General features: G+C 39.1%; 2 protein-coding genes across 11 annotated transcripts; one reads left to right on the top strand and one right to left on the bottom strand.

The window, feature by feature from the left end:
* The first annotated feature begins 15,487 nt into the window (after nt 1-15,487).
* On the top strand, nt 15,488-81,537 carry ATP8A1 (ATPase phospholipid transporting 8A1). Of its 10 annotated transcripts, none has more exons than XM_087874967.1 (38): nt 15,507-15,831; nt 26,805-26,919; nt 27,339-27,438; nt 29,297-29,395; nt 31,500-31,545; nt 32,778-32,818; nt 34,672-34,745; nt 36,079-36,152; nt 38,031-38,100; nt 39,542-39,669; nt 42,869-42,980; nt 44,048-44,213; nt 44,817-44,944; nt 45,664-45,741; nt 46,648-46,736; nt 48,098-48,142; nt 48,834-48,906; nt 50,482-50,587; nt 52,985-53,067; nt 53,195-53,244; nt 53,323-53,392; nt 56,186-56,270; nt 56,794-56,933; nt 57,493-57,631; nt 58,933-58,997; nt 60,823-60,995; nt 62,032-62,215; nt 62,305-62,415; nt 65,131-65,205; nt 65,305-65,427; nt 67,471-67,549; nt 69,292-69,353; nt 70,088-70,144; nt 70,320-70,427; nt 74,780-74,868; nt 75,486-75,578; nt 77,336-77,427; nt 79,511-81,537. In XM_087874967.1, the coding sequence occupies exons 9-38, from the start codon at nt 38,044-38,046 to the stop codon at nt 79,606-79,608; spliced, it is 2,958 nt and encodes a 985-aa protein (XP_087731093.1). In that variant the 5' UTR covers nt 15,507-15,831; nt 26,805-26,919; nt 27,339-27,438; nt 29,297-29,395; nt 31,500-31,545; nt 32,778-32,818; nt 34,672-34,745; nt 36,079-36,152; nt 38,031-38,043; the 3' UTR covers nt 79,609-81,537. The 10 variants fall into 10 exon arrangements, with proteins under 10 accessions (XP_060544750.1, XP_060544747.1, XP_087731092.1 ...); XM_087874968.1 differs by having other exon boundaries at nt 15,679-15,831; nt 26,787-26,919; XM_060688767.2 differs by lacking the exon at nt 36,079-36,152 and having other exon boundaries at nt 15,488-15,831.
* Nucleotides 81,538-90,217: 8,680 nt separating this feature from the next.
* Nucleotides 90,218-95,770, bottom strand: SHISA3 (shisa family member 3). Its single transcript, XM_087874578.1, has 2 exons — nt 95,485-95,770; nt 90,218-90,913 (listed from the first exon to the last, which is right to left on the bottom strand). Exons 1-2 carry the CDS (start codon nt 95,768-95,770, stop codon nt 90,525-90,527), a joined length of 675 nt encoding a protein of 224 aa, XP_087730704.1. The 3' UTR covers nt 90,218-90,524.
* Between the last annotated feature and the right edge of the window lie 21,241 nt (nt 95,771-117,011).

Raw genomic sequence — 117,011 nt, 5'->3', positions numbered from 1 at the left:
TGTGCATGCACACGGCGAACCGGTAGTAACATAAATTCAAATCCGCCGCTGCCAATATGGAATCTAGCATGGAATCTTACGATGTGTGTCAGTTGATATGATCTTCCAGCTTGTGGTGAAGGCTGTTTTGTTGGGTATACAATTGTTCAACCGCGCACTGCACTCCTGACATCCATTATCGAAATCAGCTTGGTTTGGCATGACTGATTTTTAATAGACTCACACAGACTTCGAGCCAGCAAGTCAGGCGATATTGCTAAATCCTTACCAACCGCGTCTGCTGATCCGTCTGTTCCAACGTTTTGCTTAGCACCATCGTGCCGGGTTAAACAAGGCCTCTTTTCCAACTTTTGGAAGAGAGGAACAAATATTTCTCCTCCTTCTCTACCTTTATTCCCGTCATCCATAGAGTCATTTCTCCAAAGATCCAAGAAAAGGACTCGCTACTTCCCTTAAGATTCCTTTAAGACCTTTTTACATGTAACTAGTCTCGGAGACCTCATTTTATTTTTGAGTCAGCTGTTCCCCAACACTTATTTATTTTTTTAGTTGAATTCAGCTTTTATTGTTTTTACAAATAACTCAAGGAGGGGAACATACCTAATATACTCCTTCCTCCTCCTATTTTGCCCATAACAATCCTGTGAGGAGGCTTGGGTTGAAAGAGAGGGACTGGCCCAAACTCACCTAGCCAGCTTTCATGGCTAAGGCAGGACTAGAACTCACGTCCTCCTGGTGATTGGCCCCAAATCACCCAGCTGGCTTTCATGCCTAAGGCAGGACTAGAACTCACCATCTCCTGGTGATTGGCCTCAAATTACCCAGCCAGCTTTCATATCTAAGGCGGGACTAGAACTCACCGTCTCCTGGTGATTGGCCCCAAATCACCCAGCCAGCTTTCATATCTAAGGCGGAACTAGAACTCACCATCTCCTGGTGATTTCCCTTAAATCACCCAGCCAGCTTTCATATCTAAGGCGGGACTAGAACTCACTGTCTCCTGATGATTGGCCCCAAATCACCCAGCCAGCTTTCATATCTAAGGCGGGACTAGAACTCACCATCTCCTGGTGATTGGCCCCAAATCACCCAGCCAGCTTTCATATCTAAGGCGGGACTAGAACTCACTGTCTCCTGATGATTGGCCCCAAATCACCCAGCCAGCTTTCATATCTAAGGCGGGACTAGAACTCACTGTCTCCTGGTGATTGGCCTCAAACCACCCAGCCGGCTTTCATATCTAAGGTGGGACTAGAACTCACCGTCTCCTGGTGATTTGTCTCAAATCACCCAGCCAGCTTTCATATCTAAGGCAGGACTAGAACTCACCGTCTCCTGGTGATTGGCCCCAAATCACCCAGCCAGCTTTCATATCTAAGGCGGGACTAGAACTCACCATCTCCTGGTGATTTCCCTTAAATCACCCAGCCAGCTTTCATATCTAAGGTGGGACTAGAACTCACCGTCTCCTGGTGATTTCCCTTAAATCACCCAGCCAGCTTTCATATCTAAGGCAGGACTAGAACTCACTGTCTCCTGGTGATTGGCCCCAAATCACCAGCTGGCTTTCATGTCTAAGGCAGGACTAGAATTCCCCATCTCCCGTTTTGTAGCCCATTACCTTAAGCAGTAGACCAAGATGGCTCTCCTAAACTTCCTGAATTATTCTTCATACTTCCAGTATCTTATCGTACTTTGTGGAGTATAAGATGCACTTTTTCTCCCAAAAGTGGGAGAAAATTGTGGTGTGTCTTATACACCGAATGTTGCTGAAGCCCCACCGGCCCCCAACTTTTGGCTGTTTTTGGCCTCTGGGTGTTGCATTTTTGGCCTCCGCGCGTTGCATTTTCGGCCAGTTCCAGGTGGCGGGGGATCGGCTACGGCAAATGGGCAGCACCGAACAGGTTGTGGCAGCAAATGGGCCACACTGGCGGTGAACGGGCTGTAGTGAACAAGCCACGGAGGCAGCAAACAGGCCACGGCAAACGGGCGGTGCCAAATAGCCCATGGCGGTGGCGAAAAGTCCGCGGTGAATGGGCCGCGGCAGCAGCAAATGGGCCACGACAAACGGACCGCAGTGGTGGTGAATGGGCCACGGCAAATGGGCCGCACCGAATGGGTTGCATGGCAGCAGCGAACGAGCCACAGCGAATGGGCCGTGACAGCAGCAAATCGGCGGCGGCAAACAGCTAGCGGCGAATGGGCAAAGGCAGGGTTTTTTCCTTGTTTTCCTCCCCCCAAAAAGATAGGTGCGTCTTATACGCCGGCGCCTCTTATAGTCTGAAAAATACAACAATTTGGAGAAATCACAAGCCGTGCAGTTTTACCGTTCTACACCTTTTGCCCGAGGATTTCGGTCCACGGGGATCCTGTCTTTAATTCTCGGGTTTTTAGTGCAAGCTGTTTCGCCGTTTGCTGAAAGGAGAAAAAAATTGGCTGGGATCTGATTTTTACGCTGTGCAGGCCAGGTGCCGGCCATATGTCTGGGGAACGTTACCGCTGACATGCAGTCTGCCGGTGCAGCTTTTTGGGGGGGTGCAGACCATTTATTCATTTCATCACAGAAGATCCGAGGGTGGATGAATTTGCAAGACTGAGCTCCACGGAGAAGACAGGTAGTGGCGCACAGAACAGGCGATGGCATCTCTTCAGAGAGGAGAGAGAGAGAGAGAGGAAAAGAAAAACAAGCCATCATTTGTTTTAGCCTCCAGCTCCCAAATCCTCTTTGTCGCTCTTCTCTGCACTCTTTCTAGAGTCCCAACATCTTTTTCACATCGTGGCGACCAAAACTGGATGCCATATTCCAAGTGTGGCCTTACCAAGGCCTTATAAAGCGGTATTAACACTTCACGCGATCTTGATTCTATCTCTCTGTTGATGCAGCCTAGAACTGTGTTGGCTTTTTTGGCAGCTGCAGCACACGGCTGGCTCAGATTTATTTATTTATTTTATTGAATTTCTATACCGCCCTACTCCCGAAGGACTCAGGGCGGTGAACAGCCTTGAAATAAAACACATACATAGATTTAAATGGTTGTTCACTAGGACTCGAAGATCCCCCTCCCAGTTACTGCTATTGAGCCAGGTACCACATATACCATACCTCTGCATTTGGCTTTTCTTGCCTAAATGCACAACCTTACTTTTTTTTCACCATTCAAATTCAACGAAATGTTGAGCCCATGCAAAACAGAGATTACCGACTTTAGAAATTTTAAAGACCAAATAAATAATAGCACTCAGAGGGGCAGAGTGGTGGGGTGGCCTAGAGGTGGAGCTCTCGCCTCACCATCGGGAGGCTGTGAGTTGGATCCTAGGTATTTCTCTCTCTGGGCACAATGAGAATGTATCTGCTGAACAAAATTCCGAATTGGCGACAGGAAAGGCATCCAGCCAGTAAACACTCTGCTCTGTTGCCCAGACTCCACCCCGCAAGGGATTATGGGATCGTTAAAATGATGATGATGATAGCATTCAGAGGGGCCTCTAATAATCCTTATTAAATGACTAGGATTTCCACGCTAATAATAATAATAATAATAATAATAATAATAATAATAATAATAATAATAATAACAACTCAAGATCTTGTGGGACTTTAGGATTCAGACTGACAGGCACTTGGCCCACAACACACCTGAAAATAGTTGAAAAGAAAAAAGGATGGTTCATTGACATCGCAATACCTGGTGATGCACGGATTGAAGATAAGCAGCAAGAAAAAATCACAAAGTACCGGGACTTACAAATTGAAGTTGAGCGACTGTGGAAAAAGAAATCGTGTGTTGTCCCGATTGTAATTGGAGCCCTTGGAGCAATACCCAAAGGGCTACCCCGCTATTTAGAAATTCTAAATTTGCCGGACTTGAACATTTTGACTCTACAAAAAACCACCTTACTCGGAACAGCTTACATCCTCCGACGATACCTTAACAGTTCCTAGGTCCTTGGTTAGGACTCGAGCTGCAGAGCTATTAACCAGCCTCAAAGGCTGTGAATCTCACTAAAGATTAACCAATCATCATCATCATCATCATCATCATCATCATCATCATCTAGGCACCCCAGTGGAAATAAACCAGGAATACTCCTTATTTGCCACAATGATGACTTGATGGAAACTAACACGGAAATTCTCAGCAATTCATCTATACCAATTACATGCAACTTTAGCTAGATCTCTTACTACTAATGGAACAGTGGGCAAATCTGTGGGCCCACTTGTGAATCTTAAACATTTTGTGTTGGCGTAAGTAATCATCTCCTTTTAATGACCCCGTAATCCAGGGGTGGGTTCTACTTACCTTTATTACTGGTTCGCAACGGGAGTGCACGCAGATCGTCAATTATGATGTCCGGGCAGGGGGTCAGAGCTTCCTGCCGCTTTTACTACTGGTTCTACTGGTTTTACTACCAGATAGAACCAGGAGCAACCCACCACTGCCATAATCTCTTGCGGGGTGGATTCTGGGCAACTGAATGGAGCTAGCAGAGTGTTTTACTGGCCAACTGCCCTTCCTGTCACCAATGAGGAGTTTTGTTCAGCAGATATATTCTCATTGTGCCCAGAAAGAAAAATATCTGTTTATAAGTAATAGTGGATATAAATTCTGGCAAAAATAGGAACACAAGGACAAAATCCCGTCCTCTCAGTTTTAATTGATCCCGTCCTCTCAGTTGATCCCGTCCTCTCAGTTTTAATTGATTCGGTTTAAATTTGGGTTGTTTTAAATTATTTGGGCCAAAATTATTTAATTGTTTTTAAATTGTTTTTTAAATTTTGTATACGATGTTTTATTTTGGCTGTGCACCGCCCTGAGTCCTGCGGGAGAAGGGCGGTATAGAAATAAAAATAAATAAAAATAAAATAAAATAAAAGGGTATGGCATCGGCAATTAGTTAATTTATTAACTAAATCAATTAATTTATTTTTTAATTATCTTAACTTTTATATTGTATGTTATTTTAATTTTCGGCTGTTCACCGCCCTGAGTCCCTTCAGGGAGAAGGGCGGGATATAAATTCAATAAATAAATAAATAAATAAATAAATAAATAAATAAATAAATAAATAAATAAATAAATAAATAAATAAATAAATAAGGAAGAGTTCTGATATTTACAAAAGTAATGTTTTTTAAATGCACATTTTAAAACCTTCTGGGGCTGAAATGATTGGAGCAGTAGCAGGAATACAGTACCCTTAACTAAGAGGCCAAGATAGGTTTTGTTGGGGATCCTTTTGGGGTGGGTAGGCTGGGACCACTATTAACTTTTATTTCTTTTATTGCCCAGGTGTCTTTCCTATTTCCGGTTAGGTTTCTCGAGGAATGATCGAGTGTGACATTAAAGTTAGTAGACTGGAGAGACTGCAGGAGATGGAGTGCTGCAGTGCAGGCTAACGATGCAGAGAAATTATTTGTTTTATTTCTTTTTTGGCAACAGGCTGGTACCAGGTTTCCTGGCTCAAAACCTTGGAGGGATTTCTAAACCACAATCCTACAGGTTACACACCGATGACACACATTCTTGTTTAATGATAACAGAGGATTGGTGGTGGTGCTGTTGATTTTTAAATCATTTAAAAAAAAGAAAAAGAAAACCTTGAGTTTCTTCCGTATAATGCTTCTTCTCGCGCCAGATTTTTTTTTTTTTCCCCTATTATATATCAGGACGGGAAAAAAGTGACTTGTATAAAAAAATATTCCACTAGATTAGATTCAGATTAACAGAGTTGGAAGGGACCTTGTAGGACATCTAGTCTAACCCTCCGCCCAAGAAGACCCTACACCATTTCTTAAACAGATGGCAGTCCAGTCTCTTCTTGAAAGGTTCCAGGGATGAAGCTCCCACAACTTCTGAAGGAAACTTCTATTCCATGGGTTGATTGTTCTCACTGTCAGGAAATTTCTCCTTATTTCTAGGTTGAATCTCTCCTTGGTCAGTTTCCATCCATTATTCCTTATCTGGCCTTCAGATGGTTTGGGAAATAGCTTGACCCCCTTCCTCCTCTCTGGGGCAGCCCCTCAAATATTGGAAGACTGGTCTCCTGTCTCCCCTGGTCCTTCTCTTCACTAGACTAACCATGCCCAGTTCCTGCAACCGTTCATCGTATGTTTTAGCCTCCAGTCCCCTCATCATCTTGGTTGCTCTTCTCTGCACTCTTTCTAGAGTCTCAGCATCTTTTTTATAGTGTGGGGACCAAAACTGGATGCAGTACTCTAGGTGTGGTCTTACTAGGGCTTTATAGAGTGGTATTAGTACCTCCCTTGATCTTGATTGCATCCCTCTGTTCATGCAATTTAGGATTGCATTGGCTTTTTTTGGCTGCCGGCTCATATTTAACTGGTTGTCCACTAAGACTCCAAGATCCCTCTCACAGTTACTGCTATTAGGTCTGGTTTCACCCAGTCTATATGTGTCGGTTTTGGGTTTTCTTGGCCAGTTTTAAAGAAATTATCAGGATATACGTTAGCTGGAATTCTGCCATTAACTTTTTTTTTTTTAATTTGATTTATATGCCGCCCTTCGGAGACTCAGGGCGTCTTACAATGTGCTCAGCAATAGCCTTCATCCTTTTGTATATTTATACAAAGTCAACTTATTGCCCCCACAAACTGGGTCCTCATTTCACCTACCTTAGAAAGGACGGAAGGCTGAGTCAACCTTGAGCCTTGGCGAGATTCGAACCTGCAGTAATTGCAGGCAGCTGGTCTTAATAACAGGGTGCTTTAGACCACTGTACTACCAAGGCTCTTTTAACTTATGCCTATTCTAATGAAATATGTTGTTTATTTATACCTGTACAGACAGGATTTATTTATAAAAGCGACAATGTCAACCTGCTTGGGATATTTCCGGTTTTGAGAGCAATAAAATTATCTGGAACACACAACGTGTGCGTTATCTTTTCTTTGTTCCCAGTTGTGGTCAAACAATCAACTCAACTGTATTTCTTCGCTTAGCTGAATGGAACCAGAACAGCCTGCAGCGTTATTACTCAACTCTCTACTTGCTTCCCTGACAAACAGCATTTATTTAACTCTGAAACAGCTAATCTGTCACCTCTTAATTACTATGCAAATTGTTTGCGTTAGTGTCAAAAGTAAAAGTTGTCGACACCGATTCAGAAATTGTGAGTTTTCCAACCCTGGAGGCTTTTAAGAAGGGATCGGAAAGGTTTTTATTTTATTATTTTATTTTATTTTATTTTATTATTATTTTATTATTTATTTACTTACTTACTTACTTACTTACTTACTTACTTACTTACTTACTTACTTATTTACTTACTTATTTATTTATTTATTTTGTCAAGCACATATTAGATAACAGAAATAGATTTAAACATGGTTATTAATACATGAAATGGATACGAATAAAAGGGGGACATTAGGACACGGATGGTAGGCACATTGGTGCGCTTATGCACCACGCTGTAAGGATCGCCTCTCCTTCCAGCTTAAGAAAGTACAAACTCTTTTTTTTTTTTTTATTTGATTTATATGCCGCCGTTCTCCGGAGACTCAGGGCGGCTTACAATGCGTTAAGCAATAGCCTTCATACTTTTGTATATTTATACAAAGTCAGCTTATTGCCCCCACAAACTGGGTCCTCATTTCACCTACCTTAGAAAGGATGGAAGGCTGAGTCAACCTTGAGCCTTGGCGAGATTCGAACCAGCAGAAATTGTAGGCAGCTGTGTTAATAACAGGGTGCTTTAAACCACTGTACTACCAAACGTAGTTGTTCAACTACTTGAAACGTAGTTGTTCAAAAGGATTCTTTTATTAAGCAGGAGTGAAAGCCATCCAGCTAAAGCACAATCTGAACACCCTCAGGCAAAGCAGTAGGATTAAAGTGGTAGAGACCCCTCCCTTTAAGTCAGAATGCAGATTTCAGCCAAGTATGAAGATGTTTTCTTTACTATTTCCTTTGAGAACCCGAACAAGCATGCATTCCCACCGCTACCCTTTAAAGTGAGACAACCCACATGGCTATCATAAAAATTGCTGCAGGTAAAGGGGAATCTCAGGCTTCCTTGGCGCCAGGATATAGGTTGTAAAATATCTGATGACATAGGCAATGCTAGTAAATCGAATCCGAGTCCCCCCTTCCTCCACTTGAATGGCAGTATCACTTTTAGGGATCTGACACACGCCTTACAGACCTCTTGGGAAACGGGGTGAGGTCAACAGTAGACAGTCTAAGGTTAAAGTTTTGGGGGTTTGGGGAAGAAACCACAGAGTCACGTAGTGCGTTCCAGGCGTTGACCACTCTTGCTGAAGTCGTATTTCCTGCAATCGAGTTTGGAGCGGTTCGCTTTAAATTTATATCTATTATGTGCTCGTGTATTGTTGTGGTTGAAGTCATTGACAGATAGTTGTAGCAGATAATTTTATGTACTACGCTTACGTCGGACCAAAGGCGACTTAATTATAAGTTGTCTAAACCCAAAATTTCAAATCTGGTGTCATAACTCAGGAAGCTCAAACTGCCCAAGGAGCTGCTGATAACAGGTCTACAGAGGAATCATTGAGTCTGCCATCTGCACCTCTATAATGTCTTGTTTGGTTCTGCAACCCAACAAGACAGACACCAACTTCGGAGGATAATTAGAACTGCAGAAAAAACAATGGCTACCAACCTGCCTTGCATGGAGGACCTGTCTACTGCACGAGTCAAAAAGTGGGCTGGGAAAATATTGACAGACCTCTCACATCCTGGACATAAACTGTTTCAACTCCTATCCTCAAAACGACGCTATGGAGCACTGCACACCAGAACAACTAGACACAAGGACAGTTTTTTCCCCAAATGCCATCACTCTGCTAAACAAATAATTCCCTCCACATCGTCAAACTAGTTACTAAGTCTACACTACTATTAATCTTCTCATCATTCCCACCTCCCATCTCCTTCCACTTATGACTGTATGACTGTAACTTTGTTGCTTGTATCCTTACGATTTATATTGACTGTTTCCCTATGACTATCATTAAGTGTTGTACCTTATGATTCTTGATGCACGTATCTTTTCTTTTATGTACACCGAGAGCGTATGCGCCAAGATAAATCCCAGCCAGTGGAACAAATTTGTCACACACTCTTACACAACAAACCCTCTCAGATAATATTTCTGTGCATGAAAATATGTCAGGTGTTAATGACTTTGTTAGATTCTACTTCCAAACCAATCTCCCTAACATAAACACAACCTACGTGTTATATTAAACAATCATCTCGATAAATGCAATATTTTTACGCTCCCCGTACGGAATTGCGAGTTTCCAACTCCCGTCTTCAAAATCTGGAGCCTCGAGAAGCATCCGTTTCATACCGTTTTTGGGGAAAGATATTAGAGCAATATTACCCTCGCGTTGCTTGGCAACCAATTAAAAAATGAGACGGTATTGCTAAGAACCGGTGAAGATATTGGGTATTTGTTTTATAAACAGGCTACGTGAGAGTCATAAGCCCATCTCGGATAACATTAATCATGTAATAGCCAATAGGATGCATTTGGGAAGCAAACCCGAAATAATAAAACAGTAAATCCGTTTTACAACGGCTTCCTAGCAGTCAGTATAGAAGGTATATTTTGCTATTTTTTCTGGAGATTGTAAACAGCGAGCAATATAAACAGCCTTTGATAGACTCATCCTCTCTAAACCTGACCGAAACTACTTTTAAAACTACCCAGCTTGAAGCCATGATCACAACTGCTGCCAATAATGTCAGTGTGCTATGAAAAAAAAAATACTTTACAGAAGGCAGATTAGAAGAGTTAGAAGGGGCCTTGGAGGTCTTCTAGTCCTCAGGGAGGAAAGCGTATACCATTGATGGCTAACCTTTTTGCCATCGCGCGCCAAAAGCAGGGGGAGTGAGGGGGGGTCACGCATGTGCGTGCCCACACCATAATTCAATGCCTCCTGCCCTCGTGCGTGTATGACCCCCCACAGTCCTCTCACTTTTGGCACGCGATGGCACGGTGGACCTGTAGGCCCATTTTTCACCCTCCCCAGGCTCCATGTTGTGGCTCCGTTACCTGAGCCTGTGTCATCGGCGGGAGAGGACTCCGAGAGTGAAGGAGAGGAGTTGGCAAGGCCTCCCTCTCCAGGACCCTCCTCTCTGGCAAGGCCTTCGGTGTCCGCCGAAGGGCAAGAGATAGGGCCAAGGCCAAGCATGTCCATGCAGCCACAGATGGACAGTGATGAGGGTAATGAGTCTTGGCTGGATCCTCGACAGCGTCACAGAGATAAGAACGCGCAACAGAGGAAAAGGTGTGCCCGAGATTAGGCTGAGTCACTGGACCACACCCCACAGGATATAAAAGGGAGCGTGGTGGCCAGTCAAACCTTGTGACGAACAAAGCTGAAAGCTTCCACGCCATTCTGCATTGCCGGACTTTTGCTATAGACTTTGCTGGATTATCTCTGGACTTGATTAACTCCGTAATTATTGAGCTGTTTCTTTTGATGTACCAGAAGTGGGGAGAAGTTATCTCTCCTCTTCGTAAGTAATAAACTCTTGGCAGGCAGCCACTAGGTTGTTGCCAAGTTCCGTTATCATAAGGAAAAGGATTTTGCCGGCTGGTTTGGTCTTTAACTCTTGAACGTCTGTTGGTGTGTGTGCGTGTGGGACAGGGACAGAACACTCCAGAGGCTTTCTAGGAGCTTGGGGAGGGCAAAAATGGCTTTCTCCATCTCCCTTGGAGGCCCTCCGGAGGGCGGAAATCGCCCATTTCCCGACTTCCAGTGGGCCCAGAAGGCCTGAAAATCAGCTGGCCGGCATGCGCATGCGCACTGGAGCTGAGCTAGGGCAATGCTCACATGCCACAGATATGGCTCTGCGTGCCACAGGTTCACCATCATGGGCCTATACCATTTCTCAGACAAATGGTTGTCCAATCTCTTCTTGAAAACCTCCAGTGTTGGAGCATTCACACCTTCTGGAGGCAAGTTGTTCCACTGGTTAATTGTTCTCACTGTCAGGAAATTCCTCCTTAGTTCTAGATTGGTTCTCTCCGTGATGAGTTTCCACCCGTTGCTTCTTGTCCTGCCTTCTGATGCTTTACAGATTAGGTTGACCCCCTCTTCTTGGTGGCAGCCCCTGAAATATTGGAAGACTCTGCTATCAGGTGACCCCTAGCCAGCGGTGAAATCCAGCTGGATCTATCCGGCTCGCGCGAACTGGTAGCACTGGTGGCTGGAGACTCCGCCCACCCGCCAGAACATCATTACGTCCTGTTTTTGGCCCTCTGCGCATGCACAGAAGAGGTGCACGCACGCTCTCATTCCCAAACTGGTAGCGAAGATAAGTGGATTTCACCGCTACCCCTAGTCCTTCTTTTCATTAAACTAGACATATCCAATTCTTGCAACCGTTCTTCATATGCTTTAGCCTCCAGTCCCCTAATCCTCTTCGTTGCTCTTCTCTGCACTCTTTCTAGAGTCTCCACATCTTTTCTGTATCATGCTGACCGCTACTTTTAAGTTTTCTGCATTTAATTTCAAAGGATGCCCTCATGTTTTAACATTGTAAAGGATGGCAAGAAAACGACAATAACCTCTTGGCATTATTATCTTGGCATTTCTAACAATTCCAAGTAAGACGTTTCTATTTTTTTCCCCCCAATTTTATAAAAAAAACAACTAAATGGCTGTTCACTGCTCATCAAACTCTTATTATGTAAGAGTTTTCTTTGAGGGAGATGGAGGATTCAGAAATGTGAATAAATAAATATTAGAGTTTTTTAAAAAAAAAAAAACCCTTATCAATACATTGCAAATCTTTTCATTTAAATGTCCGTATTCTTCCAGAATTGGAAGTATTAACAAGTCGAAACGCTGCATTCCAGATGACAGAAGCTAAGGAAAGGTGTTGTATTCCTGGACCATAATTTAAAGAACAATACTTTAAAAAGTTTTCCCTTTTTAAAGAATCTGTGTGTCAGACTTCGATGCTATCTCAAAATAAATGAATTTTCAAACTGCCAATCTTTAAGGAAATCTTTTCTTTAATTGAGCACAGCCACCGGATCATGACTCGATGCGGACAAGACTGACCTTTTGCCCCCCAATCCCTCCCTTTCCGATCCCCAAATCTCTGTTTCTCATTGGCTATCTTCCAAGTCATTCTTCAGACTTCTTGTCTCGTCATTTCCCAGGAAAGTCTCCCCCCTTCATTTCCACGACAACCCGACTTCAAAGGGATTTAGCAGGCAAAAGTTCAGAGCTTATCTCTCTCTCTCCTCTGCTCTCTATGCCAGCGTCGAAACGCTGACACTGTGGTCTTGTTTGTTGAGGAATTCGCAGAGCAACCCTAGAGTAGCAAGGGTGTGCACATGAAAGCGACTGAGAGCAGTTGCAAATAATCACAGCCAACACAGAGATACACCGAGTTGTGTTTACTTTTAGGAAATAGTAATAAGGCACCGTCCAATAAACAGTCCAGGTCGTACACAGATAAAGCAGTAGATAGTAAAGCAATAGTCCAGGGATATTCCAATAACAAAGTCTTCTTACCAGTTGTTGTAGTCATACACAATAAACAGTATGGAAACAGTAGCAAACACAGCAAAGAGCAGTAACGATCAGGACAGAGCAATAATGATCAGCAAAGATCAGCAGAGAGAAATAATGGAAAATAGAGTGCATTGTTTTTCTAAGAATTGTCTTGTTCCTTTTTTTTTTTAATAAATCATTCTCTTTGCTTTGAGAATTTATCGGACATCCATCTGTGTTCCTAACAAAACTTGCGGGTAAAAAAAAAAAACCTGTAACCTTTAAAACCAATATTTATTTTGTCCGGAGAACACTTTTAGATTTGTTTATGCTGATAAACATGTAGTCGGATGCAAGGCGAGCTTTTACTCCCTTACCAAGGATTTCATCCTGCTGAGCAAGACAAGACGGCAACTGCCAAAGCCATTTACTTATTAAGATTGTCCGTTGTGATGATTCGGCACAGAACCACACTTTTGATAGTGGGTAGGTAGGGACATTTCCACAAGAGTGATTTATGGCTTCTCGTGGATGGCTGGGCCTGCCTGCCCTCATTAGTGACATGTCACCACAGTAATGACAGGGTGATGCAGCTGTATTATCCAGCACTTCTGTGAAAATGATTGTAAGCCAGTATGCTGAGTAATTGCTGCTTGACAGTTTATGTATCCATCCATCCTATCATTTCCCTTTACCTCTAACATCAGTCTATTATCTGTTTAACTAAGCTGGTTATCAAGACCAGCTGCCTGCAATTACTGCAGGTTCGAATCTCGCCAAGGCTCATGGTTGACTCAGCCTTCCATCCTTTCCAAGGTAGGTAAATTGAGGACCCAGTTTGTGGGGGCAATAAGCTGACTTTGTATAAATATACAAAAGGATGAAGGCTATTGCTTAACGCACTGTAAGCCGCCCTGAGTCTCCGGAGAAGGGCGGCATATAAATCAATTTAAAAAAAAAAAAAAAAACTATATCGTTATCTATCTTTATCTACCAGTATCTATCTATCTACCTATCTACCAGTATCTATCTACCAGTATCTATTTATCTACCAGTATCTATCTACCAGTATCTATTTATCTATCAGTATCTACCAATCTACTTACCTATCTACCAACCACCATCTTATCTATCTACCAATCTCGACCAGTATCTATCTATCTATCTATCTATCTATCTATCTATCTATCTATCTATCTATCTATCTATCTATCTATCTATCTACCTACCTACCATGTCTATCTACCTATCGTGTTTCCCCAAAAATAAGACCCTGTCTTATATTCTTTTGAACCCTGAAATAAGCACTTGGCCTTATTGCCATGCACTCAAAAGCCCGATTGGGCTCATTATCAGGGGAGGTCTTATTTTGGGGGAAACAGGGTATCTGTCTATGTCTGTCTATCTATCTATCTCTATCTATCTCTATCTATCTATCTATCTATCTATCTATCTATCTCTATCTATCTATCTATCTATCTATCTATCTATCTATCTATCTATCTATCTATCTGTGTCTGTCTATATTATAGACAGACACCGATAGATAATGATAGATGATAAAAGATAGATGATGATAAGAGAGAAATGATAGGATGGATGGATGGATGAGTGGACGAATGGATAGGCAGTCAAGCAGACAAGCGGGGAGGCAGGCAAACAGATATAGACTCTATATCATTATATATCTATCTATCTCTATCTCTATCTACCATTATCTATCTCTAGCTACCTCTATCTCTAAATCTCTATTTCAATTTCTCTCTATCTCTACCTACCAATCTCTCATCTATTGATCTATATCAATTTTATATAACCTGTCTGTGTCTCTATTTCCTGTCTTTATTTTTACAAATAATATTTATAAATAAATAACCATTAATATAACCGTGTGTGACAGGACTTGTGCGATCACGTCCTGCAGAAGAGAGTAACCAAGTTCAGGCTACTGCTCAGTACTCATAGGACAATTACCGTACATGTATGTTTTTTAAAAAAATATATATTTCAACAGCCCAGAATCGGTGACCTTTGCTGCCATCATTGTAACTTCATTGTTACAATAAAGAGCCTTGGTAGTACAGTGGTTTAAGGCACCCTGTTATTAAGCTGGTTATTAAGACCAGCTGCCTGCAATTACTGCAGGTTCGAATCTCGCCAAGGCTCAGGGTTGACTCAGCCTTCCATCCTTTCTAAGGTAGGTAAATTGAGGACCCAGTTTGTGGGGGCAATAAGCTGACTTTGTATAAATATACAAAAAGGATGAAGGCTATTGCTGAGCACATTGTAAGCCGCCCTGAGTCTCTGGAGAAGGGCAGCATATAAATCAATTTTTTTAAAAAATAAAAATTGTTGCAGGCAGTTATTACATTATGTTGGAAAGATGTAGAAGGCTGCAAAGATTCCTTTGCATTTTCAAATAATCTAAACGTCTGTAGCACTTTGCAAGAAGAGACAAAACTCCTTGGTTGAGCCTTGGGATTTCCTGGTGGTCTCCCATCCAGGCTCTACCAGATCCTTACAGGGTGCAAAAAGGCTCAAAGGTTTTCATAACTTTAAAAAAAAAGGGGGGGTTGCATTCAGGACAAAGTAAAACAACTATCTCTCAAGTTTGATTCCGCCTCCCACCCCAAGACTCCCACCCGCCTTCCATTCAGCAAATGCCGGTAAACTCCGCACCGCCCGGCTTTTTATACTCTCCGCCCCGCCCCTTTTCTTGCCAGGCTCCGCCCCGCTTCAAATCCGGCCTCTTCCATTATCGATCCTTGAAAGCGCAGGGGAGTCGGTCGGCTTTGTCAAGTCGGGGGTGGTGGAGGAAAGAAGGATTCCACGCACGCACACATATACATACATACCACGCGGCGTGAAGGGCAGAAGCACGTCTCTTTGTCCTACCGTGCGCCGCCTCAAAGGCCGGTCGAAAAGGGCTTTTTTTTTTCCTTCCCCCCCCTCTGAAGGAAGTTGGTACATTCCAGTCGAGGGAGGGAGGGAAAGGAAAGAGAAAAAAAAAAAAAAAGGAGGGACGGGCGCGCGAAGCCAGAAAGCGCTCGCTCGCTCGCGCGCGCTCGCCCCGGCGCGCAGGCGCAGGTGTCCCGAGAGGTGGTCTCGCGACCGCAAAGCCGCGGGGGGTCTCCCTCAGGGGAAGAGAGAGAGAAAAGGGAGCGCGCACGCGCGGAGAAAGAGCGCGCGCGCGCGAGAGAAGAGTCGCCTCAGCCCTTGTGAGGGGAGCGCGCCTGCCGGCCGCCTGAGGCGATAAAGAGAGAGAGAGAAAGGAGAGATGCCCGCCGTTCAGAAGACCGTGTCGGAGCTGCGGTCCAGGGCGGAGGGTGAGTGTGTGTGAGGCCGGCCACGGAGCGGGTTTGGAAGGAGCCCCGAGAATCCCTGATGTTGTGAGGTGATGTGAGGGAGAAAAGGCGCCTCAGCTGCCCCCTCAGCGCCGCTTCTCCTCCCCCAGTCAGTCAGTCAGGCGCTGAGGAGGCTCGCTTGGCCCTGAGGGGGAGGGGAGGGGGCTCCCCGGGGTGGGGGGGGTGGGGGGGTTGAACGCAGCCCCTTCTCTTTACCCGCAGCAGCCCCTGCGCTTTTGGCCCGGCCCTTTTTCTCCCCTTTCCGAGCATCCTCCAGCCTTCCTTCTGGCCGCAGGCAGCAGGGCTGGAGGGGACCCTGGAGGTCTTCTAGTCGAGCCCCATTCTCCCCCCGCCTCTCCTGCCCAAGGCAGGAGATCCAACACCATTCTAAACAAATGGCTGTCCAATCTCTTCGTTTTTTAAAAAAAAAAAACAACCCTGTAAAATATAGAATAAAGCTGGCAGGATCCCAGGGGCTGGAGGGGACCCTGGAGGTCGTCTAGTCTAGCCCCCCGCTCCTGCCCAAGTCCTCATAGCATCTCAGACAAATGGCTGTCCAATCTCTTCATTTAAAAAAAAAAAAACCCTATATCATATAGAATAGAGCTGGCAGGATCCCAGGGGTTGGAGGGGACCCTGGTGGTCGTCTAGTCTAGCCCCCTGCCCAAGGCAGGAGTCCTTATGCCACCCAGGACAAATGGCTGTCCAATCTCTTCATAAAAGCCTCCGTTGATGCAATTTAGTACTTGTTCACTCTGTGGTTCAGATGACTCCTCATTATAAGGCGGGAAGGGACCTTGGAGGTCTTCTAGTCTACCCCCCCCGCCCAAGTCCTCATAGCATCCCAGACAAATGGCTGTCCAATCTCTTCATTAAAAAAAACCCTATATAATATAATATAATAGAGCTGGCAGGATCCCAGGGCTGCAAGGGACCCTGGAGGTCGTCTAGTCTAACCCCCCTATCCAAGGCAGGAGACCTTGTATCATTCTGGGCAAATGGCTGTCCAGTCTCTTCATAAAACCCTCCATTGATGCAAGTTAGTACTTGTTCAGATGTCTCTTGATCCTAGGGTTGGAAGGGACCCTGGAGGTCTTCTAGTCAAGCCCCCTGCCCAAGGCAGGAGTCCTTATGCCATCCAGGACAAATGGCTGTCCAATCTCTTCATAAACGACTCCGTTGATGCAATTTAGTATCTGTTCACTCTGTGGTTCAGATGACTCCTGATTATAAGGCTGGAAGGGACCTTGGAGGTCTTCTAGTCCAACCCCTGCCCAAGGCAGGAGTCCTCATACCTTCCCAGACAAATAGTTGTCCAATCTCTTCTTGAAAACCTCCATAGATGGAGCAGCCACAACTCCAGGATGCAAAGCTGTTCCACTGATTGTTTTCACTGTCAGGAAATTCCTCCTTAGTCCTAGGTTGGATCTCCCTTTAATGAGCTTCTACCCATTGCTCAGGTCCTGTGGAGAATAAATTGATGCTCTCTTCCCTATGACAGCCCTTCAAGTATTGGAAGATGCTATTATTCTCTCCCTAAGCGTTCTCTTCAATAGCCTAGACATACCTTAGTTCCTTGACCCATTCATCATATGATTGAGCCTCCAGACCTTGAGCTATCTGCAAAGGTGGGCCAAAACACACCAAGGTGGCCGCTGTGCCCCCAGCAAAGAAGGGAGGTCTTATTCTGGCAAGGCTGTCATTTTGACCGTTTTGACCACCTCGGATGCCCATCTTCAGTTGTCTGGCTCCTATAAAACACTGTGAGTCACTAATGGGAAAATAACCCTCGTGTCTTGGTGTCTGCTTTTGACTATTCCATCTTTTGGTCCTTCTGTTACCTGAATTGGGTTTCTTTTCCCAAACAACCAACAGCTCTTTCCCGATAATTGAATAGTCATCTGTTTCATGTAAATGCCAGTAATCACTAATGTTTGATGGTGGTCTTAAGGGATGGCAGCCCCCTGCTGGGGTGAGGAAACTAAGCAGGTCAGGATTGGATAGTCCTGAATGGATCTGAAGGCTGTAGAAATGGAGCTTGATTGAAAAACCTTTACCTTTTTACTTTAATTTTGTGTGATATCTCTATGTTTGTGGCTTTTGCTGTTTGCTAGATGTTTTCTGGACTATTTTATGTTACAAGGAAACAGAATAAGATTATGATAGAGTGACATTGAGGTGAGATTTGGTCATCCTAGGCCTGTGAAATGCTGATAAATACCTCCAGATTCCTCAATATCTGGGAATGTTGAGGTATTAGGAAAGATCTTTACTTAAATAAAAGGAATGACAGAATAGCCTAAAACAGATTGAAGGGAATTATTGCTCTTAGAGAATGATACGTCGTTAATATTTGAAGCTGAGAGATTTTGGCTGCTGAAACCTTTGATAATTTATGAGATATACAGCATCTCAGTTTATAAGGTGTATCTCTCCTTGTTTTAGCCTTGTTCTTACCCCAGGTTGTATCTGAAGTTAAAGGAATCCATATGAGGAGTGTATTATAGGGAGGACCATCCTGTAGCAGAAGATGAATGGAGAACCCTGGCTGTACACAGTGAGATTACATCTCATGGTCTCATGTCGTATTGCTCAGTTTTCTCTGCAGCATGAGAGGGAATAAGGGAAAACAACCCATTCTGGACTGAATCCCTTAGATTTGTGATCAAATGAGCAGCTCCTATTAGCCTACCTCCAAACCTCGTCAACGATATAATGCAATTTCATTCCAATATGAGGACTACCGGGATTCAGATTTAGATGAGCAGAAAGCTGTTCCTCTAAGAACAATATTACACTGAATAATGGAACTCTCTTGCCATATGGGGGAAATTTCGTAAATATTTACAGTACCTATTGTGATCAAAAGTATTAGAGAATTTATTTTCTTTTAATAATCAAACATCATAATTTCAGTTAATATTGTATATTTAAAATGAAATTAGATGCCACCATGCATTTTAGATATAGATTGTACTTCACTTAATTAAAATGTTATTCTACTTTTGGAGGGTTTTTTTAATTAGATTTTGTTTTCAATTTTTGGAGCTGAGTAAGCAAAACTTAAAAATCCAAACCAATCTTTCTTAATGTAAATAAGAAATCAATGAACAGTTCAGTCCTGTTCAATTCCAGCATTCCACTTTGACAGTAGAAGTTCAATTTGTCAAAAATAGCACTATACTAATTTGTATGTCTGAAATACACAATCAAGAGTTCCTAACGTGAAGTTTATTTTTATAGCCAGAACATCTGCAAGTGAAGGTTGCTTTCTTTTTGTTCTGCTGATGCAAGAAAGAGAAAGTTCTGTATGTATCTGCTGTAATACAGCACTAAGCAAAACATCGTGATAAAAGCTTTTGTTAATGCTTTATTCCACTATAACAGTGATGGTTAATCTTTTTGCCGTCGCATCCAAAAGCAGGAGGACCATGGGAGGGTCGCGTGCACGCGTGCTCCACCCCCCATGCATGTGCGCATGACCTCCCCACACGATGGCATGGTGGAGCCTGGGGAGGCCCGTTTTTCGCCCTCTCCAGGCTCCAGAGGCTTTCTAGGAGCCTGGGGAGGGCAAAAACGGCCTCCCCCACCCCGGAGGCCAGAAACGGCCCATTTGCCAACTTCTGGTAGGACCGGAAAACCCGAAAATCAGCTGGCACTGGAGCTGAGCTTGGGCAACGCTCACCTGCCCACCAATATGGCTCCGTGTGCCATCTGTGGCACACGTGCCATAGGTTCGCCATCATGGCACTATAAATATTTCTGCTGTATCCCTTTTTCTGCATAGAAGAAATATTTCTTAGCATTAATCAGATAAACACCTACAATCATCATTACAGTATTAAAAGATGTGAATATGCTTACATAATTGTGTAAAAGTATATTAATATATGGCTGAAACATTAGATATATATCTATTTCTGATAATAAATCTAATTAGAACTAATATAAGTAGAGTGCGTTTATTAGACTTTGTAAACTAATATATAATTTAAATTTTTCAGCAGACAGAAAAATATTCTGTTTATTAGTTTTACTAATGGCCCTCCTACTAGTTATTAGCATTAGTACCTAATGTTTATTATATAAGTAGAGTTGAGTGTATTACTATAGAAAGAATGCATCTGAATAAATGGTTGTAAGTTTTTGGTTTCATTTTTGTGAACGCGATTGAATATAGCATTTTAAATAACATGCTTTCCTTTGTTTTACCAAATTAAAAAACTCTAAAATAAAGCTGTGAAATATAAAATGCACATACTCATCATTTATTTTTAGTTTTACAAAAATGCCATTTGGGCATGTTCTATTAATTTTCTTCTTGAGCAATGAGGCTAATAAACCTTGCTTCCATCTGTTCTTATCAATCATGTGAGCCCCGCCATTGAAAGGAATAGGATACAAAGATTACTCAGAAGGCAAATGGGATCAGAAGTTACTTGTAACTCAGGCAGATTTTCCTTTTCAGAAGGACAAGGCTGTATAGTCATGATGGCGAACCTAAGGCACACGTGCCACAGGTGGCACGCGCAGCCATATCGGTAGGCACGTGAGCTCAGCTCTGGCACGCATATGCACGCCGGCCAGCTGATTTTCAGGCCTTCTGGACACACCAGAAGTAGGGAAACAGGCTGTTTCCTGCCTCTGGAGGGCCTTGGGGGGGGCGTTTTTCTCTCTCCCCAGGCTCCAGAGCCTTTCTAGGAGTCTGGGGAGGGTGAAAATGGCCTTCTTCCCCCCCCCCCCCCCCCGGGAGGCCGAAATGGCCTGTTTACCAACTTCCGGTCCCACCAGGACGCGGCATAAACACAAACCAGTTGCCAAGCATCTGAATTTTGATCTTGTGGCCAGGCCAAGAGCCTTGATAGTACAGTGGTCTAAGCACCCTGTTATTAACACAGCTGCCTGCAATTTACTGCTGGTTCGAATCTCTCCAAGGCTCAAGGTTGACTCAGCCTTCCATCCTTTCTAAGGTAGGTGAAATGAGGACCCAGTTTGTGGGGGCAATAAGCTGACTTTGTATAAATATACAAAAGGATGAAGGCTATTGCTTAACGCATTGTAAGCCACCCTAAGTCTCCGGAGAAGGGCAGCATATAAATCAAATTAAAAAAAAAAACGGTCATAAGTTATTTTTTTCAGTGCCATTGTAACATGGAACAGTGACTAAATGAACTGTCGTAAATGGTGGACTACCTGTATCTAGGTTTCTTTTTCTTCAAATGCTATGAGATAGTGGGCCTTGGGAAATTCTAATTATTATCTGAAAGCCACATAAAGTTTCTTACAGTTCAGCTAAGTTTCAGCCACATGTTTTAGGAAGTAAAGTGATGGAAGCACAAATCAGATCATGTGAAAGTAATTTTGAAACATCCTTTTGCATGTTAGTGCAGGGATGAACAATTTTTATGAAAGAAGACGACACATGAGCAAAGCTTATAAGCAAAGGAACACGGACCTCTCCCTACATTCCCACGCATTTTCTCCACAGAAATGATTGTTCCCTTTCCATTTTGCATTTGTGTACAATCATTGTGGATGTGTTTAATGGTATCTGCAGTTTCCCTAATAAAAAGCAGTGATGCATGCTGAAGGAAATTTGAAGCTGGGAATGAGGTTAAAGCCTCTTCATTGTTCTTGATCAAGATTGCTGGTGAGAGGAACAGTCTGGTTCCTCTTTCCTCAGCAGTTCTAATTAGGATGCAGGGGGTGGAGATCTTTAACCTTGGTCTCTTCTGATAATCCCCATTAAAAAGCTGTTTTTTTAATGCCTTTTGTCCTTCAGGCCCTTCTGCTGCATAAGATACTTGAGTTTGTTTTCCAAATTGACACTTTAGGGAAGAAAAGGTAGCTTTTAATAAATAAATCCAGTGACTTGAATAATTACTTTTCAGTTTGAGTGCCTATCAGAAACTTTAGTTTTAAAATGACTAATCGTATAATATCTGCAAAGTGTTGTAGTTGAAAAAATCCTTATTGATTATCTTAGGTCAGTGGTCAGCAACCTTAAACACTCAAACAGCCACAAAGGTCCTAATCGGAAGCCCTCACCCCACCCCCACCCTGTTCAATTCTGGAGCCGACCGGAAGTCCGGTTCCCCCACCATAGAGTCTCCTCCTAGCGTGGCATCCTTTTTCCTCTACTAGTCCTAACCCTATCAATTGTGGGCTGACCTGAAAACATGCCCCTTGCCATAGAGTCTCCTCCTGGTATGCCCTGCTTCCCCCCCCCCCCCGAAGCTCTTCTCAAAATTGTGGTGCTGACTGACGATAGGGAGCCGCAGCAGAGGGATGAAAGAGCCACATGTGGTTCCAGAGTCGCAGGTTGCTGACCCCTGGCTTAGGTAATGGCATAGTACCAGCATGTACTATCTGTAGTATGATCTACTACTGGTTTGGAGGGAGGTAATGTTGAAATCAGCTATAAGGAGTCTTCAACTTACGACCACAATTGAACCCAAAATTTCTATTGCTAGGGGAGTCGTTTGCTAAGTGAGTTTTGCCACATTTTATGACCTTTCTTGCCACGGTTGTTAGCTGAATCATTGCAGTTGTTAAGTCAGTAACACAGTTGTTAAATGAATCTGACTTCCCCATTGACTTTGCTTGTCAGAAGGTCTCAAAAGGGGGTCACATGATCCCAGGGCCCTGCATCCATCATAAATACAGGCAAGTTGCCAAGTGTCAAGTGCCAGTTTTGATCATGTGACTACAGGGATGCTGCAATGGTCATAAGTGTGAAAAACAGTCTTAAGTCACTTTTGTCAGTAACTTGGAGCAGTCACTAAATGAATGGTTGTAAGTCAAGAACTACCTGTATTGTATGCAAATGTAAGGAACAATACTCTAAAAGCTAACTACTATAAATTTCAGCCCTGCTCTTGTTTATTCTACGACACATGCAAACTTATGTCTGTGGATAAATATGAGAACTTAAGATACTTTAATATTATTTTACATTCTTACAAATATTGTTCTTCTGCACATTAGCCCATAACATTATTTTTGATAACCAAATTGCAGTTGTACATACACTGTTGCAATATATTTAAATACATATTTTTATGGTAGAAGAGAATCATATGTTTTCATATTTTCCACATATTCTTTGAGAAGATTTCTACCAGTAGTTCATAGATTTATCAAATTGATAAGCATATTCAGATCTATACGTGAGTCTAATTTTGTCTGTTTCCTAATTAGCAAGAATTTAATCATTGATTTGTCTACAATGCATCATTCCATAATTTTTCCTCGTGATAGAATTTGCAATATCCAAGTTCTTTCAAAATCTAACGAATGCTAAGCTGTTACCATAAGACACTCTACTGTATCAACAATTACCGTATATGTTTTAATGATGCACTTGTAGGACAAAAGTATTTAATAATGCTAGCTGAGGAATCATTTCAATTTCCCAATGAAATTTCCCACTTTTTCTGAAAATCAGTTTCTTGACTGTAGGTTCACAATAGGTAAAATATATCTTGCCTTAGTTCTTCAACTCATCCTGTGAATGATTCATCATGATTGTTTCATTAATATATAGTCATCTTGCCTAGAACATTATATTGCGCTTGAATGATTTACTGTGACATTTCTTGTATTTGTGACAAAATAGATTTATAAGGTAATTTTTTTGTACTCTAAATTTCTCAATTTATCTCTCGTGTTTTATTAATGTACCACAAATCATCATCAAAATGTTTTTTTTTATAAATTACTGATCTCAAATCCATTCTGGTTCTTTTCTGCCTGCTTTAAGTTATATTTTTGAATTCAGTTAGAATCTTAGTACTGTTATTTTACTTTTCAAAACTATATCATTCCAACTAAGAAACAAGAATTCCTTTCGCAGTCAACAGGAAAAAAAGCCTCTTTTCTAATAGGATTCTCATCCCCGTAGAAGTTCTACAAGTTGAATGAGTCTAGTTTTTTCCAAGTTTGTGGCTCTTTAAATTTTTTTGCTTAAATCAGGATGCAGAATGTTGGTGATAGCAAAGAGCCTAAAAGGCTTACGTTGTATTTTAGGACATAGATTTTATTTCACATGTGTCATTTCAATTGCACTTTTAGTATCTATTATCAACTTCTTTAAAAAGGACTGTATTCTTTTACAGGTAGTTCTTGACTTATGATCACAATTGAGCCCAAAATTTCTGTTGCTAAGTGAGACAGTTAAGTGAGTTTTGCCCCCATTTTTCTTGCCACTGTTGTTAAGTGAATCACTGCAATTGTTAACTTAGTAACATTGTCGTTAAGAGAATTTGGCTTCCTCACTGACTTTGTGTATCATAAGGTTGTAAAAAGGAGATCATATGACCACGGGACACTGCAACCATAATAAATCCATGTCTGTTGCTTAGCATCTGAGTTTTGATCACGTGACCATGGGGATACTGCAATGATCATAAGTGTGAAAAATGGTCATAAGTTACTTTTTTCAGTGAGTTGTAAGTTGTACTTGTACTTAAAATATAGTGTTGTACTGATCTGTTATTTATCTCTACAACCTCAATTTGAACTTACGGCTTTTTAGGATCCCTTATTGAAGACTAAAAGGTTGGTATTGATAGTCCTTATAAGAGAGTTTTATGTAAATTACATTTCATCTCTCTCCCAGTTCTACATGCTGCTGAAAGTTGCTTTTATGTTTGGATCCTTTTACAAAACTGTAATTTTGAAAATTTCCCACTAATTCAGCTGCTTATCAATTATCTGACAGTAGCACAAACCCCCTTCTGCCACAAAGCTTCAGAGGAAGCATCATTTTCACAGCTATTATTCTACTACTTTAATTCAGATTTATTCTTTTTTTTTTTAACCATTTGGCAAGTATCTGTCCACAATGGAGTATAGTTAGCATGTAAGCATTTATTCAGGTCACTTGTAATCTCAGTATGCAGATATCTAATCTGCTTATTATACAAAATAATACATTTTTCCTGCTTCCTCTAACAAAATATTAAAACATACAAATTAACATGTAGGCCTAAACCAGCTTCAAAATTTTTCAGTTCCTCTTTTAATGTTTCAGATGTTTTAATCCTTCAGGTGACGCCTGAGTGAAACATTGCTAGCATATCAGATTAATATTTCTTCACTTTTCTGTTGACTGCTTAATTGGACTCAAACTCCTCCTTCTTTAAATGTTGAGCTAAGGGTTGCATAACTACAGGTAGTCCTCAACTTACAACCTCCACTGAGCCCAAAATTTATGTTGCTAAGTGAGACATTTGTTAAATGAACCTTTCTTGCTATAGTTAAGTGGGTCACTGCAGTTAAGTTAGTAACACGGTTGTTAGGTGAATCTGCCTTCCCAATTGACTTTGCTTATCAGATGGTCACAAAAGCAGATCACATGACTCCAGGACACTGCAACCGTCGTAAACAGGAGTCAATTGCCAAGCTTCTGAATTTTGATCACGTGACCACGGAGCTGCTGCAACAATCATAAGTCACCTTTTTCAGTGCCACTGTAACTTTCAACAGTCGCTAAATGAACTGTTGTATGTTGAGGACTTACCTGTACAATGGAGATATAGTAGGCCGAAGTCCTGGCCTGGTATTTGGAAGCTGGACAAAGCTCTATGAGACAAAACAAAGTTCAAGTTTAATCCTAACAAAACAGAATTCCGTTTTCCCAACAAAAAGCTGGTTTTTCTCTCTGCTCCATTTATAAGGACGCAGGGCTGTGATTCAAAGTGTTCTAGACTCAGGGCTACTATTATTTGGTAAAGAGGTAGTAGTGGGCATAACCTGGGAGGCCTTTACCCAACTTTGTACTCCAGCTGTAACTCTTTTCCAAAGCAGGAAAACCTGGTGATAGGACCTCAGAGTCTTATCACCATGACAATAGACTATTGCAAGGTGCTTTATATGGGTTTGCTTTTGGAGGTTTCTTGGAAACCACAGTTGTGTAATGTGCAACTGTCTGCAAGCTGACAGGCAAGAGCAGTTACAGTATACCCATATTCATAATCATATTACAGGTGCTATGCTTCCTTCCAGCAGGTTTCTTATTGCACGCAAAGTGACAGTTTTAACTTTTAAAGTGCTTAAGTGCTTTGCTTAAGTGCTTTCAGTTTAAAACGAGTATCGTTGATTCACAACAGATTAAATTAATGGCTCAGAGGCAGTGGTCTCTTTGGTGGTTTCCACCCTGTACAACAGTCTTCCTAGTATAGTAGCAGACATTACAACCTTAATAGGCAGAGTTGTCTAGAAAAGCTTGGCTGTGAAACAGTTGAGGATGTGGGGGAGAGAGAAGGTGTGTTTTGTGTTTGAACTAAATCAGCTAGAAGAGAGAAGTATTTTTTTCCACGAGAAGGAAGGGTTTAGGAGGAAGTAGAGAGGCAAGGATTGGACGTAGCGTAAAAAGAACCCATGATCGGTCAAGATTGAGATATTCTACAAGACTTTGGAAGAATGATGTTACCTAAAATTGGTTGCTGTCCGTAACTAAAATTATTGACACTTTATATTTAAATGTTTTTAGTTATCGACATTTATTTTTTATTTTAACTGTACATTATTGTAATTTTTTTTGCTTATACAACTGAAAATTTTTGGGAGTTGCAAGCTTCAACCATATAAAACTTTTAAGTAAGTCCCTGACCAGAGTATACTAAACTTGGAACAGGCTGCAACTATTGTAACATTAATAAGTAACATTTAAAGTACATGAAATTTAATTTCTCTGTCAAATCAAAATATTTAGTTTAAATGTTTTGAGCAGCTAGAAAAGGTACTTTAGCATGTCACTAACAGACCAGGGAAAGATAAAAAAATTAATCCTTAAATAGGAATTAAAAAAATTAATTTTATCAATACAAATGATAGAATAGTACCTACTATTGTTTTTGTGTTTCTCACTGCTTAAATTTAAAATGCTTTTTGTTTTCATTTAAATCATTGCAGAATTTAAATGTACATATTAGATTTTTAATATTTTGTAGGTTATGAGAAGACAGATGATGTTTCAGAGAAAACCTCATTAGCTGATCAAGAGGAAGTGAGAACTATATTCATCAATCAACCACAATTCTCTAAGTTCTGTAGCAATCATGTCAGGTATTTGTAACCAAAGTTTTGTACAATTATCTTACATACTCTCATTGAAAGCCAAAGCACCGTTCTGCCACTGCATCATTAGCTCTGACCTGTTGTGCATATGTGATATCACTAAGTGCACATTGAAAGAGTGGTGCTTGTGCTTCCTTTCACCCACAGGATGTCTCTGATTTGTTACAAGCTATGGTAGGGTCTTTGATGCTCTCTGAATTTGGCTGTTTTCTTGCAGACAAATAAGATCATCAGGCTAGAAGGGAAGGGGGTTTTCAGGGAGAAGGAGGAGGAAGATGTTATGTGTATTTAGACATACAATACTGCATTAACTGTTAAAATCTCTCTTAGTGTACTCTGACTACATATTTTATCTGTTTTTTATGTCTTTCCCTTAATTCCATGTATTTTTAATTCCTCTCTCTTAGCACTGCAAAATACAACATTATCACATTCCTGCCTAGGTTCCTCTATTCTCAGTTCAGGAGAGCTGCTAATGCCTTTTTTCTTTTCATTGCATTGCTTCAGGTAAGAATGTGTGTAAGTGCTCTGCTCCCTCCCTCCCACCCTTTATCCTCCAGTAACATTTAATTGTTAGAAGTCATAAAATTGTTTGTAATGTCCTCAGTGGCTGCAGGCTGTCATTATGCAATGTCTTAAATTCAGATAAAATCTTAGAAATTCTTAGGGAGTGAAATTTTAAACCAGGGCGAGGTTATTTTTTTCTTCTCAATATAGCTATACAGTTTTATTGTTTTAAAACTCTTTTTAATACTTTTAACTATAATGTATATTTTGAATTGTAAGCCACTCAGGGAGATTGACTGACATGGGCGGCCATGGAAATTGAACAAACAAAAAAATACATTGTCTAACTTTTCTTATGAAAAGATTCCTAAGAAGTGTTTTGGGCCCTGCAGAAGCAGAGGTACTTATTAGGGACTTAGCCTGATATTTACCAGGTTATGTGAAAAAATGCTTTAAGAGTTGCATTCAATTTATAATGAGTTGATTCCTTCACAGCATCATCTTTACTCAGACTCGCCCAAAAATCTGGGGGGGGGGAAGTCACCCCACTTTAATGATTAACAAAGAGGTATTGTACCCAAGTGAGGTCCAAAGCACTTTTGCCAAATCATTTTTGAAGAATGTAAGCAATATATCCCGAAACACGTATATTGTTGTACTAAACTTTAAACTGAAAGTTGCTTTACCAGTTCTTCCTGTCCCTGTGTAATGATCAGTATAATAAAGAGTGTTTATGATGTAAGCATTAGTTGTATAGGAAAGACCAACTCCTGTATTTTCTTATCTGTCATGTGATAATGAGTTTAACCCTCCTGACTGAACTTTATAATTGGGCATATATTTTGGCCTCCGTGTTTCTATAGAACATAATATAACAAGTAAAAAGACTAATAAATTCTCAGCTAGAAAGTTATTATGTGACTTTGATATTATGTCAGGCTTTGTTTGGTTCTAGTTCTACACTGTAATATTTATTGTATTAAAGGCTGTAAGGATAATGAGATTAAATAACACATTTTCACGTTACATATTTTTATTCTGGGATAAATAAAAATTCTGGGTAATTTTTTTAAAAAAACATGGGCCATTATTGGTATCAATATTTTATAGGGATTTATTGGCAGGCAAGTTTTTAAATCATTTAAGTTAAAATTCATTAAACTTCTCCTGAGTTCACAGTTTAGTCCAGATGGATCAGTAATGCCTAAAACTCTCAAATTACTATCAGTATTGGAATGTATTTCAAATTTCAAATCTTTATTGTCAGTGCACAACATATGTACAATGAGATTGGTTGAGCTCACTCAGTGCACCTCCCACAACACAGTGAAGACAGAAAATCCCTAACCCAACAAATCATATTAACAAAACACCCAGTCCTATTGCACCAGTGTGAACATGTTACTCATTGTGCTGGCCTTGCAGTCCATCATACTACATAGTTATGATGTTATTTCTCATTCAGGAGTCTGACAGCCCACGGATAAAAACTGTTCTTCAGCCTGTTTGTGCAGCTGGCTATGCTTCCATATCTCCTTCCCGTTGGTAGGAAGGTAAAGAAGTGGGGACCAGGGTGAGAATCATCCCTGAGAATTTTCCTCACTCTTCTAAGGCAACGAGCCTTAGAAGAGTTCATTTTTGGTGATTATAAATATAAAATATTTATTAAGAAATAGTTAATTGCAACTAGGGTAGATAATAGCTCATGGAAATAACCATTGTAATTATTAGTTACCTATTTGAGAAATTTTCCTCATTAGCGTTTAAGTGGATTCTGCTGTTATAACATTTTATTGAACATATTTTCATACAATTAATGTGACTAATATTAACATGCACTTTTCTTTTTATGCTTTAGCAAATTCCAGATGTGTCTCCAACAGGACGGTATACAACTTTGGTTCCTCTCTTATTTATTTTAGTTGTAGCAGCAGTCAAAGAAATAATAGAAGATATTGTAAGTAGCATAATGTTTCCTTCATAACTTTAAACTAATACTCATCTTCAAATAAGATACATGTTTAAATTTAAAGGGATGTAAACCAAGTATACTCATTTTGATTTTTTAATTAATTTTTATGATTTTTTAATTAATTTTTTAGCAGCTAAGCAAAAAAAATCCCTCACATTTTGTTATGGAGCATGCATTTCTGATTTTACACATGCTACGCATGTGATGATGATGTGCCCTTAGGTCAAAGAAATCTACAAACGACTGCTATAGATTTTCTCCATCTCCCAGGGGCCTAGCACTTCCTGTGCTTTTTATTAACTGAAGCATTTTCAATATTTTATGTATGATTGTTCAGTAGAGGGAGTCCTCAACTTACAGCGGACACCCCAAAAGCTACTAATGACCCAGTTTCAAAGATATTGCCGCTGCAGAACTTCTTTGGGCATTAAGAGGGACTGCAGAAATACTGCACGCAGCCCCTCTGTCCATTTCCCCCACCCCACCAGGTTCCTGCAGGCCTTGGGGTTTTGTTTCCCATTCAGCAGGACTTGGCCTCCTCCACAGTCCTCTCCAGGACCCAGCGACACCCCAACTCTCCTTTCTGTATTTTGCAGCTCCTGAGAGAGGTGCTGAGTCGATGTGAGGCTCAGTTTTTTTGCACAGAGTAACACAGCCTTGTGTTATTTTGCTATTCTCTCAATCCTTGGAAGCCTCTGTTTTTACGGCTGAGAGGCAGGCTGAGTCCAACAGGTCCTTGGGTGGACTGTGGAGCCTGATTTGCTTCCCTTGTTAAAACCAAACCTTTGCATATAGAATAGAACAGAACTGAACTGAACTGAACTGAACTGAACTGAACTGAACTGAACTCTTTATTAGCCAAGTGTGATTGGACACACAAGGAATTTGTCTTGGTGCATATGCTCTCAGTGTACATAAAAAAGAAAGATAAGTTCATCAAGAATCATAAGGTACAACAGTTAATTATAGTTATAGGGTACAAATAAGCAATCAGGAAACAATATCAATATAAATCGTAAGGATACAAGCAACAAAATTACAGTCATACAGTCATAAGTAGGAGGAGGTGGGTGATGGGAACGATGAGAAGATGAGAAGATTAATAGTAGTGCAAACTTAGTAACTAGTTTAACAGTGTTGAGGGAATTATTTGTTTAACAGAGGGATGGCGTTCGGGGAAAAACTGTTATGTCTAGTTGTTCTGGTGTGCAGTGCTCTTTAGTGTCATTTTGAGGGTAGTAGTTAAAACAGTTTATGTCCAGGATGCGAGGGGTCTGTAAATATTTTCACTATATTTTCACATTGTAAGATGCCAGACTGAGAATATTTTCCAAATGCATTGATTACAAGAAGTATATTGAATGTTATTAGTTCTGTACAAGCATTTCAGTGATCAGAACAAGACACTGCCTGTTCCAGAATTGTGTCCCAAACACAAAACACAATCTTTAGAAAATAATGGAATAAGCTGTTGCTATGTTGTTCTTTATCCAAATACCACAGTATTTGTCCATCTATATAGAGTTCCCGTTACTTGTCCCAGCTTCTGCCAACCTAGCAGTTCAAAAGCAGGTAAAAAATGCAAGTAGAAAATAGGGATCACCTTTGGTGGGAAGGGAACAGCATTCCGTGCGCCTTTGGCATTTAGTCATGCTGGCCACATGACCACGGAGACCACTTGGACAGCACTGGCTCTTCAGCTTTGAAATGGAGATGAGCACCGCCCCCTAGAGTCGGGAACAACTAGCACATATGTGCGAGGGGAACCTTTATCTTTATAGGCCATGAGGAGGATGTTTTAACAAAAATATTTTGAACAAATCCCATAGCAAATTACCAATGCTCTCTGCAGTCTGCCTGGACAATACAGTACTTTAAAAAAAAAAAAAACTTAAAAGTTATGCCTTGGTTTGCATGAAGTATAAATCACAAAAATATTACCAAATGTGGTATCTTGTGCATAGTTCTCTAACTTGATTTGTTATACATGTTGTGTCAACCTAGTCATAATACACTTGTAACATGTAACTTGCCTAATATTTAAAGTATTCCATAATAGTAATGTAAAAATCTATGTGGTTTGTTTCAGAAAAGACAGAAAGCTGATAATGCTGTGAATAAAAAGGAAGTACAAGGTAGGAAGTTTCATATATAACCATTTTTTTAACTGTTCAGTGAGTAAAAACAAAGTCATATGAAGTTTTCTGAATAAAGCTATTTTTTATAATTACTTTGTCATTTCATTTATTTATATGATTTATATGATCACCCATTACATAGCAGTGAATCTAGATGGTGTTCAAAGTATAAACAAGAAATTGTAAAATGTGAGATCGCAAGCATAGTTGTGGTTTCACTTAGTGACCATTTCTGTTGACTACTGAGTTGCCAGTCCCAATTGTGGTAGCTAAACACAAACTACCGTATTTTTCAGAGTATAAGACGCACATTAGTTTTTGGTGAGGAAAACAAGGGAAAAAAAAAATTCTGCCTCTGCCTGCCAACATCCATCGGTATTCATCTGGTTAACGTCCTAACAGCAAACAGCCTGTCAGCTTCGGATGTTATCGCAGCCTGATTCAGCACAAACAGCTGATCGGCAGTTGGATCGGCCTCCCAGAATACCGCCAATTAGCTGTTCCAGGCTGCAGGGATCGCCACAGCCCATTGCCGCCTCCATGCGTCATGTTTTTGGCCTCTGCGTGTCGCGTTTTCGGCCTACACACGCTCTGTTTTAGACCCGTTCCAGGCTGCCGGGATCACCACAGCACATTGCCGCCAATCGCCACCTCCATGCATTGAGTTTTTGGCTTCCGCATGCCGTGTTTTTTACCCCTGTGCGTCACATTTTTGGCCTGTTCCAGATGGGAATTGCTGCCGCCACCAATCCCCACCACCTGGAACCAGCCGAAAACGCGATGTATGGAAGCCAAAAATGGGGCGCGCAGAGGCTTAAAATGGCTGAAGGGTGGGGGCCGGCGGGTGGGCGGGGCTTTGGCAACATTCACTGTATAAAACGCACAGACATTTCCACCCACTTTTGGGGGGGGGTTCATCTTATACTCCGAAAAAGACTGTATGTACTTGAAAAAGAGAGCACTTTAGCCAAAAAGGTGGGGGAGAAAAGTAAACAAAAAGACTGACAAAATCTTGCACAAATGAATGGTTTTATTTTCAGAATTCTTTTGGTAACAAAATAAACTTTTTTAGAATAAATTTTTGTTCCCACATGGTTTCATTTTGTATTTTTTGGATAAAATGTTTCTGTATAATTGGATCTTGGAGCAAATGTTACATTAGTAGAAAAGCATTTTGATCATTGGTTTAATAGAACATTTGTGGTTTTATTGTTGCTTTCATGATGCAGTATTGAGAAATGGAGCCTGGGAGATTGTACACTGGGAAAAGGTATGTGGTTTCGTTATTGTAAAATTTAAATACGATTTAGATCCAAAGAATTGAACAGACAACAATGCTTGTTAAACATTGTTCTGAAGTATGTTTGTTGTCAAGTTATTTAATATGGTAGTGTTTATCTTTTTTCAGCGTTTTGCACTACCCACTATAAAAATGACAGATTATCAAAGCATCTTATATTCACTGATATAACCTACTACAGGTAGTCCTCGAATTACTGGAGTTTCATTTAGTGACTATTTGAAGTTACAACAGCACTGAGAAAAATGACTTATGACCGTTTTCACACGGTTGTTGCAGCATCCCTATGGTCACATGATCAAAATTCAGACCCTTGGCAATTGGTTCATATTTATGACCGCTGCAATGTCCTGGGGTCATGTGATCCCCATTTGCAAACTTTTGCCAAGCAAAGTCAATGGGGAAGCCAGTTTCACTTAACAACTACATTACTAACTTAACAACTGCAGTGATTCACTTAACAAGAAAGGTCATAAAATGGGGCAAAACTCACTTAACAACAGAAAGTCAAGGACCACTTGTATGTAACATAAGATATAGTATAAGCAGTTCTATCCCGAGAAGAGTAACTCTGGATCTAAATCTTTATATATGTTATAGTGAATTACATTGAATAAATGAAATATATTGAATATATTGTCATTAAAAGGATTGTTTTCTATTTTGTTGACTATATCTTTACTATACTGATTAAATTGTCATTAATTGTTTTATTGAAAGTTCTGATTTATTTTTATTGCCTACATAATAATTCAATGTGCATGTGATCTCTAAAGGGTTAATTTGTATGCTCTGATACGCATTTAGGCAAAAGAATAGTTTATTATTCCATGTCAATACTTCTCAAAGTTGCCATTTCCCTATCCTATTAATCCAGCCCTAGTTATTTTCACGCAGCATAATTAGCAAATATCCTGGATTCTCACAATACATTGAATCAAATGAGCTGAATCGAATCAAAATGCACGTGTATCTTTTCTGTTTAAACGTGTCAATATAACCATAGTGCTAACAGCATCATCATAAAGAATTAAAAAATATTACCTCTCTTGTTTAGCATAGAATAGTGCTCTAATTATTCTTATAAGTGCCTTCATTCGTTATGGATTGCTGTCTTTACTCAGTGGGAAAATGACCACTGGAGAACTGAAATATGAATTCATTTTAGATATTTTTAAGCCATGACAACTATAAATATATATTTGCCCACATAGAAGCTGGTTTCATTGAAATAAGTGGGGATTATTTCTAAGTAGAAATTATCCAAGTTACTCTAGTAATCAATTTTACATAGCTACAAGAGAGTGTCTCTTTCAGTATTTGACTTGACAGATTCTATACTGTACTTTATTAGTCAATAAAAACCTCCCAAATTGTTATATTTTTGTTATTACACAAGTGCTACAGAAGCCCATAGTAGTTTCATTAGTAAAATTTATGTATTGAAGTCAACTCATAAAGTTTTTAATTCTTGGAGGATTAGCTGTCAGACTGTGCAACATGATCTAAATAAGGCAAAGAGCTGACTGACGATAAAGACGTCTTTTGTATTCATACCAAGTCACAAAACAGATCACTCTCTTATTAGGAAATGGTGCTTTACCTTCTGTCGTAAAATGAAAATAGGAATGTGGTCATTCTGTTAAATGGGAGAAAAATAATACTTAGATGAGAATGCCTACCGTTTTTAAACCTCTTATATACTGTCACTTCCATTTTAAGTGGTGTACTACTTTTATTGCACAGTGCGTACTTAAATACAGCAAAGGAAAGGATTATTCTGCTAGTTTCAGACCATTAACCAATTCCCAGTTTTCTTTCAGGTAGATGTTGGAGATATAGTTTTAATAAAAGGCAAAGAATATATACCTGCTGACATTGTACTTCTCTCATCAAGGTAGAGATGTTCATCAATGCTTCCAGAATAGAGTCTGTTTTCTCTCTCCAACTTTGATTCCTAATTGCACCAAGGAAATAAAGAATAAACAGAAGTGTTTAGAACCGCTGAAATATTGAATACATTAATTATTGCTTAAGGAAGCCTACTTCGAACGAATAGTGCACTGGGCTTTCCAATGCATCTGATTATATTTTCTTTCATAGTTTCAAACTCAGAAGCTTTCCCTCCTGGTTTTATTTAATTTATCACCCAAGTATATCAATTGAAAATAAAATGTTAATTTGCAGCACAACATTGTCTTAACATTAAAGCATTACAAAATGTTACTGACATCTTCCTGAATATGTAGTGTTTTAAATTATTTTTTTAAAGCCTCAAGGCATGCTTTCAGATTTCAAAATACTAGATTTCATCCCAGTGAAATTTAATCTTGTTTATCTGTGTTTCCTTGGACAACTCAATATATGAAACATTTCCCCCCCAAATCTATTTGATTGGGTCATTATCTCCAAATATAAATATTTAAAGAGAGTCTTTTGCTACCCTTGCCTGAAGATTTTTACCATATGCAATTCTTGCTTTAATAGGCTTTTCCTTTCTCAATGGAAGCTCTATTTTGTTACTTTGGCTATTTGATTCCTACTCCATCTACTGTACATCATGCCTTCCTGGTAGATGTGCTGAATTTGAATTTCTAGAAATATCAGAATACCTCTCTAAGATAGTGAAACAGCCATGAATTCCAGTATTTATTAATTCTGTTAAAGGAATTCCTAGCATTTGAAAAGGAAATCAAGAGATTTCCCTCCATTCCTTTTTCAAATTGCTTTTATTATTTTGTTAAAGTTAAATAATACACTATTATGCTCTATTTCCTTTCTAATACCATGAATTTGTATTATTGTAAGAGATGACCAGGCTGAACCTGAGGGAGGGGTCAAACATGTCATCAGTCACGAGTCCCTCTGCACCCACAAGAGATCTAAGCCCAGTCCACTCATTTTTCTTGACCGCTAGTAGCTCAGATTCTTGTAGAGAGTTTAAGCTTGCAATAAATCTTTATACTTATTTGAAATGCCTGAATCTCCTGATTTCCCCGGCGCTTGACAATTACAATTGATGTCCACATCTTAGGGTTATTTTTGCTGTCTGTAAAAATATTTTACATTTTTCTGATCCAAATTAAATAGATTTTGAGGGGGGGGAAGGACTGTTCCTTAACACGCTTTATATAATAATTTCAACTTTCTGTCTTTTTTTTTTTAATCCGTTCGATTTCTCCTCTTTTATTTATTATTCTGTTATAATTATTATTTCAAAACTGGTAAAGGTTGCAGTGGGGGAAATTGTGAAGGTGACCAATGGGGAGCATCTCCCAGCTGATCTCATCAGTCTGTCCTCAAGGTTAGAATGAATCAGTTCTAGAATAAATGTGTTTCTGGGTCCTTCTATTAAACCGAGGCAGAAAAGGATTCTGCTGCGAACAGATTGCAGAATGTTTTACTATCTACAAACATTCATTCAAATGGAAGTACAAGGGAATGTTCAACTTTGTCTAAGCTAATAGCAATAGCACTTAGACTTATATACCGCTTTACAGTACTTTACAGCCCTATGTAATCTGTATGATTATTAAAGCCGAATGTGCAATTAAACACCCATGTACTTCAGCATAAATTCCGCCGAAATTAATCGGACATACTTATAAATCAAGAGGCTTAGTATTGCACTTAATACAAAAGTAGTTGATCTATCTCCAGATTTATTCTATAAAATAAACCAATGACTAAAATAAACTGCTTTGATGAAGTTATTATGTAGATGCTATCTAAAGTTTTAAACTCGACTCCCTTGAGGAAGATGGGCTGTCTAGAAACATGAAATATAAATCAATAAATCATAGATCATAAATCATACCACAGAGAACTTCATGTTCTCAATAATTTTACACAATTTCGGTGTTAACAAATGATACATTTTGAGAATTCTAGAGGACCCACAGCACAGACCTAAATGTTGCATGCTTTATATTGCATGCATTTGGATTTGTTGATGGATGAACAGCATGCTACCTCAATAAAAGTAGTTTTAAATACAAGATTCTATATTTGGATTGCATTTTGTTTGACATCATTAATTTTATTTGATTATAGAGATGAATGTCAAAGTATATTAATTTCTGTAATGAAACATATTTTCCTGATCTTTGATGTTCCACTCATTTATTTTCAATGTTCTTCAGAAAATATTCACTCAAATGTAAACCCAATTTGATAAATCGGGTTTATTTTAAATTATATGTACATAATTTGGTAGCTTTCCAGTGCAATCCTGTACATACATACATACAAACTATACTAGTTTGAATTGAGCAGACATACCCCTAGATAGATGTGTAAAGGATTGCAAACACAGTGTATATTTGTTAAATCATATGAAATATGTCCGGATTTAGATACGTTTCATATACTAAAACTGAAATAATTTGCATGCTAATTTGTAATCAGTCAATTACATTTTCAGAAAAACTGACCTTTAAAACATAAATGTAAAGTGAAGAAATTCTTGTTTAAATATAGACACGCTTTGCAACTTTATTAAATATTCAACATTTCCTAAATATATTTAGGGCATCAATGCAAGATCAACATTATATGTATTTTGAGAGATGTGGTATTTTCATACAATGCATTTAATTACAATGCAATTACAATGCAATGCAATCAATTACAATTCTGTTGACCATGATTTTTGTCATTTTTTTGCCAGTTATTTCCTGGCTAAAACAGATTTGCTTAATAACTGCCAAATTCACTTAACAACAGCCTTTACAAAAGTCACAAAATCAGGCACAGTCACTTTTTGGCCTGCTTTGTGATTGCAATGATTTATAATCGTAATTCTGCGCTCAATTACTATCATATGTCAAAGACTTTCTATATGTTGCATAATTGTTTATTTTGTGTTACTTTCTTTATAAAAAACTAGAGAAGTTACGTTATTCAAACCAATGTATTGCAAGCTTAGTTTCTTGTCAAACTATTTAGCTTGCTTTTTCTGTCTTAACAAACATCTGGAATCAGTGAATTTTTACTGATCATTAATGAAGTCAATATGAATCATTTTCTTTACATATTTTAAGGGTCATTTTCTGAAAATGTAAATTACTAGTTCATATTTTGTTTAAAGACAATAACATAAACTAAAGAACAATGTTGTATTTCAGTGAAAATAGATTCTGGACTGCTTAATTTATAAAATGGATCTTCTCTTTTCTATAAGTGAACCGCAAGCTATGTGCTACATTGAAACATCAAATTTAGATGGCGAAACTAATTTAAAAATACGACAGGTAAGAAGAACATTTTTTCCTCTCTGTTATCTTACTGTATATTGCTTCAAGATAATTCACAGTGCATAGTTCACATTACAAAGCAGAATCTTAAAGGGCAAAAAAAATGCATTAAGGGATAGGAACATTCATTTAAGTCCTCAAAAGATGTAGGCACTGATCCAAAGTGTATTGCATACCATTGATGTTAGTCTGTTATTTACATAAAGAAGAATCCGCATTTTAAGTAACCTGGTTTTACCTGTAAAATATTGATAATGTATATCCCTTCTATGTGTGCATTTTCAGAATGCAAGTATAAAAATTAATAACGCTTCAATTTTAGATTTGCAGTCTTCTCAATGCTTTCAGTTTTATTAGGTGTTTGACTTTATACTCAATTTTGTAAAAAATCTTACATGGGAAATTGGGCACTGCAGGTGAACAGGGAGGGAGGAAGAAAACCGAGAGGACAGTATCATACATAAAAAGATAAACATAATTTTTTATAATGAAAATGTATAATTAAAATATGAATACATTATCAGCTGATAAATAATTAGGGCTAGTGCAAATGTATATACCGTGTTTCCCTGAAAATAAGACCCTGTCTTATATTTTTTTGAACCCCGAAATAAGCGCTTGGCCTTATTTTTGGGGAGGTCTTATTATTTTGAGGTGCGTGGAGCAAGATGCGGCTCCTCTTGCTGTCTCATCTGATTTCCAGCTCTGCATTTAAATATTTTCGGGGAGGACTTATTTTCGGGGGGAGGCTTATTTTAGCACATGCGCTCAAAAGCCTGATTGGGCTTATTATCAGGGGATGTCTTATTTTTGGGGAAACGGTATATACATGGGTTGAAATGCGTGAATGCAGCTTAGGGCTGCAAGAAATATTTGAAATTTTGCTTTTGTCTTAAATTTGTCACGTCACCCGTGCATGGAATTGTGGCAACTATAAACAGTTATTAGCAACTAGCAAGTTTAATCCGTAATCATGCATTTTGTATTTGGTTTAGAGTGATACTTCTGAATCATTCCATTCTGCCTTTAACTTTATTATGAACCACTTAAAATCATAATTAAAAATACAGGCTTAATTATATAGATAAAATTCTGTGTCTCTGTGTTTCTAACTGACAATAATTTATATGAGGCACAGTTTATTGCTCCAAACAATATGACATCCTTTATCTATTTATCCTTAAATAAAAATGAATCAGTGTTCAATGCCTTGATAATTATATGAAATTGAGGGGAAAAAAAGAGCTTGTGAAACTGAAGTTAATTGCAGGATGAATTTGCTGATACACATCGTGGTATAATATGATTTACCGTTTCCGGTGAATGCAACTAATAAATTAATAAATAGATGTAAACACCCATATGTAGGAAATCATAAGCTTGTGTTACTTATTCTTAGTTTTTCATTATCGCATTATCAAAACTTTTGTTCGAACAGGGCTTACCACTGACAGCTGATATAAAGGACATTGACAACTTGGTGAGACTTTCAGGCAAAATTGAATGTGAGAGTCCTAATAGACATCTCTATGACTTTGTTGGAAATATTAGACTAGACAGCCACGGGTATGTAAACCTTTGAGTACAATTTCTTTCATAATATTTTTAAAATCTATAAAAAGTAGAATATTGATATTGGTGGAAAGAATATTTTCATTGCTGCATTTTAACAAAAAAAAATTATATGTGTCGGTTGTATTAATTTTAGTTGACTTTCGCTATTTAAAGTTCTGGTAATACCCGTCCCCTGCACCCATTTTATAAGTAAATATTAATTCAATGTGCTTATTCATCCTGCCATTTTTTTAAAAAAAAAAGTTTGGCCATTTTATTTCAGCATCATTGTTCAAACCTTAAAGTTTGGAGAAAGAAAGGGAATGAAACAGAACAGATTTAATCATGAAAACAACCAACCTTTGAGCTCACAAGTAATGATAATTATGCTTTGGCTTTTACTCTTCATTTTACACATTCACCTCCTAGACCTATTTCTAATCGTAACAACTTAAAATGAATGCCTCTCTTATCTGATTCCTTAACCCCACTACTCAGACCTCAACCAGTATTTTTCTGCAAGCATCCTAAAACACCCATTATGCCAGAGAATCAGAATCAAAATAGAACCAGAAGGGAAACTTCAACCGTCATAAATGTGAATCAGTTGTCAAGCATCCAAATGTAAATAACGTGACCCTGGAGATGCTGCAACAGTCAGAAGTGTGGAAAATGGTCATAAGTCACTTTTTTCAGCGCCGTTGTAACTTCAAACCATCACTAAGCGAACTGTTGTAAGTCGAGGACTGCTTGTGTCTCCTTCCCCAAAGGAGCTGATGCAAAACAAAAATAAATTTATGAAACAAATTGTGAAACAATTGGCACATTCAGTTAGAATGTTTCAAATGTCTTAAGTTCAGACCAAAGGAAACTTGAGACATTTTGAAACTTCCACTATTTATGGAAACTCAAAACAAGCCAGTTGCTTTCTTAATTTTCAAGCTTGGAAGCAAGATAGTCCTTGATAAACAAAACTAAGTAGTAACTATCATGCAACATAGGGAAAAATAGGCAGAGTGGATTATTGTAAGTATTTCGATAGCCTACTATAGAAGCAATACTTAAAAACATTTCTAAAGCCAAAACATTTCTAAAGCATAGCAGCAGAGAACTGAACCCAAAAATGAAGAAGTGGGAAATATATTCAGTTTTAACAATGCTCGTGAATCCACAGGAAAAATCCTCCATTAATTTGAGATCTCTTTCTATGCAGGGACGTCGTACTTGGCAATTATGCAACAAACAAACAAGCAAAAAAGCAGCACAATTGTGCATTTGTCAGCTCAAAAGCTCAACAAATGTAACAATGCATCTATTATTCACATGCACAACGCACACTTTTGTGTTTGGCTGTTTGCTGTCAAAGCTCAACATACAAAAGCATAATTTGCTGGAAAATCTCAGCAACTGTAACAACGGGAATATCTATAAATGGTCATGCACCATGCACATTTTTGTTAAGTGGCACTCTGTCCATAAAAGCACAACAGGAATTATCTATGGATGGCCATGGACAGTGTTTGCCCGCAATAGAAAACACAAAGCACACACCAAATACATAATCCGCAACATTTATGTTACAATCCATGAGCTTAATTTCCATCTAGAAGAATTTAATAGTAATAAACATAACCTGGAGGTACAAAACGGCCTAGACTCTGAGAAATTTAAGCTGACAATAAGCTGACTTTGTATAAATATACAAAAAGGATGAAGGCTATTGCTTAGCGCATTGTAAGCCGCCCTGAGTCTCCGGAGAAGGGCAGCATATAAATCAAATAAAATAAATAAATAAATAAATAAAAAATAAACATAACCTGGAGGTACAAAACGGCCTAGACTCTGAGAAATGTGGTTAATGCTGTATTCTCTATTCCCTTTAACTAGTTCCACTCAATACTAACTGAGGTTAAAATCTTTGTCTACAATCCAAGTCTCTGTGGCAAAAGGGTGTTTTGTTTGTTAATTGCAGGAGATTGGAGGACTATTTTGTGTTAGAAATGGTTTGCATATCTTGATTTCCCATTCGGTAGAAATGTACCTAAAACCCAGTATTAAGAAATGAGGCATGCTAAATTCAGCTGATTCTGGCATAGGTTCCAGACCATCCAGGGTCAAGTCTTAGATTGCAGAAGACTTCCTTTCAATGGATTCAGCAGCATTTTAACATCTGGATGGTTTCCGTTAACACGCAAAAGGAAGCTCATTGAAGGAAGAACTAAAGGGGAAACAACATTGTATATAAAGATTTACGATGCTTCCAGGACAAAAATGGTTAGCAAAAATGGTCTGATTTTATCAGCAGCACAAATATAAAAGAAGAGAGAAGTCAAGCCCTTTTGTAGATTAATCACTGACAGCAAATAAAGATGAAAAGCTAAACTGAAAAGCTTTTTCTACTACTGTTCCTAATGATACAAGAGGCCTTATTGATTCATATGTACTACCTCTGTCTTTTTCACTCTTACAAAAAAAAAATCCTTAATGAAGGAAAATAGTGGTGAGGCTTAATTGTGTGACCTGTATTAAATCAGGATGTTACTCAATTTTGGATGCAATGATCAGTTGTGATGATTGACAGGACTATAAAAATATTAGTAAAGGTAAAGGTTCCCCTCACACAGATGTGCTAGTCGTTCCCGATTCTAGGGGGCGGTGCTCATCTCCATTTCAAAGCCGAAGAGCCAGCGCTGTCTGAAGATGTCTCCGTGGTCATGTGGCCAGCATGACTCAATGCCAAAGGCGCACAGGACGCTGTTACCTTCCCACCAAAGGTGGTCCCTATTTTTCTACTTGCATTTTTTACGTGCTTTTGAACTGCTAGGTTGGCAGAAGCTGGGACAAGGAACGGGAGCTCACCCTGTTACACAGCGCTAGGAATTCGAACCGCTGAACTGCCAACCTTTCGATCGACAAGCTCAGCGTCTTAGCCAGTAAGCCACTGCATCCCTTAAAATATTAGTACAAAATAGCAATTTGGATGTGTACAATGCAAAGAGAAACATAACATACCCAATGACAGAATTAAAATTATGTTCTTATTAATTATTATTATTCTTGTTATTTCCATTAAAAAGTCTTAAAGTTGCATTTAATAAAAGTGCCTAAGAATTTCCCCAAAACCCCCAATCTGTTTCTATATTAATGTTTCTGAAGTAGTTATTTTGCAATCGATTCAATGTGACTTAATTTTTTCTGTCTTCTCTTTTAGGACTGTTCCACTGGGGCCTGACCAGATTCTTCTGCGTGGTGCTCAACTCAGAAATACACAGTGGGTTCATGGAATTGTTGTTTATACAGGACATGATACAAAACTTATGCAGGTTTGTCTCCTAACCAAGTATGTTGAAGGTCTTTGGACCTTCTGCTCTATGTTTATGCCATAATGGACAGGAGCAAAAGATCGCCTGATTGGATAATAAATTAGAAGCATGACTATACAGGTAGTCCTCAACTTATGGCCATTTCCCCCCACTTAACAATTGTTGCAGCAGCCCCAGCATCAAAATTCAGATGCTTGGCAACGGACTCACATTTATGCAATTGCAGTCTCCCAGATTGCAGATTCGCTTAACAACTGTGGCAGTAAAGGTCGTAAAATGGGGCAAAATTCATTTAACTGTCTCAGCAACAAAAATTTTGGACTCTAGTGTAGTCATAAGTTGAGGATTACCTGCATAAAAGAACACTTAACACCATGAACTTGCTATACAGATCAAAAAAAATAGTTGGCCATCATTATTATTGGGTAAATACGTTGGTATCATTTGACACATATCAAGGTTATATCCTTGGGTTTCTCAGTTCACTAGATAAACATATGACTCATAAATTAATAAATAAAAGTGCATTTATTTTACTGTCAAATTAAATCGGCAGTAATTTATTTATAGGACAACAGAATCCCATGATACATAAAAGACAATCAAGTTTCTTATCACATACACTTCAATCATTTGTTAATTTTTAAAATGCCACAACACTCTCATACAGCAATCTTCTGTAGATTCCTACAGAAATCTAATGCCAATCTTTTTGGCATTTATTTCAACAGTTGTTCCTATTCTTATTGGCACCTCCAATGGAATGTATCACCCAAGTTAAAACTGTGCCGTATTTTTCAAGCTGTTATAAAATAAGCTATATCATTCATTGACATGAATATTTAAGATGATTAATCCAAGCATGAAAATATCCGTAGACATTAAATAAAAACTAAAATAGCATATGAATGTCATATTTATTATTATTATTTATTATTATTATTTATTAGATTTCTATACCGCCCTACTCCCGAAGGACTCAGGGCGGTGCACAGCCAAACAATAAAAACACATACAATACAAAATTTAAAATTTATTTACTTGTGGACCCTCCTTTTCTTCCACAGAACTCAACAAGCCCACCTCTTAAACTGTCTAACGTGGAAAGGATTACAAATATACAAATTCTGTTTTTGTTCTGCATTCTTATTGCCATGTCTCTGGTTTGTTCCATTGGTGCAGCTATATGGAATCAAAAGCACGAAGGCAAAGACTGGTACATCAACCTAACCTGTAAGCCCTTAAAACAAGTGTGTTTTTCCTGCCATAATGATACCTATATCTTACTTTACGTCTACAAAGTAAAATAAGTGCATCATATATCCTTGTATTTATACCTGTTTAAAACAGAATTATGGTTAATATTGACTAAAGGTTTTAAATGATTTTTTTTATAGATGGTACCCTCAAGAATTGTGTGTATACACTTGCAAAACCATATACAAATTCACCGGAAGACATATTTGTCCGGGTTCAAATTAGAAATTGTGTGAAACCCTGTATAGTAATTGCATTTCATGCATTATTTCAAAGAGGCTAAATGACTTAAATAGCATTAGCACACAGTATTGTGGATTTATAGTTTTCTGTCTGCACTGTCTTCTTAGCAGAGATCCAGTTTAACTGCTATTTTCCAATTTGTTTTTTGACATCTCTATTCAGATTCCTTTCCAAGGCAAATGATCAGATTCAAGAGCAGGTTTCATAGGAACCAGGGTATTAGGAGAGCTTTATATATAGTTTTTAAAATAAATTTAATTAAATAAATTTCTAGAATTATTGTACTTAATGTAATAACTCATGCATGATTTCTCTTTGTTCTCCCTGTTTTAACAGATGGTGGAGCTAATAATTTTGGACTCAATTTCCTGACATTTATCATCCTCTTCAATAATCTAATTCCAATCAGCCTGTTAGTTACACTGGAAGTTGTTAAATTTATTCAAGCATATTTTATAAATTGGGTAAATATAATAATTATTGTGCTATTTGCAGACCTTTTAATAATTCATTTCAAGAATAGAATATATGCTGTTTGAAAATATTTGATAATACAGGCTATTTGTTAAAATAGTGCAGATTAAATTGCAGGGTAAAATATCACAAAATATATTCTTACATGATTGCAGGCTTTAAGTGGTATAGATTAATGAAATCCTGTACAACTAAACCTTTTAAGCTATGACCTTGCAAAAACATGTTTACTCTTAATACAAACTACAAAGACAGATAATGAATAGTCTAATGCAGCAGTGAAATCCTCCCCAGTTCTATCCGGCTCGCCGAACCGGTAGCACTGGCGGCGGGAGGCTCCGCCCACCTGCCGGGACGTCATTACATCCTGGTTATTTTACCATCTGTGCATGCGCAGAAGAGGCGCATGCATAGCGCACCCCGTTCCTGAACCGGTAGCGGAAGTAAGTGGATTTCTCCGCTGGTCTAATGCATATTCTCAATGGAGGAAGTCTATCTCCTAGCCCTATGACTGTCTTTATATCAAAAGTATCCTCCTCCTATCCTCAATATTCACACATGGAATGCAATTTTGGTAAATGTTTAGTTAATAACAAGTTCATACATACCTACAGGTTCTTGCTTAATGTTTTGCTCAAAACAGATTGCAGTGGAGTGTGTGCACAAGTTAATACCCTTTTCAGCTTTTTTATTATTATTATTTTATTAGGATATTGACATGCATTATGAACTTACAGACACTGCTGCCATGGCACGTACGTCCAATCTTAACGAAGAACTTGGCCAGGTATTTTGGGGGGTTTTTGGGAGGGGGCGGTTCTGTTGTTTTATTAATGTGTAATTTCTTAATTTAAATTCACACAACTACCTCCTCTAACTGTCATTTATCTGATAAACTTGGTAGAATGTAAATATTCTCTATCTTGTGTTTAAATGGATTATGTTTACATTTATCCCCCAAATATGCCAGTGTAGAATTCCTGGCTCAGGAATTCTGGGAGTTGAAGTCCACAAATCATAAAGGGGCCATAGTTGCCCACCCCGGCCTAAGGATTATTCTCCAGAACAAGCCAGAGTCTAATGAGACTCATTTATATCAATAACCTAATTCAACCACTATTCTGAACAGCAGAGCATTTATAAAGAGTCCTACAGATGTGGCAAGGGAAAAAAAATGAGCCTGGGGTGCTATTTTTAACAACGTCTCATTACAGGAACCGTTGACAAGATACCATAAATATTGTAACTCAGTAAGCAACACTTACAATTAGTTTTTCATCTTTGTATTTCTTAAACTTCAGTAAAATATTATGAAAGAAACAAAAAGAGAAAGAGTTCCCGGAGATACATCAGCTTTAGGGACACTTCCCAAAAAAGAGGATGCTATTTACTTAACAGCTGCTACTAGGTTTAATCCCATCCATGTAGACAGAACATAAATCTTCAAGTGATCCTTCTTGAGATCCCAGTACTCCTAATTGGTGAAGTTGAAAATGGTGCTAAATTCTAAGCTGACCGTTTACGGATTTGTTATCTAAACCATCCAATACTGGAAAGCTTTTGTATGATTTTTTTGGCTAGCGTTTTCAGTATGTTGAATAATTTAAAAAATCACATTACTATGACAAGGTTATCATATTAATATATGCTCAATGAAACATATTAATGAACATTTACCTTTTTTTTTTAAAAGGTCAAATACATCTTTTCAGACAAAACAGGTACCTTGACGTGCAACGTTATGCATTTTAAGAAGTGTACTATAGCAGGAATATCTTATGGGTGAGTTCTTTTCTTAGGTCATTGCTTGGTTTTATCTACCTTGCTAGCTTTTTTAAAAAAAATAAATAGAGTTGGACATTTCCAATGTCATTAAAATATTTTTGGAGATCTCTTCAGGATCTTTTAAGTTAAAAACAAAAATGTCTCAAAAACAATCAGAAGCCTCTGATGCATAACTATTTCAGGGCCTGCCTTTTATAAGTCAGCTTCATCTTTTTAGCCATGAAGTTCAAATGATCGAACTGGACATTTTACATGGATGTTATTTCATTTAAACTTCAGCAACCTCTATGGTGCTCTTTCCTGGGAGCCGCTGATTGTCAGATTGTTAATTATTAAAAATAAAGATACTAAAGGCTAAAATACTAAAATACTAATACAGATAGTTCTCGACTTACAATAGTTTCTTTAGTAACCGTTCGAAGTTACAACGGCGCTGAAAAAAAGTGACTTCTGACTATTTTTCACACTTATGACCGTTGTAGCATTCCCCATGGTCATGTGATTTATATTTGGATGTTTGACCACTGCTTATTTATGACGGGTTGCAAGTGCCCTGGGGTCACGTGATCACCTTTTGCAACTTTCTGGTGAGCAAAATCAACGGGGAAGCTTGATTCACTTAACAACCGTGTTACTAAGTTAACAACGGCAGCGATTCACTTTAACAAATGCGGCAAGAAAAGTCGCAAGATGGGGCATAACTCACTTAACAAACTTCTCAATTTAGCAATGTAAATTTTGGGCTCAATTGTGGTTGTAAGTCGAGGATGACCTGTACTAAAATTCTTCGGGATACGGAAGTTAAAAGACAGTGCAAAGAATTTGCTCTATTCAAAGTCCCATCTATAAGAACACGTGCACACTTGGGTTTATTGGATTTTCAAAACATATGATAGAAATTGGAACCTAAAATTTCAGTGTCTCAGACTGTGAAGCATGGGATCCTTCTCTGGGCTCCTGCTTCTTCTTCACTTACATCGGGCTGTGCCTTGTCCTCATGTTTAAAACCTCTTCCATCCCCACCTTCCCTTTCTTCGCTGGCTGGGGAATTCTGGGAGTTGAAGTCCACAAGCTTTGAAGTGGCCAAGATTGGACACTCTTGGTCTGGAATTGCCAGAATTACAGGCTTGAGTTACGTAAGGCAGGCTGTGCACTCCAGGCCCCTAATAAAGTAGGATTCCAAATAACATAGATCACTTTTAAAAACCTATAGCTTCAATTACATGAATGGGTCACTAGATCATTTGTGATTTTTTTTTTTTGGCCTTAATTTCTCTCTGATGAGCTTCAAGCCTTTCTTTCTCAGCTTTCTTAGCTATTTCTCTATGTTGTTCTGCCCTTCTTTACATTCCATGCAGCCATTCTCCTGAATCGGATGATTTTGGCTGTACCTCCGACGAGTGGTAAGCACTAATTTTTGCTGCTATTTCCTTTCTGCTCGCAATGATCTATAACTATTATTAACATACTGACACTGAGCATATATAGAGAAAGTGATTTTGAAACGGTACCTTCAAATAAACATTTCATCTGTTGAGAAATGGGATTCGACTCCTCAGTTGAAAAGATAATGCATCCGTTTATTTTTAGACTGATTAAGCTTTACTGAACATTACTTCACTCAAATATAAATAACCTGGTTTTGAAATGTTCACATTAGAATTATTAGAGTATTACAGTACAGTTTTACAGCATTATCAAAAATATCCATATACGTTCATCAAAACTCAATGTCTAAGAAACCATTATTTGTTATCAGAGGCTAACTTTTGATTTTTAATCCATGGGTGAAAGATCTGGTTTTGATGTGATTTGTATGGGTAAATTAACTAATATTCATCTCATTCTATATATTTATCATCATTTTGTTGAACCCAGTTAAATATGTTGTACTACTTAATCAAACTATAAGTATGTGGGTGGATAATTAAACTGTGAGATGCCTTCTTAAATACAAATTAAATACAAATCTTGTGTAACCATTACTTCAAAAAAGATGTAAACAGAATCTACATGATTTATACTTAATGAATCTCTTTTTTTTATCATAAATATATGTAGTAATTATTTCATTTCTTTCATTTTTATTTTTAGCCAGAGTCCACAAGCAAGGGAAGAAAAAACATTTAGCGACTCATCATTACTGGAAAATTTGCAAAACAAACATGTAAGATGCAGAAATATGCTGATACAAAATAAATAATAACTTCAAAACTAACATAAAATAGGAGGAGGACCAGGTATTACGTATATTTGCCAGTTACTTACAAAGTAATAAAGGCAGGATAAAACCCTAATAAAATAAATACAGAATAACAGAGTTGGAAACGACCTTGGAGGTCTTCTAGTCCAACCCCCTGCTTAGGCAGGAAACCCTACACCACTTCAGACAAATGGTTATCAATGTCTTTCCTTACAAACTTCCAGTGTTGGAGCATTTACAACTTCTGGAGGCAACTTGTTCCACTGGTTAATTGTCCTCACTGTTAGGAAGCTTCTCCTTAATTCCAGGTTGCTTCTCTCCTTGATTAGTTTCCATCCGTTGTTTCTTGTCCTGCCTTCAGGCACTTTGGATTCTCTCTTCTTTTTGGCAACTTTTCAGATATTGGAATACTGTTATCATGTCAACCCCTAGTCTTTCTCTTCCTTAAACTAGACATACCCTGTTCTCGCAATCATTCATCGTATAATTCTAGCTTCCAGACTCTTTTATCATCTTTGTTGCTCTTCTCTGCACTCTTTTCTAGAGTCTCAACCTTTTGTTGTTGTTGTTGTTGTTGTTGTTGTTGTATCATGGTGACCAAAACTGAAAAAATCCTGATTATCAGAAGAGTTAACAATATTTATTTCCTCTTAAGGGCTTAACCATCTGTGAGATTTTAAAATGACAAACCTCATAGAAAATAAGGCAGAGACCATGAACAAGTAAAAAGCAGATTTATTATATATAGAGAGAGAACATCTTACAGCTCCAAATACATGGTTTAAATACATTTTCAAGCAATCAGCAAAACAATTAAAACGCCCCCACTTATTGTTTTTTGGACGTTGCATAACATTTTGGCTTTCTCAGCCACATTTGTCTCGATTTAGAATTCCCCCTTGGAGGGGCATTTCCCTCCTAAAAATAACCTTTCAATATGTCCTTAACTAAAACAATTAATTGGAACGGTATCTCCCTTCCTTCTTTCTTTTAATTTAGCTTGGGTCAGCCTGACCCAACTCAGAATGTACTAACTTAAGTTTATGGCGTTATTTCTTCAGAAAAGGCATCATACTTCCCCTTTCTAAGTGCCTTACGCTGCCAAATAGCTTAGAGTTAATTTAAGTCATGAGAAGCATAAATATAGAGTCATTTAGGCTATCTTCTTTACAGGAATAATTCTATTTCTCACATCATCACAGGGTGGAGTTTTGATTTGCATAAAAATAGGTCTGCAATCAAGAAAGGGAATGGAGCATTGCTCACGGTCCTGACTCATAACCTTTTTTTCTATCACTACCCCTTTCCTTCAATAAGCAACTGGTGGTGGTGGTTTTTTTAAACAAAATGCTTATCTTTTTTCTTTGTCTCTTTCGTTTCCCCTACCATTTTGTTTCTGCTAGGTGAATGAATGTTTTTTTTTAAAAAAAACAACAATGTTTTTATTTCTATAGCTATTTTTGCACCTGTTTGTCTGTACATTCAGTTTTTAATTCTAGAAAAAAAGAACAGTTCATTCTGCTGTTTTCTGTTTTTCAGCCAACGGCACCTATAATTTGTGAGTTTTTGACAATGATGGCAATTTGTCACACAGCTGTCCCAGAAAGAGAGGATGACAGAATAGTTTATCAAGCGGCATCTCCAGGTAAGGCTTACGCGGCAGCCGTAATCGCTTTCAACTATGTAAAGTTTGAAGTGCGTTACGTTCAATTATGTACTTAAAGATCTATTCACATCGAACGGATGGATTAGCCTGGAGTTTATTGTAAAGAGAATGCATTGCTAACTGTAGGCTGAACATTACCCTGAGAATAATGTGGGCCTTTAAAAGACATTTTGGCTTACCACACACAAAGTCACGCCTATAATAAGCTTTGTAGGATTTCTTCATGCAATGTAATGTGAAGAGAATGAATTAGTACCGGTTTAGTTGAACAGTGTATGCCCATAATTTATACCACCGATCATCAGAATAACAGACTGCTCTGGACAGAAGATCCTGATCTTCAAAAGTCCATGTGAAAGTCTGTGGTTATACAGTAGTGGCCAAAATAGTGGAAAGCTTTTGGGAAAAGTGTATTTTCTAAAACTAGCTAATAACACCACTTTTTTGGGGCGGAGTAATACCATAAAATTATATATCAATGGAAAGATAATTTAATCAAGAATGTCATGCAATAACTTTTATGAAGGATTTGCTATTAGAATTGCAGTTACAGTATAAAGAAGAAAAGTGGAACATGTAGAAAAACCGAGATATACAAAAATTATCACTGTAGAAAAAACCGAGATATACAAAAATTATCCCCATGTCAGTTAATACTTAGTTGGGTAACCTTTAGCATGAATGACGGCCTTACAACGTCTTCCCATGGAGTGAACCAAGTCTTTTAGTTCTGCAGCTGTTCTCATGTGAAACCAAGATTGAATGATGGCTTCTATTAACTGGGTTTTATTGCTGGGTCGCTTTTGACTAACAAGTTTCTTTAGTCAACTCCATAGATTTTCCATTGGGTTAAGGTCTGGGCTATTCCCAGGCCATTCCAGCAGTGGAAAAGGATTATCTTGAAACTCCAAAAAAAAAAAAAAACAAGTGGTGTTATTAGCCATCAAACCTCCAAAATACACTTTTCCCAAAAGGTTTCCACAATTTTGGCCACTACTGTATCTATGTTTGCATTCCTTGGAGGTTAGAGATAGGGAAGTAGCCACCACGCTTACCTTTATATGTCTTTGCCACTCCCTTCCCAATTTCCATTCATGGTAATTTCCTCAGCAGAAATTTATTTTACATACACCAGTGGTAGAAAACTTGTGGAAATGGAAGTGGGCAAACAAGCTCCATTAGTGAATCACAGGTAGTCCTTGTTTGCCCCTAGTTTGTTCAGTGATTGTTCGAAGTTACATCAGCACCGAAAAAAGGGACTTATGTCTGTTTTTCACACTTACGACCATTGCAGCATCCCCATGGTCATGTGATCAAAATTCAGACAATTTGGCAACTGACTCACGACGGTCGCAGTATCCCGGGGTCATATGATCACGTTTTACGACCTTCTGGCCAGCAACGTCAATGGGAGAAGCCAAATTCGTTTAACCACCGTGTTACTAACTTAACAACTGCAGCAATTCACTTAACAACAGTGGCAAGAAAGGTCGCAAATGGGGCAAAACTCACTGAACAAATGTTTCACTTAGCAGCATAAATTTTGGGCTCAATTGTGGTCATAAATCGAGGACTACCTGCACATTACCGACTGATTGATTGATCAGTCACTGCTCTGGTTAGTAGTGGGTTTCTCGGCCCAATTTAGAGTGCTGGTTATTACTATAATCTCCTTTATGGGCTGTGACCAGAGACGATCTTATCGAAAATCAAATTCCTGTTGTTATATAAGCTACTTACATGTCGCCTTGTCCCGCAAGATGAGTCGCATATAAATTTAATAAATAGTCTAGCCTATAACCCTGGGATGTCTGGTGGTCTGCCATACAGTGAGATCAACTAAGGTTGGCCAGGTTCTGCCATTTGATAGGATATCATTTAAAAAAAAAAGGCTATATAGGAAAAGGTTGAATCTTTTTTTTAGCTACGCGTTTTAACAACACAAACATAAAAATATATAGGGACATAGCGATGCTTCCAAAGAGTTCTTGTACCGCTTCTCGAAACCAATTAATTGACTGATATTTTTGAAAAGAAAAAAAAAAGCTGCAATAACAATAACAGAAGAAAACGGAAGAAGCGGAATTTCACAATTCTATTTCATTTCCCCCCCCTCCCCCCCATCAAATTATATGAACCAAGAAAAGCTATTATATGATAGAAGTCTTGTTTGGAAGCATTCTTGAATTATGAAATCTTTTTACTTGGGAGTGGGGGAAATGTAGCGGAAATTATATATGAATGAAATGAAATTGCATGTGAATAAAATGAAGATGAAAAATCTGATTTCTGATGAACAAAACAGTAAACATATTGTATTTAGTTTATTGTTCTTATCGATTTGCCAGTGAAATAATAGTGGATGTTTTGTTACAGATGAAGGAGCGTTAGTCAGAGCAGCTAAGCAACTCCATTTTGTTTTTACTGGAAGAACGCCAGACTCTGTCATTATAGAATCTGTAAGTAGATTAAATTAGTAAACTGTCAAGGATATTATTTTCTCAATTTAAAAAAAAAAATGAGAAATTAGAAATGCCTTTGAAGTTTTAAAGTGTTGCTTTTTTTTTCTCCCCCCCCCCCCCCCAGCTGGGTCAAGAAGAAAGATACGAATTGCTAAACGTGTTAGAATTTACAAGGTAAATTACATAGGCCTTTTTAATGCCTTTTGTTTTCTCAGCCCCTTAAAAATTTTAACTGTTTTTCAATTCTTCCAGTTCTAGAAAAAGAATGTCTGTAATTGTGCGCACGCCATCCGGTAAATTAAGACTCTACTGCAAAGGAGCTGTAAGTTGTCACTCCGTTTTGTTTTGTTTTGTTTTTTTACAAACGTAAATTTCTGAAACTTGATTGTCAGTGATATTTTCTCAAGGAAGATTGTAAGGAATAAACAGAGGGTGATTTATTTAGTCATGCCACTTTCTTCTACTCTTTTTTTTTTTTCCCTATACCAACATTTTGTAACGGCACCACTCTGTCCATCGGGTGAAAGATGGTAGGTCTCAAACTTCATTTCCCAGAAACCATTGGGATTTACACCCGCTAGTACTTTCTCTACAACCACATATACACCAAGGGGCACCTGACTTCTATCCTATCTTCTAAACCCGGTGTGTAAATAAAAACCCAACCCCTTTTCTCCGGGCCCTTAGATGGATTCAGAATTTTTTTTTTTAATTTATTTATATGCCGCCCTTCTCCGGAGACTCAGGGCAGCTTACAATGCGTTAAGCAATAGCCTTCATACTATTGTATATATTTATACAAAGTCAGCTTATTGCCCCCACAATCTGGGTCCTCATTTCACCTACCTTAGAAAGGATGGAAGGCTGAGTCAATCTTGAGCCTGGTGAGATTTGAACTTGCAGTAATTGCAGGCAGCTGATGTTAATAACAGTGCTTTAGTCTGCTGCGCCACCAGGGCTCCCTTGATAATTGATAATGTGGCAGGCTCTTCAGTCTAATAATTGTCAGGTGGACCCCAAACTTGGAAGAGATCCCATTGCTCTTTTTCCCCCGTCACTTACTGTCTTATTTCTGGGTTTCTATAGTTGTCTTCACCAAATCTGTGCAATTCTTATCCTATGGCTGAGATTAGGTCTTCCATGCTCCTGTTGTTCTGTCTGTTTCCCAGTCCTTTTATTACGTTAATGTCCTGTTTTTCAGCCTCTATTCTTAGAACCATTTTATTATTATTATTTCTATTTTGTGTTCCGCCGTGTCTGTGCACTTCCTATTTATTTTTATCCTCTCCCTCGTGTCTGTCTCACTGCTTCCTTTCTCTTCTGCACTTACACATTCTCGGCTGAAGCCAATGGAGGGAACTCTTCTGCCTCTTGTTGGCTTCTTTTTAAGCTGAGAAAAGTGTGTAGTTGTGTCTTTCTTTTCAGTTTTCAAGTGGAGGGGGAAATGCCTCCTTTCTGATGAAGAGAGGGGAACACCTCTTCAAAGTCTGGTTTTATCCTACTGTGATTTCAGTTTTATGCCTATCTTGTTTGTTTGTTTGTTTGTTTGTTTGTTTAACACAAAGTGTCCAACCTTGGCAACTTTTAGAATTCTGGGAGTTGAAGTCCACAAGTCTTAAAATTCTTGCCAAGGTTGGACACTCCTGGTTTAACACATCCTTGGATGCCAGTTCTTGGGTACAATGCTGAGGAATCCCCCATAATTTAGGAGACGATAACCTGACCACCCTTGGACTGCAAGGCGATCCAACCGGTCAGTCCCAGAGGAGATCAACCCTGACTGCTCTTTAGAAGGCCAGATCCTGAAGAGGAAACTCAGATACTTTGGCCACCTGATGGACTCACTGGAGAAGAGCCTAATGCTGGGAACGATGGAGGGCAAAAGAAGAAGGGGAGGACAGAGAACGAGGTGGCTGGATGGAGTCACTGAAGCAGTCGGCGTGAGCTTAAATGGACTCCAGAAGATGGTAGAGGACAGGAAGGCCTGGAGGAACATTGTCCATGGGGTCGTGATGGGTCGGACGCGACTTCGCAACTAACAATAACAACAACCTGACCACCAGAAGATTCCAGTTTTTTTCTGTTTCTCTGGCCTCATTTTTCTTTTGGATAAGATGGATAAGATGCTCAGGTACCTAACTGCATCTTCTCCGCACACAGACCTCCACACTTGAAACACAATTGCCTTGTGTGTGGTGCACAAATCTACCAATGGAGAAACAGATAGGGGAAGGAGGGAGCACAAGCATTGGCCATCACCCCTGGGGGGTTTTTTCCCCCCGTTCCTTGCGTAAATAAAATCAAATTTTACTCAAAAGAAAAGAAATGGGGGGGGGAATCAAACATAAAAGTCTTAGTTACTTAAAACACAAAAATACTCAAAGTTAAAAGGGAAAGCAACAACTGGTAAATTGTTTTTTTAAAAGAAGACTACACACAACTTAAAACTAATGGAAAGTGTGGGGTGTAATATTCCACTCACACCACCAGATGGTGTTGCTGCATTACATGACATCCTTTTGAGTACCAGCATTCAACTCAACATTTTATAGAACTCTAATTTCTGAAAGAAAAAAGCTGATTTAAAGCCTAAAGCTTCAATTCATGGTCCAAAATACATCATTCAGAATTCTGCGCTGTACCATCATCATCAATACAGAACCAAAAATATGGGAGACAGTTTTATATGTTTAATTATTGGACGTAAATTTTATTTATTTGATACACACTGCCGCATTCGGGTAAACAACTCTTAAAAATAATAGTGATTTAACGCACGTTTATACATTCAGTTCATAGTTCTCAATCCAGTAAAAATTGTAAACAGTTGTTCCATACAGTATTATTTTCAATCAGTTTTTGCATTAATATAAAAATACAAAGGGTTTTTTGTTTTGTTTTTGGTACATAGTGGTGATTTTTTTAAAAAAAACCTTGCCTTACGCTGATTTTTTTATGGAAAATGGGATATGCATTTTTAATTAGATAATAATTAACTAATACTACACATTAAATAGAGTTTTTGTTACAGAGAATCATTTTCTGGCCTAGTTTTGTGTTTACATTTTTTTTAATGCTCAACAAAAAAAAATTGATCTGTTAATTATTACTATAGGACACGGTAATTTATGATCGTCTGGCTGAAAATTCAAGATACAAAGAAATTACCTTGAAACATTTAGAGCTGTTTGCTACAGAAGGTGAGTACAGTATTACTGTTTAATTATAACAGCACAGTAATAAATGAGTCTTAGTAATAATATAAATAGATAATGATTGACGATTACTTTAAAAACTTACTTCTGTTTTTTCAGCTAGTACAGTGCAGATTAGAAGTTCTTTTTCAAGCCCCAATAAACGCTGCCTTTTGTTTATTTTCTTTATATTTGATTAACTCTAATTTGTCAACAAGTGATTGAAAAGCATCACATATAACCTGTGATGTTGCCTCTTTGAAAATGTCAGTTTGAAACTCATTTAGAAAAGAGAAAGAACTTTTATGAAGAAACACCAATCCTTTGGCCAGGTTGAAGTATATGAAAACGTATTTTATTGCACCTGAAACATGGATTTTTACCCTTTTCCTAAGAAAGATGGTAACTTCCTTGGGTGAACAAATTAGTAGCAGCCAGTTGCCTGCAGATCAGCTGGTTCTCATGTCTATGAAGAGAACAGCCTATAGGTCCTAGGTGTCCAACCTTGACAATTTTTGTGGAATTGTAGGTTTGAGGACCCTCTGTTTTGCTGTGGCTGAGATTACAGAAAGTGATTATCATGAGTGGCTGAACATGTATCAAAAAGCTACAACATCTATTCAAAACAGAGCCCTAAAACTTGAAGAGAGTTATGAACTAATTGAAAAAGTAAGTGGTCCGTGTTGCTTAACTTTATGCAATGAATTTTACTGAGATTTGTGTTAATTGTATGTAGATTTTATTATAAATTAATATTGTAGCTTAGCCCTTAATTAAATATGTATTTTTAAAAGGGGGGCTTATGTCATATTTTCAGTCTTCTCGATCGAAAGATCTCTAATAGCTTAAAAGTACTTGACAAGAAGCTTCCAAACATGATTAAAAAAGGAAGTTTGAGAATTTAAATTGTCATTTAAAAGGCACCAACCATCGTTGCAAGCAAGATGGTTGTCTCTCATTGCTCAATATCCAGCAGAGAAGACCATCTTGTATCATTGTCACAAGGAGCAATTGTTTGGAGCTCATTTCAATTTTTCCTTACGAGATTTTATTTTTCTTGGAAGAAAAAAGACTTTCTTAAGAAGGAAAAGATGGAATAGCCACCTGACTATACTACTAGGAATCTTCTGTTAGCAAGTGCCTTAGTTTAAGGTGTCCTAAATCTAAATTATATTTCTTCCTTGCTTTAAAAAGAGGAAGTTAATTCTCTCATGTGTTTTTTCTGAAGAATCTCCAATTACTTGGAGCTACAGCCATAGAAGATAAGCTACAAGACGAAGTGCCTGAAACCATCGAAACACTCATGAAAGCAGATATCAAAATTTGGATTCTTACTGGAGACAAGCAAGAGACAGCTATTAACATTGGTAATACGTTAAATTGAGTTGGTAAACTTACATGTATGTATCTTCTTTTTGTGCCATATCTGTCATCGGATATTGGCGATCCTGTTTTTATCAAGAGCCGCACGAAAAATACTGCTGAGTTTTGTCCAAACCAGTCCCTTTAGATTTTGTATGCATATATTTAATTGAAAAAAATACGTATTTTCTTTGGGAATTATTCAGGATTTCCTTTGATTATGTTTTTCTGATAACTAGAGGAAAGGAAGAATTGACTATATGAATACAATTTTGGGTTAGTGAAGAAATTGGTTATGTCCCGGTATTCACAAACTCCAGCAATCACAGAATGAAAGATTGTAACAACTAATAAATAATAATTAAGAGAAATCAATTATTTATTAAATATATCCATTGGATGTATTATATTAATCATCGGTATTGGATATCATTGCTAAATATTGATTATGATTACAGTTATAAACATATATCACTGAGAATAATACCCACATACATACTGTACTTTAATCAAAAGACTTCTAATTAAGCAACTGTTGACAGCTTCTACCAAGTGATCCTTATGAAGTGCCATAACATTCCCTAGAAAAGTTTTAGCAAGTTTCTAGCTTTTGCCTGAAATATTCTGATAGCAGAATGGCATATTTCTGTTCAATAACTCAAGGTCAAATGGATGTCATATAAAGAATATTGGCATTTTCATTAGCATGAGAAATTTTTGTAAATCCTTTAGAATTTTCCCTAATCCTGCAATTCTGTGACCTACAAATGCGATCTGAACTTCATCTAACTCTAATTAATATGGAAAGAGATTATGGTTAAAGAATACACAAAAAAAGTGCATTGAAGAGGGTTCTTTATACAATCGTATTTATTTATGGTCCCAGAAACAATATATTACTCTTGACTCTTATCTCATTGACTTCAGCTTCTGACTCAACTTCCCCTCTTAAAAGAGAATATCCTGTAGTTTACCATATTTTTTTTTCAAATAAAGATAGTAAATGTTGGCTGAATATGTTCTATAAAAGCAAAACACAGTATGTTATTTTGGGTGTTCTTTGTTTACCTGAAATCAAATAGAATTCTCAACTTTCTAGTATTCTCTTTAAATATATATATTCTCTCAAGTGGCCTTGAATTTCCCACCAAACCTCCATATAGTAATTTAACGCCAGTTATTTTATCCAGGCCACAATATTCTTGCATTTAATGTCTCAGGAATCATGCTTATATCTTTATGTATCTGTAATTACAACTTTTAAAAATCCTAACACAATAGCGTACTTTTTTTTTCTCTCTAATAGGACATTCCTGTAAACTCTTGAAAAAGAACATGGGGCTGATTGTTATAAATGAAGGCTCCCTTGATGTAAGTATAGTCTAAATTTGTATCACAGTGTATGTACTGGGTATAGACTAGTTTAAAAAAATAGATATGGATTAATTATTTATGTTCTGATTAATAGGAAGCATATAACCTCTCGGCATTTTTCTTTTTTGATCTAATATTTTTCTGAAAGTTATGGTTTAGAAAATGTTGATATGAAGCTAGGGTGGGGCTAAATTTTGTCATAAAGGAAAAAAATCACAAAAATCATTCCTGCAGGACATCCTATTTAAAAACGGAGCTTCGTGCAAGCCACCATTTCTTTTTAAAAACAGAAATCTTGCATTTAAGAGGTAAAACTCCCCTCCCAGTTGCACAGATGGACATGCTGACTCTTTCTCATTCTCTCATGCACACACAGACGTGCGCCTGCAGACTTAGAAAATCTCATAACTCTTGAGACTTGCTAATCTCTTAGAGAGTGCGTCCTTCTCCAGTCTCCACTATATGCAGAGAAAGAATACTTTAGCCTAACAGTAAACAAATAGGTTGAAGAACATCACAGAAGATGGACGATAACATGATGTTAGTTAAACAAAGCAGGCTGTACACCTCTTCTGATCTCAAGATATAGAAAACATGCAGTGAAAAAAATATTTTTTAAACCCTAGCCTTTGTTCGGCCCTGTTTTCAGTACATGTTCTATACCTCTGTTTGGTTATTTAAAAAGAAAACTTGGAAGATTTGTAATGATGGGAACTTTCTTGGCTGCAGAAATATTGTTCATCTATATCAACCTACACTTCTTACGAGCTATGAAACTGAAATGATATTAGGTCAGTCTCGTTGCATCAAGAGAGTTTTCCCCGTCGCTCGAAACATGATTGCATTTTACTGGAATGGCTCAATTTGAAGAGAGATCAAGATACATTCTCAACAAATCCTATGATAGGCATTAGAACAGATACTGAAGTTCTTGAGAAGGAAATTAGTGGTTGCCTTGAATTTAGAAGGCAGGAAAGAGGATAACGACAGTTGATCACTAGCAAACAGTACTGGACTGTATGTAATTATGATTGACAGATTTTCCTAATAGAGATAATCCCAAATTGTTTATTCCTAGCACTGATAAAAAAAAGGCTTCAGCTGCAGTAGTCTTGTTTCTTTTTGGAGGAAAATGCAACGTTATGTGTCTTGCAAGTTTGCTTTATTAAAGTTTACCAGGAAAAAAAAAAGAGGTGGATTAACAACTAACCTCATCTAGTTAAATAGATTTAATCCCCTAGCAAAGCCTCTCAATCGGTTTTAAATTATCCACTAAAAGACACAACCGGGTTGCAGAGTTTCATTGACAAAAATAACAGAGTTTATTTCTGAGGAAGCAAATCTAGATAGAATTCTAGCATACGGCTGTATTACATTTATGCATAGTGTATAAAAAGCGATTAAAGGATTCACATTTTCCAACAAATACAGTAAATGACATTGATATAGCCTGAACCCAATTAAATAGGAACCTGGTTGTGCAAGCATGTATCAAGATTCATATAAGAAGGATCACCATTCATATTTGCCAGGTGAAAACCCTTTTTCTTCCCCCAGACATGTTTAATTGTGAGCTAAGCCAGCTTTTATTTTGTGGAAGTTCTATTTTTCCTGTTTTTAATCAGTTCTGATTTCAATCCCTGCTGCTGTTGAATTTTGTACCCTTTTTTTCTTTTTAGAGTAATTTTAATTGTGTTTTTAACTCCCTTGATAATTATGTTAATAAAGTTGCACAGAAGAAAATAAACATCTTAATGGGAGAAGAACCCTAGGAACAACACACAGAGGCAATGCGTATGCTTATTGTTGTGGTATTTTACAGGCAACAAGAGAGACCTTAACCCATCACTGCAGCACCCTGGGTGAGGCATTGAGGAAGGAAAATGATTTTGCACTAATCATTGACGGCAAAACATTAAAATACGCTTTGACGTTTGGTGTCAGGCAGTATTTCTTGGATTTGGCTCTGTCCTGCAAAGCTGTCATTTGTTGCAGGTAAATCTTTCTCTCTTTTTTTTTTTTTCTTTGCTCATACAATTTTGGGCAGCATTCCTCCAAACTATTTTTGGTTCCAGTTGAATTTAAAGTAAAGCTGTCAATGCTTATGAGAACCACGTAATGTCTATTTATTTATTTAGGGAATTTATATTGCCGCCTATTTGCACGTGGCGACTCAAGGCGGCTTACAGAATATAAAACCTCATATAAAAACAATAAAACTAAGAAAAGAAGAGTCATATAATAAATTATAATAATAAAATAACCCCCCGCCCCGGCAATAGCGCCTCACATGAGCCATTTAATGGACTCCATCCCGCTCTGGGTTCCCCAGGCCTTCTGGCAGAACCAGGTCTTCAGCGCCTTCCGGAAGAGTGCTAGAGTGGGGGCCATTCTAATCTCTGGGGGAATGATGTTCCAGAGAGAGGGGGCCACCACAGAGAAGGTCCTTCTTCTGGGTCCCACCAGGTATGTCTCCCTAGGGGGCAGGATCCACAACATTCCCTACCTCCCAGCTCTGATGGGTCGGGTAGACGTGACCGGCAAGACACGGTCCCTCAGATAACCTGGTCCCAAGCCACGAAGGGCTTTAAAGGTGACAACCAGCTATGCTAGTGTTAGGCTGCTATCTCTAAAACAAAAACTTTTACTTTACTTTTACTTTTATTAGACTTCTATACCGCCCTTCTCCCGAAGGACTCAGGGCGGTGTACAGCCATATTAAAACACATAAAATTTACAAAATTTAAAAACCATTAAAATGAAATATACAAAAATTTGGCCCACAAATTAAAAAACTTACAAAAAGTATTTTAATTAGTATTAGCATTGATTTTTGTTCAGTATGTACATAGCTGGCATAGAGCCACAGTCCTTCACCTTCTCCATCTGGATTGAGACCCTTATACAGGTGGTCCTTGACCTACTAACTTTTGTTTAGTGACAATTTGAAATTACAACAGTAATCTGTTTCCTGATGACCATTATTTAAGTTTAATAACAATATTGTTTTTTCCTTTTTTTTTTTTTCTAGAGTTTCGCCTCTGCAGAAATCTGATATTGTAGAAATGGTTAAAAAACAGGTAAAGGTAGTGACCTTGGCCATTGGGGATGGAGCGAATGACGTCAGCATGATACAAACCGCACACGTAGGCGTAGGCATTAGTGGAAACGAAGGCCTCCAAGCCGCTAATTCTTCAGATTATTCAATAGCTCAGGTAGGATCTTCCACTGGTTTAGAGTATTAAATCATTGTCAATATGGGATTGTAAGCATTAAAGGCATGTCTTTTTTTCTTTGTTTGTAGTTCAAGTACTTGAAGAACTTACTTCTGGTCCATGGTGCCTGGAATTACAGTAGAGTTGCTAAATGCATTTTGTATTGCTTCTACAAGAATATTGTCCTTTATATTATTGAGGTAAGAATGGGCTTACATCGGGGGAGGGGAACACACTTCTCAATTTCCCCCCCCCCCCAAATCTTAACTGAATGGTATGGTTTTATTCATTTCAAACATTCCTTCCTATTTTGATTTATGAAACACAATGCAAAGAGAAATTGGCCTCCTTTAGGTTTGGTGGCTGCATGATATGCATTAATTTGAATTAAAGCAAAGCCAGGGAATAAAATATAATCATAAAGATGTTTTATTTGTTATTTCAGCAAGAATTATTAAGAAACATGCATCCTAAAATATTTAATCTCTTAAAACCTCTTTATGTTACTGAATTTTAGGATGTATGCTTCTCATTTGTTTCAATGACTTAAAACAAATTGCCATTATACGTTGATAAATTACATCCAGTCCTATTTTCTGGATTGCTGAGAGATGTACATTCTTAAATTTTGTTCAGCAACTTTTGAATTCCCCTAATTCTAGGACCAAGAATTACGACATCCTGAAGATAACAAATATTAACTGAAAATATGAAATCAACATATTTTCAGTCATCCCTGGAATCTTCTTTTTCAGTAGCTACCTCTCCATTTCTAGAAATTTCTCCCTTTTATGATTTTTATCTCACTTCTAATATCACAGTTAAGGATACGTTATTAGCTAAATCACAGTTAAGGATACGTTATTGGCTAAAACATTTTGCAGTGGCATATATTTAGCCATCTTTCCCTGAAAGCTTTTACTAGGAAACACATTGCTTAAATACATTGGTATTTTTTGCCTAAATACATCGGTATTTTTTGCCTAAATACATCGGTATTTTTTGTGGCTCCAGAGTTAACAAAACTGCCCGCAAAATTTCTTTGCTTGGATTTTATGTTCTGTTTTGCCAACTAAAATTAATCAGTGGGTGACTGAAACGTTAGACAATCTTAGTTTAATTAAGCAACAGAACATTAGTAGCTTAGTAACTATTATTGTCTCATCTGAGAATTCTAACTTTTTAGCGCATTTTGCTTCTGAGATGGAAGACGTTGAAAGTCCCTGAAAGGTTTCGAACGTATCTCGAAATGATCTGCCAATCACTTAACCTACATTCAACTTTTGCAGCTCATGCAGCGGTTAATAGCTTATGTCAACACTGAATGAATAAATGAATGGACAGAATATGCATGTCTGTAGCAAGGACAACTGCCTGTCCTGAACCTCATTTCATTGTTCAAGCGTGAGAGCAAGTAACTGACTGAGGATCTTAGACTCCCTGTTACAATGCCTGAAGCCTAGGAAAATCTGTGTGGCTGTTTTTTTTTCTGCCCCAACTCCCTCTTTTTTCCCTCTTGGAATTTTGTAAAACATCTTGACCAATATTTAGCTCAAATAAGTGGTGTCTAGCTACACTTTATATTTCCATTAAATTGCAAAATTCTACTACAAATCAAAGCTAGAGTAAAAAATTTAAATTGCCTGAAATGCTGAACATATAATAATTGCTTATATTTCAGGATTCGTGTACACATAGCATATATTTCGTGTTTTGCTTAAATGTTTTATATCTGGTGAGGTATGTTTATCGACTATGAGTTCTTTTGTTAAGTCCCTGATAAAAAGTTAAGTGAGTAGACGTGTTGTTTTTTTAGTGTTTTGCTGCTGTGGCTAACATTAACAGCCATAATGTATAAATCTAGCAGCTGGGACAGGTTTGTATGCATTTGATTAAAATAAAATCAATGCTTCCTGATATCTATTAAATTCTAACAATTTTCTTTATGTTAATTACTACATGAGAGAGGTTGCTTTCAGGCTTTCCTCTCCTTTCCTTCTAATTATTAGATATCAGTTAATGATCTGTTTAGAATTCAGCTGTTGAAACCAAACTCTATAATTTATATTTCAAATGTCAGCTCAGTATTATTTTGTTGTGTCTACAGAATCCCTGTTAACGCTTTTTAAAAAATCCAGAAAATACAGCCTTGTAAAAACATTGCCTTATGCACTGTAATGTTTCATAGTTATCAAAACATTAATCATAGGCAGCTATTTAATTTACATAGAAATTTTGCAAATATTCAGATAGTTGATGAGTATTTTCAGCATTCTATTGTGTACCTTCAGGTATGAAAAACCTGTAACAATCTCAATGAGAAATGCATTAAATTCATGTAATATTGTTTTGGGATTCTTTTTAGCAATTAGTAATTAGAATTAATCTGTTGATTGAACATCTATAAGGATGGGAATGTACTCTTAAGAAACAAAGGAATTAGGTGCTCTGTTACCTAATAAAAGTTAAATAGATATTGTCTTCATTATTAACTTTTCTGTGACTGAAAGTTTATGTTATTGCTGTTTTGAACATATTTGGTTAGCAAATATTAGTGATTCCAATCCTTCAAGTTGGAAGAACAGTTGGGAAAAAATGTTCATTATAAATGATTTAATCAAGAAGATATAATTCAAATTATATAAAATATTCAGGTGGAATCATGCCCAGAGATAATGTGGAACCAAAATAATCTATGTAAAACATTGTCTGAGAGACAGTTATCATGAAGGGTGTGACCTTAATCAGAATTGATTGAAAGCAATTTTTTAAAAAAATACAGACTGAAGACTCTTCACATGTTTATTATCTTTTCTGCCATTAAAATTTTCCCCATTTTTAAAAGATTATTGATTCAAGAAAAGATGCCCTTGAATCCATAAAACTGATATTATGTTTAAAACTCTCTTCTTCAGATATGGTTTGCATTTGTTAATGGATTTTCTGGACAGATACTGTTTGAAAGATGGTGCATAGGACTTTATAATGTGGTAAGTTTTTATAATTAGTTTCTTTGACAATGCTAATAGTTAAAATATATTTGAATGTTCATTACAAGTTTTTGTTATTATATTTGGTTTGTGCATTAGATGTTTACGGCTATGCCTCCATTGACGCTTGGAATATTTGAGAGATCCTGCCACAAAGTAAATATGCTAAAATACCCTGAATTATACAAGACATCCCAAAACGCTCTGGATTTCAATTCAAAGGTAGTTGGAAATAATTTGTAATTATTGCATGTACACCTGTTTGATTCTATTTTACGACAACGTGCTTAAAATCATTTACATATAAGTTTGATGATGATGGTCCCCTATATCTCAGTAAGCTTCCAGTAACAATAAAATCCAGTCCTGTCTATCTTCTGTTTTTTTTTTTTTTTTTTTGAGCTAGCTAGTTTTCCAGAGAAAAGCTGTTCATGAATATGCATAAAATTTTCAGAGGAGGATTTAATGCGGTAAAAAAGTAGCGGAAAGGACCTTCAACAAACAAATAAATCATTCATGTGCATGGAAGAGTTTCTTGTTTATGCTTGTTGGTTGAGACTCTTTTGGCGCTCACGCCAACAGTGAAATTTTCATATTACGAGTAAATAAATAATAATAAATAACGTTCAAATTATTTATCCTGGTTCTTTAAAAACTTTTTAAAAGCCAGTATGGATAATAGATGCACGATTTCCAAATACTGATGTACTAGTTAAGAGTCTTTTGGATAACTATAATCTGAATCTGAGAGTGTATATTTTGCCAATTAAATTAAGTATGATTGATTGTATCATAATACACTCAACAAAGTGAAATCTCAGGTGCTGGTGCTTTAGCTGATGTTGGCCTTTGTTCACATTGTTATTATATTGTTTTTCTGTACATAATTCTCTTCATTAGGTATAAGTAAACCTAAAACAAATACATATAGAAAGAACACTTAAATATGAACTAGTGTTGGTAATTTTATTAACACCAATTTAATTAACATCAAATTCATTAACAGAATAATTATACAGGTCATGTTTTAAATTAATGTGGCTTATGTACCGCTTATTTATAGCACTTTAAAACTAATTAGCTCAGATTTTATGAGTTTCTTAAATGCTTCCTACATTTTTTTCCTTTATATTCCTCTTTTGTTAAACAAATTACAGTATAAATAATTGTGTAGGCCTGATAGATCAAAAAGAATTTCAACAATTTACTAACATAGGCTTTCTACCACAATTTTCACATTATCTTTTGTGAATACATATAATTATTTTTGAAAAAGTTCAGTGAATGCAGATGAAGTTATTCTATTTGTAGTGTCCTGTTTAGTTTTGTTTTGCACAATTATGAATGTGGTCAAATCCCATGGACCACTCAGTTGTAAATGTTTTAATTATATTTTTTATTTTAGAAACTGATCTAACTTTTTATTGTTTTTAATTCTTAACAGGTTTTACAATTTCAAATGGTCTGTAAAGACAGATATTTTTGGTTTGATATGTGGAAGATTTAGAATTTTCATTGCCCTAAACGATGGTGCACAGATTCATTGCAATCAAAAGGGTCAGAGTTCAGGGATCATGAAGAGAGGTTAAAGGATTAACGTGGGACAATGAGTATTCACCATAAAAATGAAAAAGCGGTCTTAATTTTCTTGCCCCCCATCTCAGCTTTTTCTCAAATAATATTCTTTTGTCAATGACACAGCAAGGAGAGACAAAGGTTAATGAGTAACACAAAAGTTCAAATATGCAAAGTATTGTGGCATAAATTGGATTGTACAACCTTAGCCAGTTAGATAATATTACAAAGATGTTACAGGCAGGGTAGAAAATTTTTTGAGGCAGAGAACATAATTCTGTTGTTTGAACAATTTCAAGCGATTAATACGTTTCTCTTTAGCACAATAAAGATTGTGATTTGTAAAAGCATGTCAGGCGTTACTACAAAACTTTCCTTTTATAGAAATAGTGAAAGGGGTTTCTTGACTTGACTCTGTCCATACATAAATACATAAAAACACATAGACTTTTTGTACATGTTTGATATAACTGTCTTATAATCTTTATTTGTAACATGTTAATCAGGAAAATGGTATAAATAAAAAATGCTTCATGTGCGTAATTAAACTGCATATATATGTGTGTGTGTGTGTGTGTGTGTGTGTGTGTGTTTTTATATATTATGTATTTAATATATGTGTATAAAAAGTTAAAATTTATAGAGTTACTTTTACCACAATGACGGTCATTAATGTTTGTTTTCGCTTAGGTTTTCTGGATCCATTGTTTAAATGGCCTCTTTCATTCAGTAATTCTGTTTTGGTTTCCGCTAAAAGCTATCCAGTATGGTAAGTAAATATTTAAAAAATAAAAAAGACTGCATTCACAGTAGACACGTACGTATTTATTTGTTTGTTTAACAAACTCATACAGCCACTCATTAGCCAGACGGAATAATCCAAACAATCATTCAGAATTATAATCTGAATATAATCTGGGAAGATTATATTTCCAAAAGCTGATGAAGGAAAATCAAATATGAAATTGAATCCATAAATGTTCAGCTGGTGGTTGCAGATGTGCATACGATGCTCTCCTTCCTTGCTTGAAATGGCTATCCTGCAGCCTTGGGAGGAAAACTGAAGGTAGATATTTATTTTTAGCCCGTCCCTGACCTACTTCAGCCCCAGAAAATTGCAACACATGTTTTTGCCCAGATGCAAATGCATAGAACTATTAACGATTGGCGAGCAACCTCTGTATTCCTGCACATAATCTCACAATATGCGGAAATATACTCAATACATTTATTCCTAAACTAATACGATGTCACCCTTTATTAGAAGCAGGGCTGCTAAAATGGAAATCAGGCAGTCTTCAACTTACGGCAGTTCATTTAGTGACCGTTCAAAGTTACAACGGCACTGGGGGAAAAAGTGGCTTATGACCGTTTTTCACACGACGATCACAGCATTCCCATGGTCACGTGGTCAAAATTCAGATGTTTGGCAACTGGCTCGTATTTAGGATGGTCGCAGTGTCCCGGGGTCACTTTCTGACAAACAAAGTCAACGGGGAAGCCAGATTCACTTAGCAACCGTGTTACTAACTTAACTGCAGTGATTCACTTAACAACGGTGGCAAGAAAGGTCGTAAAATGGGGCAAAACTCACTTAACAAATGTCTCACTTAGCCAAATAAATGTTGGACTCAATTGTAGTCATAAATTGAGGACTACCAGTAGACATCTGCTCTTTCTCCCTAACTATTACTTTAGTTAACACCTGATTAAAGAATTTTTGATTACCAGTTTTCAATCTCTTTGTAAATTACTTGGGCTGCAGCTTTAATGAATAGGTACCACTTGAAGAAACATGCCGGCTGGGGAATTCTGGAGTTTGAAAGCCACCCATCCTAAAGTTGCCAAACTAAAGTTGAGAAAGCTTGGAATTTTTTTTTCCTCTTAACTCTAGATTTCCTTCTTCGGTTATTTGCCCTATTATACAAACGTGCAGTATACATAGAATGTGGTTTCTTGCATATAAATATAGCTGATGGTTTATTCATTTGTAGTAGCTGCCCATTTTTTTTTCTTAAAGTACCAGTCTTGAGATGTTTATAGCAGAGGTGGGTTTCAGCAGGTTCTGATCAGTTCTGGAGAACCGGTAGCGGAAATTTTGAATTGTTCAGAGAACCAGTAAATACCACCTCTGACTGGCCCCGCCCCCATCTATTCTATGCCTCCCAAGTCCCAGCTGATCGGAAGGAAATGGGGATTCTGCAGTAACCTTCCCCTGGAGTGTGGTGGGAATGGAGATTTTTAAAGCTGTATCTTTGTAAATCTGAATAAACTAACAAACAAAAAATTTGGCCAGTAATTAAAAGTGTCGTGCATTGCTGCCCTGCCATGCCCACCAAGCCACGCCCACCAAGCCACACCCACAGAACCAATAGTAAAAATTTTTGAAACCCATCACTGGTTTGTAGGTAAGAGTTGCTTGGCGAGTTGGCAGCCATATGAATCTAACGAAAGCAAATAAATTGCGTGCACAATCTCTTAGTTAACGTTGGCAATGTTATTCTTTTATAGATACTGTGTTTGCCAGTGGTAGAACTTCAGACTACTTGCTCTTGGGAAATGCCGTATATACAGTAAGTTCTACTCACGCTAATCCAGCTCGGATCTTAAACCGAAAACAGCAGTTGACCTCACTGAGTCCTACTTAAGCAGCTTAAGAGCCCTGGTGGCGCAGTGGTTAGAATATGCAGCATTGCAGGCTAACTGCCCACTGTCAGGAGTTTGATTCTCAAGGTTGACTCAGCCTTCCATCCTTTTGCATGGACTAGGTAGTGTGCAAAACCGTCCCGTGGTTACTGCTGTAAGCCACTATGAAGCGGTATACAAGTCTAGGTGCTATTGCTGTTGCTAGCTACCATGAAAGGCCAAATGACTTGGTGTCATTTTGTATATAACGGCCGTCCTCTGTTAATCATCTACTTTCAGTCCAGTGTTTGTTGTAATTGTTATTTTCTTTTTCCATAAATGTCTTCATATAATCAAAACCTCTGGGTGTTCTGTCCCAGATGACATAGGGGCATTCATTCGTGTGTTTTCTGTGTTTTACTCGGGCATCATTTGCAAGCGTGCACACACAAAGATGCTCACTCACTCACTCGTAAACTGCAGAGTATAAGTAACTTGTTTGCACTCCATCTGTATCTGAAGGAAAATGCAGAAGCAAGATAACGATTTCTTAAATTGCGTGTTATACAGATGTTAGAATGTTAAACATTTCTTCGATTTTGAAATCGCGTATTTCAATCTGAGTTCAGTTTTATCCGGTTAGGAAAAGTAATGTCTCTCCTCTTTTTTTCTTTTTTTTTAGTTTGTGGTCATAACTGTGTGCTTAAAAGCTGGATTGGAGACTTCATATTGGACTTTGGTAAGATGTCTTTAAAATATTATAACACAATAAATGATAGCAGCTCATTTCTATTGAGGCAATGCACGACACTTTTAATTAATGGTGGAATTTTTTGTTTGTTTATTTAGATTTACAAAGATACAGCTTTAAAAATATTCATTTACTAACTGAGTTTCTTTCTCTTTTTTTCCAGTTTAGTCATATAGCTATATGGGGCAGCATTGTCCTCTGGATAGTATTTTTTGGCATCTACTCTTCTTTATGGCCAGTAATTCCTATGGCACCAGACATGTCAGGGGAGGTAATATTTCTTTTCATTAACATAAAATTTTGAAAATATGTGTTACAATTTTTCTTTCAAGCAGGAGATGATTTAAAACTTAGTAATCTTTTCAACAGTTTAGGAATTCTCCTGGACATGGTAGTTTTTAGCTAGCGTTAAAAAAAATGTTTCAGAAAAGCATTTAAGCAGAAACCTGAAGATTCACCTCCAGGGAACGATGATAAAAATATTTTAGAAAGTTCTAATAAGAAAACGGTTAAAAAAACAACAACAAGAAGCTAGTAACAGTAAGGATAGCTGGCCAAAAAAGGGTGAAAAATATAGGTAAAAATGTGTTTGTCAGAAATATGTATTTGTGGTTTGATGCAAATTCTAATATAAAACAGAATATACATTTAGCAGGGAGTCTATTTTTGAATTCTAATGGCAGAAGGGGACGGGGAACTAAAGGATCTTTTGATGTGGGTGAAAGAGGAGAGTGCAAAAGTTGGCTTGAAACTCAACATGAGGGGGGGAAAAACTTGGCTCTTGGGAAAGCACCTTTGGGACATTTTGGTTGATCAGTGTACAAAAATCAAAGTAATTGATAATGGTAAAAGAATAAAAAATAGGTCATTCCTCAAATCATCTCAGTAGAATCCATCTTCCAGCTAATTTAAAATTGTGGCTCACAATCAAAAATTAAAAATCCGCGATGCAAGAAAAGGAAAAGTCCAATTGCACAGATAGGTGCCTATCTAAAACAGGATCATTTTCATGAGTTTATGAAACCCAGTTATATGGAGGCTAAAAGCACCTCGTGGCATAAGCTGTTCCTTTAAGGTCAGGATTGCCATTGAAGTTTTGGTTCCAGGGTCCCATCCCCTTGACTTCTGATTGGGTAGAGATACTAAGAGAGTATCTCTAACTGGGAGATGGTAAATTCTAGTCCCACCTTAAGCATGAAAGCCAGCTGGGTGACTTTGGGCCAATCACTAGGAGATGGTGAATTCTAGTCCTGCCTTAGCCATGGGTGACCTTGTGCCAGTCACTCTGTCTCAGCCCAACCAACCTCACAGGGTTGTTGTGGGAGAAAACAGGAGGAAGAAGTATGACCCCTGCTCGTTCTCCTGAGTGTCTTTTAATGTCACGAAGGCAGGATAAAAAAATCTTAAGACATAAACAAGAGACCAAGTTTGGTGAAAGGGTCAAAGCCACTGAGCCAAATGCTTCCTGCACGTTTCTGAAAATCGCTTTTTAATTGATAATAAATTTAAGAGGGACCCTTTCGCCCGTTAACATCCAGCAGGTTCTAACGACGTTCGACTCAACTCAGGCCGACCCTCTGGCAATTTGTATTTCTCCGTTATGTTTTGCGGGGGGAGTCCCATGCCAACATTTCAGCAAGGTTGCGTTTGATTTCCCAAGGCCGAAAGGGGCCAGGGCCAGAAGACTTGGCAGCGGGCGGCCGATGAATTTGTAAATCGCGAAAAGGCAGACGGAGTCCAACCCCAGAACAGGCTGTCCCTGTTAGCGGCCATTGTCTGCCCTGGATCCGTTTGCTATATTCTCAGCTGACCCGTCTACGGGCAGAGAGATGTGAAAAGTTAGAGACAAAATGGGTTCTGAGCTGAGCCCAGAGGGAGCTTTTCTTCCCCCCCCCCCCCCACAGCCCCAAACAGAAAGGAAGGAAATACCTCCGTGGGATTGTGTGTTTCTCCCTCTTCACCCACACACATACAAAGAAGCTTTCTGTCTTTAATGTGAATGTCAGCTTTAAATCTTTTAGTTTTGGATTAACTCTGCAAAAGGCGGGGGGGGGGGGAACAAAATCTGACAGGCTTTCAAATATGATGCAGAAAAACGTTTGGTGGTGGGTTTTGGTTTTTTTTTCCCTTCCTTCAATTCAGGTTGCTCATTTGTGAAGCCAAAGGGCTGGATTGAGTGAATGTGGGCGCCCGTTGTTCCTTCGTCCATCGTTAGCATCACAATGCTCAGAATTAAACATCCTGGGACCTACATTATCAATTCTGCTGTTTCACCAAGCAACTTTTAATACAAGGGGGCTTAGACAAGGGGGATGGTTCTTTGGTGTTTCCCTAACTTTAAAAAGTCATTAAGAACCATTTAAAAAAAAGAAAGAAAAGAAAGAAAGAAAGGAACTCTATTTAAATCCCCCGTCCCCTGGCTATTTTTTGCATTTATGTTTAATTCAGAAATCAGTCGTATTTATCATTTTCTCTTGGCTTGCTTTCCCCCACCACCCCATTAGAAGCTACTCGGCCTTTCTTCTTCAGCACTTTTGCAACACACTTAGAAAAGTAATCGTCCTCTTTTCTTTCACCTGTTATGGATCTAATTCTATGAGCATCCTTAGTTTCTCATTAATAATACTCTGATTAAATCACAGGGCATAGTTTCCACTCCACCTGTAAAGTCACTGCATCGTCACTTTCTCTCTCTCTCTCTCTCTCTCTCTCTCTCTTTTTTTTTTTTTTTTTAAATGCAATTTACATCTGGGCCAAATAATTTACCATTTTGTGATTAATGAAGGGCAAAGGCGCTAACTGCATTCTCCAAGCGCAAACTGTATCACTGCTACAGGAGAGGGGCCCCTGATTTTACTCGCCTGCCCCATCGCCTCCTGCTCCTTGAGCCTTAGGAAAAAGGGTCCCTTGTCTGTCTGTCTGTCGAGTGATTTTGGGGGGCCCCCAGACTGCTGCTCCAGGAGATTAGCAGGCCTCCCACTTATTCAGCAGAAGAGTTTAAAAGCTCCTGCAATGGAAGTTTCCTGTTTGTCATTTGATGAAGTGAGACCCATCTGTTCCCATGATTTTGAACAGATACAATGCCAAAAACTCATTCCCAACATGCATTTATTTTGAGTGTTGTTAGTGTGTACTTTGTAGCATACTATCACATCTCGGAACCTGAAATTTGCATTGTCATATGTACACCTGGAGCTAATAAGAAGTGCAAGTGCATGTAATGAGCCCTCGGCTTTTAAATTACTCAAAATACCTTGAAAATTTCACTGATAAACTTCTGCTTTTAGTGAAGGGCTTAATTGTATTTTCAAATATTATAGTGCTTTCAGGTAATCTATCTACTTCTCTGGAAAGTGAATAAAGGATTATGAGCTGGTAAATAAAAAAAAATCTCAGTTTACCAGCAACTGTTTTACAGATTTTATTCGGCATATTTTATCCTACTGCACAACATTTTTCAAAGCAGTGGTATCCAACAATAAAACGGTGTAATGATTACAAGGTAACCAAAATCATTTTTAAAAAAACATTAAAAATAACCCTAGAACAAAGATTAAAATTTCCCCCAACCCCCACTCCCAAAAAAAGCATTTAATTATTATTTTAGTTTCTAAAACAACCCACTGGCCATTGATTCTGGGTGGCTTAACAAACTATTAAAAATGGCAATCCTGAAAAGAAAAAAAAATTCTGACGATGAAACAATACATTGCACTAGATGCCCACAGAGATTTTCTATTGAATTTTAAAGGCCAGTAAGCATGTACATTTTTTCAGGAGAAAAAAATGCCTCTTTTAGCTAAAACCTATACAAAACCTCCACTTCTGGGACAATCAACGCCTTACGGTTTTCCTCTCCAGGCAATGAAACACCCCACCAGTCACAAACAGACTCTCCTGCAGCTAGGAAGAGTTACTTCGCTTCTGAATCTCTGGAGAAAATTTTTTAAAAAATAGATTTTTATGGCTGGGAGCTCATTTTTTAATGTGGGATCCTTGCTGCATTCTGAGCTTGGTGGCTTCCTTGCAGACATTTCATTAACCGACGAGGTAACATCTTCAGGGCTAGAGGAGAAAAGGGGTTTGCTGAGTGGAGGAGGAGGAAGACTGTGGGGTCCTTGGTGCTCTCTGAGCTTGGTGGTTTTCTTGCTGATGTTTCATTACCCAACTAGGTAACACCATCAGTGGTAGAAGGGATGAGATGGACTCTCTCTTTGTGTGTGTGTGTGTGTACACAAATACATACATTCACACATACACCACTTCCATCTAGCACAGATGATACTACCTAAGTGGCTTATGCAAAAAAACAACCGAGTTTAGAAAGCACCAAGGACCCCATGGTTGTCCTCCTGCTCCTCTTCCTCTCCACAAACTCTTAACCCTTTCGAGCACTGATGATGTTCCCTAGTTGGGTAATGAAATGTCTGGAAGTAAAACAACCAAGTTCAGAAAGGACCAAGGACCTCCCCACAGTTCAACGCTCAGCTATAAATATTCTCTTCTGTGGGTACTAATTTTTTTCTACATAGGTGATTTATGATTGAGCTTTCCGCAGAGATTTTATTTACCATCATTGCAAATGTTTCATTGTATAGGTTGTTGTTTTTTTAATCTATATAGGCCGTGATGTTGTTCAGCTCCGGAATCTTCTGGATGGGCTTATTTATTATTCCAGTGACAGCACTGATATTTGATGTAGTATATAAAGTGTAAGTATGATATAATTAATATATAGTCTACCAAATAATTAATCTGTCCATTTGTTAATTACCTAAAATTACAGTGCAGGCTTCACAGCTACTCAGGACAAAATCCCATTAGTTCAACAGGATGTATTCCTAAGTAAGTGCATTTAATGATGCAGTATAATTATTGGCATATCTTCCTAATTAAATACAAGCTCGATTAGATTTACACATGTATAGAGAATTGACTCCTTAGTCTACTAAATTATGACCTGCTTTTGCAGATTGTTCTTTTAGTTGAGATTACTCCTCAGAGGAGAACAACATATATACTGTATATCACAGTTTTATTATATGAAAGTATAAAATATTAAAATCAAATATACTGTATGGATACAATGCTTCTTTGGAAAATATTACTCCCTGGTTCCCTAATGGTTAATCTCAAAAATGAAAGAATAATCTGAGTTCTCTGTGGGCTCCACTATAGTATAATTTATATTCTTTTTTAGATAATGTTATTGTGGGACTGAATTTAACGTTACTGGGTTACATTTAATTTTATACTGATATTTGCAGACAGATAAAAAGATTTAGAATTTTAAAACGAATTAACTGAGATATATAAATCATTCTTTTAGAGTGAAGAGGGCAGCATTTAAGACCTTAGTAGATGAAGTTCAGGAGTTGGAAGCAAAATCACAAGATCCGGGAGCTGTTCTGCACGGAAAAAGGTAGAATATGATTATCTGTAATTTCCCCAACCCTTGAATATTAGCATTCTATTTATGTGTTTGGCCTGAGTTGACCTCATCGCTTGGAGTCTGAAATCCACGTCGTAAAGGTTCTTGGATTAATTTTGCTCATAAAATGAACCAAATATTGCCTTAGTTAAGCATTCTCTTCCAATTAATTCAATATCCACTTTAACTAATGATGCAACTAGTTCAGCGTGCTGAGAGCAGCTTGGATTAGCTTGCAGCCTGTCCCTATTGCATCTAGTCAGTTAAGGGAGCTTATTTCTACTAATAGGTAATTATGATATGTATATTTCAGTGGCCCTGGAAGGGAAGTAGTTGAATTCCTAATCAGAAGAGAAGGAGCTGTTGGAAACAAGGGGCTTCAAATGGCTGCACACAAGGATGCATTTGAATATACCTGAGAGTAGCCCTTTACCTTGCGAATTTAATTTTTTTGTAAAAAAAAAAAAAAAATCAACTCTTTCCCTTGCAGTATTATTTCTTCCCTACCATTATTTCCATGTAGTGTTAATTCTCCCTTTTCTCTTGGCTTCCTCTCCCAGAGTAGTTACAGTAACAACAGTGTAGTTACAGAGTAACTAGGATATAATATATTATAATAGTAATATAGTTACAGAGTAACTATAATATCTAAGTAGCTACGGAGCACTTAACAGTAATTATTTCATAAACATACAATTCAAATTGATGTTACTGCTGTGATAGTTGATAATTAAATACCATTTATCATTTTAATATCTTTAACTCCCCTCGTAACCCTTTGCAAGATTACGGTAGACTCACTACGAACACAATATAGGTATAATAAAATACCTTGCAGCAGTTAAGGGGTTTCACCTGTGTTTTCCAAACCTGTGTTTATTTTCATTCTTTACAACTTTACAACTCCCCCAATCATGTAATTTGTTTCATTTCTATATTTTGATTGCTTAAGATTAAGTCCAGGGGTTTCCAAGAGACTTGTTCACTCAGTGAAGTTTGACTTCCCTTTCTCCATTTTGCAGTTGCTTGCGGCCTGCTCTCTGCCCCCATCCCCAAGCTTCACCCAGGGAATTCAGGGATCCATCCCTGAAAATTTGACAATAACATGAAGTTGTTGCAAATGATGTGAAGGGAATGCATTGGCACCAAAGATCCAAAATTACTTCTCTCCCTAGTTTTTTCCCGGATGCCCTCCATGACAGCAATCTGACCATCATTAGTTGCAGGCCTTGCTGATTAAGTCCTTACGTTCAAATGTTTAAGATAATATTAAAAAGCTCTGATTTATTCGTTAAATCGTCAACCAGAAACGTATTTACATCCTACTGTAAAACATACTAAAAGTTTGCTTGGTGCCTTAAATTTTGAGGCTAAAACTACAACACTGATTTAAAGCATAAAGTAAACAAGAATAATAATCATTTTTCCAGTTACAATACTTATGAAGAGCCTGATCATTGTCAAATATAGAACTAGTAACAGAAATCTACTGGCTTTAATAATAGGAGCTGAAAAAACTTTTCTTGAAGTAGCGTTGCCAATAAATAAATCCATTTTCAGTCCCTGAGTAGCTGTATATACAGTAGCTAATGTTATTATTAACATTATATTAATGTTAAATATGTGATTGCTGCCATTGGTCATTTCCAATATTCTGTTCAATATTTGTTATTGCAGTCTGGATTTCTGCCCCACCCACCCTAAATTTTAGTGCATTTCATAAATTTGTTACCTTTTTTGTTTCCTAGCTTAACTGAAAGAGCTCAGCTATTGAAAAACGTCTTTAAGAAAAACCACGTCAACTTGTACCGCTCCGAATCTGTGCAACAAAATTTGCTTCGTAAGTATTTGAGGTGTGCTAGAAAGCAACACAAAGTCAAAGGTTGCAAATAACAGCACAGTCTTATCAGAAATTTTGCCGACATGCCGATTAGCTCACATATTATTCTACAGTCTCATCTGCCTACTGCCGTGTAACTGATTTTCAGCTACATTGAAGGTTTAGAAAGTGAAAAAGCAAACGGCAAATATTTCAAACAAATAAGCAAATGAAATTTTCAAAAATTCAATTTTAAAGAAAATTAATCTCCCAATGTATCATTGAGGGACTAATTACATAAAAGAGAATAAAGGGTAAATAAAAGAAAATTGAGAAGGGTCTCTTTAACAAAAGAGTCTCTGTGAAATCTTTCACTTCTCCTCACCTTCATCTGTCTCACATGGATTCAGAGCATCTCTTTGGAATATTTTCTTGCTGGAGGTGAAGTCATCCCCCATAAACCTGACCTTCCAGCAGAGCCTAAAAATCTGGTCCTGGGAGTGGCTAATGGGATAGAGAGAAGATTCCCACCCTGTGTCGCTGGCCCTCTTGGATTTTAATGTCCTATTTCTCTCGTTTTAAAATTAACTTTTTTTTTACTTTTTATTATTCTGTAAGCCACCCAGAATCATTGTAACAGTGAAATGACCCACATATAAATTGAATCTATTAATAAATAAAATCTCTTGACCTCCATGAACAGTTTGGATGCTCCAGTGATAACCTGTTGTGCCAACAGACCTCAATTTGGACTAGATCTGATCCAAAGTGGGTCAAATGTCCTGGCACTCTAATTCCTTCTTGGAATTTGGCATTTAAAAGGATCTAAACTTGAATCAGACTTTTTTAATCATGTCACATTATCAATAAATGTGCTTCAGAGTACTGTTGCTCGCCAAATCTGTTATCCTTTCCTTCCTTTTTTTGTGCGAGTCTCTAAGGTTAGCCTGAACAAAATGTTTCTCGGTGCAGGCAGTCCTCGGCATACAATCACAATTGAGCCCAACATTTCTGTTGCAAAGCAAGACAGTTGTTAAGTGAGTTTTGCCCCATTTTACAACTTTTCAGACCTGTGGTGGTGCAGTGGTAAGAATGCAATACTGCAGGCTAATTCTGCTGACTGCCGATTGCCAGCAATTCGGCAGTTCCGTTCTCACCGGCTCAAGGTTGCCTCAGCCTTCCATCCTTCCGAGGTCAGTAAAATGAGGACCCAGATTGTTGGGGGCAAAAGGCTGACTCTGTAAACTGCTTAGAGAGTGCTGGAAAGCACTGTGAAGTGGCATATATGTCTGAGTTCTATTGTTACCTTCTTGCCATAATTGTTAAGCAAGTCACAGCAATTGTTAGATGTCAGCGTTCCGACTGACGCCCTAATTAAATCACGAGCCTCGAGCCAAGCTTCAAAAGAAATCCAGTTATTTATTAGGAGCTTCATGTTCGCACTTTCCAAGTGAAGCCAACTCTGACCTCACTTAATTTACATTCCAGCTCCCCCCAAGGTGTGTCATCAGTCACATTCTCCAACAAAGCAATTTTGTGGGTTGTAGGGAAAATTTCGCAGGTTATAGAGATCACTCCCCTCCGGCCACTGTGGGTAACCATGGAGATGGCCTTGACAGGGAGATGGCTGGAATGTGCTTTTTGTTTTGACTGAAGTGCTCCCTTGCTGCAGCTGCAAAGTTCATTTCCCATCCCCCTTGCCTATGGCAACTCGAGAGCAGGCCAGGGATGCTTTGCGAGTTGACATTAAGTCAGCAACACAGTTGTTATGTGAATCTGGCTCCCCCATTGACTTTGCTTTTCGGAAGGTCATAAGAGGTGATCGCTCAACCCCCAGGACCCTGCAGCGGTCATAAATATGAGCCAGTTGCCAAGCGTTTCAGTTTTGATCACATGACCATGACGATGCTGCAACAGTCAATAAGTGGTCACAAATCCCTTTTTTTTCCCAGTGCCATTGTAACTTTGAGCGGTCACGATACGAACCGTTGCAGGTTGAGGACTAACCTGTTATTTCATTTCCACGATGCGTTCAAAGCATTTAAAGAGCGTTAGAGCGGTCCCCACTGTTTCTCGTGTACAACCCAACTCTCTCCACTTCCAGATGGATACGCTTTCTCGCAAGATGAAAATGGAATCGTTTCGCAGTCGGAAGTAATAAGAGCCTATGACACGACGAAACAGAGACCCGACGAATGGTGAAGAAGGATGAAGGACCGAAGTCACGAGAGTTCCAGTGTTTGCCATATCCAGCCAAATTAATGCATATTTCCTGCATCTGCAAACATGGTTGAGTAACAAGATTAGGGGCAGTTGTAGGTTGTTCACTCTTATTTCTTGAAGTTCGCGCGTATTGAGTAGATATAAGCACTGTGCAACTACACTCTTAACACACCATCCGTCAAAATTTTCAAAAGGGACTTATGTTTTGTAAAACAGATGCTGAGAATTAACCTGCAGCCTTTTCAAACAGCTAATTTACAGTAAAGATGAGCACTGCTCCTGTGTGTAGACAGATAAAAGGTAAATATTCAATATTGTCCACAACCGGGTTGCTCAGCATATGCTATACATTGAGAAGCAGAGCCTTTGCCAAGGTGTATACACGGTGAAATTAAATATAATGAGCCTTTGATTTCCACAAGTGCTAAAGAACCATTTTAATTACCTTAATTCATGTGACGAAGAAAGACCGCAAAGCAAGATACTAAGAAGGAATTGGGTTAAGTGAGCTTGTTTGCCAAAGAAATTCCATGTCTTCTCCTAGTCCTCATTTGTAAAACCTAAGCGGTAGCGATAGGTGTCCAACGACAGAATTGCATGTTTGATACTCTGTACTTGAAAAGTTTTACAATAATATGAAAACTGATAGGATTTGGTTTTGATGCGTTTAATTTCCGATCTGTGGTTCCTTTCACCTTTGGCCTTACAGAAGCCTTTCTTTTTTGCGTCCATGCTCTTTTTCACAGAATGTGCACATGCAACACAGCATTCATTTTCCTCTTGTCAGGAGTCTGTGTCTTTGAGACTTGTTACCTGCTTAAGAGTCCCGGTGTGGTGACATTTGTGTGCGAGGCTCAGGTATTCTTCCCCGTGCGTATCATCAAGAACTTTCGTTTTTTTTTAAAAAAAAAAGCAATGGTTGCTTGTTGGGATTGGCAAAGAGACAAAGATGGTGCCTTAACTAAGTTTCCTGTTTCCCAAACAGGCATGAACCCTGTCAGACAAGAAAGAGCCAACTGTATTAGCGACTGTTCAGGTGTAATTCAAGGCCACAGTGCATTGCATCCATCCCTTACGGTTACAGATATATAGGCCCTATAAAGAAAAGCCAATCCAGAATTTTGTAATATTTACAGAAGTCAGAAACTGATTGTCCTTAGTGGATTGGGGTGGAAGTGTGCTTGAATATAGAGATTTTATTTATAGAGCATTTTATATATAAATTAGTTTACTATAAAATAATTTACCTTGTTAGTCACGATAATCTGAAAAAAAAGGAATCGACATTATCAGTTTACTACTATTACTATACTATACATTCAGTTTGCACTATCAGACAGTTTATTTGGGGAATTTAATAGATTCTGTTTGTACATTCCCAAGTTTGATTTAAATTAAAGTATGCAAAAGTTTGAGGATTTAAAATAACAAGGTTTGTGTATGTTTTAAATAAAAAGATTTTCTAGCTAGTAATGTAAAACTTCCCTTCTCATTAACTGAAATGTTTTGAGTAAATGTTTTTAAATCTTGTCATTTTGTAAAATCAGAATGAGAAAGCCTATTAAATTGCAGTCATTTTTCCACTATGCGTGTTAATAGCCATTTCAGTTTATCTATAATACATTTGATATAGGCAGTTCCATGTCTAATTTCTGTGACATGTGCAGTTAATTTAACTATAGACAAGCAGAAAAGTTATGATAAATTCAGTATTTCTGGGTCATGTTTCTATTCTTAAGTCCATTTTTAAAAACTACTTGTAATAGAAACACTATTAAATATTGCATATACATGAAATATATATATATGTCTGTGTATATATATATGATTTAAGTATAGTCTTTTATACTTATTCATAATTGTGCTCATAGTATAAAGTTCTCTTTCTTTGGCTAAGCAGAAAATAAACCAATAATCATTAAAACTAAAAGGGACTTACAGCCTGAAATTGCCTTCAGGAAAGTTATTTCTGCCATGGATAATTAATACATCAATAAGAGCCAAATAAATTGACCTGCAGTGCACACATACACCCACAGATTCACATCATCAAACATACACAAAATTAAGAGCATCTTTAAAAAAAAAAACCTGAATTATTGCTTTACACTAATTAATTGTGCCTCGTCTTCCACAAAATATTCCTGAAGCAAATTATTAAAAAAAAATAAAAATCCATAGCATGCTTATGATAGTTTTTAGCGGTGTATATTTCTTTTAGGCTCAAAAAATAAAATAAAATCACATAATAATCGAGCAAAGACTTAACTTCCCATTGGTTGCTTACCGTCTAATGCAGAGGTGTCCAACCTTGGCAACGCGGACTTTAACTCCCAGAATATCCCAGCCAGCCATGAGGAATTCTGGGAGTTGGGAAGTCTACAAGTCTTCAAAGTTGCCAAAGTTTGAACACCCCTGATTCTCATGCAAGCTCTTATGGACTCTGACAGAGGGATAATATTTAGTTCAGTCCGCAGTATCAAGATATACATAATATGACATATCAATTGGGTCAACACCACTCCTTTCCCAACAGTATGAAAGGACTGTCTTGCATGCAGTTGATCTAGAATAATGATCTGCATTATTTGTTTCTACATGTCCTTGGTGAATCCTGACGAAGGCATCAATCTCGCATATTAGCTAGAATTCAGGAAACGAAATCTTCCCAATTGCCTAGCCTTACAAAAACGGTAGACCACGTCCACTGCCAGTGATCATATATATATATCATATTATTTTAAACATGCCACCCTCTTCCAGGATCCCAGGCTTCGATTTTTTTCTCCGTGTTCTCCCATTTCCTAACCCTCTTAAGGAAAACTTTTTCACACGTGCGATGCAATATTTGCTTAACAGAAACTTAACGTTTTTGAGAGTGCGCTTTATAAAGTGAATGAGAGGATTATTCGTCTGTCTTGTGCTGTCTTTAAGGGTAGAGAAATGTTTGGATTTCAAGACAAAATGACATTTTCAGGTTTCTGAGAAGCTAAAACCCAAGTAGACTAGAACTGTTAGAACAAGTCAGGATGTACAAAGCATATCTAATTTGCAAGCCTGTACTTTTCATTTGAAAGAAAAGCTTTCAAAGTGATTCATTACACTGTAATGTAGAAATATATATTATAAATATAATGTATATTTAGGGATGTTGGTTGATGTGCATATTTTATTCAGCTAGGTTGGTTGTTGTTTTCTTAATTTTCCATTTTTTGCATTTCGTTCAAAGTGATAAAAATTACATTTTTCTTTGTTACCTAAATTAAGGAAATTGTACATTATGTGTATATTATGTATTGTGGAATATTTATGTTAAGGTTAAAAAAAATTCATCATTGAAAGTATCTGGTACCATTCAGAAATCAAAAGAATGTCTATAACTGTGTTATTATTTTTGATTAAATGATTGTAACAATGTGGTACTATTTAACCAGAAAAATCAACCAATTGGATATACTTTGTGAAGCCATAAGTAGTCCTGTTTTCTTAGGTTAGACTTACAAAAATAAATTTTAATAAAATATAATAGTTGTATAACAATAGAGGAAATGTTTTAAAAAAAACATAATACAATCTCAAATGGGAAGACATCTTTTTTTAAAATCAATTAATGTTTAATTGCTTACTTGCTTGACAATTGGACCATATGATCTATTTTTTTCCCCTACTGACTTCTATATTGTGGGAAAGCAATTGTTACAATTAAATTTTAGTAATCTGTCTGCATGTCACAGTGTGAATCTGAACTGATGCATGCTTGTGCTGTAAAACTCATTATTTCTTTGTTAGATGAAAGAGGCATCAAAATTTATATGTTTGGTAAGGAAAAGTGAAGTGTTGGTAAACAGCTAGATTGCCGACTTCATTTTGTTAGCATGGAATGTCAACTCAAAAGCAACTACACAGTGAAAGTATTCTCAAATAGACCCATGAAACTGATTGAATTAGTCGATGAATTACGGTGAAAATAGACAGTGATGTATCTACTTGCTTTTTCAGTTGTTTCAACAAAGACTTGCAGCCATTTAAAAGTTTGTAATTGCAAAAAAAAAACGTGGCCCAGATGTGTAAAAGCTAAAAAAATTAATAATAATCATGTTTCAGTGTTGTTGTTTTACCTGTTCTACAATTTAAAGCCATAATGCATTAACTTCGTTCTTTGCTGCGATTTTCATGAAGTGTTGATTTAAAAAAAATTAAAAATAGGGATTATATATAATATTTAGGACTGCATTCGAGGTAAGCTAGGATTTTTCCACTCTCTTAAATCATTACTGCTGAAACTCCTGTGGAAATTGTGATGCTGCATGAATGGAGAGAATTTTTTTGACTCCCGTGTTTATGGTAGTTTTCTCAGGTTTCGTTTTAAATGGATGTTAAATGCACTGTTTTATAATGTTATTAAATTTTAATAATATATTCACTTCTATGCAGTGTTACATGTCATTGGCATTTGGTGAATGTGCATGTTCTGAACTGCAAATTTTAATTGTTTTGTCTTCTAATTGTTAAAAAAAATAAATAAACCTTGCCATTAAGTCTACTCCGATGTTTACAGTATCTGCATCTGAAATATATAACTATGTCTTCGGAATTTATTTACACGATGTAGCCAACAGATCTGAAATGTGACATGCATTCCAATACATCATGAAAGCTTATCAGACGGTGACACCTATATCCATTTTTAATCAAAATATGTCTCTATAAACTTGTAAGGCTAGTTGGTTTGCATAATTCAAATCGCTGGGGGGGAGGGGGAACCAGCAATGATAAATAAGCACATTATGTATTGCTAAATTGGCCATTAATAATTTCCTTGTTAACTATACTTTGCACGTTCTTTTCTGAGGATGATGCTGATCAGGACATATTATAAGAACATGTGAAGGAGAGAGAGGAAAAAGTCCAAATAAGTAAACTTAAACCTGTCGTTGAGAAATTAAAAGGATTTGTTCGTTCCAGTGTGAGACAGGAGAGAAACCCAATTCCATCGAACAACAAATCAACAAAGTGAAAGTAACCATGGAAGAATCATAATTACTATTTTTTAACACAAAGGAATGATGATGATTATTATTTGTTCAACTTGTATGCCGCCTTTCTCCAAAGACTCAAGGCAGCGATTGACAAACTTACATAAATTATGGCTTTTGGTAATGATTAATGATGGTTTCAACAAACCACATTTAAAACCAGGGCCTGGTGTAAGAGTGTGTAGGCTGGAAGGAAGAAATACCAAACATCCACTATGCATTTTCGATAATAATAATTTCATTGCTGGGTTTAAATGTCCATTTATTATGTCTGAATTTCATTCACCTGCCCCCCTCCCCCCACTGTATTTGTAATATAAAAATAAAACCAAGAAATTATTAGTTTAGTTTTGTCATCTTAACGCATGAACTTTAATCCTAGGCATTTATTAAGAAGCCCCATTAAAGATAAGACATTAGATACAGAATTGCAATCTAATTAACGGTAGTAGAAACAAGAACATTTGTTTTAAGGAAGGGTTGTTTCCATATTAATACTTAAAAGTCAACCATAAATACCGCTTCAAGATTATTTCTGCACAGATGACATTAATCTTTTAATACAAAATAAGCAACAGCATGAATTCAGCAGCTTGAGACAGAATTTTATACCATTAAAAAAAAAGCATACAAAATTGTAAAAATTATCTATATATTGTGTTAATTGAAACATCAAATAAGCATAGTACTTTCACTATGAAATGTGAAAACCTGAGACCACTAAAACATTTAATGTCATGGTTTCATTTTAAAATTATAACTCTGAAACATTATTCTATGCGGTGTTAATTTGAGAAATAAAAATATAATCCCGTTTACCCCCATTTCTGTCTCCATACAAGGAAATACAAATAAATACCATTATTGAGACAATGTGTAAGGCTGATAGCGCTTTAAGCATTTTACTTTAAGACTAACCCTCAATTGAATTATTTTAGAGATATTTTGAGATGACTTTCAATCTCATCTATTCTATGACACCCCGTGCTGACAGATCTAGTTTAAATCTGATTAATAAAACTCGACTTGCAATGAATTGAAATTCTAGCTGCGTTGTTTGCATTCTCATGCAAAGCTAATCGGTGATATTAGATGAAACTATCTCACAGGTCCATAAATATAAGAAGCCCTTTTCTAACCTTGCATATTCAGACTTTTATCTAAAACAAAACATCCTTTCTTGACCCATATTTCGGGGGAGGGGGAGAGAATATTCCCTGCTGCTGTCCTCCAGTTACGTGAATAAAAATCCAGAATAAAATTTTGTCCGTAGTGATCATTGTCACAAAACTATTTCTGTTCCACTCGCCCAGCCTCAAATAAAATTCACGGGTGCGATTAAATTTATATATATAGCAACAAAGGTAAATTTGTTGCAACCTAAATTATAATTTCCCTTTAATTAGTCTTAAAAATCTGTCACTTGCTCCATTTTCCTTTGCAAATCTTTTAGGGGGGGGTTAAATCGACTTCATTTTCTGTTTCTGTAACTTCCTATTTGGGATTTCTTACTTAAATCTCCTGATATGTGGTGGTGATAAACTTATTAAAAATAGTCTGACAATACATCAACAGTTAAAGTTATCAGCGGTACTTTCAAATACCGTGTTTCCCCGAAAATAAGACCCTGTCATATATTTTTTGAACCCTGAAATAAGCGTTTGGCCTTATTGCCATGCGCTCAAAAGCCCGATTGGGCGGCTTATCAGGGGAGGTCTTATTTTGGGGGAAACAGGATACATTCCATAATTCACCAGTCTCCAGAATTTACGATTTTACTAGCTGTAGTTAAAGTTAATTCTCTCCATTGTTTTGCTGAAATTTCTACTTACCGTGTTTCCCCGAAAATAAGACCCTGTCTTATATTTTTTTGAACCCCGAAATAAGTGCTTGGCCTTATTTTCGGGGAGGTCTTATTATTTTGGGGCACGTAGAGGAAACCAAAGGAAATGACGGGGACCGGCTGCGCGTGCATTTAAATATTTTCAGGGGGGGCTTATTTTAGCGCATGCACTCAAAAGCCCGATTGGGCTTATTATCAGGGGATGTCTTATTTTCGGGAAAACAGGGTATTTCTTTTTTTTTTAGCGAGCCTCTTTTTTAAATCTCTTTCTACTTTCACAAAGTGCCCTTCTAACGTAAATGGTGAATTTCTTCCCTTATCAAATCATAATTGATCCAATTGAGAAAGTCTCTTGACTGAATAAGGTTAATTTTAGATCACCAGACGTTCACTGTAACCCAAGGCTTGTTGAAGGTCTGTCTGAGGATGTTCAAACTGGGATCGCGCAGGGGGATAAGTCTTCGCGCTTAAAAACCCCTGTCACCATATCACAAACTAATTTCAAAAATCCTGGAACCCTTAATTAAAGAACAGAATAACTGAGTTTTTAATGGCCACCAAAATCCCAGACGGACTTTCTTTTGAGATCGCTGTTCCTCTAAGAAGCAACTTTTACATTGTGAATCATTCTTGGCAAAAGACCCATTTTATCGTTCGTTAATTCGTTCGTTCGTTCGTTCATTTGTATCCTGCCTTTATCATCTTTACAAGTAACTCAAGGTAGTAAAGATACCCAACACACTTTGCTCCTCCTATTTTCCTCATAACAATAACCCTGTGAGATGGATTGGACTCAAGAGAGAATGATTGGCCCAAAGTCACCCAGTCAGAACTAGGCCATCTCCTGGTGATTGGCTCAAAGCCACTCAGCTAGTTGTCATGCCTAAAGCAGAACTAGAACTCACCATCTCCTGGTGATTAGACCAAAGTCACCCACTTGGCTTTCACACCTAAGGCAGAACTAGAACTCACTGCCTCCTGGTGATTGGCTCAAAGCCACTCAGCTGGCTTTCATGCCTAAGCAGAACTAGAATTCACTGCCTCCTGGTGATTAGGCCAAAATCACCCACTTAGCTTTCATGCCTAAGGCAGAACTAGAATTCACTGTCTCCTGGTGATTGGGCCAAAGTCACCCACTTGGCTTTCATGCCTAAGGCAGGACTAGAACTCACCGTCTTCTGGTGTTTGGCTTAAAACCATCCAGCTGGCTTTCATGCCTAAGAAGAACTAGAACTCACCACCTCCTGGTGATTGGCTCAAAGCCACTCAGCTAGTTTTCATGCCTAAAGCAGAACTAGAACTCACCATCTCCTGGTGATTAGACCAAAGTCACCCACTTGGCTTTCACATCTAAGGCAGAACTAGAATTCACTGTCTCCTGGTGATTGGGCCAAAGTCACCCACTTGGCTTTCATGCCTAAGGCAGAACTAGAGCTCACTGTCTCCTGGTGATTGGGCCAAAGTCACCCACTTGGCTTTCATGCCTAAGGCAGAACTAGAACTCACTGTCTCCTGGTGATCAGGCCAAAGTCACGCAGTTGGCTTTCATGCCTAAGAAGAACTAGAACTCACCACCTCCTGGTGATTGGCTCAAAGCCACTCAGCTAGTTTTCATGCCTAAAGCAGAACTAGAACTCACCATCTCCTGGTGATTAGACCAAAGTCACCCACTTGGCTTTCATGTCTAAGGCAGAACTAGAATTCATAGTCTCCCAGATTCTAGCCCGGTGCCTCAGCCGCTGACTACAATCAATCACATGAATTTCCCTTCGCTGTGACAAATGCAACATTCTCATCAAAATCACCAACTCCCCTTTGACACAAAGTCCAGAAATCTAAGCAACGCCATTCGACTCTTATTAACATATACAACCTTATGACGCCAACTAGCTCTAGAAAATAGGGTAGTCCTCTCACAGGAAAATATAGTCTTCTCACAGGAAAATATAGTCCTCTCACAGGAAACCAGGCGTGGGTTACCTTTACTACCGGTTCGCATCGCGCCTGCGCTCTTCTGCAGGAGACGGACCCCAGGAAAAGATGCAGCTGCTTTAAAAAGCTACAGATAGACATTACATTTGAACATGTGGGAACTCCAACGTACTTCTGAAATTCTACTGTCTTAAATCTGTATTCCTCACCTAACAGGTTTCAGGATTTAGCTGTTAGGCTACAATCCTATTAAACTTCCCTGAGCACAAGCTTCGCTGAACTCGATGGGATTTTTTTTCCTAAGTAGCTAACTTTAGCACCGCGACGTTAAATCTTAACATAACATAGCTTAAGAATATTAATTGCTCTTGTTTTACAACTTGCTTTCAGCATAATACCCTAACTATTTATAAAACTCTTCTCTTTATAATAATTAATGAAACTACTGGTAAAAATAATTTACTACTCTTTTAGAAAGGTAATTAATGTTAATCGGGGGGTGGAAAAAAAACCAGGCATAGGTAACCTACTTCAAGGAGAAGCCTAGGTGTCAGGAAGGGCATCCAGCCAGTAAATGCTCAGCTCCATTTCGTCACCCTGACTCCAATCCCAGTGCAAGGGATTATAGCAGGGGTGAAATGCTCCCGGTTTGGACCGGATCAGACGATCCGGTAGCAATCGTGGTGGGTGGTTCGGCGATCCGGTAGCGGTGGTGGGGCGAAGCTCTGCCCACCCGCCTGGGTGTCGTTTCTTCGTGGTTTTAACCAAGAAGTAATGTGGTTTTTTTGCACATGTGAAGGTGTGTGCGCACATTTGATGCGTGTGCACGAGTGAGCGAAGCGAGCGCGAGCGCGCGGCGCGTGTACTTCTGAACTGGTAAGGAAGGTAAGTAGATTTCACCCCGGATTATAGGATTGATTAAAAGGGGAGGTAACATACTTCGAGGAGAAAGATAAGCATGAAAACATCACTGATGTTAACTAACGTCTAAATCGGGGGTGGGAATTCATTTAGACAACTAAATGAAAACAACTTGGCTGATCTCAGGAAGTTAAGGAGGATCGGTCCTGGTTAACATTTGGATGGAAGCCACCAGAGGAGAGAATCAAGTCAAAATACACCTCAACAAAGACACTAGCACTTGTGTATTGTTGCCAAGACGCCGACACGGCTGCATCCATGAAAGCACAAGGAGAATGAATTTCGCTTCTCCTCCGAGAAGCTTCTTCAGCTCTGACTGGATGGTGGAGGATGGAAGGATTGATATTCCTTGCAGACGGCTGGTCATTTGCATCCTTTTTAGTGAGTCGTTGAGGCCACTTGGAGGTTTGTCTGTGTTGTCGAAGAGGCCACCTCTTCGACGACAAAATTGAACAGCCCTCTCTCAACAGAGGGGGAGGGATACAACATCATCTGCCTCCAATCTACAACACAGATCCTTTCAGTAGTTCCAAGAAGGCTCTCCACACCCATTTGCACAACTCAGGTGACCCTGAGGACACAGATAAAGCTCCAAGTGGCCTCAACAGCTCCCTAAAAAGGATGCAAATGATCAACTGTCTGCAAGGAGTATCAATCCTTCCCTTCCCCACCATCCAGTCAGAGCTGAAGAAGCTTCTCGGATGAGAAGCAAAACATCTTCAAAGATTCACTTAACAACCGGGAGACTATCCTATCACCGCAGTGATTCACTTAACAACTCTGGCAAACAATTTCGCAAAAATGGAGCAAACTCCCTTGACACGTTTCACCGAGCGACAGAAATTTTGGGCTCCATTGGGGTTGTAAATTGGGGATGGCCTGTCCCATATTCTCCTATGCTTGAAAGAGATGTTTTAAACTCAAAGGGCCTCCACCCAGCCAAAAACGTGGACGCTGAAACGAGCAACTCACCATCCGCCTAGTTTTCAATCCCCAAACCAGGGAAAACATCGCTGAAGCCCACATAGTGCTGATTGTGGTGGTGTTGTTTTTTTTGTAAACATGTTCTCCCTCGAAACAACAGGACCTCTTGGACTCTGGAGGGAAATCTTGAACCCGTTTCCCCCACAGAGCCAGTCCCAGGTCAATAAGGGGATCAGTTCCTACGGTGTGGTTGACACCACAAATACAGATGACTGAGAGGGGTTGAGAGAATGGCCCGTTGGCAAGCCACCTGCCGTGTACGGTGGCGGTGAAGACATTTCTCGGCTTCCGCGTTCGGGCCTGACGAGGGGAAAATGGCAGAGGGAGTCCGACGGACAACCGGAGTTGGTCGCCGGGCTGGATGGTCTTGAGGGAATCCGTAAATTGGATGAGCTGAGGATCATGGGTAAAGTCTCCATCTGGTAGCTTCGGAGGGAGAACCTGACGGGGGCCCGCGAGGTGGGCTTCGGCCTCAGGCAGGTGCAGCAATACACGGCGACGAAAGACCCCACGAAAATGAAAGCGACAAAGATGGAGCCGACGATGAGGAAGGGGATGTAGGTGGGCTCTGAGGAAAAGGAGAGAGAGAGAGGATCACGATCAGCCCTGAGTTGACGGAGACTCAAATTATTCAAGATATTCTTTGGTGTTCCCCAAGGTCATATCATCCCAACCGCTCTTTATAACATAGCTATTCTGAGCCAGCTCCCCAAACACGACAAACCCTCTGAAGTGAACTCAAAGATTCCTTTATTAGGAGCGCCGGCAGCCTCGGCAAAAAGTTTCTCTCTCAAGTCCATCCGTCCGTCCGGAAGATGAATAGTTGTCTGCCATATCTATTCATCTCCGCCCCCTTTTATCCCGAGAGCTAGGGTGGGGCTTCGCTAGCAGCGGTGGCTCTTCCGTCCCAAGGACCGGCCCATAGATTTCCACTGCTCTCCTCTCCTCTGCCTTCTGTGCATCTGTGCGTCAGGCACTGGACCCAGCTGTTCCTCCTCTTCCTCATCAGCCACCTCCAGACCTGGGGGCTGTTGACTGTCCGTCTGAGGGCTGACAGACAGCCCAGGCTCCGCCTCTCTCTCTCTCTCTCCGCCAGCTCCATTCCCCCTTCCCCCTCGGAGCTCTCCGGTTGCCCTGATGCTGACTCTGACTCCCACGCCTCCTCCTCTGATTTGGCTGCTAGAGGGACCGGTGGCCGACAGACCACAACAATAACAAACCAAGGTATGGCTTATATCTATTTTAACAAAATATATATGGCTAATTTAGAAAGACCTCTGTGAGTACAGGTAGTCCTCAACGTACGACCACAATTCAGCCCCAAACTTATGTTGCTAAGCGGGACAGCTGTTGAGTACATTCTGTCCCATTTTACGATCTTCCTTGCCACCGTTGTTAAGCAAATCACTGCAGTGGTTAAGTCAGGGACGCGGTTGTTCAGCGGCTCTGGCTCCCCCCCTTGATGTTGCTGGTCAGAAGGTCGCTAAAGGGAATCACGTGACCCCCCCCTCCGGGACACTTCAACCGTCACAAATACGAGTCTGAATTTTAATCCGGTCACCATGGGGATTCTGCAACGGTCGTTAAGTGTGGAAAAAAGGTCATAAGTCGCTTTTTTCAGTGCCGTTGTAACTTGGAACGGTCCCTAAATGAACGTAAGACGAGGACGACCTGTAATCATTGACTCGTGGGGTACAGAGAGACATCAATGTCAGTTTTTCAAGGGACCACACAAAATATCAGCAGATATTTTTGTAAGTTTTGATGTTCGCTTCAAAGTCCAAAAGTCTCATTTTGGGGCTCGACAGTCCTTCCTTCCATCTAACAAGCTTACCTTTCCTCAGATTAGCCAAGATTAATCAGATTTGTCAGCATATAAAATTATCCTTCAATTGAAACCTCGAGGTGACTTTCCATCTTGAACCTTTTTATTTCTAATTAACTCCCTTCCATGAGAGGCGAAATGCAGGTTGATATCGATTATTGGCTGAAAACTTCCTACTGCTTAAATCCACCTGAAATCCCGTTTTTTTTCCCAAAAAACTGTTGGCTCTTCATCATTTTTGCAATCTCACGTTTTTCTAAATAATAGTCTGAGAAGAACTTTTCATCCAAACAGAAGGGAAGGAGGGAGGGAGAGAGGGAAGGAGGGGAAGGAAGGAAGGAAGGAAGGAAGGAAGGAAGGAAGGAAGGAAGGAAGGAAGGAAGGAAGGAAGGAAGGAAGGAAGGAAGGGACAGAGGGAGGGAGAGAAGGAGGGGAATGGAGGAAGAAGAAGGAAGGAAGGAAGAGAAAAAAAGAAAAGGGAGGGAGGGAGGAGAATGGAGGGAGAAGAAGGAAGAAAGAAAGAAAGGGAGGGAGGGAGGGAGGAAAGAAGGGAGGGAGGAAAGAGACTGGAGGGAGAAAAAGGAAGGAAGGATAGAAGGAAAGAAGGAAGGAAAGGACAGAAGGAAGGAAAGAAGGGAGGGAGGAGACTGGAGGGAGAAGAAGGAAAGAAGGAAGGAAAGAAGGAAAGAAGAGAGGGAGGGAGGAGGGAGAAGAAGGAAGGAAGGGAAGGAAAGGAAGGAAGGAATGAAGGATAGAAGGAAAGAAGAAAGGAAAGAAGGGAGGAAGGGAGGAAGGAAGGAAAGGAGGGAGGAGACTGGAGGGAGAAGAAGGAAGGAAGGAAAGAAGGGAGGGAGGGAGGAGACTGGAGGGAGAAGAAGGAAGGAAGGAAAGAAGGAAGGAAGGAAAGGAAGGAAAGAAGGGAGGGAGGAAGGAGACTAGAGGGAGAAGAAGGAAGGAAGGAAAGGAAGGAAAGAAGGGAGGGAGGGAGGAGACTGGAGGGAGAAGAAGGAAGGAAGGAAAGAAGGAAGGAAGGAAAGGAAGGAAAGAAGGGAGGGAGGGAGGAGACTAGAGGGAGAAGAAGGAAGGAAAGGAAGGAAAGAAGGGAGGGAGGAAGGAGACTGGAGGGAGAAGAAGGAAGGAAGGAAGGAAGGAAGGAAGGAAGGAAGGAAGGAAAGGAAGGAAGGAAGGAAAGAAGGGAGGGAGGAGAATGGAGGGAGAAGGAAGGAAGGAAGGAAGGAAGGAAGGAAGGAAGGAAGGAAGGAAGGAAGGAAGGAAGGAAGGAAGGAAGGAAGGAAGGAAGGAGAAGAAAGAGGGGGAGGCAAACTATAGAATTAGATGCTATACAGACTCCCTTAGGTAGGCAGAAAAACCCAGAAGGCAAATGTCTACCTAGCATCAAGGAACTTCTGTTAGTTTGCTCCAGTTTGGAAACTACAGTTCTCAAATCCTGGTTTGAGGCCTTAGTCTTCTTAACGAGGCCCCAAATTGTTGGGGGGGGGGCAGAGGCTGACCCTATAAACCGCTTACAGAGGGTTGTATAAATCCCTGTAAAAGCGGTATATAAGTCTAAGAGCTATTGCTATGAATAAGTGACGCCTTTATTTTAAGGCACCTTCCAACATCACAATCGCTACACATACCATAAATCTACAACGGGGATAAATATGACGAAATAAACATTAAAATCGAAAACTGCTAAATAACTATGGCGGGGAATGGGAAATGCGCTTAGCACCTTCGGCTGCTAGTTTGCACCATTATTTCAGAATTAAACTTCCCTGAAGTCAAAGAGGGATCCCACATATATTTACAAACCGTTTTGAAGATTTATTTATTTTATTTTATTAAGATGAAGGATTTGAACACAAGAGTTTTGATTTCTCAACCTTGATGCCTGCTTGGTAGCACCTTTCCTTTTTAAAAAATAATAATAATAATAACCCTGCCTGCCTGGCAGATGAATCCTATGAATTATTATCGTTTGCGTGGCATCCCGTGGCATTTAACTCGCCGGTTATAAGAGCAGCCTGGAAACTCCTTAGAGTAGATCCTATGTACCCTAAGGAGTTTCCTGGCTGCCTATCATTTAATAATTTTAATTATTTTTAAATTTTGTCTGTCTTTGTGCTTTTAATCAGGCTGTACACCGCCCTGAGTCCTTCGGGAGAAGGGCGGTATAGAAATAAAATTAATAAATAATAAAATAAATAAGAGCCTTGGTAGTACAGTGGTCTAAGGCACCCTGTTATTAAGCTGGTTATTAAGACAGCTGCCTGCAATTACTGCAGGATTCGAATCTCGCCAAGGCTCAAGGTTGACTCAGCCTTCCATCCTTTCTAAGGTAGGTAAATTGAGGACCCAGTTTGTGGGGGCAATAAGCCGACTTTGTATAAAATATACAAAAGTATGAAGACAATTGCTTAACGCATTGTAAGCCATCCTGAGTCTCCGGAGAAGGGCGGCAGATAAATCAAATTAATTAAATAAATAAATAAATAAATAAATAAATAAATAAATAAATAAATAAATAGATAGATAGATAGATAGATAGATAGATAGATAGATAGATAGATAGATAGATAGATCCGCAAATGAATTGAGGCTTAGGATCCCTCAAAAAGGAACAGTGCTCCTAACCTTCTTCCTCGATTGGGTCGAGAAGGGCTGCGCGGGAAGAGAGAGAGAGATCCTCTTCTCTGTCTCTTATAGCGAATCTAGCAGATTTTCTAGCGCGCGATCCTAGGCATGACAACTCTGTAGTAAAGTTTCCGGCTTTCAAGGGGCTCGCCCGGCCCCACGTTGCGCGGCTCCCCGGATCCGAAAGAAGCCCCTTCAAAGCGCTCCGAGTTGCGCGGCTGGGATTTGGGCTGCGCGGCTTTAAAAAGAAGAGGCGCGCAAAAGTGCGCAAACGAGGTTCTTGACCGGGGAAGTGGGGTTTAAATAATAATGAAATAAAAAAAAAAAAGCTTTGACTAATATTTCTTTAGGATAACTAAGCCAAAGTGGCCAGGACTGGGGGTTTTTTTTGTAATTTTTTAAAAAAACAGTGAAATTGCAATTAAATCACACACAGCCCCCAACCGCCAAGCAATCTTCTAGTCCTCAAGAAGATGCATGGATGGGGAACGCAGGCAATAGGAAGACCCTTCCCTCGAAAAGAGGTGCAACTGAATTTCGGCTGCCACGGGCGCAAGGGAAGCCTCCCTCCGACCAACCACATCCTCAACCCTCCTTGCAAAAGACGCGCAAGGAAAGCCGGGCGCGCCCACCTGCCCTCAAACCCCCTACTCACCACCCACCCACAAGACACTCACGGGGGTTCCCCGCCGGGACCTGGGGCTCGGGATCGTCTGCGCACCCGCCTTGCTCCAAGCGCGCCTCGCTGGCGGCGCAACAATAGCGCAAGGCGCAGGAACCGCAGCAGATGGCTGCGTCCGGAGTGTCGAAGCGTTCCGGGCAGAGGAATCCTCCGTGGGATCTACCCTGCGCGTCTTTCCAGCCGTGGCAGTACTCGCCGGCGGGGGGTTTCTGCGCAAGGACCCCCCAGCGCCCAGCCAAGCAGCAGCCCAGGAATAGAAAGCGCAGCCACGCGGCGCCCATGGCTTCTGCGCGGGGATGCTCCTATCTTCAGAGCCCCTGGTTGATTGTGTCTCCCCTCCCTCCTGGGAGGTCCCGGGGCAGAGTAGGGGGTGGGTGGGGGGAAATACTCCCCCCCCTCTCTCTCCGCTGAGAACACCCAGCTAGACTTCAGGGAGACCCCCCCCACCTCTCCAAAAAAAGGGCAGTGGTCAGCCATCAATAGGAGAGGTGCTTTGCCACTGGGGGTCTTGGCCAAAGGATGCCCTGAAAGACCAGGGCAAGGGGGTGTCTGTGGGGCAGAAGGAGGGAGAAACAATCCCCCCCCCCAGATGTCTGAGAAGCAGGGGTGAAATGCTCCCGGTTCGGACCGGATTGCCCGATCCGGTAGGGATGGAGGCGGGTGGTTCAGAGAACCTGTAGCAGAGCTATCCAGGAGCCTGGATAGCTCTGCAGACTAAAAGCACTGTAATTTAACATCAGCTGTCTGCAATTAAAGTAAGTTCGAATCTTGCCAGGCTCAAGGTTGACTCAGCCTTCCATCCTTTCTAAGGTAGGTCAATTGAGGACCCAGTTTGTAGGGGCAATAAGCTGACTTTGTATAAAATATACAAAAGTATGAAGGCTATTGCTTAATGCACTGTAAGCCGCCCTGAGTCTCCGGAGAAGGGCGGCATATAAATCAAATTAAAAAAAAAAAATCCCTGCCCCCCCCACCCCATGCCCAGCTGAGCCGCGCAATCATCAGAGGCTTTTTTTTTTTTTTTACTTTTAAAAGCATTTTTTCTACAATCTCTTCGGCCCAAAAATGCTTTTAAAAGTTAAAAAAAAAAGCCTCTGATGATGGCACGGGATCGTCAGAGGCATTTAAAAAAAACAAAACCTTTTTTTCTTTTAAATGCCTCTGACGATCCCAGCTGAGTTGCCTGATCGGCAGAGGCTTTTTTAAAAAGAGGTTGTAGGAAAAAAATGCTTTTAAAAGTAAAAAAAAAAAAAGCCTCTGATGATTGGGTGGCTCAGCTGGGATCGTCAGAGGCATTTAAAAGAAAAAAAAACCTTTTTTTCTTTTAAATGCCTCTGACGATCCCAGCTGAGATGCCTGATCGGCAGAGGCTTTTGAAAAAGAGGTTGTAGAAAAAATGCTTTTAAAAGTTAAAAAAAAAAGCCTCTGATGATCCGCCCCGCTCAGCTGGGATCGTCAGAGGCACTTAAAAGAAAAAAAAACCCTTTTTTTTCTTTTAAATGTCTCTGACGATCCCAGCTGAGATGCCTGATCGGCAGAGGCTTTTGAAAAAGAGGTTGTAGAAAAAATGCTTTTAAAAGTTTAAAAAAAAAAGCCTCTGATGATCCGCGCCGCTCAGCTGGGATCGTCAGAGGCACTTAAAAGAAAAAAAAAATACTTTTTTTCTTTTAAATGCCTCTGACGATCCCAGCTGAGTTGCCTGATCGGCAGAGGCTTTTTAAAAAGAGGTTGTAGAAAAAATGCTTTTAAAAGTTAAAAAAAAAAGCCTCTGATGATCCGCGCCGCTCAGCTGGGATCATCAGCGGCACTTAAAAGAAAAAAAAATACTTTTTTTCTTTTAAATGCCTCTGACGATCCCAGCTGAGTTGCCTGATCGGCAGAGGCTTTTTAAAAAGAGGTTGTAGAAAAAATGCTTTTAAAAGTGAAAAAAAAAATGGCCACACCCACCCAGTCACATTACCCCCCCACCACTAAGCCACGCCCACAGAACCGGTAGTAACAAATTTTAGATTTCACCACTGCTGAGACTGAGGAACATTTGGGAGATCCCCCAAACTTGGCGCCAATTGGCGATGCCGGCAGGAAGTAGAATGGAGTTGACGGGGAAGATGACCTCAAGGTTAACTGAACACGGACAAATTCTTCCCGTCAGAAGAGGCTAGTTGGGCCGAGCCTTTTTATTTATTTATTTTTTAAATTGTTTTATTTATAGGGTTGTTTTTTCCTTCCTTTAACATCCATAAATGCTTGGTGAACCGTGTAGTATTCTCTGGGTCAATATATTTTAAGCACGGTACTAGGCTGTGAAGCCGTCACTCTGCTGAACGACTCATTCCCACAACACTGTCAAATAATTTACCAAGACTGTTTTTACTATTATTCTTCTCTTCCTTACTAGTATCTCTCTCTTCCCACTTACTATAATAACCGTGTTGCTTGTATCTTTCAATTTATATTGTTTTTACTTGTTTCCTAGTACGATTTGATAGCTTGTTAGTAACCTTGACTCTCACTGAGTGTTGTATTTTTTTATTCTTGATGAATGTATTTTATTCTCCTTATGTACACTGGAGAGCATAGACACCTAAGACAAATTCCTTGGGTGTCCAATCACACTTGGCCAATAAAGAATTCTATTCAATTCTGTTCTGTTCTGTTCTATTCCTTCTCTAATTCTATTCTATTCTATTCTACTCTACTCTACTCTACTCTACTCTACTCTACTCTACTCTACTCTACTCTATGCTACTCTACTCTACCTTTATTCTACTCTATTCTATTCTATTCTATTCTATTCTATTCTACTCTACTCCTGTTCTGTTCTGTTCTGTTCTGTTCTGTTCTATTCCTTTGCTAATTCTATTCTATTCTATTCTATTCTATTCTATTCTATTCTATTCTATTCTATTCTATTCTATTCTATTCTACTCTACTCTACTCTACTCTACCTTTATTCTACTCTATTCTATTCTACTCTACTTCTATTCTATTCTATTCTATTCTATTCTACTCTACTCTACTCTACTCTACTCTACTCTACTCTACTCTACTCTACTCTACTCTACTCTACTCTGCTCTACTCCTATTCTGTTCTGTTCTGTTCTGTTCTGTTCTGTTCTGTTCTATTCTATTCCTTCTCTAATTCTATTCTATTCTATTCTATTCTATTCTATTCTATTCTATTCTATTCTATTCCATTCCACTCCACTCCACTCCACTCCACTCCACTCCACTCCACTCCACTCTACTCTACTCTACTCTACTCTACTCTACTCTACCTTTATTCTACTCTATTCTATTCTACTCTACTTCTATTCTATTCTATTCTATTCTACTCTACTCTACTCTACTCTACTCTACTCTACTCTACTCTACTCTACTCTACTCTACTCCTATTCTGTTCTGTTCTGTTCTGTTCTGTTCTATTCTATTCCTTCTCTAATTCTATTCTATTCTATTCTATTCTATTCTATTCTATTCTATTCTATTCTATTCTATTCTATTCTATTCTATTCCATTCCACTCCACTCCACTCCACTCCACTCTACTCTACTCTACTCTACTCTACTCTACTCTACCTTTATTCTACTCTATTCTATTCTACTCTACTTCTATTCTATTCTATTCTATTCTACTCTACTCTACTCTACTCTACTCTACTCTACTCTACTCTACTCTACTCTACTCTACTCCTATTCTGTTCTGTTCTGTTCTGTTCTGTTCTATTCTATTCCTTCTCTAATTCTATTCTATTCTATTCTATTCTATTCTATTCTATTCTATTCCACTCCACTCCACTCCACTCCACTCCACTCCACTCCACTCTACTCTACTCTACTCTACTCTACTCTACCTTTATTCTACTCTATTCTATTCTACTCTACTTCTATTCTACTTTACTCCTATTCTATTCTATTCTATTCTATTCTATTCTATTCTATTCTATTCTATTCTATTCTATTCTATTCTATTCTATTCTATTCTATTCTATTCTATTAATAATATTATTTAGTTATACATAATCACAATAATGAACTGAGCCTTGAACTCTGGGCTCCTTGTTGCTGTCTGAGCTGGATGTCTTTCATATTGGCACTAGATGCCACGTTAGATACCTTCACCCTAACCCAACTCAATTCTAGCACTGATGATGTTACCTAGTTAGGTCACGAAATAACTGTGAGAAAACCACCAAGCTCAGAAAGCACCGAGGACCCCACAGTCCCCCCCCCCACTCCTCCTCTCTGCAAATCCCACACCCTTCCAGCACTGATGATGTTATCTAGCTGGGTCGTGAAACGTCTCCAAGAAAACAACCAAGCTCAGAGAGAGCACCAAGGACCCCATAGTCCTCCCTCCCTCCCTCCTCCTCCTCCTCCTCTTCCTCCTTTCTGCAAATCCCACCTCCTTCAGACTTTGATGATATTACCTAATTTATGTCACGGAATTTCTGCGAGAAAACCACCAAAAACTCAGAAAGCATTGAGGACCTCACAGTCCCCCCCCCTCACTCCTTCTCTCTGCAAATCCCACTCCCTTCCAGCACTGATGATGTTACCTAGCTGGGTCGTGAAACGTCTCCAAGAAAACAACCAAGCTCAGAGAGAGCACCAAGGACCCCATAGTCCTCCCTCCCTCCTCCTCCTCCTCCTCCTCTTCCTCCTTTCTGCAAATCCCACCTCCTTCAGACTTTGATGATATTACCTAATTTATGTCACGGAATTTCTGCGAGAAAACCACCAAAAACTCAGAAAGCATTGAGGACCCCCAGAGTGGCCTTGAGGACAAGGAACTCCGACCTCAGCCTGAAAGTTTATCTAGACGCCACGAATCGGAGCCCCGCACACACACACACCCATTTGTGTTTGTGAGTCTTTTTTCATTTTTTTCTTTCTGTCTCTCCTGCTTGGCTGTCAGAGCAATTACGATTTACAGCCGTCATGCAAAGAGCCGTGTGGTTAACTGGGCAACTTCCCCCTCCCCCCCCCGCCCGCCCCAGTCACTTCCTATTTGCAATGCTCTGGTGCCTGCATTGCTGGGATTCCCAGGGTGGAGTCTGCAGATAATAAATAAGCCGTTGGGTAACCGGGATTTAAGGGCTGATGCGTTATTCCATGCAGTCAGTTCAAAGAACGAGAAGGAGGCTGCCAGACTGAAGCGGTTTGTGGTATATAGGTAACCCTTGACTTAATGAGCACCAATAGAGCCCCAGATTTCTGGGGCTAAGTGAGAAATTTGGTATTTATTTATTTATTCATTCATTCATTCATCTATTCATCTATATTTATTTCTGTCTTAATACAGATAGTCCTCAACTTACCACCACAATTGAGCCCCAAATTTCTGTGGCTGTAAGAAATGTGGTATTTATTTATTTATTTATTTATTTATTTATTTATTTATTTATTTATTTATTTATTCATTCATTCATTCATTCATTCATCCATCCATTCATCCATTCATCTATTTATTTATGTATCAATACAGATAGTCCTCAATTTACCACCACAATTGAGCCCCAAATTTCTGTGGCTAAGTGAGAAATGTGGTATTTATTTATTTGTTCATTCATTCATTCATCCATTCATCTATTTATTTATGTATCAATACAGATAGTCCTCAACTTACCACCACAACTGAGCCTCAAATTTCTGTGTCTAAGTGAGAAATGTGGTATTTATTTATTTATTTATTCATTCATTCATTCATCTATTCATCTATTCATCTATTTATTTATGTATCAATACAGATAGTCCTCAATTTACCACAATTGAGCCCTAAATTTCTGTGGCTAAGTGAGAAATTTAGTATTCATTGATTGATTGATTGATTCATTCATTCATTCATTCATTCATTCATCTATTCATGTATATTTATTTCTGTCTTAATACAGGTAGTCCTCAATTTACCAATACATTGAGCCCCAAATATCTGTGGCTAAATGAGAAATGTGGTATTCATTCATTCATTCATTCATTCATTCATTCATTCATTCATTCATTCATTCATTCATCTATTCATCTATTTATTTATATATTAATACAGGTAGTCCTCAACTTACCACCACCATTGAGCCCCAAATTTCTGTGGCAAAGTGAGACATTTGTTAAGGGAATTTCGCCTGCATTTTACGACTTTTCTCGCCACATTGGTTAAGTGAATCACTGCAGCTGCTCAATTAGTAACCTGATTGTTAAGTGAATCTGGTTTCCCCGTTGACTTTGCTCATCAGAAGCTTGCAAAAGGGAATTGCGTGACCGACCCCAGGAGGCTGCAACGGTCATAAACGTGAGCCAGTTCCCAAGTGTCGTGAATTTTGATCACGTGAGCGTGGGGATGCTGCAACTGTCATAAGTGTGAAAAACGGACATAAGCCACATGTTTTCCGAACTTTGAATGGTCATTAAGTGAACTGTTGTAAATCAAGGAAGACCTGTGCTGTTACTTGTACGACTTATAAATGCTGTGAATGTCTTAACAGGACTTTGATATGACAGTAGGTGGGGTGTAACCTGAATGTAGCATGCACATCGTAAATTAATTATTATTGTTGTTATTTTTTGTGCGTGATGCTGGTTTGTATTGTATGTAATTAATTATAATTAATAATTATATGTATTATATGCATGCCCTAAATAACACTATGTAAGTGTAGTTCAATATTCTTTCTGTTTCAATAGGAAATCAAACTTTCTCCCTCTTTTGTTGATGAACGAACAATAGATTTCATGGGTCCAGTAGGAAAATAAACTAGCAAAGGTGGCTGAACATTGCCATCTAGTGTTCAAACAGTGGCATAAACCTTCTTTTCAACCTCCGAGGTGGCTAACCTGAAGCCACGTCATGGCTCTCTGCTTTTGTAGGAATGCCTTTATTTTCCGTGCAGAAGATGGCTCCAGAATGCTTACAGATCCAGTTCTACAGAGGAATGATTGAGTCTGTCATCTGCACCTCCATCACTGTCTGGTTTGGCTCTGCAACCCAACAAGACAGACACAGACTTCAGAGGATCATTAGAACTGCAGAAAAAAATAATGACTACCAACCTGCCTTCCATGGAGGACCTGTACACTGCACGAGTCAAAAAGAGGGCTGGGAAAATATCTACAGACCCCTCACATCCTGGACATAAACTGTTTCAACTCCTACCCTCAAAATGACGCTATAGAGCACTGCACACCAGAACAACTAGACACAAGGACAGTTTTTTCCCAAACGCCATCACTCTGCTAAACAAATAATTCCCTCAACATAGTCAAACTATTTACTAAGTCTGCATTACTATTAATCTTCTCATCTTCTTATCATTCCCACCACCCATCTCCTCCCACTTATGACTGTATGACTGTAACCTTGTTGCTGGTATCCTTATGATTTATATTGACTTTTTCTTATGGCTATCATTAAGTGTTGTACCTTTTGATTCTTGAGGAATGCATCTTTTCTTTTATGTACACCGATTGTCTTGGTGCGTATGCACCCAGGACAAATTGCTTGTGTGTCCAATCACACTTGGCCAATAAAGAATTCTATTCTATTCTATTCTATTCCATTCCATTCCATTCCATTCCATTCTATTCTATTCTATTCTATTCTATTCTATTCTATTCTATTCTATTCTATTCTATTCTATTCTATTCTATTCTATTCTATTCCATTCCATTCCATTCCATTCCATTCTATTCTATTCTATTCTATTCTATTCTATTCTATTCTTCCATTCTATTCCATTCCATATTTTCTATTCTATTCTATTCTATTCTATTCTATTCTTCCATTCCATTCCATTCCATTCCATTCCATTTCGTATTTTCTATTCTATTCTATTCTATTCTATTCTATTCTATTCTTCCATTCCATTCCATTCCATTCCATTCCATTCCACTCCATTCCATATTTTCTATTCTATTCTATTCTATACTATTCTATTCTATTCTATTTATTCTATTCTATTCTATTCAGTCCTGTTCAACAAATGTTCCTTTGGAGGTAAATTAAAAGATGGAGATGGAGATGGAGATAAAGATGATGGAGGTGGACATGCTTGTCCAAAAAAAACCTGCAGAAGAGGAGGAAGAAGAAGGAGAAGAGGAAGGAGAAGGGGAAGAGGAAGGGAAGAGGAAGAAGAAGAAGGGGAAGGAGAAGGCGAAGGAGGAGGAAAAGGAGAAGGAGAAGGAGAAGAGGAAGGAGAAGGGGAAGAGGAAGGGAAGAGGAAGAAGAAGAAGGGGAAGGAGGAGGAGGAAAAGGAGAAGGAGAAGGAGAAGAGGAAGGGGAAGGGGAAGAGGAAGGGAAGAGGAAGAAGAAGAAGGGGAAGGAGAAGGAGGAGAAGGAGGAGGAGGAGAAGAAGAAGAAGGAGGAGGAGGAGGAGGAAAAGGAGAAGGAGAAGGAGAAGAAGAAGAAACTTTTTTTCTTGGATGAGAAGCCTCTTGAAAAAACACCTTTGGGACAACCAGGACCTGGAGGACTTGAGAATCTCCACAGACACTTATCTATGCTATGTTAGCCATCATGGATAAGCTTCATGCTTCTGTTTAAAAAGGGAAGAACATTCCCCAGCCTGAAAAACCAGGATTGTGCTGCTGTATCCCTTTCTTTTTCTTTTTTTTAAAAAAAGCAACAATTAGAATTTGCTTTATCGTTCACGTGTTTTTGTGTGCTACCGAGGAAGAGACGGAAAGTTGGCATCTGTTTTTAAATGCATTTTCCGATCTGTCAGAGCTAACAATCCAATTTTTCAGCTGGGTGTTGTTGTTTTTTTTAATCAGTATTTAATTCAGCAAGCGGTAACCTTTCATTTCCGTGGCTCTGTTTTGTTCTACCTTGCAATCAGAGCTCTGGCTCTCCAAGCCAATTAGAACCTCACCAGAAGCACTTGGCAAATTATTTTACTGTCAGAAACAATTTGGTTTTATTTTGACACCAAATCTGATTTGAGGTCAAGAGTCCACATCGCTCAGGCTCTCCTAATTGGCTGGCAAGAATAGGAAATGGACGGTACCCGGAACATTAGGCTGTGCATTATTTATGGGTTCGGCGCATTGTACCGCTACTTATCAAAATCTCGCAGTCCACTTTATGTTATCGTGTAATAAATACTAAATTGAGACGAGAGATATGGAAAGAATAGACTAGACTAGACTAGACTAGACTAGAATAGAATAGAATAGAATAGAATAGAATAGAATAGAAAATATTGAATGGAACGGAATGGAGTGGAGTGGAATAGAGTAGAGTAGAGTAGAATGGAGTGGAGTGGAGTGGAACGGAACAGAACAGAACAGAACAGAACAGAACAGAACAGAACAGAATAGAATAGAATAGAATAGAATAGAATAGAAAATATTGAATGGAACGGAATGGAGTGGAGTGGAATAGAGTAGAGTAGAGTGGAGTGGAACGGAACGGAACAGAATAGAATAGAATAGAATAGAAATAAATGGAATAGAATAGAATAGAATAGAATAGAATAGAATAGAATAGAATAGAATAGAATAGAATAGAATAGAATAGAATAGAATAGAATAGAAAATATGGAATGGAATGGAATGGAATGGAATGGAGTGGAGTGGAGTGGAATGGAACAGAACGGAACGGAATGGAATAGAAATAAATGGAATGGAATGGAATGGAATGGAATGGAATGGAATGGAATGGAATGGAATGGAATGGAATAGAATAGAATAGAATAGAATAGAATAGAATAGAATAGAATAGAATAGAATAGAATAGAACAGAATAGAATAGAATAGAACAGAATAGAATAGAATAGAAAATATGGAATGGAATGGAATGGAATGGAATGGAATGGAATGGAATGGAATAGAATAGAATAGAATAGAATAGAATAGAATAGAATAGAATAGAATAGAATAGAATAGAATAGAATAGAACAGAATAGAATATTGGAATAAAGAAAAGAATAGGAATAAAGCAGAGGAAAATTAGAACTTTAATTCTAATTAGAATTAGAATTAGAAATAGGGCCCTTCCTTCCCCAAAACAATGTTATCCGCTCATCACAGAAAAGAGAATGACAAATTTGTAACAGTCCACTTCGGATCGCGTGGGGCGTCCCGACTTAAAAGCTCGGGGCTCCCGAATGGATGGATGACTTTTCTATAGGGTTTCTACAGGGAGCCCCTTTCTTCATTGTGACTTTTGCAGAAATGAACCCACGGATGCAGTTCAGCCGCCGTCAAAGCTCTTTTGAAAGGACACGAATCTCGGTGGAGGAACGGAGGGCCCCTCTCAGTGTCTCCCATCAAAATTAATGACATTTAACCGGGTTTTAATGCGCCGGATTCAGCCATGCCAGTCAAATAGCGTCTGTGGGTATTGGAGGGAAGCAGGAATCTCACTCTGTCTGCAAAACTACCTGCTCATTTAAAAAAATTTTAAAAAGGAAAAAGAAAAAAAAAATACAGATTTATCTACGAGGGCAGCTCACAAATGCAGGTGGCCCCCGACTTACGACCACGAATTGAGCCCAACGTTTGTGTTGCTAAGTGAGACACTGGTGAAAGTGGCTTCCGGCTCATCTTACGAACTTACCTGCCACAGTTGTTAAGTGAATTACTACCGCTAAGTTGTTGTTAAGTGTCTGGATTTCGGTCATGTGACCCTGGGGATGCTGCAACGGTCGTAAGTGTGAAAAGCCGTCATAAGTCCCTTTTCTCGGTGCTGTTGTAACTTTGAAGGGTCACTAAAGAATGGTTGCAAGTTGAGAACTGCCTGTAAACAATAAAAACCTCATCAAGATTTCACTGGCTCCATCCGGTTCGTCTCTTCCCAATCCTGTCCTTCGGATCATGCAGATTTTTCCAATCAAATCCAGGTAGTCCTCGATTTACGACCACAACTGAGCGCGCATCCCCCATTTTGTTTTTGGTTGTTAAGTAAAACCTGCATTAAGTGAGTTTTGTCCCGGGTTTTCACGACTTTTTTTGCCACCGTTCTTAAGTGAACCTCTGAAGCTTTTCATTCAGTAACACGGTCGTTAAAGTGAACCTGGCTTGCCCCGTTGATTTCTTAGCTGGTGAGAAGGTCGCAAAAGGGGATCACGTTGACCCCCCCCCTTCAACCGTCATAAATACGAGTCAGTTGCCAAGCATCTGAATTTTGACGTCTGGAATTCTGCAACGGTCGTAACTGTGAAAAACAGTCATAAGTCCCTTTCCTCAGCGCCGTTGTCACTTTGAACCGTCACTAAACCTCGACTTACAACCGTCCTCGACATACAACCGTCCTCGTTGTAAGTCGAGGACTACCTGTAGCTAGGGACGGTAAAAACGTGGTGATTTTTTTTCTCCCTTTTTTAATTTTTTAAAAGAGAAAATCTCCTTTTGGTGGAGTCTTCTTCCAATCGGAGCGAGAATTTAATCGCCGCGAGGAAGGTCCTCATTGATTAAATTAGGACGTAAAAGATGACTCAGTCCCTCCCCTTGATGATGAATTGCACGCCCAGGTGGGAAAACGCTGACGAACGATTTTTTTTTTTAAAAAAATGATTAGGATCTCTTGATGAAATGAATGAGCCCTGTATTTGCATGCAAAACTGATGAGGTTTATTATTATTTTATTTTTTTAATTATTGAATTGAGTTTCATTCTTTTTCAGGAAGAAAGAGCGTCTGCAAATTTCCAAAACAACAACTTGGTCACGAATGGCAGACTGGTCCCCAACCTTGGCAGCTTTTAAGAACTTGTGGACTTCAACTCCCAGAATTCTATTCTATTCTATTCCATTCCATTCCATTCCATTCCATTCCATTCCATTCTATTCTATTCTATTCTATTCTATTCTATTCTATTCTATTCTATTCTATTCTATTCCACTCCATCCCATTTATTTCTATTCTATTCTATTCCATTCCATTCCATTCCATTCTAATTCTTCATTCTATTCTATTCTATTCTATTCTATTCTATTCTATTCTATTCTATTCTATTCCATTCCATTCCATTCCATTCCATTCTAATTCTTCATTCTATTCTATTCTATTCTATTCTATTCTATTCTATTCTATTCTATTCTGTTCTGTTCTATTCTGTTCTGTTCTATTCTATTCCCCTTCCCTTCCCTTCCCTTCCCTTCCATTTTATTTATTCTAATCTAATTCTTCGTTCCATCATTCTCTTCTCTTCTCTTCACTCCTCATCTCATCTCATTTCCATCTCATCTCATCTTATCGTATATCGTCCTCTCCTCTCCCTTTCTCTTTGTCTCTGTCCCCCCTCCGTCTCCTCTCCTCTCCTCTTATCTATCTTACCTTACCTTATTCTTTTCTGTGTTGTGAATGCTGCTGTCTTGGCTATATAAGAATGTAAGCATTTAAGGGAACAATGCTTCTGTTCCTAAAAAGCCACAGCGTTCCCCGTTAATATGCAAACATCCTTCCTAACAGCAGTAGCACAAGGTAATGTAGTGGTTTTAAAAAAAAAATCAGAAAGGAACTGATTTTCTATCCCAAGCGGGATCTTGACTGCCCAGGGAGTACAGATTCACTTTGAAAATCAATCTTTAAGAGACTAAAAGGAAATAAATGTTTCTGCTAAAGACCCTCCTTTCCGGAAAACCAGAGTCGGCGAAACACAGGTAGTTCTCAACTTACGACCGCAATTGAGCCCAACCTTTCTGTCCGCTAAGCGAGACAGTTTGTTAAGCGGGTTTTCCTCCATTTCACGACCTTTCTTGCCAAAGTCATTAAGTGAATCCCTGCCATTGTTAAGTGAATCACCTGGTTGTTAAGTGAGTCCCCTGGTTGTTAAGTGAGTCCCCTGGTTGTTAAGTGAGTCACCTGGTTGTTAAGTGAATTGGGCTTCCCCCCATGGACTTTGCTTGTCAGAAGGTCACAAAAGGGGATCCCGTAACCCGCCGGGACGCTGCAAACCGTCATAAATATGAGTCAGTGGCCAGTGGTTTGAATTTTGATCACGCGACCAGGGGGATGCGGTAATGGTCGTAACTGTGAAAAAGGGTCCTAAGTCTCCATTGTAATTTTGAACAGTCCCTAAATGAACTGTTGTAAGCCGAGGACGACCTATAGCTTGTTTGGGTGCCTGAGAACAGGGGTCGGCAACCCTAAACGCTCAAAGAGCCTCAAAGGTCCTAACCGGAAGCCCCCCATTCAGTTCTGGAGCCGACCGGAAGTCCGGTTCCCCCGCCATAGAGTCTCCTCCTAGCGCGGCAACTTTTTCCTCTGCTGACCGGAAGTCCAGTTCCCCCACCATAGAGTCTCCTCCTAGCACGGCATCCTTTTTCCTCTATCTGTCCTAACCGAAAGCCCTACCAATTGTGTTGCCGACCGGCAACAGGGAGCCGCAGTAGAGGGATGAAAGAGCCACATGCGGCTCCAGAGCTGCGGGTTGCTGACTACTTAGACGATCTTCTTCCCCATATTTGCATAAGCCATTTGCCAGAAATCCTGTTTTGATTAAAGCAAATACAGATGAGTTCCTGCCAAATTTACTTTCAATGGAACAAAATAAAGCGAGAATTCCTGTTTTGTCATCTCGACTCGCCGTACTTACCCATGTAAAAATATTCCGCTGATAGACACCAGAATCATCTCTGCCCGGCTTGGCTTAAATTAGTTGTAATTTACAATTCAATCGATTAATTACACTCTTAATTTCAAGCAGATCCCGGAAAGGCACATTCTCACAAATGTGTTCTCGATGTTAAGAGGTTTTTTTTTTCCTTTGCTTGGGGAAGGCGTATCTGATGACTCTTCTTTCCTTTGTTTTTCCTTTGAGATATTTTTAAAAAAATTATAGAAGAGAAGAGAAATGAGAAGGGAAGGGAAGGGAAGGGAAGGGAAGGGAAGGGAAGGGAAGGGAAGAATGGAATGAAGAATTAGGTTAGAATATAATATAATATTATAAGATAAGATAGATAAGAGAAGATGAGATGAGATGAGAAGAGAAGAGAAGAGAAGAGAAGAGAAGAGAAGAGAAGAGAAGAGAAGAGAAGAGAAGGGAAGGGAAGAGAAGAGAAGAGAAGAAGAGAAGAGAGGAATGAAGAATTAGGTTAGAATATAATATTATAAGATAAGATAGATAAGAGAAGATGAGATGAGATGAGATGAGATGAGATGAGAAGAGAAGAGAAGAGAAGAGAAGAGAAGAGAAGAGAAGAGAAGAGAAGAGAAGAGAGGAATGAAGAATTAGGTTAGAATATAATATTATAAGATAAGATAGAGAAGAGAAGAGAAATCAGAATAGAATAGGAGGGGAGGGGAGGAGAGGAGAAGGGAAGGGAAGAATGGAATGAAGAATTAGGTTAGAATATAATATTATAAGATAAGAATTAGGTTAGAATATAATATTACAAGATAAGATAGAGTTATAGAGTTAAGACAGAGAAGAGAAGAGAAGATGAGAAGAGGAGAGGAGAAGAGAAGAGAAGAGAAGAGAAGAGAAGAGAAGAGAAGAGAAGAGAGGAATGAAGAATTAGGTTAGAATATAATATTATAAAATAAGATAGAGAAGAGGATGATAAGAGAAGAGAAATAAGAAGAGAAGAGAAGAGAAAAGAAGAAGAGAAGAGAAGAGAAATAAGAATAGGAGGGGAGGGGAGGAGAAGGGAAGGGAAGAATGGAATGAAGAATTAGGTTAGAATATAATATTATAAGATAAGATAGAGAAGAGAAGAGAAGAGAAGAATGGAATGAAGAATTAGGTTAGAATATAATATTATAAAATAAGATAGAGAAGAGGATGATAAGAGAAGAGAAATAAGAAGAGAAGAGAAGAGAAAAGAAGAAGAGAAGAGAAGAGAAATAAGAATAGAATAGGAGGGGAGGGGAGGAGAAGGGAAGGGAAGAATGGAATGAAGAATTAGGTTAGAATATAATATTATAAGATAAGATAGATAAGAGGATGATAAGAGAAGAGAAATAAGAGAAGAGAAGAGAAAAGAAGAAGAGAAGAGAAATAAGAATAGAATAGGAGGGGAGGAGAGGAGAAGGGAAGGGAAGAATGGAATGAAGAATTAGGTTAGAATATAATATTATAAGATAAGATAGATGAGATAAGATGAGAAGAGAAGAGAAGATAATAAGATAAGATAAGATAAGGAAGGATAAGGTATGATGGGATGGGATGTCGTAAATACGATTTGTAAATACGAGTCCGTGGCCAAGCATCTTGAATTTTGATCACATGACCAATGGTCGTGAGTGCGAAAAGCGGTCGTGAGTCTCTTTTTTTGGGTGCCATTGTAACTTTGAACAGTCCCTTAATGGACGGTTGTAAGTGGAAGACGACTTTTTCGTTTGTTTTAGCAATCTTAAGATTTTTTTTTTTTTTTTTTTGGTCAGCGATTCCAACGCCGATAAAATAATCCGTTCAAAATCTGGGACGGAAAAAATAAGGCCTGCGTTCTCGTTAGTAAAATCACTATCGCCCAGCACAAGGTGCAGTAAGAAATCAATAAAAGCACAAATTGCTCCATCAATTCGTGCATTCATTTCTACTCTTCAAGGTTATCTTTGCTGCCGCGCTAGGAGGAGCCGCCGTCTCTCTGCCATGCATATTAAATCAAGCCACGAGTTACACGAGAAAAGCAGCTCCATCGATCAGAAGAAATCTAGTCAGACTCTCGTAGGGACGGTGGACAGAGGCTGCGGCTTTATTTCTCCTTTCGTTTACCCACAGCTCCCCCCCCTTTTTTAAAATTTGATTTATATGCCGCCCTTCTCCGGAGACTCAGGGCGGCTTACAATGCACTAAGCAATAGCCTTCATACTTTTGTATATTTATACAAAGTCAGCTTATTGCCCCCACAATCTGGGTCCTCAATTTACCTACCTTAGAAAGGATGGAAGGCTGAGTCAACCTTGAGCCTGGTGAGATTCGAACCTGCAGTAATTGCAGGCAGCTGGTCTTAATAACAGGGTGCCTTAGACCACTGTACTACCAAGGCTCTTGGTTTTCAGAAGGTTGCATTTTGAAATGAACGGAACGGAACGGAACAGAACAAAACAAGAGAAGAGAAGAGAAGAGAAGAGAAGAGAAGAGAAGAGAAGAGAAGAACAGAACAGAACAGAACAGAACAGAACAATAGAATAGAATAGAACAGAACAGAACAGAACAGAATAGAATAGAATAGAATAGAATAGAATAGAATAGAATAGAATAGAATAGAATAGAAAAATGGGATGGGATGAGATAGAATGGAATGGAATGGAACGGAACAACAGAACAGAACAATAGAAGAGAAGAGAAGAATAGAACAGAACAGAACAGAACACTAGAAGAGAAGGATAGGATAGGATAGGATAGGATAGGATAGGATAGGATAGGATAGGATAGGACAGGACAGACAGGACAGGAGAACAGAACAGAACAGAACAGAACAGAACAGAATATGATTCTTGACGAATTTATCTTTTCTTTCATGTACACTGAGAGCATAGGCACCAAGACAAATTCCTTGTGTGTCCAATCACACTTGGCCAATGAACAATAGAAGAGAAGAGAAGAGAACAGAACAGCAAAGCGCGTGCGCGAAGACGACCGGTGGTAACACCGGTTGGAACCCACCCCTGGGTTTGGTGCACACTGTGCATGCATGCACATGCGGTGTGCATTCGGTGTGCAGCGCGCATGTGCGCGCACACAGTGTGCGTTTGGCGCGCCCCGGGCCTGCACGAGCAGCAAGAGGATTTCAGCACTGCCCTGCCCTAGGTTGACATGAGGGACAGATAAATCATATATGGGCCCTGCAAATTTCAGAAGAGGAATTCGAAAGTCCCGGGTGACTCTTCCTTTGCATTTTTCTTTGCATTTTTCTTTGCATTTTCCCCCAACGCATTTTTCCCCAACCGCATCCAGCTTCTTCCCAAACGACATTCTCGCAGACAGAGAAGGCTCAGACTGTCTGTTTTCAAGGACGTTTCCGAAGTATCAATTTCTCTGCCTTAATATCGCCCCAGAAATGCCAAAGGGGGGCAGGATTGATGAGGATGAAGGGAGACAGCAAGCATCCATCTTCACACGGTTCAAATTATTTTCCACCAAGGCTGGCTGGCTGGTTGGGATTCTCAACCGAGCTGAATAATGAGGAGGAGTTGGGGGGGGAAGGACTAAGATCGATGGACAGGCAGTCCTCGAGTTGAAACGGTTCATTTTTAACTGACCGTTCCAAGTTTCAACGGCACTGGGGAAAAAAGGACATGGGACCAGGTTTCGGATTTACGACCGTTGCAGCAACCCCCGTGGTGTTACTGAAATAAGAAGTGCACCGGGGAAGAGAGGAAGGACTGGGGAAATATTAGATTTAACAAAAGAAGATTGAGTTATTTAATGGAGTGGTCTCTCTGCCCCACTCCCCTCCTTCCCTCCCTCCCTCTCTCTCTCTCTCTTCCTCTCCTTTCCTCTCCTCTCCTCTCCTCTCTGTCTCTGTCTCTATCCCTGTCTATCTGTTTCTCTGTCTGTCTGTCTGTCTGTCTCTGTCTCTCCTCTCTGTCTCTCTTTCTCTCCTCTCTCTCTCTCTCTTTCTGTCTCTCCTCTATGTCTCTCTCTTTCTCTCCTCTCTGTCTCTCTTTCTCTCCTCTCTCTCTCTCTCTGTCTCTCCTCTATGTCTCTCTCTTTCTCTCCTCTCTCTCTCTCTCTCTCTCTGTCTCTCCTCTCTCTCTCTGTCTCTCATTCTCTCCTCTCTCTCTGTCTCTCTTTCTCTCTGTGTCTCTCTGTGTGTCTCTCTCTTTCTCTCCTCTCTCTGTCTCTCTCTGTGTCTCTCTCTTTCTTTCCTCTCTCTCTGTCTCTGTCTCTCTCTTTCTCTCCTCTCTGTCTCTCTGTCTTTCTCCTCTCTGTGTGTGTCTCTGTGTCTCTCCTCTCCGTCTCTCTGTCTCTCTCTTTCTCTCCTCTCTCTCTCTGTCTCTCTCTCTGTGTCTGTCTCTCTCTCTCTCTCTCTCTCTCTCCTCTCTGTCTCTCTCTCTCTCTCTTTCTCTCTCTCTCTTTCTCTCCTCTCTCTCTCTCTCTCTCTTTCTCTCCTCTCTCTGTATCTCTCTGTCTCTCTCTTTCTCTCCTCTGTGTGTGTGTGTGTCTCTGTGTCTCTCCTCTCTGTCTCTCTCTTCCAGCCTAATTCATAGGCTCATTAATTTAATAGTTAATTACAACAGTTAATTCAGTGACAGCTCAAAGTTACAACGGCACTGAAAAATGTGACATGACTATTTTTTACACTTAAGATTATTGTGGCATCCTCCATGGTCACGTGATCAAAACTCAAGACGCTTGGCACCTGACTCGTATTTATGACAGTCTCGGCATCCCTGGGAGTCAAGTGATCCCCTTTTGCGACCCTCCCACAAACCGAGTCAACGGGGAAGCCCGATTCACTTCACAGCCCCGTCACTAACTTAACAACCGCAGCGATTCACTTAACAACGGTGGCAAGCAAGGTCGTAAAATGGGGCAAAACCCACTTCAGAAATGTTTCTGAAACTGGGGGCTCAATGGCGGTCATAAGCCGAGGACTAACTCCGTAAACAGTGGACGTTCTTTTCCAGTGGACATTTTTTTTCTGATTTACTGAATCTCCTGGCCTTTCGGAGTCACTGTGTGAGACGGGAAGCCATATAAATCTGTTTAATTAATAAAGGAATGAATTAAATAAATCTCGCTTCCATACTACTCAGGCAATATGTTCTAAAAACAATGTTCACTCAGTACGTTTCAAATATTCCAAGGACTTTGCATGCATAAGCTGAGTAATCCTCTTTTTGTTATTTGGCTGGCTGATTGTAAAATGAAAAATAATTTACTTGGGCGTTTGCTTTTGAATGTTTTTAATTACTACCGATCTCTGCCTTTTGTTTTGCGGGTTTTAGCGGCTCAAAGTTGCCGCTGCGAGATCGGCAGCCACACAAGTTGTTTAGATAAATAAACCTTTCCAGCAGCCTCATTATGTGCCTGCTATCTTTCTCGCAACTTTCATTTGTGTATGTGTATCTAACAACAACAACAAAAAAAAAAAAAACCCATCAATGTGCAAATCCACAACACGCATCTCCGAGGCGGAATGGGATAACTTGCCACGGACAATTCGCCGTGGCCAACTGGCTGTGGGACAACTCACTGCAGGACAATTGAGCAATTTAATTATTTATCATAAATAAAAATAAAAAGAGACGCTGAGCTTGTCGATCGAAAGGTCGGCAGTTCGGCGGTTCGAATCCCGAGTGCCGCGTAACGGGGTGAGCTCCCGTGACTTGTCCCAGCTTCTGCCAACCTAGCAGTTCGAAAGCACGTAAAAAATGCAAGTAGAAAAAGAGGGACCACCTTTGGTGGGAAGGTAACTGCGTTCCGTGCACCTTTGGCGTTGAGTCATGCCGGCCACATGACCACGGAGACGTCTTCGGACAGCGCTGGCTCTTCGGCTTTGAAACTGAGATGAGCACTGCCCCCTAGAGTCAGGAACGACCAGCACATATGTGCAAGGGGAACCTTTACCTTTAATAAATTTAAAAAATATTTTAATTTTGGTTATTCACATTTCTTTCTGTCCTTCCTTTTGCATCCTTTCTGTAACGGTTTCCATTGCGATCATTTTCTGTGTTCTTTCATGTGTGATCTCACCAAAGCAAGCAACAAAATGTTATGTCCAAACACAGCTACGAATTCCCTGGCAGCAAATTATAACGTCCAAGCCACGCAACTGACGAAACCTCAATTTTTTTTGGATACAAAACTGGTCTGAAACTTTCTGATGATCGTCAGGTGAATTTCGTGCGTAATGCTAAAACGGACAAAGCTCCGTGTGTTTTTTTAAAAAAAAGCCATTCTCTGCCACACAATTAGAAAGAGTTTACGACTATAGGGAAAACACAAGATTATGAATACATTTTCCCCTCGGTATGCGGATTTATGCGAGACGTGCCAATAAAACCAGAATGCAGCTATCAACACAATGTTTATTTCCAGCTTAATGTTCTCCGAAAGTTACAAATAAATACTTAGCGCATTGCACAAATGCAGCATTTTTAAGAAGAGGCAATACTGTCTATAAGTAGAATTGCATTTGGATTCTTGTTGCTTTCATTATTTGACATTTGGCTCATTTTCTCTGGGTAGGGAAGCTTACGTTTATTTGATTATCGTGAACATTTTTTTATAGTGGCCCTCTTTCCATAGTAGGCACATCTGAAAAAGGAGTAAATTGACCTGCCATCTAATCCCAAAAGTATTATATTCATCTGCAAATAGACCCAATTTTGCTCGTATCACAGGGGAAGGAGCAGCAGAATCTGGTGGAGGAGTTAAAAGAGGAATCAGCCTAGAATCCAGTGGTGGATTCAGCCAGTTCGCATCACTGAATTCAGCCGGTTCGCATCACTTTGAGAGAACCGGTTGTTAACTTTCTGAGCAGTTTGATGAACTGCTGGTTGGAAGAAATCATTAGGGCAGAGAACCGGTTGTTAAATTATTTGAATCCCGCCACTGCTAGAATCCCTACGTCAGGGGTCGGCAACCTGAGGCTCTGGAGCCGCATGTGGCTCTTTCATTTCTCTGCTGCGGCTCCCTCAGTCATCGGTCGGCTGCACAATTGATAGAGCTTTTGGTTAGGACTGGTAGAGGAAAAAGGACGCTGCCCTAGGAGGAGACTCTATGGTGGGGGAACCGTACTTCCGGTTGGCAGAGGAAAAAGAAAGCCGTGCTAGGAGGAGACTCTATGGTGGGGGAACCGTACTTCCGGTTGGCAGAGGAAAAAGAAAGCCGTGCTAGGAGGAGACTCTATGGTGGGGGAACCGTACTTCCGGTTGGCAGAGGAAAAAGAAAGCCGTGCTAGGAGGAGACTCTATGGTGGGGGAACCGTACTTCTGGTTGGCAGAGGAAAAAGAAAGCCATGCTAGGAGGAGACTCTATGGTGGGGGAACCGTACTTCCGGTTGGCAGAGGAAAAAGAAAGCCGTGCTAGGAGGAGACTCTATGGTGGGGGAACCGTACTTCTGGTTGGCAGAGGAAAAAGAAAGCCGTGCTAGGAGGAGACTCTATGGTGGGGGAACTAGACTTCCGGTCAGCAGAGGAAAAAAGACGCCGCTTTAGGAGGAGACTCTATGGTAGGGGAACCGGACTACCGGTCTGCTCCAGAATTGAACAGGGGGCTTCCAGTTAGGACTTTGTGGCTCTTTGAGTGTTTAAAGTTGCAAACCCCTTCCCTACGTAGCCACAAACAAAGTCCAAGCCCCCTTAAGTGCTGTTGGTTCTTATCTAACTCTAACCAGGTAATCACCGTTAGTAGAGAAGATTCTGGTGCATAGGCATGAGTAGCTCTTGGGCTCTTTGCCGGAAAACAACGTTGATAGATTTGTTTCTTGTCTTGCTGCATTTATTTCTTGTCGGCGTCTTCTGCTCCTGAACTTTTGCCAAGAAAAGCCTTTGGCGGGTTGCCTAATTAGCCCGAGGTCGGTGATAAGGCTGAAGAATTTGTGTTATGAAGAATTTGTTTTGAATTAGTTTGGACGACGCTGAGAATGAGTTAATTCTCAGCTGTTCTAATAAGGTCTGTTTGTTTCAAACTG

The sequence above is a fragment of the Pantherophis guttatus genome, chromosome 8, assembly GCF_059756535.1.
Source record: "Pantherophis guttatus breed Tessera chromosome 8, ASM5975653v1, whole genome shotgun sequence".
Classification (NCBI taxonomy): domain Eukaryota; kingdom Metazoa; phylum Chordata; class Lepidosauria; order Squamata; family Colubridae; genus Pantherophis; species Pantherophis guttatus.
This window is presented reverse-complemented; position numbering and strand designations above follow the sequence as displayed.

Coding starts and splice junctions, on each gene's coding strand:
- ATP8A1 (XM_060688767.2), top strand. CDS start 15,783: ATGCCCGCCGTTCAGAAGACCGTGTCGGAGCTGCGGTCCAGGGCGGAG. Junction 50,588..52,984: donor TTATCAAGCGGCATCTCCAG/GTAAGGCTTACG, acceptor GTTTTGTTACAG/ATGAAGGAGCGTTAGTCAGA. Junction 67,550..69,291: donor GCTAAAAGCTATCCAGTATG/GTAAGTAAATAT, acceptor ATTCTTTTATAG/ATACTGTGTTTGCCAGTGGT.
- SHISA3 (XM_087874578.1), bottom strand. CDS start 95,770: ATGGGCGCCGCGTGGCTGCGCTTTCTATTCCTGGGCTGCTGCTTGGCT. Junction 90,914..95,484: donor GGTCCCGGCGGGGAACCCCC/GTGAGTGTCTTG, acceptor CCTTTTCCTCAG/AGCCCACCTACATCCCCTTC.